At 50.4% G+C, this 127,398-nt stretch overlaps 2 protein-coding genes across 2 annotated transcripts; both read right to left on the bottom strand.

Moving 5' to 3' along the window:
- Window positions 1–57,469: 57,469 nt before the first annotated feature.
- ANKRD10 (ankyrin repeat domain 10) lies at window positions 57,470–88,429 on the bottom strand. The gene is made up of 6 exons (XM_055426720.2): window positions 88,061–88,429; window positions 84,642–84,794; window positions 80,734–80,825; window positions 69,670–69,905; window positions 62,173–62,262; window positions 57,470–59,015 (listed from the first exon to the last, which is right to left on the bottom strand). Exons 1-6 carry the CDS (start codon window positions 88,268–88,270, stop codon window positions 58,549–58,551), a joined length of 1,248 nt encoding a protein of 415 aa, XP_055282695.1. The 5' UTR covers window positions 88,271–88,429; the 3' UTR covers window positions 57,470–58,548.
- A 13,975-nt stretch (window positions 88,430–102,404) lies between these two features.
- SPACA7 (sperm acrosome associated 7) lies at window positions 102,405–119,024 on the bottom strand. Its single transcript, XM_088842839.1, has 6 exons — window positions 118,937–119,024; window positions 116,191–116,253; window positions 114,635–114,763; window positions 113,620–113,715; window positions 107,257–107,337; window positions 102,405–102,490 (listed from the first exon to the last, which is right to left on the bottom strand). The coding sequence occupies exons 1-6, from the start codon at window positions 119,022–119,024 to the stop codon at window positions 102,405–102,407; spliced, it is 543 nt and encodes a 180-aa protein (XP_088698965.1).
- Window positions 119,025–127,398: the final 8,374 nt, after the last annotated feature.

Raw genomic sequence — 127,398 nt, 5'->3', positions numbered from 1 at the left:
GAGTTGGGAAATGACTGCCCACAGACCAAAAGCCGCCCACCACCTGTTCTTGTACAGTGTGTGAGCCAAGGATGATCTTCAGATTGTTAAATGGGTTAAAAAAAAAAAAGTCAGCATAAGAATGCTATTTCATGACATACGAAAATTATATGACATGCACGTTTTAGTGTCCGGAAATAAAGTTTATGGGCACAGCCAGGCTCATTTGCTAACACGTTGTGTGTGGCCGAGTTTGTCCAGCGTCACAGTCGAGCAGTTCGGGATCCGCAGAGCTGAAGTCATTTCTTTTCTGGCCCCATCGAAGGACTGTGCTGACGTCGTATGTAGACCGACGGCTGACGGGATCATCGGCATCCTTCACTGCCCACGTACTGTGTGGGTCAGTGCGACTTTGAGCTCTGAGTGATAAAGTGGTTCCCTTTAACCCTGAATGGGCAGGGGTCGTTTCTCTCCAGGGTCTGCCGGGTCTGAAGCCGCCACAGGGGAGGTCAGGCCCCTGGAGCGTCTAAGGACGACTGTGGCAGATGTTCACTACACTTGAAACCATGAGTCTGTTTTCTGACTGTTAGCTTCATCTGGTAAACAGTTACTGAGAACTTTTTTTGTGCCAGATGTAATTCCCTAACTGTGACAGTGAATTGCCAGTACAAAACACTGTTTGGTAAAGAAATGGGTGTTGTAACTGATCATACATTGGAACGTGAACTTTTGCATGTCAGTGTCTACAAATAGGTGTTTGCTTTCCAGCAAACCTCTTAAACGTTTAAGAATTTTAAGTGTTTAAATTTGATAAGCTTTACCTAAATAACTGGGCTTTCCCAGTGGCTCAGTGGTAAAGATCCTCCTGCCAATGCAGGAGACACAGGAGACGTGGGTTTGATCCCTGGGTCAGGAAGATCTCCTTGAGGAGGAAATGGTAACCCACTCCAGTATTCTTGCCTAGGAAGTCTCATGGACAGAGGAGCCTGGCGGGCTACAGTCCGTGGGGCTGCAAAGAGTCAGACACGCCCTAGTGACTGAGCACTCACGCGTGCTCGTAGACAAATATGAAATAGGAAGGTTCAGTTCAGTTCAGTTCAGTCACTCAGTCGTGACCGACTCTTTGCGACCCCTTAGATCAAAACCAGTTAACCGAAATAATAGCAATCCAATGGCAAGAAGAGCAGTTTAAACAAAGCTTTGCTTGTATAAATTATTATTTAGGACAATTCTATTTGTTGGCTTTCTACTTTTAGTTACAGCTGATAATGAAAGTTGAGCTATAAAAGTGCATATTGAATAGCATATCTTTGCTGATACTGGATTTCTTCCTGTTCAGGTTCGGTGTAGACGGCTGTCCTGGAGAGACACCCAAGGGCCACACCTTGGAGTGTTTGAACCGCATCTTTGCCACTTAGGACTGCTTGTTGTTTTCAGTCGCTAAGATTGTGCCTGATTCTGTAGCCCCACGGACTGCAGCACACCTGGCTTCCCTGTCCTTCACGGTCTTCTGGAGTTTTTAAACTTGTGTCCATTGAATCAGTGATGCCATCCAACCACCTCATCCTCTGTCTAACCCTAACCCTCTTCTCCTGCCCTCAATCTTTCCCAGCATCAGGGTCTTTCCCAGTGAGTTGGCTCTTTGCATCAGGTGGCCAAAGTATTGGAGCTACAACTTCAGCGTCAGTCCTTCCAGTGCATATTCAGGATTGATTTCCTTTAGGGCTTAGGTCTTGAATCAATTGCCTAAAACTGGATCTACAGTTCTTCACTGTTAAAATACAGTTCACCCTCGAACAACACTGGTTTGAACCGCGTGGGCCTGCTTACACGTGGATTCTTTTCGGAGGTAAATACTCCAGCAGCGCATGACGGACGTGCAGTTGTTTAGTCTGTGGACTCTGAGCCCTGGATGTGGGGGTGGGTGGCGGCAGGGTTGGGGGCCTGACTCAGGGATACTCAGGTTTTCCACTGATGGGACCCAGCACCCCTAGCTCTGGGTGTTCAGGGGTCAGCCGTGTGTTTCACGTGGGGTGGTTCCAAGAACAATGAGGTGAGGTGAGTAGAACACTAACCTCAAGGTAATTGAGCGCTGGGGCTTCTGCTCATGCCTTAATGAAGCTTCCTGTAAGGATCAGTGGCTAGCTGTATTTTCTTAAAAAGTGGAATGTCACAGAGGCAGAGTCATTTGGATTTCGCTGTCTTTTAAATCACTTTGGTTAATTCTAGGGGACACTGGGTAAGAAGTCACAGGTAAGTACTTTCTGGCCCAACGCTCACATCCATACGTGACTACTAGACAAACCATATCTTTGACTGTACAGACCTTGGTCAGCAAACTAATGTCTGGTTTTTAATATGCTGTCTAGATTTGAACTCCGGGAGATGGTGAAGGACAGGGAAACCTAGCATACTACAGTTCATGGGGTGGCAAAGAGTTGGAGATGACTTAGCAATAGAACAAATACTTAGAACATCAAGATTTAGGCTTTAGGTCATGATAAAGGTCCCGGGAAACCTAGGGGAGCACTTGGAATGGGCCTGAATTCTTTCTGTAGAGGTTATTGAAAAGCTATCTGATGGAGAACAGTTGCTTTTATTTGCTTTTTTTAATGACCATTTTTGCTGAGGTATAATTGATATGATGTATTAAAGATGTCTCAGGTGTGCCTCATCGTGATTTGATGTTTGTGTATATTGCAAAACTATCACTGCTGCGTCTCGCTGGCGTCTGTCACCATGCAGTTACAAAATCTTTTTAATCTTGTGATAAGGACTTTCAAGATTCACCTTCTTTTTTTTTTTTTTTTGGTAATTAATTTATTTTTTATTGGAGGCAAATTATTTTACAATATTATATTGGTTGGTTTTGCCATACATTGACATGAATTCGCCCTGGGTTTACATAAGTTCCCCCTCCTGAACCCCCCTCCCACCTCCCAAGATTCACCTTCTTAACTTTCAGACATGCAGTATGTCACTGTTAACTGCAGGCACCAGGCCTTACCTTCTATCCCATGACTTTTCTCTGACTTTCAGACCCTCCTCACCCGTTTCATGTGCCACCCCCACCACCTCTGCTGACTGCCAGTTGCCTTTATTTAATAGCTAAGTTATTATAATTACAATTCAAATGCTTCCATTAGAACCTTCTTTATTATTTTTGTTTGTGTTAAACTTAACCTACTGTACAGTACATGGATGGCGCCAGTGGTAAAGAACCTGCCTGCCTGTGCAGGAGATGTTCACCTGAAACTGTCAAAACATCGTTACTCGGCTAATACAAAACACACCCGGTACAAAGCAGGACATACTATGTTTCAACCTGGGACAAGGCAACTTGGTTCATTGAATTAATCACCGAATGCTGGGCAGCCACTGCGTGGTGTTTTTGGGCTCCAGGCTCTGAGGAGGGTGCATCCGGGGTCCTGAGAAGGAACGCCGCAGTGACAGGCCCCCCGGGCCATCCTCTGGTGACGTGGGCGTGGAGGTGTCTCAGTGGCTGCAGCCATCAACGGGTGCGCTTGCTGAGGTAATAAAGCATTTACCAAAGCAAAATCCATTGTGTTTTCACTATTTTCTCTTTATTTTTTTCTTTTATTTTTTTTACTATCCACTTATTTTAGAAAGGTATTTACTTGAAATTTCATTTCACATCTCATGTCCATATCGTGTTCCAGGCCACGTGTATTAAGGTAGTGAACCTTTGAGGAAGCAAGTTGGAAACATTCAGTCTTTGCAAGTTTAAAGACAACGTGCTCCTGCCAGAGGCCTGGCTTTTCTCCATCGTCCAGTCGGAGGTGATTTATGACTGAGCAGTTGCTGGCACGCACGCAATGAGGCTTTATGGAAATGGTCTGTCTCCCTCCCTTGTAGCCTTCAACCCATTCAGCTTTCATCTTGGTCCCGGGTGGTCTTAAGGCAGTTTGGGGGCCAGACTTCTGGGTTCGTTTAATCTGGAGAAATTGCTAGTCAGTTGAGGCTTTTCTCTCATCTCTCTCCTTGCCTCAGGAAAGAGGTGTCGAGACTCAAAACAGCCTCCGGGTTTGGTGGGTTTTTTGGCCATACCTTGTGGCAGGCAGGATCTTAACCCCACCAGGTTCGAAGCTGAGCCCCTGCAGTGGAAGCACTGTCTTAACCCCTGGACCACCAGGGATCCCACTTCCAGGAGCTTTTAATGAGGAGCTTTGTTTCAGAATGTTTAACTATATGTTATTTTCTTCACAAACTGAACACAAGTTTGCTGTGTCCTCTTCTCCCCCCTAAAAAGGATGACAACGAATGCGTCGTTTTCCTGGAAGGAAGAAAAGCCTTAGATCACTTTTCTGTCCCTGCCTCAAATTCTTTGTATCATCTGACTTCATTCAAAAAACGGGGTTGATAACTTTCTCACTTTAAAAACCCTACTTGAAGTCACTCCAAATGGGGTAACAGGTTAAATCTTGATTTGCACCATTTAATACTTGGTTCAACCTGAGTGTACCTGTTAAACAAGACACTGTTTGTTTAAGCAGGTCCACTCGAGATACAGTGAGTCAGTGTTGCTGACAAATGAGCAGCCTGGCCACGCTCGGAGGTGGGTGTTAAGTGTTTGTCTGCTTAAACCTTCACAAGGACCCTGCCTGGAAGGTGTCCCTGCTGCAGGTGAGGGTACTCAGCCCCAGGTGAGGCCTGATTCTCAGAGGCCCCGTCTCTGCACGGGTTGCAGAGCCTGAGTCCTCTTCCCTCCATCCCCATCCTGGCGGGACCTGCGGTCAGGACCTGACGCTGCTGCTGCTGCTGCCGCCTCGATCTCGCCTCTGTCCTTCGAAACCAAGAGGATGGAAGAAGGCAGAAGGAACGTGCCAAGGACCCCAGCTGGAACAGGAGCCCAGGGTGCGGGCAGTCAGCCTAGGGCCCTCACTGCCGGGCCTGGACCTGAAGGAAGGCCCTGTGCTACCACATGCAGCCCCTGCACTGCCTGTTCTCCAGGTGGACAGCCTGCCGGCCACAGTCGGCACCCGTCCCACCCTATGCTGAATGCAGAGCAGGACCATAAAGAAGGCTGAGCGCCAAGGAACTGACGGTGCTGGAGAAGACTCGAGATCCCTTAGACTGCAAGGAGCTCAAACCAGTCAGTCCAAAAGGAGTCAACCCTGAATATTCATTGGAAGGATGGATACTGAAGCTCCAATACTCTGGCCACCTGACACGAATAGCCAACTCACTGGAAAAGATCCTGATGCTGGGAAAGATGGAGTGCAGGAGGAGAAGGGGGTGACAGAGGATGAGGTAGTTGGATGGCATCACTGACTCGATGGACATGAGTCTGAGCAAGCTCCAGATGATGATGGACAGGGAAGCCTGGCGTGCGGCAGTCCACAGGGTTGCAAAGAGTCAGACACGACTGTGCGGAACAAGCAATTCACCAGAGGCAGGTGCGGTCCTGGGCTGAGCTGAGATGTGAGGCCGGACCGTGTGGAATGGCGCTAGCTCGCCTCATGCAGTCTGACCTCTGGGCCGTCGCTTCTCTGCCCAGCGTCTTCACAGACAGCCCGAGGAGGCCGACCGTGTACCTCTTCCCCCAGCAGGAGGACCGGCTGGCCGGAGGTGTGCAAGCACCTCATAAACGCTCAACTCCATGCAGATCACGATCGGAGGCGTGTTTTTGGTCAGTTGTTGGTTATTCCAGTTGACCCATGTATTCTGAAAACTGAAATTGAGATCCCTTACAGCTGGAGAGAAGCAGTCAAGTGTAGCCTTAGGACAGACTGGTCACTTTCTCTCTCCTCCTGCGTGAGGAGTAGGTCTGCAGCTGCTTTTCTAGAAATCGTTGTTTCTCTTTGCGGAACACAGAAGTAAGTAAAGAAACAGAGGTTTGTTTCCAGCAGCTGTCAAAGTCCAGTAACCTTCTTGCTGACTCACCTCTTGGTTGAATTTGAGCGTAGAGAGATTAGTTCAGCCCCTTCCCTGTGTAGGAGAGGAAATGGAGGCTCAGGTGACAGCTTGACTCAGCAAGTCAGCGTCAGAGCTTAGACCAGACGGAGTGCTGTGACTGCAGGCGGCCAGTCCACGGGTGGCCAGAATCACCCCCAGGGCCATCAGGGAGTCACTCTTCACAGGAAGCCAGCAATCTTCAATAAGCACGTGTTGAGTAAATACCGAATCTAAGAATTGACATCGAAAATCAAGACATTTTCTTCTCTAACTTCTAAATAATAGTCATACCTGAAATAGAATTTCAGTGGGTTTGTGTGAAGGAAATACTTTTAGGACAAATGTATAAGCCATTAGAAATGCAGAATGCTTCTAAATGGTGGATGTCTGAGAAAGTGGATTTGGTTAGATTTTGAGTATCCAAAGGCATTCAGTATTTTCTGTTATAAAATTTCATAAAAACGAACATCATTAATTGTTCATAGGGTTTATTAGCAATTTATCCATGTGGTGTTGGAGAAGACTCTTGAGTCCCTTGAACTGCAAGGAAATCCAATCAGCCCATCTTAAAGGAAATCAGTCCTGGATATTCATTGGAAGGACTGATGCTTAAGTTGAAGCTCCAATACTTTGGCCACTTGATGCAGAGAGTTGACTCCCTTGAAAAGACCCCGATGCTGGGAAAGATTGAGGGCAGGAGGAGAAGGGGACGACAGAGGATGAGATGATTGGATGGCATCGCTGACTCAATGGACATGGGTTTGGGTGGACTCCAGGAGTTGGTGATGGACAGGGAGGGCAGTTCATGGGGTCACAAAGAGTCGGACATGACTGAGCGACTGAACTGAACTGATCCATGTACGAAGATGCTTAGAAACGGTTTGCTGTCTTCCAAATTTTATGTTGCATGACAAATTGCTTGATGAATACTTTGATTTCCTCCATGCCTGTATTTGAGCGTTTTTTGGTTGCAAGGACAGAGACTGACTATGCCTGACGCAAAGGTGGGAGAGAGACGGGAGGGCTCGGGAAGCCCTGGGGCCGGGGCAGTGCTGGGGCAGGAGTAGTGCTGGGGCAGGAGTAGTGCTGGTGCCGGGGCAGTGCTGGGGCAGGAGTAGTGCTGGGGCAGGGGCAGTGCTGGGGCAGGGGCAGTGCTGGGGCCGGGGCAGTGCTGGGGCAGGAGTAGTGCTGGGGCCGGGGCAGTGCTGGGGCCGGGGCAGTGCTGGGGCAGGGGCAGTGCTGGGACAGGAGTAGTGCTGGTGCCGGGGCAGTGCTGGGGCAGGAGTAGTGCTGGGGCAGGAGTAGTGCTGGGGCCGGGGCAGTGCTAGGGCAGGGGCAGTGCTGGGGCAGGGGCAGTGCTGGGGCCGGGGCAGTGCTGGGGCAGGAGTAGCGCTGGGGCAGGAGTAGTGCTGGGGCCGGGGCAGTGCTGGGGCAGGAGTAGTGCTGGGGCCGGGGCAGTGCTGGGGCAGGAGTAGTGCTGGGGCCGGGACAGTGCTGGCGCCGGGGCAGTGCTGGGGCTGGGGCACGGCTCTCTGTCTGCAGCTCAGACACGATGGGAAAGCCGGGTCCTCACAGCGTCCGCGACGGCCAGCAGCGCAGCTGGTGTGCTAGACTCTGAGCTACTGCAAGTCTGGCTCAGATGATCAGGTACTATGTTTAGAGTAAACCTTTCCGTTTTTAAAATTTTTCTTGCCCTGATAGATGCCATGTTTAAAATGGGTAATTATACTGCCGCCATGGCAACCAGAGAGGCTCTGGCTTCGTTCTCTCCCCGATAGTTGGGACGTGCTCAGCAAATGGAAATGATCATTTGTATCTTAAAGTGAGTGAGAATTAATTGGTGGTGAGGGTTATCATTATTCTACGGTCAATATACACGGTTTTTAAAATATTTTTGGCTCCTTGCCTCATAGATTGGCTCCATAAATATGAAAAATCCCAAGGGCATGAAGACCTGCCCTGAAATAACAGTTGAAGGCACAGCAGGGTGAACTTCACATCATTCAAGGCAAAGGCTAGTAGTGAGCATTTCACTTTGCAAACTTTGAAACTTCATTTCTGGAATGAAGAATATTAACAGAAGTAAACGCTGGATGAGTTGCACAGAGAAGGGTGTGAGGGGACTGTGTGAGGACAATCACGAGGCAGTTTCAGGGGTGACTCCATGTTACGCCTTGAGCGTCCCCAGTGGCTCAGAGGGCGAAGAATCCTCCTGCAATGCAAGAGCCACAAGAGACAAAGCAGATATGGTTTCGATCCTTGGGTTGGGAAGAGCCCCTGGAGAAGGAAATGGCAACCCACTCCAGTATTCTTGCCTGGAGAATCCCACGGACAGGAGCCTGATGGGCTAGAGTCCATGGGGTCACAAAGAATCAGACATGACTAAGCAACTGAACAGCAACAAAATTCCAGAGAGATTAGCTGTTTCATAGTAAAAAGTCAGTCAATAAAATAACAAGAAACCAAGGTACCAGAACTGAGAATAACAGACAAAAGCCTGAAAAGCTTCAGAAATTAGAAATGTCTCACAATTGTAAAATAACTGTTTAAGATGATTTGAAAATAACAGGATCTCAATAATATGATCGAACATTGAAATATGAAATCCATAGTAATTGTTCAGTATGAAATCCTGCTGTTCGCAATAACATGGGTGACCCTAGAGAAGCTGTTTCTGTTGTTGTTGATGTTTAGTCACTAGGTTGTGTCTGACTCTCTGCGACTCCACGGACTGCAGAAACGCCAGGTTTCCCTGTCTTCCACTATCTCCCGGAGCTTGCTCAGACTCACGTCCATTGAGTCGATGATGCCATCCAACCATCTCATCCTCTGTCATCTCCTCCTCCTGCCCCCAATCCTTCCCAGCATCAGGGTCTTTTTAAATGAGTCAGCTCTTCACATCAGGTGGCCAAAGTATTGGAGCTTCAACCTCAGCATCAGTCCTTCCAATGAATATTCAGGACTGATCTCCTTTAGAATGGACTGGTTGGATCTCCTTGCAGTCCAAGGGACTCTCAAGATTCTTCTCCAGCACCACAGTTCAGAAGCATCAATTCTTTGGCACTCAGCTTCTTTATGGTCCACCTGTACATGACTACTGGGGACGCCATAACTTTGACTGTATGGACTTTGTTGGTAAAGTAATCTCTGCTCTTTGGTACGCTGTCTAGGTTTGTCATAGCTTTTCTTCCGAGGAGCAAGCATCTTATAATTTCATGGCTGCCGCCAGCGTTTCAGTGACTTTGGGCCCAAGAAATCAAACTTTGTCACTGTTTGCATTGCTTCCCCATCTACTTGCCATGAAGTGATGGGACCGGGTGCCTTGATTTTCGTTTTACGAATGTTGCGTCTTAAGCCGGTGTTTTTCACTCTCCTTTATTAAGAGTCTCTTTCACTCCTCTTTGCTTTCGGCCTTCAGGGTGGTATTTGCACATCTGAGGTTTGGGAAATATTAAAACTTTCTCCCCCTGCACAATTTCTCCAGCTTTTTAGTGTTTGACTGTATTGATCAGAAGCTCTTCATGGCTCCCAGAGATATTTGACTTTTATCATCCGCATTTATATTTCTAGGGCTGACCTTCTGCTTTTCCCACACTTAAGAAACGTTTTCCCACACTTACGGGGCTTCCTTAGTGGCTCAGACGCTGAAGAACCTGCCGGCATTGCGGGAGAACCAGGTTCAATCCCTGGATTGGGACGATCCTCTCGAGAAGGGTACAGCTACCCACTCCAGTGTTCTGGCCTGGAGAATTCTATGGACAGAGGAGCCTACCGGGTTACAGTCCACGGGGTCGCAAAAAGTCAGACATGACTGAGCAACTTTAAGAAAAAAAGAATGTTGGCCTGACATCCTCAATCGTTAAAAGATTCCAAGTCACCCCACCGACCTCAAGGGGAGCACCCACTCTGTGGGGGGATAGTCCTCTCTCCCAGGCAGGCCCCAGTATTCCTTTTCCTTTTTTAATGAACACCTTTGTTTTTATTGACTGATTTTTGGCTGCCCTGGGCCGCTGTTGCTGTGCTTGGGGCTTTCTCTGTGTTCTGGCCTCTCTGCTACGGAGCACAGCTCTAGAGCGCAGGCTCCGTCCCTGTGGCTCCCCGGCTTAGTTGCCCAAGGGTCATTGGGAATCTTCCCAGACCAGGGACCAAACCTGCGTCCCCTGCATAGGCAGGCGGATTCTTAACCACTGAGCCACCAGGGAAGTCCACACTCCAGAGTTCTGAGTTCCTTGGTAAGTTCAGAAATGCCACTGACTAGCTTCTTTCCTGTGTCAGATATTATAAAATATTAATAAAATTGTCATCAGAGTCAGATGGCAAAGTAACCTCAGGAATAAAAGAGGAAATAAGTGAGTAAACCTGTCTGTGTATTTTGCTTCCACAAGACACACGCCCGGTAATTTCAATAACCCTGTCACTTCCGACTTTTGCTCTGTTATCGAACTTGCTTTTCTGGGGTCTATTCAGTTGTCGTGGTTTCCGAAAGTTAGGTTTCACTGCAGACTCAGTGGCAGGAGTTATAACTTCATCTTAGATTTGCATGATATCAGTATGTCTTGTCAGAGCTTAATAAAAATGCTAATAGTATGCCTACTTTACAGTGACCTTGCAGATCGGTTATGAATGACGGCACAGGGTGGCGTGCTTAGTCGCTCAGTCATGCACAACTCTTTGGGACCCCAGGGACTGTAGCCCACCAGGCTCCTCTGGCCACAGGATTTCACGGCAAGAATCCTGGAGTGTGTTGCCACTTCCTTCTCCAGGGATCTTCCTGACCCAGGGATCCAGCCTGTCTCTCCTGCACTGGCAGGCGGATTCCTTACCACTGGGCCACCAGAAGCCTATCCTTCATAACTTGGTGGTGGTGTTGAGTTGCTCAGTCGTGTCCGACTTTTTGCGACCCCATGGACTGTGGCCTACCAGGCTCCTCTGTCCATGGAATTCTCCAGGCGAGAATTCTGGAGTGAGTTGCCATTTCCTCCTCCAGGGGATCTTCCTGACCCAGGGACTGAATCTCTGTCTCCTGCATCTCCTGCATTGGCAGATGGTTCTTTACCCCAGAGCCACCCGGGAAGCCTCAGATGACGGTGAATTCCTCCACTGAGGCTTGCTTTTCCCTCTGCCAGCTTGCTCACAACCTGAAAACCAAGTAAAATGAAAATCACAGTTTGTAGATTTTTCCGGCCACACAACTGGTGGAAATTCACAGCACACACACACACACACACACACACACACACACACACATGAAGTCTGGTAAAGTTGGTGTGTTTTCAAACGCGCCCCCTTCACCTGGGACCAAGGTGGAGAAAGACTGCTCGCTGGGGACGTTCACTCCTCCACAGCAAGTCCCTTCCCCTTTCCTGCTTGACGAGAGTGGACTCCGCCAGTTTTCCCAGTGGGGCAGGCGCTGGGCCAGAGTGAGGCCTGAGAAAGGCCAGGGAGGTCTGCCAGGCTGTGTTCCCCAACCCCACTCTGCACAGCCCTCCAGGAAGAAGTCACGACCCCAGGCTTTGGCCTAAGGGGAGAACACTTTTGGCGAAAACGAGGATTTCTGCTTTCCTTTAGCTTTGGCCTCTGTGGATTGTTTTTTTTTTTTTTTCAATCTCACGCTATCTCCAGAGTGCATTTAAAATATATTTTATAAACATATGAATCACTTCAATCTGAGATTGTTCAGGATATCTAGCATGCCATATTGCTGGGGATAGAAGTCTCTTATCAAACCGATTCTAGCCAGTAAACACAGAGTTCCCAGAGGCCAGGAACCGTGACTGATTCATTGCTGTATCCTGGGACCTGCACACATTGCTGCAGGCACAGGAAATGTTATCTGAATGCATGCCAAAGCAAGTAGTTTCAAGTTCAAGTAGTTGGTTTGAAATTCTAAGTACCATCAGCAGGTTTTTTTCCTGAAAACTCTATTTTTTTTTTTTTTTTTGGCTGCACTGCACATCTTGCAGGATCTGAGCTCCCTGACCAGGGATCGAACCCTAGCCCCCTGCATGGAAGCATGGAGTCCTAACCACTGGACCACCAGGGAAGTCCCTGAAATTTTACACTTTAAATAAGTGCAAACTGGAAGTGCCGTGGTCTCTATTTAGAAACGTGAGTGATAAAATTTAATACAAACCAAGAGAAAATACAACCAAAATATCCAGAACACATTCCCCAGCCCTCATGAGCTCGCTTCTCCTGCTGTTCCTTATCCATCCTCTTGTTCAACGTGTAGTTTTTACATTCTGAATTGAAATGCAGGCTACATGTACTTTTCACTCATTCCTTTAATATCTTGGTAGACCACAAAACCCCCAGGAGCTGCCCAAAATTGTAAGATACTTATAATTTATTTTATGTTATCCTTTAAAAATTTCTGTTTTTAGGGAATTCCCTGGAGGTCCACTGGTGAGGATGCTGTGCTTTCACAGCCAAGGACCTGGATTCAATCCCTGGTCAGGGAGCCAAGATTCAGCAAGCTGTGTGGTGTGGCCACAAATGAAAATTTCTATTTTTATGTTTTATAATATGTATTTGCATGTTTCATGTAACTTACAGATATGCATAGTCCAGACTGCCTGCTCAGGCATCATTTGTTAGTGGAGTGAACAATTAAGGCAATTTGGAGAACGCTGGTTTATTTAATTATTTTCTCAAGCAAAATGCGGTTTTTTTTTATGCCAAAGCCTTTGACTGTGTGTATCACAATAAACTGTGGAAAATTCTGAAAGAGATGGGAATACCAGACCACCTGACCTGCCTCTTGAGAAACCTGTATGCAGGTCAGGAAGCAACAGTCAGAACTGTACATGGAACTACACACTGGTTCCAAATAGGAAAAGGAGTACGTCAAGGCTGTATATTGTCACCTTGCTTATTTAACTTATATGCAAAGTACATCATGAGAAACGCTGGGCTAGAAGAAGCACAAGCTGGAATCAAGATTGCTGGAGAAATATCAATAACCTCAGATATGCAGATGACACTACCCTTATGGCAGAAAGTGAAGAGGAACTAAAAAGCCTCTTGATGAAAGTGAAAGAGAGTGAAAAGGTTGGCTTGAAGCTCAACATTCAGAAAACAAAGATCATGGCATCTGGTCCCAACACTTCATGGGAAATAGATGGGGAAACAGTGGAAACAGTGTTAGATTTTATTTTGGGGGGCTCCAAAATCACTGCAGATGCTGATTGCAGCCATGAAATTAAAAGACGCTTACTCCTTGGAAGGAAAGTTATGACCAACCTTGATAATATATTAAAAAGCAGAGACATTACTTTGCCAACAAAGGTCCGTCTAGTCAAGGCTATGGTTTTTCCCGTGGTCATGTATGGATGTGAGAGTTGGACTGTGAAAAAAGCTGATTGCCAAAGAATTGATGCTTTTGAACTGTGGTGTTGGAGAAGACTCTTGAGAGTCCCTTGTACCGCAAGGAGATCCAACCAGTCCACTCTAAGGGAGATCAATCCTGGGTGTTCATTGGAAGGACTGATGCTAAAACTGAAACTCCAATAATTTGGCCACCTCATGCGATGAGTTGACTCACTGGAAAAGACTCTGATGCTGGGAAAGGTTGGGGGCAGGAGGAGAAGGGGACGACGGAGAATGAGATGGCTGGATGGCATCACCGACTCTGTGGACATGAGTTTGAGTGAACTCCGGGAGTTGGTGATGGACAGGGAGGCCTGGCGTGCTATGATTCATGGGGTTGTGGAGAGTCGGACACGACTGAGCGACTGAACTGAACTGAACCAGGCAACTGCCCCTGTCCCCTAATCTGCTATCAGTTCTGCTAACATGGGATTTAAAGGGCGGAAAATCTGAATCATAAACACAGTCTTATCTTGCTAGTGAAAGTGAAAGTCGCTCAGTCCTGTCTGACTCTTTGCGACCCCATGGACTATATAGTCCGTGGAGTTCTTCAGGCCAGAATATTGAAGTGGGTAGCTTTTTCCCTTCTCCAGGGGAGCTTCCCAACCCAGGAATTGAACCGGGGTCTCCTGCATTGAAGGCAGATTCTTTACCAACTGAGCTACCAGGGAAGCCCCCAAAACACCCTTCTCCAGGGGATCTTCCCAACCCAGGGATATTACTTTGCTGAAAAAGGTCCATTAGTCAAAACTATGGTTTTTCCTGTAGTCATGTATGGATGTGAGAATTGGACTATAAAGAAAACTGAGTGTTGAAGAATTAATGCTTTTGAACTGTGGTGTTGGAGAAGACTCTTGAGAGTCCCTTGGGCTGCAAGGAGATCCAACCAGTCCATCCTTCAGTCCTGAATATTCTTTGGAAGGACTGATGCTGACGCTGAAGCTCCAATACTTTGGCCACCTGATGCGAAGAAATGACTCCTTGGAAAAACCCTCATGCTGGGAAAGATTGAAGGCGGGAGGAGAAGGGGACAACAGAGGATGAGATGGTTGGATGGCGTTACTGACTCAATGGACATGAGTTTGAGCAAGCTCCGGGAGTTGGTGATGGACAGGGAGGCCTGGCATGCTGCAGTCCATGGGGGTCACAAAGAGTCGGACAAGACTGAGCGACTGAACTGAACTGATCTTGCTAATGTTGTGTTCAGTGATAAGAGTCGCTGTCTTTCTGAGGTTGTTTCCCAGGGCGAAGGTCTTCTGAGCTTCTTTGTGAGGACGGAGCGTCCTGGCAGCTGGTGGGGCGGATATCCTAAGAGAAGTTTGAACCGGCAGCAGCTTCCCACTCAGGTCACATCTCAGAGGTGCCGACTGGGGCAGGGCTGGAAGGGGTCTCTGAGTGCCTGGAGCCGAGGGTCTTTTCTGCTCCTTAGACCTCAGGACTGAAGCGTCTCTGCTTTGTTGTTGGTTCTGCTCCCCACGAACTCTTCTGAAAACCTCATAAACGCCTACAGGATCGGTTCACTGACACACAGGTTTTAAACTCCCACCTCTACTTTAGAAAGAAAAGCTTGAACAAATAGAAAGGCTAGTTTTATTCTTCTTTGCTGGTTCAGTGAGAATTGCCCTAATACAACTTACAAGTTTGATTTCAAGCATGATTTATTTATTCAGCTAGTTTTCATTTCAAAAAATTTTTTTTTCTTTTTTAAAAAAATTGGCTTTGCCTCTTTGAAGCTTGATTTCTTTGTTTTGCATACTTGGTTCATTATTCAAAATGAATTCATGGCCCCTGCTGTTATATATTCTGTGCGTGCGTGCTCGGTCGTGTCTGACTGTTTGCGACCCCATGGACTGCAGTCCTCCAGGCTCTGTCTGTGAGATTGCTCCAGGCAAAAATACTGGAGCCGGTTGCCATTTCCTCCTCCAGGGGATCTTCTCGACCCAGCGATACAAACCCACACGTCTCCTGAGTCTCCTGCATTGGCGGGCGGATTCTTTACCACTGAGCCACCTGGGAAGGTATCATACATTTGTGCTGGTAGCCTAGGTTTTCACTTTGTTTAAAGAGTAATGTGACTGTGTGTGATGAAGTATCTTTCCAGGTTCTGGACAGGGTTGATGAAACCCCCTTCATCGTTTTAAAACGCGCTTGAGCTGAGAGGTCTGCTTGAGCCCATCACCCTGCGGCTCCAGGAAAAAGACACTTTGGAATCTTGTGTTTCAATAATTTATGGTTTCAAATTTGTATCAAAATAAGAAAATTTTGCTCCTTAGTCCAAGTGCCTTTCTAACAGGAGTCATCCCTAAATAAGCCTCAGGGTCCTTCAGACATAGGTTGGCAGTTGGCAGGTTTTATGAGGAGTAAGCCGTGTGGCCCCAAAGGCCCTGGGCATAGACCCCCGGGCACACAGACCCCTCAGGCCCCCGCCCCTCCTGCTGCAGACTCTCGGGGACGTACCGCCCTGGGCGGGCCTCCTCCTCCCGCCTCGCTGGGCCCTTCTTCAGTGAGGCCAGTGCAATTTTTAGTCAAGCAGCAGGCACTCCTCAGGTGAGCCGCGGGGGCCCAGCCCTGGGTGGAAGCGGGTCCTCTGACCCCGGGGTCCGGCCTCAGAAACGCTGTCTCAGCCGCTGCATGACGGGCCGGGCTGTGTGAGTCCCCCGCCGGCCCTCAGGTGAGGGCCTGCAAGCATCGCAGCCCAGTCCTTCCCGGCCCCCCAGGCAGGGGTCTCCAGGCTCCAGGTCACCGTGGCGGCCTCCAGCCACCTCTCCCACCGTGGTTCCCGCTCTGCACCTCCCGGCACCCCTTTCTGCCCCGTGAAAACCCCGTCATTCCCAATATCCTTTCCTGTGGCCTTACTTTCAGGCTTTTTCATCCAAAGAGCTCACTTAAATGCGATGGATTCCAGATCAGTGAGGAGACCTTTTTGAAACTGGGAGACAGGACCTGACCTTTCACTGACCTCCAGATGCCGCTGCGCCGCTGCATCAGTCCTTGGATTTCCAACACTCAGGTTCCCCGGGATCCACAGTTAGTGAGATCTTAGTTAGCCGGAATCCTGTTTAGGATTTTAGTCTGCTAAATCCCGGTTGGCTAAATCCTTTGCTAGAATTCTAACAGGCTCAGAAATTTCCCAGGTGCTCCCCTGAAGGCACCCTCCTCTGAGGGGGTGGGTGGTAAGTGGGTGTCATCTGCAGACAGGAGGGCCACAGCTCTGCCACACGCCAGAGGACCCCCAGGGACTACGGCATCCAGGTGCGGGGTTAGGGACCTGTACTGGATCCTGACCCAGAAAAAGGACGTTCACAGAAACACCGGTGAGGTCCAAATGAAGCCTGGAGATTAGTCAACAGTAATGTACCAAGGGTAACTTCCTTGTTGTGACGAAATGTACCATAATTACATAAGATGGAAATGTGGGAGAAACTGGGCAACGGGTATGTGGGATTGCCTATATTTGTAACCTTTTCTGCAAATTGTACAGTATCGCAAGAGAAAAAGTGGTTTGAAAGTGTATGTCTTAACTTCAGACAAAGGTGAATTCAGAATAAAGAGAATTACACAAGGAAACCATGGTACTTTGTAATGGGAACAATATTTGCTGAAGGTAGGACATTTGTCAGTTCAGTGGGGCTGGGGGCTGGGAATTCAGTAGCGTTACCAGCAAGTTTGGCAGGGCTGGGCTGGGGAGGACATCTGCGTGGTTGAGCCGGCAGAATCAATGCCAGATGGATGGCCTGAATGGTCTGAAAGCAAAAGGTCTGTCTTACAGATAAGTAAATGCACTGCAGATAATGGGAACCATGCTCCAAATTCTTAAAAGGCTACAAATATGGAAACAGGGAGCTTCAGGGGTCTCTGCTGCAGGGATTAGAATTAGTTATGTCAGCAGGGACCCACGGCTTTTAACACGTCTAGATGGGGAAGCTGATACTGATGTGTGTGGACGCACACTTCCTAGTTCTGTCCACTGAAGGGCTTAGGAGCGAGGGCAGTCCAGTGCCAATGGGAATGTACGGCTCAGATCTTGGTTTAATACCATCCTCCACTGAAAGGAGCCAGGGCCTGCAGAAACACGCCTGGTTTCCGCCTGCACAGGGAAAATACAGCTGAGCCCGGGACATCTTGTGCCAGAAAGTAAGAGATGCTGGGAACATGTCAAAACCAACACAGGAGCCAACGCGGTGGAGGGTCTACGGGCCAAATCCAAGCATCACAATAAACAAGGATCACAAGAGACGATGACCCACTGAACAGTAAAAATCCACGGGACCTTCTGACATAAAACATCAGTGCATCAGTGAGGAAACGTCGGCCGGTAGAAGCAGAGCGAGGGGTGGAATTAGAGACACAGCCTGGGGCCCTTCCCGTGTGCTTGAAGGCAAGGGTCATCGCTGATGAGAATCGGGACAGACACACCGTTTCAGAGCATCTCCCGCCCGCAGGGGCCGTCACAGGGACAAGCCTGGCAGACACCCCTTGCCCGGGGGATGAAAGCCCACATCATTAGCAGTGAGACAAACTGACGCTGGGCACCTCCTGAGTCAGCCCGCTGGGAGGAAGGTAGCGCTGCCCGTGTGGTGCTCTGTCAAAAGCGCATAATGTGAATACAATCAAGAGGAAATATCAGACAAAGCGAGGGCCGGGCATGAGGTAACTGGGCCCTTAGCAGCGAGTGGAGGCTGAGACCCTGGGCCGGACTGAATGGGCCTGGAGATGCGCCGTGTCCAGGTGGACCTCCGTCCACAGAGGGCGTGGGCAACGTGGGAAATCGGAACGGAGTCCATGGGCCACAGGGTGCAGTTACATCGATGCTAATTTCCAGATTTGGGTGATTGAGAAATGGAAATAAGCAGGAGTCAGACTTACCTTCTAACCACGTGTGATCCAACAGAGAGAAGCTGAGTTAGAATGTGGCCGTCCCAAAGAGTAGTACCGTTAGTGAAGCCGGTCTGATCGCTAGGTATCAAACTTTGCGTCTTGAAAAAAATACACCTTCCTTTTTAGTGTTTCCCGAAGAGTCACAAAATTTGCTTGTGTTACCAATTGGCTCACAAAGAAAAGCTCAGTAACATGGGTCCAGTGGACGGTGGTTTGTTTCTGTGAGCAGACGCAGCTGTGAATAAACAGCTTTTAAAATCAGTTCTATCCTGCAGTGAGCTACAGGTGTCTTCGGGCTTTAGCACGCTATGTCTCTGAGATAACTCAGAGGTGGGCAGTTTACCCAAAAGTCGCTGAATTTCAGGCTGCCGTTTGGATGTGCGTGGGGTGGGAGAGCTCACGGAGAATGCCCCGTCCCGTTTGAGGCCCTCGAGCCGGCCCAGCAGAGTGTCCACGCTCCTTCGTGTGCTGGTGTCTCTCATGAGTGTCACGGGTAATTTAAAAGTGTAGTTGCTGTTTCTTTCCTTTTCAATTTTTAAAAATACAGCGTCTATACTATTTGTATTAAAAGTAAAAGTCTACTTTGTCCTTTTCTATTTTTAGTTGCTTGTGAAGTATTGCTCATAGTACTTTATTTTTCTAATGAGAAATAAACAGTGATGATATTTTTAAGTCCTTTTCTTAACCTTCCATAAGTTTGCTGGTCCCCAGGTGAGTCTGTAAAACCCAGGGGGATGGTGGAGGGTGGGGGTGATTTGAACCGTGTAGGTCATCCCATCAGTGATGCGGAGGAGTGTCTTCCTGACCCTTAGGGACCAGACTCCTCCACAGCCCGGGTTCTGCTGTGTCTGAAGGATGTGTTGCTTCCACTCCAAGGGAGATACTCTCAGGGGTCTGCGAGCCGGTGGCGGGGGCCTCAGATCAGGGATTGAATAGCCCTTGCCCTAGGCTTTCAAAATGGGTTAAGAATCAATTGAGAGTTACTCTTATAGGAAAAGGTCAATAGAAATTTCAATGGAAAATTTGACTTTGATGGCACTGGAATTCAATGGCTTTGAATTTTGAAACAAAAATTTTCCCCTAAGAGCGAGCTGTCTCAGGGCAGCTGGCGTCCACACAGTCACATGGTCAAGTGCTGGGCGGCCCCAGGGTGGGCCTGGGGCGCTAACTGGGGGATGACTAAGGGTCGGGGGCCCTGAAAACCAGAGGACAGTTCACGTTTGGTCACATCCAGAGGCTTTCCCAAGGTCAGCTCTGCAGGACACCCTCCCTGAGGCTGGACTCGGCATCGTGGGCCAGGCGTGCAGGGCATCCATACCCACGCCCTCCTCCAGAAGCTGCTCTTTCCTGCCCGCACCTCCCTGCCTGTGAGCCTGGGCCACAGGGCCCGGCCCGGTGTGGGCGGCACAGGCCCCTGTGGGGAGCGACGGAGCCGCAGATGCCCGCTGCTCCCCTCCTGCTCTGCGACCTGGATCCTACCAGGACCAGGATCCGTCTGTGGTCTGGGAGCTTGGGGACTCGAGGTACAGATGACGGGGAGGGCCCGGGACAGATGGAGAGGTTGAATCCATAAAAAACAAACAAATGCCAAAAGAGAAGAGCCCAGGCTGACTCAGCTGGTGAAGAATCCGCCTGAAGTGCAGGAGACCCCAGTTCAATTCCTGGGTCGGGAAGATCCACTGGAGAAGGAATAGGCTCCCCACCCCAGGATTCTTGTGCTTCCCTGGTGGCTCAGATGGTCAAGAATCTGCCTGCAATGAGGGAGACCTGGGTTCGATCGCTGGGTTAGGAAGGTTCCCTGGAGAAGGCTACCCACTCCAGTATTCTGGCCTGGAGAATTCCATGGACAGAGGAGCCTGGCTGGCTACAGTCTATAGGTAGGAAAGAGTCAGACACGACTGAGCTACTAACACTTCACTTTTCAGACTGACTCACCCCAAATTCTACCAAACCTTTGGAGAAGAGTTCATACCAGTTCTCCCCAAACTCTCCCCCAAAATAAAAGACGAGCACCTCCCCACCCGTCGTGTGCAGCCACCAGTGCCCTGGCTCCCACACCAGACAAGGAGTCCGCTTTGCATCTCGGACACCCTCCTCCTGCTCTGGTTCTGTTCTGTAGCTTGTCTGTGTTCCCTGCGACTGTTAAGACCATTTAATTCTACAGGACTATTCGACTCAAACACTGAAATATTCTACAGGGAAGTCTACTCTTTTCACTTTTTGTTCCAACCTTTCCTCATTTATTTCATGCAATTCTTTAATTTTTAGCTCTTTAATAAAAAGTGTCTCTTTTGTAATGGTGGTGGTGTGGTGGTTTAGTCGCTAAGTTGTGTCTGACTCTTTTCAACCACATGGACTGCAGCCTGCCAGGCTCCTCCATCCATGGGATTCTCCAGGCAAGAACACTGGAGTGGGTTGCCGTTTCCTCTTCGGGGATCTTCCCCACCCAGGGATCGAATCTGCACCCCCGATATTGCAGGAGGATTCTTCACCACTGAGCCGCCCGGGACGTCCCCGGGGTGTCTGTTTCTGTCCCTGTGTATATTATAACGTGCTTTTCCTTCCTCCAAACTGAGCTTACTTTCTCCTTTTATATTCAGTTAATTTGGATCTCCTTCCCTCCTCTAATAAGATAGACTGGTCTCTGTTTGAAACTGTCAATACGACTTTTCCTTCTGTGAGGAATGTTGTTTCTTTAGGCTCCTCCCCTGCAGTGAAGTTTTATTTTCCGTGTGAGTCTCCTCGGCCTCTGCCTCTGGAGGAGGAGCGTCCTTTCTGTCTGTCCTGGCTTCGCAGCTGCGAACGTCTCGCTCGGTGGGTAAGGAGATGGGTTTTAGAATTCTGCAGCTCTGCTCCCAAAGCGCATGAGGGGCTGTGTGCTGGGCGAGGTGAGGTGGAGGGTCCGAGTGGGAACCAGGGTGACGCAGCCCCGGGTCCTCCAGACCCAGGCGGCCCTGCCGCAGTGAAGAGGATGTGCTCTTAGCGTGAGGGAAACTGTCAAATTCAGAAACAGGGGGTGGAGTTATTATGGAAAATGCTCCAGAATTCCGCTTAACCTTAAGAACAGTAGACCACCAGATGACCCCGGGCTGGGGTGGGTGCAGCAGGAGAAGGTGTCTATAGTTCAGATCAGCACGTTTGTGAAAATTAAAATATCCAACACTCAGGGGAACAGGCCCTTTCCAAAAAAAAAGGCAACTTGGTTTAAACTTTTCCCTTGGAAAGTTTTCAAAAAGCCAAACAACTAGTCTCATCACCTGACTCAGCAGCCCCTTATCAGACATTTACCTTAAGCATAATAAAAGCCAATGACTGCTTCAAGTGTGCTTGTTAATCTAATCTTACGAGAGGCCACGAGGTGGACATGATTGAGACTCCTGGTTCCCGGTGCGGACGCGGAAGCCAGGGCACCACGGACTGGAGAGGAGTCACGGGTCAGGGACTACAGGTGACGGCGTCGGAAGGCAGGGCGTCTGGGCTCTGGGTTGAGCGTCCGTGGGGCGGGGTGTGCAGAGAGGCGCCTGCGCAGCAGCGCCTGGCGGGAGCGCGTGTGAGCCGCGTTTCCGGCTGGAACGGCCGGGTACTTGGCCTGCGAGGAGATGCAGACCGCTGTCAGAGGTGGTCCGGGAAGCGCTGTCTGCTCCTCCCAGCCGCTCAGTCAGAGACCACGTTTGCACACAGACCACTTTCCCCAGAGGACTCGTCCACTGAGTTCTCACTGAGTGGCGATGCTTTCTGCTTTTGTTTGCTTTTCACTAATAAACCCGCTCCTCAGCTTTTGTCTTCTGCTGCCTCTGGCTTCTAAGAAGGCTCTAATTTCGCAAAAAAAAAAAAAGACATAGTCTGCAGCAAAAGACAGTTTCAGCTTACTGACCGGCCCGGGGTGGCCAGCTCCTAGCTGAGGGACAGACACCCGATCGGATTCTGAGGGTTCCTGAGGACAGGGCCCCGCTCACTGTGGAGCGGTCGCTGTTCACAGGGTGCTTTCCTTCGTAACTCTGCTGGGATGATGAGAGCTAAAGCTTGACGAGCCGTGAAGCTCGGGCAGGATGGCGGAGAGTCTCAGAAAGAAAGCAGCAGGGTTGTTTGCGCCTCCCCGGTCAGCCTGGGGGCAGGGCCGCCTACCGCTCCCGGACCCCAGCTCAGGGCCCCGGTCAGGGCCGCGGTGACCCTGCACGGCGCTCCTCGGCCCGGAGCACTGACAGCACTGTTTATTAGGTGGTGGCGTCCAAAGAGCGTAAGGAGCTGCATCCTCACAACTAGAGGACTGTTTGAAAAAGTAACGCCAACACACCGAGACTGAAGCCAGCATCCCGGCCTTCCTCACACGAGCAGCGTTTCCGGCTGGGGGCCAGCACCCCTGGCTGTCGGCGCGGCGGCTCCGACCGCAGCCCGCCGGGCACAGCCACCCCCAGCCTCGTCCGCGCAGATGTCCTCCGGGTTCCTGCATCGCAGCTCAGCGGGGGAAGGAAGCCCCAGCTCCACGAAGGCTTCAAGCTCTGCAAGCCGCCGGGAAGTCGTGGCCTCGCCAAGCTCGTCGTCCTCCAGAAAGTTATCGTGTATCCTTGGAAACACCAAGCGTCTCGTCGCACAGCGGGGTTCCCCGACTCACAGCTTGGGCACCACCAGCACAAATTCCGATTCAAATTCGCAGTCATCGATTCGGCCAATCAGCCCCAAGAGGGCTCCCCTAGTCTGTGATTCTGATGACTGCAAAGGGTTTGTGCACCTGTGAAAAGCACTTCTCAGTGGCTGCAGAGGTCGATCAAAATTCTCCTCATTGTCTGATTGTACACAATGCGAGTTCATTTTCTAGGCCTTCCTTTCAGGTGAAGAAGGCCAGTAAGCATGAAAAGAAATATTCTGAGCTTTTTTTTTTTTTCTGGCTGTGTGGCTTGTGGAATCTCGGTTCCCCGAGCAGGGATCGAACTCAGGCCATGGCAGTGAAAGCCCAGAATCCTAGCCACGAGGCCCCCGGGGGACCCCCGATAAGGCTCACTCTGAGTTAAGCTGGCCTGAGCTCCTGTTGCTCGTAATCCTCCCGGGCTCAGCCACTTCCCAGAGGCGTCCCTTCAGCGCCCACCCCACGGTGGCCGGCACTTTGTTACACGCATCCGTCCTCCTGCAGGTGGGCCTCTGGGTAACTTCCAGGGTGGGCTCTTACAAGTAACCTGTGACTGTTTTAGCACTTGACCTTGGCGGGCACACGTCTGTCTGTTGTGTGTGATGGAAACAGGTTTGCTGGACTGGGGGAAGCGCTTGCTTAGCTCTGTGGAGTCTGAAATGCTTTCTCAAGCTCGTTTCCCCGTGGAGTTCCAGCCGCTCCGCGTACTGCTCGTTTCCCTGTGGAGTCCCAGCCGCTCCGCGTCCTGCTCACACTGGGTGTTGCCCCTCCTTTTCACATTGGCATTGGATTTACTGCATTACTAAAGAGTCGTGGGCCTGGACGTTCACAGCAAGAAATGTGAGCAGGGCTCACCCAGCCCCACCATCTCAGGAAGGTGACTCGCAAGAGCGGCCCTTGGCCTGCAGGAATGAGTCCCTGGGGAAAACAGCATTTCTAGCCACAGATTTAGCAAACCGACGTCGCTGCTTCACGGTCTGGGTTAATATGAGCTTGTCCTGAGGGCTGAGCTGCCTGCACTGAGGACCCAGTTCAGGGGAAGAATCCGTGTCTGCAGAAATCAGAATCGGGCTGCCTCTGGGGGTGGGATGGGACCCAGCAGCTCTATTTGTAACAGAACCAGGAGGCTGTGTGAGGTGAAATTTCTGGTGCTGAGAATGTCCTGGAGCTTGACCCGGTGTGTACGCACAGGAAAAAGTCATCAAGCATGCCCGTAAGGTGAGCGTACTCCACAGATTATACTGTGTGTGTGGAGACCCCTGTTTAACAAAGTAGCTCAGTACCATCGTTTTGGATCCTGTATATACCTGTGGCTGATTCCTGTTGATGTGTGGCAGAAACAAAGCAATGTTGCAAAGCAATTATCCTTCAATTAAAAATAAATAGCTTCTTTTTTAAAAAGTAGCTTAGTTCCCATCTCTTCCCTTTCCCAAGGAAAGACCTCTCACAGCCTGGCCACCGGGATTTTGACCGCAGGACGGGCGGAGGTAGCCTGCGGGCTCTGTCTGGGAGAGGGGGCAGGTCTGCATGAAGGTGCCTCCTCTGAGCTGGGGGAAACCCCAGGGTGTGCTGAGGGCAGTCAGAGGACTGCGGAGGGGGAAATAGAAGCCTTTCTGTTTTCCCACGTGTCAGCAGAAGGAACAAGTTAAGGGAAAGGTGTTAGCTTCAGATTCACAAGGCGCCGAGCCAGGGTTGCCAGTAAAAGGAAACCCAATTGCTCAGCCAGACTTTGAAAAATATTACTTGGTCCCTGAGTGAAACCAGATGTTGTTTCCTGTTACAGACACGAGCTGTGAGCCCTCCGGTTCCCACCAGCGGCAAGCCATCCTTTCTTTCTTTCGAGGTGAGCGAAAATGAGCAGAATTCCAGCTTCACCATCCCTGGTGACGAGCTGGCAGGGAGACTGTTCTTCTCCTGAACCACAACCACCTCGTTACGGGCTTCCTCGCCCTCCTGTCACAGCCGGACCAGCAGAGGCTGGGCACCCAGCTTGGAGCGGGATGCTCCTCCAGGAAAGGACTTTCTCTCCCGGCTGGCTGCGGGGGCTGGGCAGCTGGCTGATGGCTTGGCCCCCACTGATAGAGCTTTTCCAGTTTTGGAAAGTGGCTTGTGCCTCCTTGCCCAGGCAGATGGTAATTTATGCTGCAAATTCAGGCCTGCGTGTGACAGCTCAGTCCTTTCAGGCCCCTGAAAACCTGCGTGGGGGGCCAGTTCCTGGCCAAGCCTCCAGCGGGCACCACCTCTGGCCTCCCTCTCCCCCTCGGCTCCCTGTCCCTGCCCCCCCTCAAGGCCCCTACCTGCAGCCATGCCGGCTGACACTGTCCCCCGCCAGCACGTGGACACGGTGACGCCTTCTGCAGGGTTTTCAGCTGGAGCTGGATTCCTCTGAGCCCTTAACAAGCAGCTTGCTCCATAATAAACCACAGGACAAATATACTCGCTCCGTTGTGGCAGCCTGAGCTCCTATTTTACTTGATTTATGGGGAGTGAAACCCAAGGATGCTGTGAGTCTTTTCAGATGTTGCTAAGGGCATGTTGACACCCAGCGGGGTCGGGAAGAGGCTCAGGCTCTCACACTCCAGCAGGGGCACAGGGCCTGGCAGCTGCGGGGATGGAACAAGGTGGGAAAGGGAGCAGGGAGGAACTCCCAGCCCGGGCTGGCTCCAGCCTGTGCCCATCACCCGTCAGTCCCCAGCAGGGCTCAGGCCCAGGGGATCACTGGCGCTTCTCTGAAGTGTGAGCCCATGGGGCAGCCCACCCAGGAGAACGGGCCGTGTTCTCCCTCCGCTCCATGCAGCGTGGCCGCCTTTCTGCACTGAGCACTTGAAGTGCGGTTCTTGAAAATGCATGACTGCATTCTATTTATTGCTGTGGTTTAGTTGCTCAGTCGTGTCCAGCTCTTTGGGACCCCATGGACTATTGCCCTCTAGGCTCCTCTGTCCATGGGATTCCCCAGGCAAGAATACTGGAGTGTGTTGCCATTTCCTTCTCCAGGGAATCTTCCCGACCCATGGATCAAACCCACATAACAAGCATTGACAGGCAGATTATTTACCGCTGAGCCACCTTCAGTTCAGTTCAGTTCAGTCGCTCAGTCGTGTCCGACTCTGCGACCCCATGAATCACAACACGCCAGGCCTCCCTGTCCATCACCAACTCCCGGAGTTCACTCAAACTCATGTCCATCAAGTCGGTGATGCCATCCAGCCATCTCATTCTCTATCGTCCCCTTCTCCTCCCGCCCCCAATCCTTCCCAGCATCAGTCTTTTCCAGTGAGTCAACTCGTCGCATGAGGTGGCCAAAGTATTGGAGTTTCAGCTTTAGCATCAGTCCTTCCAATGAACACCCAGGACTGATCTCCTTTAGAATGGACTGGTTGGATCTTGCTGAGCCACCTTACCTTCCATTAATTTGGAGTTTTACTTAAATAGCTACTTTAGCAGACAGCACAGCTTTGGGCGGCAAGGCGAAAAAATTCCAAATTTCTGCCAATGTTTATTTTCATCTAACCGAAATATTCAGGGTGGCCCTGGGGCCCTCACTGAGTTGGCCTCTGGGAGACGAGTCGCTGTGACGTGCTGCAGGGGGCCTGGGTGTGATGTCTCACTCAGAGGGTGACAGTGGCCCCCTGGCAGCTCATTCAGAATCATAAATACCCTGCATGAGCCTCTTACTGGATTTGCAAATTATCTGATTTTAAGAAAAACATCATTGCAAGCTCCAATATTCTGTCTACCTGATGTGAAGAGCTAACTCATTGGAAAACACTCTGATGCTGGGAAAGATTGAGGGCAGGAGGAGAAGCCAGTGACGGAATGAGATGTTTGGATGGCGTCACCAAGTCAATGGACATGAGTCTGAGCAAACTCGGGAGGCAGGGAGGCTGGCGTGCTGCAGTTCACGGGGTCGCAGAGCCAGACACGACTGAGCGACTTCGTGCCGCGTGCAGAATCGCAGACTGACGGCCACGACGATAAAGCAGACAGGACAGAAGGGACACTTCTGCCCCAGCTTGGCGGGTGGGGGCCTCCGCAGCTCCCACTGGACACTTGCTCCAGGACCCACAGCGACCGGGAGGGTCTGAGTGACGGACTCACCTTCCCCCCACTCCAAGGTAACCCTCTCCCAAGTGCAGGTCGTGTCTTGCAACATTGGCTCATAATAGTTAAAATCACCATGATGAGAGATAGGGATCAAACACGTGAAAACGGAGACGCATCAAACGTAGGAAACAAATGACATTTTCCCACCATTTAAAAGATGCTAAACACAGTACATTATAAAATTCCACTAAATACTTGGTAAGGTTCCAGAAGCCTCTTTTGAGCTTTCTGATTTAGCAGCAATTTCAGTCCAAGCCCACGGAGGAAGCGCTTCCAGCTGTGGTTCAAAGAACCGAAATACAAAGAGAAACGGACGTCGTGCTGAAATGCTCGCCTTTGTCCCGGGCGCCGTGGGATCACGTGGGAAGCGTCTGAGGCTGAAAGAAGTGGGTTAGAGCTGCACGCATGGGGTGGGGGGAGGGGGGTCTGCACGCGGGCAGGCAAGCACACAGAGGCTCCTTTTTTAGCTTCGTGTTTTAAAATGATTTCACAGTCGCAGAAAAATTGTGAAACTAGCCCAGAGAGCTCCCCTTACCCTCCACCTAGCTCCCACTTAGTTACGACGAGTCGGCCGCAGCGGGACAGCCACCCCGACCTGACGCGGTTCACCAGTCGGCCGGCCCAGACCTTCTCCCGTGTTCCTGCCGACGGATCCCAGCAGGACCCGCTTTGCGAGGATGTGGGGTCGCCCACACACACCCGTCTGGGGCTGTTCCCCAGTCTTCCGTCACTGCACCCTCTGCACGAGTCCTGGGCAGGTATTTTCGGGGACGTCTCTCCCTTCGGTTTGTCTGATGCTTTCCCAGGCGTGGATCCAGGTTCTGAGTCTCTGGCAGGAGCGGCTCTGGGGGGCTGCCGTGTCCCTGTCCCCTCTCGCCCAGGGTCCACGGGGTGCTTACATCTCACTGCCGGAGATGCTGACCTCCACCTTCTCGCTAAGATCTGTCTCCCCTGAAAAGTGCTGTCTGCCTCTTGTAAGTAACAGGCACCTGTGAGGTTCTGCAAATGTCTTCTTCTTAATCAGGGTGGCTGGGTATTCAGTACTTGCAATGTTGGCTGTATTTGCTTCAAAAATTAAGTTGGAAAAGGTCTATTTCCCCCTGTGTATCTGAAAAAAGATGTGCCATAGGACGCAGATTCTTAATAGAAAATGATCTTTTTCTTAAAGTCAAAACTTTAATGGAAAAACTGGAAGCAGTCTTACTGTATGAAGTAGCAATGGAGAGGCTCTGGAGACAGTCACTAGGTGTCTGGGTAAGAGAGTCACAAGTCAGTCTCCTGCAGACAGAAATCTGCCGGGTGCTGCAGCTGTCGCCAAGACACCGACGCCGCTTTAGAAAGGAAACGTCAAAGAACGTCTGTGGTACTTGATAGAGGTGGGGAGTGACCGTGCGTATGTGCGGTCCCAGGATTATTCTGGTTAACTTGTAGCAGGATAATCAAAAGTGTTGAATTTAAAGATGAATTAAAGAGTTTTCTTTTACACAACACCAGAGCTGACCCAACGTTGTGACCTGTCCTTGGGAAAACAAACGGCTGTCAGAGGATACGTCTTAACCGGTAGCTCTAAAATAATAAGCAACACTTTTAATTTGTAGCTTAAAGATGAAGGTAATTTTTTAAAAAATGACCAAGAAAAGTACAGCTTTATGAAAGAAATTTGAGAGAAGCTTTTGAAAACAGATGGGCTAAAGTCTTTATTATTGCCCAAAATGATGTGTGTCATCTATTAAGACGCTCCTGTCTGCATACTTTATTTTCTATCTTATTTAACAATCTTTCCCAAAATGATGGGTTGTAATTCCATATGCTAAAAATGTTAATGTGTAGTGACATGATTAATTTGCAAGAACAACTAATTGACATCAGGGAAGATGGAAATTTACTAGCTGAATTTCAACCAAATGTTTGTTAACATTTAATTGGTGGATAAGATCGAAAAATGAGTAACATGATTTAGTAAGTCAATTATTCATTGCTATTCAGATTCGTGCTTCTTAGAGGAGTACTTTTTACAAGTTTGAAAGCCATTAGAATCAGAAAGTAAACACCTTACAATCAGACCTTCAGATGCTGTATCAGGAAATGTTAAACTAAGCGTAGAGTGAAGTATGAGGCAGATTCGGTATCACCTGAGCCATCAGGGAAGCCCTTAATCACAGTCAGTTCAGTTCAGTTCAGTTGCTCAGTCATGTCCGACTCTGCGATCCCATGGACTGCAGCACGCCAGGCCTCCCTGTCCATCACCAACTCCTGGAGTTTACCAAATTCACGTCCATCAGGTCGGTGATGCCGTCCAACCATCTCGTCCTCTGTCGTCCCCTTCTCTTCCTGCGCCCAATCCCTCCCAGCATCAGGGTCTTTCCCAGTGAGTCAGTTCTTCACATCAGGTGGCCAAAGTATTGGAGTTTCAGCTTCAGCATCAGTCCTTCCAGTGAACGTTCAAGGTTGATTTCCTTTAGGATGGACTGGTTGGATCTCCTTGCAGTCCAAGGGACTCTCATGAGTCTTCTCCAACACTACAGTTCAAAAGCATCAGTTCTTTGGTGCTCAGCTTTCTTTATAGTCCAACTCTCACATCCATACATGACCATTGGAAAAACCATAGCCTTGACTAGATGGACCTTTGTTGACAAAGTAATGTCTCTGCTTTTTAATATGCTATCTAGGTTGGTCATAACTTTCCTTCCAAGAAGTAAGCGCCTTTTAATTTCATGGCTGCAGTCACCATCTGCAGTGATTTTGGAGCCAAGAAAATATTCTTTTACTGTTTCCACTGTTTCCCCATCTATTTCCCATGAAGTGATGGGACCGGATGCCATGATCTTAGTTTTCTGAATGTTGAGCTTCAAGCCAACCTTTTCACTCTCCTCTTTCACTTTCATCAAGAGGTTTTTGAGTTCCTCTTCACTTTCTGCCATAAGGGTGGTGTCATCTGCATATCTGAGGTTATTGATATTTCTTCTGGCAATCTTGCTTCCAGCTTGTTCTTCCTCCAGCCCAGCGTTCCTCATGATGTACTCTACATATAAGTTAAATAAGCAGGGTGACAATATACAGCCTTGATGTACTCCTTTTCCTATTTGGAACCAGTCTGTTGTTCCATGTCCAGTTCTGACTGTTGCTTCCTGACCTGATACAGGTTTCTCAAGAAACAGGTCAGGTGGTCCGGTATTCCCATCTCTTTCTGAATTTTCCACAGTTTGTCGTGACCCACGCAGTCAAGGCTTTGGCATAGTCAATGAAGCAGAAATAGATGTTTTTCTGGAACTCTCTTGCTTTCTCCATGATCCAACGGATGTTGGCAATTTGATCTTTGGTGCCTCTGCCTTTTCTAAAACCTGCTTGAACATCTGGGAGTTCACGGTTCACATATTGCTGAAGCCTGGCTTGGAGAATTTTAAGCATGACTTTACTAGCGTGTGAGATGAGTGCAACTGTGCGGTAGTTTGAGCATTCTTCAGCATTGCCTTTCTTTAGGATTGGAATGAAGACTGACCTTTCCCAGTCCTGTGGCCACTGCTGAGTTTTCCAAATTTGCTGGCATATTGAGTGCAGCACTTTCACAGCATCATCTATTGGGATTTGAAATAGCTCAACTGGAATTCTATCACCTCCACTAGCTTTGTTCGTAGTGATGCTTCTTCCAAAGACCCACTTGACTTCACATTCCATGATGTCTAGCTCTAGGTGAGTGATCATACCGTTGTGATTATCTGGGTCATTAAAATCTTTTTTGTTTAGTTCTTCTGTGTATTCTTGACACCTCTTCTTAATCTCTCCACTAAAATTATTATCATGTAGAATGGCATTGTTTTAGGGAGGATAAAAAGGTTTTCTGTAGAATAAATAAAATAACCCACAATTATTTTAGGGCATTGTTTTGTTTAATCTTTAACTCATACTTTAAACATTTTTTATGGTTGTGCAGGTTTTAAAATATAAGTAATATGGGGACTTCCCTGGTGGTCCAGTGGCTAAGACTCGTTACTCCCAGTGCAGGAGGCCCAGGTTCAGTCCCTGGTCAGGAAACAGCCCATATGCTGCAAGTAAGACCCAGCACAGACAAATAGACAAATTTTAAAAAATAAATATATTTTAAAAGATTTAAATAATATATAAGTAGGATGTTAGCATGGCCGTTCTTTCGTGTGGCTTAAAAATACATAGTTATGTAAGGAAGGTTTGCTCGGCTATTTTCACCTCTGGGGATGTGAGGTCAAAAGTGTCCATAGTCCATTGCTCTGAATCCAAGCTGAGCTAGGACCTCAGAGTGAATCTGGGGCAAGTTCCTAACCTTCCCTGGGCATGGGTTTCTTTGTAAATTTGAGTAAAATCCCAGCCTGGCTTGGTCGTCCAGGAAACCAAAGGGGCAGAGCCCGTGCCTAAAGCACAGGACCCCTCCAGCTCCCCTGTTAGTACTGCAGGAAGAGCCCCCCTCCATCCCTGCAACCTAACCCTCACTTACATGTGAGACATTTTCATCACCCAGAATATCTTTCTTTCTGCAGCTGTCCTTGTTCAAGACCAACACAAACAAGTAAACACGTGCCTGCTATTCTGAGCATCACAGGGGCTGTGGCCTGCTCTGGGATTCTAACACCCGCCTCCATCCAGGTGCCAAGACACACCTGCCCACCGCTTTTGAGAACATTTATAATCCCTTGGCCCCGCCGAGTGGCATGTGGGATCTTAACTTCCCGAGGGATGGAACTGCTGCCGCTGCGTTGGAAGGGAGGAATCTCACCTACTGGACCGCTGGGGAAGTCCCCCACGCACTTGTTTTTTTAAAGATTTTTCGATATGGACCACTTAAAGTCTTTATTGAATTTGTTACAATATTGCCTCTTTTTTGTGTTTTGGATTTTGGCCACCAGGGATGTGGGAATCTTAGCTCCCTGACCAAAGGATCAAACCCCCTGCCCTCTGCACTGGAAGACAAAGTCTTAACCCCTGGACTGCCAGGGACGTTCCCTACCCCCCCCATGCACTTTTACAGGTGAGTCTGGCTCCTTGCAGAAAGACAAGGTGGGCATGGCTCGAGAGGACGCATGAAACTGGCACACACCCAGCCCTGGGGCGACTGCTCCGAGTGGTGCTGAGCTTTGGCTGTGCCGGGACCTGGCGTGGAACTGGGCCCCCAGGCGCAGGCAGGATGGTCAAGGCCCTGCATGGCCACCTTGATTGCCAGGGCTGACACCCTCTTCCTGCCTCCCCTCCGCTTTTCTGATAAGCAAAGAGGATGCCATCGTGATCGGGGTGTGTGGGTAGCTAGCCCCTTCATTGGCAGTTTCGCCTGTAAAAGACCTCATTAAGCGAAGCATCTGAGAGTGACCAAACGGAATTATTAGCTTCAGGGAGTTCCAGTTTGGTCCGCATTAGACCACAGCTGGAGACGTTCTCACCAACGACAGGCAAGGGCTTACGTTTCCCTCTGAAAAACTGCAGCCGTGGTGCTCTGTCCAAGGAAGCTCCATGTGATACCGTGTGAACTGCAGGAATTTTCCAAGTAAACACATGGAAGCAGGGGTGCTTGGTGGGTGGGGATTCCTTGGACAGAGACACGAAAGAGAATGTGCCCTAAAAATAAAGCCCAGAAAGAGAACCTCAGTTTCCAACTGGAGGTCCCCCTAAGTGTGGCTCAGGAGCTGTGCTGATTCTCCAAGGCCTCTCCCGGGAAGGCAGTGGAGGAGGGAGCTGAGCTTCCTCCCCGGCCTGCATCCGAGTCCCTGCTTCTCCTCCGTCCCAGGCTGTGCTGTGACCCCTGGAGGTTTACTGGTGGTTTCCAGCCCAATCTGCCCGGCCCTCCAGGGCACACTGAGCTGGTGGGACTCGCAGGCAGGACCAAGCGTGGACAACGCACTCTCGTGCCCTGGTCACGCTCATCACAAGGTAAGCCTGGGAAAACAGCCGAGAAAGACGGGCTGCCTCCCTGTGCAGCGTGAGCCCCTGAGAGACCATGAGGGGTCCTGGGCGAACAGAAGAGCCCTGCAGGGAGTGACGGAAACTCCCGACCGCGTGGCACTGTGGCGAGAACTGGGGGCGGCCACACGAAAACCCGCTCTGCCTTTCCCCAAGGCTGCAGAGAGGCAGCAGCTCACAGGACCCAGTGCCGGCCACCGGGTGATGACCGTGGCCGGGGGATGGCTGAGCAGTGTCTTGAAGGAAACGGTGTCCCCCCACCAGGCGCTGTTTGTGAAAGCCAACTAATGGCGATAATCCAATCCCTGTCCATGGGCTGCTTCAATGAACATTGGTGCAATCGAACAGTAAAATATATAAAGCATTTCAAATAATGAAGATGCTCTACATGTACTGCAATTAAACAGCTTCCAGTACTCAAGGTGAGGCAGTGGGGTTAGCATGCTCTCCTTTGTATGAAATAGATTATACATGCGTGTGCAGACACTGATCACACACGTGTGTACAGACACTGATCGCACACGCGTGTACAGACACTGCATACACTGTGCAGACACTGATCGCACACGCGTGTACAGACACTGCACACACTGTACAGACACTGATTGCACACGCGTGTACAGACACTGCACACACTGTGCAGACACTGATCGCACACGCGTGTACAGACACTGCACACACTGTGCAGACACTGATCGCACACATGTGTACAGACACTGATCACAGACGCGTGTACAGACACTGCACACACTGTGCAGACACTGATTGCACATGCGTGTACAGACACTTCACACACTGTGCAGACACTGATCGCACATGCGTGTACAGACACTGCACACACTGTGCAGACACTGATCACACACGTGTACAGACACTGCACACACTGTGCAGACACTGATCGCACACACATGTACAGACACTGCACACACTGTGCAGACACTGATTGCACACATGTGTACAGACACTGATCACACACGCGTGTACAGACACTGCACACACTGTGCAGACACTGATCACACACGTGTACAGACACTGCATACACTGTGCAGACACTGATTGCACACATGTGTACAGACACTGATCACACACGCGTGTACAGACACTGCACACACTGTGCAGACACTGATCACACACGTGTACAGACACTGCATACACTGTGCAGACACTGATTGCACATGCGTGTACAGACACTGCACACACTGTGCAGACACTGATCGCACATGCGTGTACAGACACTGCACACACTGTGCAGACACTGATCGCACACACATGTACAGACACTGCACACACTGTGCAGACACTGATCGCACATGCGTGTACAGACACTGCACACACTGTGCAGACACTGATCACACACGTGTACAGACACTGCACACACTGTGCAGACACTGATCGCACACACATGTACAGACACTGCACACACTGTGCAGACACTGATTGCACACATGTGTACAGACACTGATCACACACGCGTGTACAGACACTGCACACACTGTGCAGACACTGATCACACACGTGTACAGACACTGCATACACTGTGCAGACACTGATTGCACACATGTGTACAGACACTGATCACACACGCGTGTACAGACACTGCACACACTGTGCAGACACTGATCACACACGTGTACAGACACTGCATACACTGTGCAGACACTGATTGCACATGCGTGTACAGACACTGCACACACTGTGCAGACACTGATCGCACATGCGTGTACAGACACTGCACACACTGTGCAGACACTGATCGCACACACATGTACAGACACTGCACACACTGTGCAGACACTGATCGCACATGCGTGTACAGACACTGCACACACTGTGCAGACACTGATCGCACACACATGTACAGACACTGCACACACTGTGCAGACACTGATCGCACACACATGTACAGACACTGCACACACTGTGCAGACACTGATTGCACACATGTGTACAGACACTGATCACACACGCGTGTACAGACACTGCACACACTGTGCAGACACTGATTGCACACATGTGTACAGACACTGATCACACATGCGTGTATAGACACTGCACACATGTGCACAGACAATGATCGCACACACATGTACAGACACTGCACACACTGTGCAGACACTGATTGCACACACGTGTACAGACACTGCACACACTGTACAGACACTGATTGCACACGCATGTGCAGACACTAATTGCACACACGTGTGTAGACATTGCACACATGTGTGCAGACACTGATCACACACACATGTACAGACACTGCACACACTGTACAGACACTGATCACACACGCGTGTACAGACACTGCACACACTGTGCAGACACTGATCGCACACGCGTGTACAGACACTGCACACACTGTACAGACACTGATCGCACACGCGTGTACAGACTCTGCACACACTGTGCAGACACTGATCGCACACACATGTACAGACACTGCACACACTGTGCAGACACTGATCGCACACACATGTACAGACACTGATCACACACGCGTGTACAGACACTGCACACACTGTGCAGACACTGATTGCACACACGTGTACAGACACTGCACACGCATGTGCAGACACTAATTGCACACACATGTGTAGACATTGCACACATGTGTGCAGACGCTGATCACACACACATGTACAGACACTGCACACACTGTACAGACACTGATTGCACACACATGTGCAGACACTAATTGCACACACGTATGTAGACATTGCACACATGTGTGCAGACACTGATCACACACACATGTACAGACACTAATTGCACACACATGTGCAGACACTGTACACGTGTGTGCAGACACTGATCACACACATGTATAGACACTGCACACACTGTGCAGACACTGATCACACACACTTGTGCAGACACGTATTGCACACGTGTGTGCAGACACTGATCACACACATGTACAGACACTGCACACACTGTGCAGACACTGATTGCACACACATGTACAGACACTAATTGCACACACATGCAGACACTACACACGCATGTGCAGACACTGATCACACACACGTGTACAGACACTAATTGCACACACGTGTGTAGACATTGCACACGTGTGTGCAGACACTGATCACACACACATGTACAGACACTGCACACACTGTGCAGACACGGATTGCACACACGTATGTGCAGACACTGGGTCTGTAGGTGGATGTAACTTTGCACAGACTACATGACACTCGTGGTGTCACAAAGCTGGCAACAGCACTCGCTTGTCTCTGGATGGAAGGACAGAGCCGGAGGAAGCCTGATGCTCCTTTACACACGCAGAGAAGGTCACAAATGTGAGAGAGCAGTAGAATGCTTTCAGGTCGCTCCATCTTCCTCTCGGCCGTGTTTACTAACCAGCCCCATGGCTCGCCCTGCACGAGGCGCCGGCGTGACCCTGGGAGTGAGACACACGAGGGTCACGGCGGAGAGTCAGGCCCGGAGGAGAGGTGGGGAGGCGGGGGGAGGGCTTCCCCGTGCAGCCTGGAGCCGCCATGGTCCAGCCCGGGCTCCCGGGATGCTGCTCCCCGAGGGGCTGTGGGCTCCAGGGGCTGTTGGGAAGCCCTGGGCTGGCTGGGGGGCTGCGTCCACAGGGTCCTGGTGCCTGTGGTGTCCACGCCGCCGTCCACAGGTGCAAGCATCAGCACCACTTTGCCTTCAGGGAGCTCAGCCTCTGGCCTCAGTGAGATGGAGTGTTTCACAGAGTGGGGTGGGGGGGTGCTCTGTCCGCTCATGTCTGCCTGGGAGGGTCAGGGTGGACTCTCAGGACAGGCGGCGCAGGGTAGATGGGATGGATGGTCAGGATGGATAGTCAGGGTGGACTCTCAGGACAGGCGGCGCAGGGTGGACGGGATGGATGGTCAGGATGGACTGTCAGGGTGGACTCTCAGGACAGGCGGCGCAGGGTGGACAGGATAGATGGTCAGGGTGGACGGTCAGGGTGGACTCTCAGGACAGGCAGTGCAGGGTGGACGGGATGGATGGTCAGGGTGGACTCTCAGGACAGGCGGTGCAGGGTGGACGGGATGGATGGTCAGGGTGGACTCTCAGGACAGGCGGTGCAGGGTGGACGGGATGGATGGTCAGGGTGGACGGTCAGGGTGGACTCTCAGGACAGGCGGTGCAGGGTGGACGGGATGGATGGTCAGGGTGGACTCTCAGGACAGGCGGTGCAGGGTGGACGGGATGGATGGTCAGAGTGGACGGTCAGGGTGGACTCTCAGGACAGGCGGTGCAGGGTGGACACTGCAGGCGGCTGGGGCGTGGGTCCTCCGGGCTAACAGAACTTTCTGGTTAACAGCAGGGCTTTCATTGTGTGCACTGACAGTCCGTCTGCAAAGCACCTTAGCTGAAATGATTCTGATTCGCTCTGCTGCCTCAGAGGTGCCTCAGTGCTGAGGGTCACACTAGAAGCCCATCGTGGCTTCAGGGGAGGACAGATTAAGTGCTGAAACATTTGCCAGGAAGTGGGGTCTCTGGCCTCCGAATTCAACCTGTGCCTGGGGTTGTCCCTGAGCTTGGACGGCAGATCCCTTGTGAAAGGCAGCAGGCAGGAAGGCCAGGGGTCTCCAAGCGGAGCAGACAGGCTGCAAGCGTCAGACACTTTTTCTCTCTCTCTTAAATGGCAGGAGGAAACAAACTACAAGTGTCAGATTTTTCCCCTTCTCTATACAAATTTAAAAAGAGGTTTCTCTTAAAATTCTGTATTGCCATGACATCCAGTTCCACCTGAATTTAACTTTTCTCAAACCTTGAGCTAACCAATGTGTTTTTCTTACAGAAATGTTTGTCTTAAGCTTTGTTAAAGAACTATGTGTTTACCCTAGACTCTGTCTTTCTTCCCGACTGTTCTGCTTGAGACTCAGAACCGATAAGAGCTCAGCAAACCTGAATGTTTCACTCATACGTTGTTCTCCTAATCTATGTTAATGAAACTATGCGTTTACTTGGAAACCCGCCTTTCTTCAGGATTCACGTCAATTGTTTGATGGCCCAGGATGACTCACCTGGTGCCAACGTTATCTCAAAATGCGTGTTGTGGGTGAGGGGCCTGGTGCCACTCTGAGTTCTGCGACATCTCCTTTCTCTGGTTAATAGCTTGCTGACAGAAAGATACTCTGCTGCTAAAGGCTAGCAGAGGGCACTCTTTCTGCCCCCTTCTGATGTCTGTGTCAGAAGCGCTATCTCTTTCATACTTTAATAAAACTTTATCACACAAAAGCTCTGAGCGACCAAGCCTCTTCACTGGATTGAATTCTCCTCCTCTGGAGGCCAAGAATCCCGGGGTCTTTCGTGGTTGAGTGACATCCTTTCAGTTGCCTAAAGTCTGAGCCCTGAGTACCCGAGGGATGAACAGCGTGGGACAGCACCAGCGCCTCGATTTCAGCAGCAGGGAGTCTCGGGTTCCTGAACTTGGCCTTCATGGCAGGGTGTGGTGTGCGAGGCCAGCCCTGAAAGGACAGGGTGCTGACCGCCGGGCTCGTGGGTGACTCCTGCGCCCCGCTGGCCACCTCGGGGGACTGTCTGCTCCCCAGGAAGCTCGCCACTCCTCTCACCCCGTGCTTTGAATCTACAGGAAGGAGCATTCCCCTCGGGCCTCCCCGACATCAGTTGATTAGTGAGCTAGGATTAGGGAAGTACAGCAGCCCAGCCTCCTTGCCGGGCCTATCTCTCCACGCAGCCGGCCCCTCGCACCTGTGAGTCGGTGAGTGATGGTGCATTCGGGCCTCAGGGAACTTTCACTCACTCCCTCAACAGCCCTTTGGAGCGGGCGTTTCCTCCTCCGTGTTGCCCGGGTGAGAATTCTGGGACGTGGGCCGCCTCCCCGCCTCCCCACGTAGGCGTCCAAGGGTGCCCGGCCCCTGCACGCGGAGATGCTCAGAGAAACTTCGGGGCCAGAGATGCGTCGCCACCCAGCGTGCAGCGTCGCGGCCCTCCCCGTGGCCGCCGGGGTGGTGCCGGCTCCCCGGCCGGGCCCTGGGGCGGAGCAGAGGCCGGGCTGCCGGCATCCTCGCCACAGAGGGTCAGCACAGGGTCCCCCTGCCCTGGGGACGCAGGGCCGCCAGCCTCTGGTTGAAGCCCTTCCTGGACGGACTGTCCGGATCAGGGACGGGGCGTCATTTTCCTGTGTTCGGGGTCGGGCTCGGCACTGTCCGTGAACGGCGCTTCCTGTTTATGAAACAGGCACCGCGGCTCTAACACAGGCTGTGCAGGCGTGATGGCCGTGGTCCTTGCGCCCCGTGCTGTCCGGCTGTCTGTCTGCATGTCCTCCTGTGCACCCACGCCGTGCTAACTGCTCAGCCCCCCGCGCTGCCCTCCTCTCTGGAGGGCACCTGCCCCAAGCTTGCTTTTCTTCCGTGTGGCCTCAGCTACACTGGGTCCTTCATTTTTTCCATAATAAATTGGAGAATTTTCCACAAGGAAAGAAAGCCCTCTGATTTAAATAAAATTCTACTGAATCTACCAGACTGTGCTTTTATCTTTTTATTGCTATTTTCTAGAGTAACATTTTTACTCAGAATAAGATTCAAGGTTCATGTAGAAAACTGGAAAACCCAGTAAAACAAAAATAGAATAAAAAAATTATTAGGGGATTCCCTGGCAGTCTAGGGGTTAGGAGTCTACGCTCCCAGAGCTGAGGGTTGGGGTTCAATCCCTGGTCAGGGAACTAAAATTCCATAAGCCCCCAGGCACAGCCAAAAAAACAAAGAAAAAAGCAACTAAAAAGAAAAAGAAAACATAGAAAAATCAATAAATCAAATCCGACCATTAGAGATAAGCGCTGCTAACATCTTGAAAGTTATTTAATCATATTTTTATATGCAATCTATTATATACAAAATGCTTACTGAATAAATGTACACATATATGGAGCATATGTGAATATAATCCATGCATATAATTATAGGGTCTTCCTGGATGGCTCAGTGGTAAAGAATCCACCTGCCAATGTGGGAGACGTGGGTTCGATCCCTGGGTTGGGAAGGTCCCCTGGAGAATGAAATGGCAACCCACTCCAGTGCTCTTGCCTGGGAAATCCGCCAAGGACAGAGGAGCCTGGCCGGTACCGTCCATGGGGTCACAGAGTTGGACACAACTGAGTGACTAATACTTAACTCACTTTAAAGTCAGACAAAAATAGCTCTTTTGACAAGTATAAAATGAAAATTCTAAATGTTGAGAGGAGCATGGTTTTCCGTTTAATTGTGAACACTTTCCCTCTCAACTGGATATGGAATGATGGGATGTGCCATGTAGACTGTCTGCGGATGGTTGCCACCATCCCCCGGCTCCCTTTAGTGTGGTCAGCCCTAGGGGCCGCTCCTAAGTGGGAGGCGTGGGGGTGTTGCTCCACCTGCTGAAAACCCTGTATTCCCCGTACTTGGAAATCAGCTGCAGTTTTGTCTCGACTGACATGAGTTATCAGTGGCTCCTGCAGCTTACCATGCCCAGATTGAGATGTGACATTTTCTAAGTACCATATGTATTGTGTATTTTTATTTATTTATGCCGAGTCTTCGTTGAGGCATGGGGCATCTTTTCCTAGTTGCCACGTGCAAACTCTTAGCTGCTGCAGAGTGGGTCTAGCTCCCTGACAGGTCTCAGACCCTGGCCCTCTGCGTGGGGAGCCCCTCGCCTCTGGTTGGGGTGGGGGTTCAGTGGGCATCCCCGGGTGGCCGGGCAGATGATGCGGATGGCACTGCTGCCCCCTGCTGGTGGCGGGGAGCATTGTAGGCCAGCAGAGCAAAGGTCACCCGAGTTTGACCTCCCAGGGGAGCTTTCCCACAGGCCACATAGCTAATTTGATGTGGCATCTGGGATTTTCCTGTAACGTCCAAGTGAATACCACCTGAAAACACAGCTCTGAACCAGTGAGGCGTTGCTACTAGAGTCAAGCTAGTTTCAAGCAGAATTTGTGCGTTGTTTCCTACTGCTCACCATGAGCTAGATGCTCATGGGGAAACTGTTTTTCCCAGACACCTGACACTGTGATTATTTCAAATGTAGTTTTGTCCTCCGTTGTGTATTTACCTTTATTAGAGCAGTTTTCTTAACTTGCACTATGGACGCCTTTTAAAGGAATCATTTAAGTTTATTTTAGTCTGCTGTGTGTTTTGTGCCAATTTTTAGCAGTACATTCGTTTTGTCAATATGATTTTTTATTTTAATTTTTAAAATTATGAAAATATAGTAACACATTTATAGGAGACTTGGAAAATACAGAATAAGGTTACGTGTAGTCTACTATATTTTATAATTTTTAAAAGTAGATAAATTCAGATTTTTAGTTGGGAGTTTCAATATTAAACTCTCAAAAATTAATAGAATGAATATCCAGAGAAGTAGTATGAATTTTATATACATTTGTACTAATTTGTTTTATGTGCCACTTGCTTTTTATTTACAGGTATTTCCTGACATACAGTTCCCATGATGGCTTTTAATGGTACATGAAGTATTTGTAAATTTACTAGTAAATTTGTTGTGTTCACTTGTGCCCTATATAACAGTACTTAAAATACAATATATCTCTTTTTGGCTATATGGCTTTCCATTTTTCTTTCTCAGGTTTAAATTACTGTGATTTAAAATATATCCCAACTGGATTCTAATGTATAGAATAACTTTATCTATGTATGTTCACTTCTATAATAACACTTCAAACTAGCTTTCAATACATAAGTGATTAAAAAAAATCTGAAGAATTTATGCTTCAAAAAAATATCCTTGTTGGGTCAGGAGCCCATATTCTGGATGTGGGTGGGCCTGGGTCATCGGCTGCTGTCCCCGTGGTGGTCACGACGGGGAGGTGACGACTCGCCGAGGATGGGGACAAAAATGACCTTTGTGGGTCAAGGGCTCTGGGGGGCAGCCTCTCTAGGCAGCAGGTGACACCACTGTTAGGTTTCCTCTGAGACAGCCACTTCCTGCCACTTTCCCCAGGAAAATCTTAGGAAATAAGGAATTGTCGTCTCCAAGGCCGTACCTGTAAGCACACTCGGAGGGAACGCAGCCCTGCAGAGTGCCTTCACCCCCAAGGACACGACCCGGCGTCTCTGGAGGGCGAGGCTGCGGGCCCGGGGAGAGGCTTCCCCGCTCAGAGCTCCGGCCCGCAGCGCCGCCCTGAAGCACATGCACTCTCGAGGACTCCCGCCCCCTGCAGCAGGTGGCACGGGGGACCCCGCTGGCACTGAACCGGGCTGCCTCTTCCACCAGCTCATCTCCGCATGCGGCTGAGTGGGTTCATGGAAATCAGAGACCCGAGAAAGTCAGTTGGGGGTGGGGGGAGACACTGGCCCGGAGTCCAGCTGCGAGGGACGGAGCTCGATTGAGCTCGACTCCTTCCCTTCCGCGTCCACTCTTGGAGGGAGACCCGCTTTCCCAGAGGTCAGTCTCCTAAGTGAACTTCTGTGCCGGCGGGGGAATGGCGTCCAGCTTCTCAGCCCATGCCTGTCAGAGACCGGGAGGCGGAGGGTGTTTCTGGAGATGCTGGCAGCTGGGCCCCACACCCATCTGCAGAATGAGGGCTTCAGGGTCCAGAGCGATCCGCTGTCTGCAGAGTCACTCATGGCCTCCTCACAGCACGGTGGGAAAGAAGGTTCAAGTCGCCGATGCTGTGGCTGACACCGTGGTGACTGGTTCAGTTCAGTTCAGTTCAGTTCAGTTCAGTTCAATCGCTCAGTCGTGTCCGACTCTCCGCGACCCCATGAATCACAGCACGCCAGGCCCCCCTGTCCATCACCAACTCCCGGAGTTCACTCAAACTCATGTCCACAGAGTCGGTGATGCCATCCAGCCATCTCATTCTCCGTCGTCCCCTTCTCCTCCCACCCCCAACCTTTCCCAGCATCAGAGTCTTTTCCAGTGAGTCAACTCGTCGCATGAGGTGGCCAAAGTACTGCAGTTTCAGCTTTAGCATCAGTCCCTCCAATAAACATCCAGGATTGATCTCCTTTAGAATGGACTGGTTGGATCTCCTTGCAGTATAAGGGACTCTCAAGAGTCTTCTCCAACACCACAGTTGAAAAGCATCGATTCTTCGGCGATCAGCTTTCTTCACAGTCCAACTCTCACATCCATACATGACCACGGGAAAAACCATTGCCTTGACTAGACGGACCTTGGTTGGCAAAGTAATGTCTCTGCTTTTTAATATACTGTCAAGGTTGGTCATAACTTTCCTTCCAAGGAGCAAGCGTCTTTTAATTTCATGGCTGCAATCAGCATCTGCAGTGATTTTGGAGCCCAAAAAAATAAAGTCTGACACTGTTTCCACTGTTTCCCCATCTATTTACCATGAAGTGATGGGACCAGATGCCATGATCTTTGTTTTCTGAATGTTGAGCTTCAAGCCAACCTTTTCACTCTCCTCTTTCACTTTCATCAAGAGGCTTTTGAGTTCCTCTTCACTTTCTGCCATAAGGGTGGTGTCATCTGCATATCTGAGGTTATTGATATTTCTCCCAGCAATCTTGATTCCAGCTTGTGCTTCTTCCAGCCCAGCGTTCCTCATGATGTACTCTGCATAGAAGTTAAATAAGCAGGGTGACAATATACAACCTTGACGTACTCCTTTTCCTATTTGGAACCAATCTGTTGTTCCATGTCCAGTTCTAACTGTTGCTTCCTGACCTGCATACAGGTTTATCAAGAGGCAAGTCAGGTGGTCTGGGATTCCCATCTCTTTCAGAGTTAAGACATTTAAAGGGGGTGGCCTCCAAGTCCTGTGGTGAGCTTAGCAGGTGTGGGGTGGCGGGCCGCAGCAAGTCCAGCAGGCGTGTTTCCTCCGTTGAATCTGAGCTGCCCTTTCTTCCAAGGAAGGTCCGATCAAAGTACATAAATCACTGGACATGCCCAGAAAAGCCCAGACCTCACAGTGCGTTCACGCGAACACGGTTCCTCCGCCATGCAGAGGACGCCGTGTGCAGGAATAGGGCTGGGAGCACAAGAGAGCGAACGCAAGCGCTTCTGGGTGCTTCCCAGCCCTGGTGGGAGGTGGGTCAGGAGGGGCTGAGGACACATCAGGTCCATGGCCCCTCCCGCCGGCCCCCAGCCCCCTGTTCAGGTGCGGCTGGCTTCCAGGAGACCCCACCCCCGACCCTGCCAGGCTCTTCCGCGTCCAGGGTCACAGGCCTGCGGTCACTGCCAGCAGTGGGCTTGATTGAACACTGCCACTCCCCTTAGCAAACCCAGATGCCCCCTGGGGCAGCCCGGCAAGGCTGAAGGCTTACTGGCTCCTCAGCTGCTCTCCGCCTGGCAGACAGGCCTGACAGTGGGCCGCCCACCACACAGAGGCCCCTCAGCCGGGCAGTAAGGGGCTCCGGTCCAGGGTCCTCTGCAGACCCCTGCCCCTCTCCCGGGACCATCCACTGCCCCGTCCCGGAGCCTCCAGGAAGGAGACTCGGCCCAGAGCCCCACCTCCTGCCCCGACACCTCCCTGAGCCCCACTCTGCATGAGGGCTCCTCCAACCCGCCCACTCCGCAAAGGGGAGCCTGCCTCGGGGAGAGGAACAGCAGCTCCTTCCCACCGAGGCCCCGGGGCCTGGGGAGATGCCACGGAGAGGGCGTCTTTGCAGGGTCCTGCCCACCAGTCGGGCCCTACCCCGCCTCCTGTATTCTGCCACCCCCACCCTGGCCATACTCGGGGTGGTTGGCGCTGGATAAATATTTGAAGATGGAGCCAAGTCTGGGGAAAGATGGAGTCACGTGCAAGCCCCAGGCTCCCTTCTCATTGCAAAGCTCACCTCTCTCAGCACCCTGAAAGCTTCCCAGCTGATGCCTTTCCCCACCCCCCCAGGACTTCAGTGCCCCCAACCTTTGGGTTTCCTGCTGGTAATTTCCTGAAGGGCAGTTTTCAGGTTGAGAGAGGGATCAGGTTTGATAGCTTACAACTTACTTTGTAAATATATTTACGTTTCAAGCCAATTCACTGATCAGACATGTATATGTATGTAAGTGTTACTCGCTTACTTGTGTCTGACTCTTTGCGACCCCAAGGACCGTAGTTCACCAGGCTCCTCTGTCCATGGGATTCTCCAGGTAAGAACACTGGAGTGGGTTGCCATGCCCTCCTCCAGGGGATCTTCCTGACCCAGGGCTAGAACCTGGGTCTCCTGCATTGCAAGCAGATTCTTTACTGACTGAGCAATAGGGAAATCAAATATGAATCTCACTCTACACCTCACTGAAAATGGAAGCCAGAAGCAAACACGCTCTGTGTGAAGATGAAAGCTGCAGACGCGATCTCCCCGCAGCTCCGCGCAGTCCCTTCTTCCCGCTGTCTTTGCCCGCAAAGCCTCAGCTGCTGGGGCACCGGAGAGACCAGCTCAGGGGCCCGGGGGGCTCCTCCCAGCCGTGTACAGCCTCTGAGCCCCAAGGCTGGTCTGCCGCCCCAACACAAAGGAAGCTGGTCCTCTGGGGCGGAGGCGTGAACAGGCTGGTACCATGGCCAGAGGCCAGGGTTTGTCTTTATGGCTGAATTGCAGGTTGCCTTGGTGCCGGGCCCATTGAAGGCTCTGGAGTCTGAAGCGGAGGTTAGGGTGATGCTCCTGCCAGCCACGGGCCCGAGATGGCTGGGAGCCCCCAGGAGCTGCAGGAGGCAGGGAGGACGCTGCCCATCATGCCTCCAGACTGTGGGGGTCCCTGCTGCTCAGGCCTCGCGGTGCGGCCCCCTTCGTCACATCAGCGCTGGGGGCTCCTGACCCACAGACGAGAGGGGGTGGGCGTCGGGGGCACCTCTGGGTCCTGACGAGCAGACCGGCTGCAGGAAGCAGGCTTCATCCCTGCGTGGCCCAGCGGGGCTGCTTTCGGCCTGGCCCTACTGCTCTGTCATCCGTCCTCTCGGGGCAGGGTCGTCACCAGGGACCCTCTGGGGTGACCGCCAGGACCTTTGGGCTCTGCTGCCCTGAAAGTGAAAGTGTCAGTCGCTCAGTCGTGTCCGACGTTACGCGACCCCGTGGACTGTAGCCTGCTGGGCTCCCCTGTCCACAGGATCTCCAGGTTAGAACCCAGGAGTAGGCTGCCTTTCCCCTCTGCAGGGGGCCTTCCCGACCCAGGGACTAAACCGGGGCTCCTGCATTGCAGGCAGAGTCTTCACCACCTGAGCCACAGGGAAGCCCCCTGCTCCCTGAAGCCTCATCTGATTCCTGTCCGTGGCCCTCTGGCCAGAGGCGGGGTCCCGCTCCTGTGTGACCACGTGGCGGCCCTGTTATTTGTCAAACCGTGTGATGCCAGACAGTATCACTTCTCTCAAAGAAAGGTGAGGTGATGGAGCGTTCACGGTCCGCAGGCTCAGATGGCAGCAAAGCGCTTCAATCCCGGGAGCCGTCAGTGCCTCTGGCCAGGACTGAAGGGCCAGGAGGCCAGGACAGCGCCCCTCCAGGCCCCGTGCCCAGGACGGTCACCTCGCCCTCCCATGAGCCTTAGGCCTTGCCTGGGCAGGGCTTCTCCTCATCCTGCCTTCCCACGACCGCGGGGGTGGCCCAGGAGCGTGCCCTGGGCTGGGGCTAGGCCCCCAGAGCCCCCCATGCTGCCTCCCCACACTGCCCCCTCCAGCTGTGGGGTCAGGAAAAGTGAGGAGTCCCGAAGCGCTGATTCCGCCGGGACACAGACACTCCCAGCTGTCTCCTCCTGTCCCCGAAATGCGGGTCTTCCGTTTCGCTTTGGTATAAAGCTCAAGCCAGAAATCGAATACTTTTCTCTGACTGGGGTGCCTAGTGGCACGCGGGGACCCTTCTGGGGGCTTCTCTGTGGAAGGGCAGGGCTGGGGGACAGGCCACATTGTCCTGCTGCCCTGCCGTCCCCTCCCGTCCCCCAGCTGGACACTCCACATGACTTGGACAGACAGCAAGGCCCTGAGCAGGGAGACATGCTGAGGAGGGGTGTGAGCCGGGGTCCCCTTCCAGACCCCGCGCTTCCTCCTCTGCCCTGGGCCCTGGACCCTCGGAGAGAAGAGTCTGACCAGGGGTCCCGGGGCCCATCCTGGAGGGCCTCCCAGGGGTGGCGGGGGGAGGGACGGGGGCCTCCTGGGGGTGGGTACCCTTGAGCACACGGGCCTGGCTGCCAAGGACGGGGTGGTCGGCAGGCCCGATGGAAGGAAATGAAATTCAGCTGGACCACACCCGGCCAGACGGGCCTCAGAGCTGCCCACTGGGCCAGAGCCAACGGACAGGTGAGGGTGGGTGAGTGACCCCCCAGCACATCACACCTGGGGGGCGGAGCACTGGGACCCCGAAGTCTCCTCTCATCACACCCGGGGCCCTCGGGAGCACGGAGACCCCGAAGTCTCCTCTGATCACACCTGGGACCCTCAGGAGCACGGAGACCCCGAAGTCTCCTCTCATCACACCCGGGACCCTCGGGACCTCGGAGACCCCAAAGTCTCCTCTGATCACACCTGGGACCCTCGGGAGCACGGAGACCCCGAAGTCTCCTCTGATCACACCCGGGGCCCTCCGGAGGCGGTCTGTCTGGCCCAGCCCTCCGCACACAAACTCTGTAATTAGTGACCTCCACTGCCTCGAGTTTGACCGAGGGTCTAAGCGCCTGAAGTGTAAACCGTCGGGAACCTTCCTCGTCTGGGCGTGCGGGGGCGAGTCTCCCCTGCTCCGCAGCTTCACGTCTCCGCCTGTTTTTCTGCCTCGGAGCAGGGCTCCTTCACTGGTGCGTGCTGAATCTGAGCTTCCCTTTAGGTTGGACTTTCCTCATGTGGCTTCCCTGGTGGCTCAGCAGGTAAAGCGTCCGCTGGCAATGAGGGAGACCCGGGTTGGAGCCCTGGGTGGGGAAGATCCCCTGGAGAAGGAAACGGCTCCCCACCCAGCGTCCTACCCTGGAGAGTCCCGTGGACAGAGGAGCCTGGCGGGCTGCGGTCCGTGGGGTCGCAGAGTCGGGCACTGAGTGACCCGCACCGCCAGCACTCCCCAATGGAAAGGCCCGATCCTCAGCCGGCCCCTCAGTCCCGTGGCGGGGTCCAGTCCAGTCCCACCGGCCCTCCCTCAGGCAGAGCGGCCGTGCTCTCCCTCCTGAAGGCCGCCAGGCCCCAGCCCCGCCGGCCCCCTGCAGCCGCCTGCGCGCTCCTCTCCGCTCAGGCTCCCGCTCCGTGCGCAGGCAGTAAAGCGGAGCTGCCCCGCGCTCCCCAGCCTCGCTGTCCGTCGTGGGGCCCGACCTCGCGTGGGGTCCTGCCCTCCCCGCCCCGGCTCGAGGCTGGCGCCCCCGCTTCTGCCGCAGCTCAGGCCTGCCAGCACCCGTTCTTCCCGAAGGCCCGCTCCCCGTGTCCAGTCGCTCCTCCGACACATCTGCCCGCGTCTTATCTGCTCGGTCCCGGCCTCCGGCATCCTTCACAAGGACATCTCCCCTCTCTCTCTCACCTCGCTGGGTGAGGTCACCCTTCCCGCCACCACCAGCTGAGCATGTCTCAAGCTCTGCCTTCCTAGGTCTCAGACCCAAAGCCCCGCCATGGCTCACAGGACCTGCTTTGGAGGGAAGCAGAAGCTTGAGTCTGGCGCCTCAGACCACTCGGCCATCCTGACACGTTGGGACCTGCTTTGGAAATCATCTTCAGAGAGAGCCGAGCTAGCCTGAGCTCCCCAGGTGGGCCGCGGTCCCAGATCTCTGTGTTCTTATAAAAAGGGGAGGGTTGGACACGGAGACAGGTGCACACGCCCAGGGAGAATGCCACGTGAGGGCGAGGGTGGAGAGGATAGGGCCTCCCCTCTGTCCCCACAGGGCCCCAGCCCTCGGGCACCTTCCTGTCGGACATCTGGGCTCCAGAGCCGGAGATGAGCCTTCTGTTGTCTAAGCCTCCAGGTTTGTGTCACTTTGTTACATTATATATAACATACCTAACATCTTGCCAGGAGCCAAGTGCCCTTGAAGTCTGTTCCAGGCCTTAACCAATTAAATCCTCACCAGCTGGTGAAGCAGAGGCCGTTTTCCCATTTCCCAGCTGGGAAGACTGAGGCTGTGGAGGACGACCCCGGCTGTGTGGGTCTCCGGAGCCTGTGCTACAGTCTTTCTGCTCTCCCTCTGACCCACCAGACCACCCTGTCCAGGGGATGAGAGAACAGTCTGTGTAAACAGGTCGATAGCCAGTGCACCAAACCACACACATCAGGCTAAGACACCACAAATCCAGGGAGAATTTGCAAATCCTGGTTCCAGCGGGAAGCCATAACACCCCCTCTCAGAATCTGACCAGTTAAGAAGGAAATAAACAGACATTCAGAATGCAAATAGGAATCAGTGGGGGTGTGTGTGAGAGAGACTCTCTTCTTGTGAAGATAGAATTTTCCTAATTTCTTTGATATCAAAGGGCTTTTTCATAAATTGTGAAAACTAGAGTTCTTACAGATCACACTAATCTGGAAATTAATAAAAAGAAGCCGAAACAATTATCTACTTGGAAATTTGAAAAAAAAAAAACATTTTGAATATAGCTCCCTGTGTATGTAGGACCTTGTTTATCCATCTTATATAATAGCTTATATCTGCTAACCCCAAACTCCAAACAGTTCCCTCCCTTACCTCTCCGCTGCCTTGACAACCACAAGTCTGTTCTCTACATGTGAGTCAGAAAAACACTTTAAAAAGTGATTCCCAGATCAAAAGGCAAATAACTTATAAATGACTACCTGGGTCTCCCACATCGTAGGCAGACGCTTTACCATCTGAGCCACCAGGGAAGTCCTGTAAGTGACTGGTTATACAGAAATCTATGGGGTGAGTACACGTGTGTGTGATTAGTCGGTTCAGTTGTGTCTCATTGCAACCCAGTGGACTGTAGCCCACCAGGCTCCTCTGTCCATGGATTCTCCAGACAAGAATACAGGAGTAGGTTGCCATGCCCTCCTCCAGGCGATCTTCCCAACCCAGGGATCGAACCCAGGTCTCCCACATTGCAGGTGGATTGTTTACCAGCTGAGCTACCAGTGAAGCCTCAAGGTGAGTATATTTCATCTTAAAACCTTTAAGATGAAGCTTATGTTATAAACAGAGAAGATTTTGTAGCTTTACCCATAATTTCACTGTTGAGCAGAGAAGTTCGAAATGAACAAGTTAAGCACTATTATAAGAAACCAGAAAAAGAATGAACAAAAGTAAGAAGGATAAAATTAAGAGTGATAAAATTAATAGAGTGTCAAAAATCCACCTAAATCTGGTTATTTAAATATATATATTTTAGGAAAGAGAAGTTCCTGGCAAGCCTGACTTTTAGGAAAACTGAGAGGGAATACACACAACCCAATCGAGAAATGTGCGCAGAGAGGCAAGAGATGAAGACAGCTGTAATCTCTGTCTGGATACCTTTCTGTCGACGTGGATGAAGTTAACCACTCCGGAGGCTCATCCTCGGGCAGGAGTGAGCCCGAGTGGGTCGCGTGCTAACCCTGTGATCCCGTGAAGCGCACAGCAAAGACTCCATCAGATGAGGGTGAAGAGCTGCCAAAGCCAGACAGCTTCTCAAGTGACTTTCCCAGACATCCAGGGAACACTCACACAACCCTCCTTACACAAACTGTTCCGGAACAGAGAAGAACAGGGCACCAATCATGTCATAAAACCTTCACAAACAGCCTAACAAAGGTCCCCGCCACCCCCACCCCATAGGAACATCCCTTCCCCGAGACGAGCAAACATGCCCAGGGAGCCGTGAGCAGGCTGGACCCAGCCGGGACAGGTCCAGGGCACACGCTGTGGTCCACAGCACCCAGGGAGCTTTCTCACTGAGCGGCCTGTCCACGCCACTCAGCACGCCCACTTTCTAGAACAGTCCTGGGAGAGGCCCGTCAACGCCACTCAGCACGCCCACTTTCTGGAACAGTTCTGGGAGCGGCCCATCCACGCCACTCAGCACAGCCCACTTTCTGGAACAGTCCTGGGTCTGACCACCGCATGCCCAAAACGCATCTGGTAAGCTCACATTTCCTAATCACAAGGCAGGGGTCAAGAGAAATAAAACAGAACTCACAGACGGTAAGAAGAGCATCTTCCGGAAAGCAGCGACAAATATGATCTTAAACACTGACGGCTAGAGAAGCCCATCTGTGTAACATCACCTCAGACATTTCAATCCAAGCAGCAAAGCAAGAGAACTGAGGATAAGAATATCGTCAAACAAAAGTGTTAGACTAAGAGAATTCAGCAAGATGACTGGACACGAGGAAATTTATGCAAACAAAACCTTTCACATTGACATTATTGTTAGAAAATGAATAGGAAGAAATCCCATGTGTAACGGCAGCAAAAACCAAGAAACATCCAAGGATAAGTACAGCGAGTCTCGATGTGATGTAGTTTGTGTGTGTGTGGGCGAGTCGCTCCGTCGTGTCTGACTCTGTGGTTTATATACTTAGGAATGATCAGCATTACCGCAGACCCAGACCGAAGCGATGTTCCGAGCAGGACGACAGCAACGTGAAAATGCCAGTTCTTTTTGGGTTAAGAGATGCAACGCGGCTGATCACTCAGTTCTAACGCATGGCAGGAAAAATAAGAGCTTAAGAGGATTGAGAACGGGGGCGGTGAAGGATGGAGAGGAGACAGTGAAGAGTAGCACTGACGCCGTCCAATGGCCAGAGAGCAGGGCGGAGCCCAGGTGCCTTTCCAAGCACCGGAACCTACTATCCGACAAAGGTCACGTCTCAAACCTGCGTGAAAGGAAGCCGCTCCGTTAATGTTTGTGGGATGGCACCTGGATACGTAGGAGAAAACAGAAGTTGATGCTGGTCTCATCCCACATGCAAAAATAAATTTCAACTGGATTAAGAACAACTGCAAGGAGATCCAACCAGTCCATCCTAAAGGAGACCAGTCCTGGGTGTCACTGGAGGGACTGGTGTTGAAGCTGCAACTCCAATACTTTGGCCACCTCATGCGAAGAGCTGAGTCATTTGAAAAGACCCTGATGCTGGGAAAGATTGAGGGCAGGAGGAGAAGGGGACGACAGAGGAAGAGGTGGTTGGATGGCGTCACCGACTCGATGGACATGAACTTTGGGTAAACTCTGGGAGGCCTGGCGTGCTGCGGTTCATGGGGTTGCAAAGAGTCGGACATGACTGAGTGACTGAACCGGAGAACAACATAGAAAAACAAGATCATAAAAGCATTAAAGGAACACGCAGCACAGTATTATTGAAATTCTGTGGTTGGGAAAGCAATTTTATCCAAGAATTTAAATTCAGAAACCTTCAAACAGGAGGACAAATTTGGCAAAAACCTTCTATAGTTTAAAGACACCAGAACAAAGTTAAAAAATAAGTGACAGAAGGGTCAGAAAGATGTGCCACACACAGAAGATTGATACGAAAGCTGATATAAACCAATAAAAAAGGCAAAGGCAATCCAGTAGCAGCCTGTACAGAGCACACAAGTCACAGGAAAAATAACTTAGATGACCGACACGCTTATAAAAAGATTGTAACTGAGCTCTCAGTATTGAAACTGGCTTTGAACTATGGTCAAATCCTTGTTTAAAATCAGTTGAAAATGTTTTGTCCCAGAAAAGCTTACTGAAGCTTTAAGACACGGGTTCTGGGGGCCCTGAGACGGAGGCAGCTTTTGCACTGGGGCTGCTCCAGCTGCCCCCTGACCGGGGTCCGTTATTCCTCGTCTTCTCATTTGATCAAGTCTGACAGGCACTAGAGAAGAGTTCCTGTTTTGTCCTTAAATTTGCATTTCTCTATTCATTATGCAGACTGATCGGCTGGGCTGTCTCGTCACTTTGCAGGCGCACTCCTGAATTTGGCAGATACGTTCGGTCACACTCCATAAAGACGTTTCTGAGACGAGTTTGCGTGCTTCACGTGCAGAAATTAAAGGCAGGGAAGGAGGGCCCGGGTTACGACTTGCACGTGTAACTCAGGCAAATCTACTCTCAACCGAAGCTGCGTTTTCAATTCTTTTTTACTGTATTTCGAACTTCTTTGCCATGGGCAGCCTCTCTCAAGGCGAAGCAACTACTCCCTTTCCAGTTTCAGAACCAGCCTCAGATACTTTAAATATCCCCATTCCGGCTTTGAAAACCCCCACCCAGTCAAGGAGCCAACTTACGCAATCTCAAGTAATTTGAATCAGATGGTGACATTAAAGGCAGACGGGACCGCGGTGGGCATCTGGGGTAAATCAGAGATGGCCGTTCCCGAAGGCTTTCTGGGGGTGCTGCTGGTTAATCAGGAGCGAGGCGCCCCGCGCCCCACAGGGAGGGTCTTGTCCTTGACTCTGTGATGCTAGAAGCAAAGCTGAACTTGCTCCGTCGGGTCCCAGACGTCCTGGGAAACGCTGATTTCTCTGTCATCTCATTCCCCTCTCTCTGTGCCAGCGTTCAGCTTCTTTTGCAGAGAGATCTCTGCTGCGACGTGGGTGTGAGCCCTCATTATGTTCAGGGAGGAAGGAGGGGCTCTCGTCCTCTTTCTAAGACGTAAATCTTTGCGACAGGCGCATTATGGGCGTCACTTAATTTTCAGCAGCAAACACTAACCAGCTACCTGCGGACACTCTGGGCACAGACTGGCCTTGCTTATCTTCACGGCCTCCTACAGGTTCCGCCAAATGACCCCCGACACCTCCGTTCCCACCCCCTCCCCTCCCCCATGAGCATCACAGAATTTAACCCCATCTTCCTTTTCCAGGTTAAGTGGGTCGTGTATACTCAGAGCCTGGAGATACCACATCCGCGCTCCCTCCTGGGGCCTGTGTGAGCTGCCTGGCCTTCCCTGCTCACACCTGCACCCCCTTGACGGGGACACGTGTGTGTGTGTGTGCGTGGTCTTCCCTGCTTCCACTTGCATCCCCTTGACAGGGGTTTGTGTGTGTGTGTGTGTATGCGTGTGTGTGTGCATGCACAGTCACACCCGATCTGCTTTGGCATCTACTGCATTCACAGGGGCGCCTCGGGCTGGCTCGGGGCCACGGGGTCCGGTCTAGTCTCTCTTCCTGTCTGAAGGGCGTGGGCTTGGTTCACGTGTCCCAGGAGGGCGCCCCGAGGAGGGCTTTGTTAAGTGTCAAGTACTCCATACAGTGGGCTTCCCAAGTGGTTCAGTGGTAAAGCATCCGCCTGCCAATGTAGGAAGCGCGGGTTTGATCCCTGGGTCAGGAAGATCCCCTGGAGGAGGGCATGGCAGCCCACTCCAGGATTCTTGCCTGGAGAATCCCATGGAGAGAGGAGCCTGGCGGGCTACAGGCCATGGGGTCAGAGTCAGACACGATTGAAGTGACTAGGCACATGGGCACTCCACATGGTAACAGAGGTTAAAGTACGTCATCAAAGTGAGCGCTCCATTCAGTTCACTTCGGTAGAAACCACTGGATAGATGAAGCTTGGAGCGACTCCTGTGGCAGCGCCTTTCCTGCCTGACCCCCTGGGGGTGGGGGGTCGACTGCCGGGCTCCTGACTGTGGCCCTCTAGCGCTCCAGCAGCCCCCTGTGAGCACACCTCCCGCCAGCGTGGTTTCCTGCGGCTCAGGGGGCCTCCCTCCCGCGGTGCCTCCCTCTTCCTGCTGCTGCCCTCGGCTGGAGCCCCGGGGCCGGCCGCTGCCCCCACCCCACCCCAGGGAGCCCCCGAGACACGCTGGAGCGGTCAGCAAGGCCGCCCTCCATCGGGGCCTCCCGGGTCCTGGTCAAACAGGAGACCGGCTCACAGCACCCACCGTGTGAGGCATGCACGTGAGGTCAGGGCAGAGACCCCCTGGGTGGGGGCGGCTTGTTCCCAGAGACCCCCTGGGTGGGGGCGGCTTGTTCCCAGAGACCCCTGGGTGGGGGCGGCTTGTTCCCAGAGACCCCCTGGGTGGGGGCGGCTTGTTCCCAGAGACCCCCCTGGGTGGGGGCGGCTTGTTCCCAGAGACCCCCCTGGGTGGGGGCGGCTTGTTCCCAGAGACCCCCTGGGTGGGGGCGGCTTGTTCTGCGGGGCAGGCTGGTGGCTCGGAGGGCCTTTCCTGTTTCTGGAAGGTTGGTGAGGAACACAGGTGAGCGGGGCCTCCTGGGCTTGTCAGTCAGGGCCCGTAAGGGCGCAAAAAGCCAGCTGCTTTAAGAGAAGAGAGGCAGGCAGAGAAGGTTCGAGACGAGAGAGCTGTCAGCTGGACGTGCCCGCAGCACGGTCTGGCCAGGTTCCCCCGGTTCCCTCAGCCAGGAGTGTTGTCTTCCTGTGTCGGGTCTCTGGGAGAAGCTGCTGCCTCCAACAAGGCTGAGGTTTCTCTGCATGTGTCCCTGCAGCCAGCCTCCAAGCCCGAGCTGGCTCGTCCTCTGAGGGGACCCCTCCCTCCACGTCAACCCCGAGAGTCCTGGGCTCTGCCGTCCTGAGACACGGCTGCCCCAGAAGGCCGCGGGGCGCCGGGCCATCGCTGGCACGTGGATCAACGCTTCGTCCTCTCCTGGGACCTCAGCCTCATCTCCCATGCGGCAGAGGCCACGGCGGCGATTCCAGCTCTGGGCGACGCCGGCTCTGGGCAGAGGGTCGGTCTGTGGGGGTGAGAGCTGCCCTGTGCTGTGGGGGCCTTTCACGTCTCCTCCTTTTGCAGAGTTCAAAGCGCCGGGAATACAGAATCGTGTCATTGTTGTGAGTTGGAGAGTTAGTCCTGTTTGTTGTCTGGGCCCGTGCTGTTTTGCTGGTAAAATGAGCTCAGGCTAGTCTGAGTTACAGGAACTGTCAGGAAAGCCGTAAAGCAAGTGAGGGGCATCGGACGGTGCCTTTTAGCACTGAGGGGGCGGGAACGGCTCGCTGACGCGTCTGCTGAAATTTTTGTAGCTGTTTCTGAAAACACTGGAGATGAATTCACTGGTGACAGCGCTGTGGCGCTGGTAAACGGCAAAACAGAAAAACCTAAATTTTTCCCAGCTGCACTGGAGCCTTGACGTTCAGGGAGGTGCCGGGGAGGGGGTGGTAGGTAGAAAGCTTGGGCAGTGGGTTTCCGGTAACCCAGCCAAGTTGCTCTAATCTGATGTCTTATTTTACCCTTAGAACATTTTAATTTAAATGTCTTTGTTTCAGATCTTCCTAAACAAACAGAAGAACAGCAATGAAATGAAAAGGCGGCTGTCTCATTTGTCCGCTCCATCGCCCCGCCAGCCCTCCGTCCCTCCGGTGTTCTCTCGGGGAGGGGGTGGACGTCACTCCCGTCCCTGGGGTCCACTCCTCTCCTGCACGTGTGCGCGTATCCACCTACAGCTCGCAGGGTGGATCTGCACCTTGTAAACGTGCAGACACGCACCTGTGCTGGACGCGCCACCGTGCACTGGTCCCTGCCGTCCAGGTCACGCCTGACGCCCCCCCGACCCTCGTGAAGCCCTGGCTCGCGTCCACGGATGGCCGTGCAGGGTCACGATTCCCGGTCACAGCGGTCGCCTCTGGTTGTGCGCTGTTATGACGAACATCTTTGGACAGTGTCGGAGACGGCAGCAGGGTGAGGAGCCTGGGGGCCGCCCTCTCGCGCTCTCCCCTGCCGCCTGGGGCCCGCCGTGAGCTGTCATCGCGTCCCCCTCCCCGTGGCCCCGTGATGCCTGCCTAGCCACATACCCCACCTTTAAAGGCACATTCCTAGGCGGCTTATGGTTTCGAGGTTACTGTAAATAGACTTCTTTATTTCGTTTTCCAGCTGCTTGCCACTGGTATTTAATACCAGGGCCGATAAGGCTCTTCAGACCAAACACTGAGAACCAGTGACAGTTCAGCATGAACTTAATTTTGGTGAGTTAAGCAGAGCAAAAATTTGAGCTTATTCTTGGTCAATGTGAAAATGACGTCCACTTAAAAAAAAAAAAGCATTAATGAGAACATTTGTTTTCTTCTTAAAAGTCCCAATTTAAAAAATTCTTCCCCTTCTATATTATTCTGAAGCCAACTCCAGGCAAAACAGAATTCCAGTGGAACAATTCTGGTGCATTGACTTTGAGCCACAGGGTATCTGTGGCCCAGGAGAGGGGCGGCTGCTCCAGCAGGGCTTCCGTGGAGCATTCTCACCCCCAAGAAACAGTCGGATTCTGTCCGATTCCAGGACGAACCAGACATCCTAACCTTTAGCAGGTTCAGCTAATGCTTTCCAGTGACTGTCATTAACAGTTCAGTCCACACAGGGAATGAGGGGATGGCATCAGCTTTCCCCTCTCTTGAAACTCAGCCACTCTGGTGACTTCAGCAGCAGTCCCTTAAAACGGCCTCCGAGGTCACCTGGGTTCGGGCGTGATGACAGGTGCCCGTGCGGGAGAGCCCGGCCCACGGTAACTTCTGTGACACTGCCAAACAGTGGCCTAGGGGATCTTTTCACTACAGACAGTACTGAACATTTTAAAAAATGACACACTAGGTATGCCAAAATGGCTATTCTGTTGCTAGTATGTATTTAAAAGGCTTCCATGTATTAATATGTGCTGGCTCAAAGAAGCTGAGGAAGTTATGGCTGTGGTTCTTTATGAAAATAAGCCTGCAGAGACAGTACTGTCAGCTGACGGCAATCTGTGACATCCCCTACCCTCCTCCCAAGGGAGACCCAGCATCTCCCAAGAGAGACCCAATGTGCCCATAAATGGAAAGCGGGTGAACAAACCAGAGGTGCTAACAAGCATTCCACGGGAGTGCTCCACGGGCAATGAGAAGAGGGAATCACAGCTCACAAGCAGAAGGCAAGGCAGCAGTTCCTGCCACAGGCCCCACCGCCCCCACACGTGGGCAAGCACACCCAGAAACAGTGCGTGTGACAGCTTTTATTCAATCTGTAAAGGACAGTTTAAAAACAAAATGTTGGTAACACTCGCAGAACACTGGCTTTGTTCGTCTGACACATCTTCTATCTTCACCAATTTTTTTTACAAAAATCAGAAAAGTAAAAATTCATGACAACAGTCGCACAGTGTAACCACTAGTTGCCTAAACAAAAGCTAATTTCTATAAAATCATAAAGTTAATGCAGCTTTATTAAGAGAGATTCAAAATTCTGTTAACTGGATACACATAGTGGTATATATTTTAAAGCAGAAAACCCCAAGAAACAAAAGCAAGGAAAAAAGAAAGTATAGGTCGACAGTCAGTTAAATATGTCGACCTGACAGTCCCTACAAAGAGTAACTTCCACTGCATATGGAGGAAACCGTTATCTGTGGTACAAATCCTCAAGCCCGAGTAGGAAACGTGGGTAAAAACACATCAGATCAGCAGCCAGGCCCAGGTCACACGTGCTGTCGGTGAAGCCAGGGCAGCGAGCGCCACCATTCAAGGAGGCACCGCGGGTGTCTCAGACCACCGTGTGTGTCCACAAGGAAGATCTCTACCACGCGGCAGGCAGCAAAGTTTCACTGGAAAGGCTTTGAAAAAGACAAACACTCTTCTCTTCATACAAATCACTGCAAGAAATTCGTGTAAGGCTGTACCTTGCATAGGGAGATAGTTGTCTTCTGTCAAAAATTCTACAGGGAAGAGGAAAAGCAAGCTCTTCAGAATGATGCCCACGTGCCAAGGGGTGGGTTTACCAGGCACCTCATTTACTTGTCTCCGATTCTTCATCAGATAAAACTTAATTCGACAGAAGGGAAAATGGCAATTTACGGTGACCTTATTCAAAAGAGAATATCGAGATTGGCAGCAGAAAACCTAAGTTCCAAAAGCGCGTCCTGAAAGAGGCCCCCTGTCCCGCGGAGACAGCTGTGCGCTGAGTAGCCCTGCCCGCACTCGCGCTAGGACTTGAGGAGGCCTGGCACGCGGGGCGCGCTTTTCCAGAAAGCTAAGTATGAGCCACCGCCCGGGCCGCGGCGCTGCTTCGGGGCGTGCGGCCCTACGAGCCGTGGGACAGGTGCATGGCGCCCAGCACGGCGCTGTGGTAGCCCTGCTCCGCCTTCACGGAGCTGGCATGCTCCAGCGCGCTGCTGAGCTCGGGGAGGCTCTCGGCCGTGTCCCCAAAGCCGTGGTAGTGTCCGTACTGCAGACTCTCCTCTGCCCAGGAGGGCCTGCTGGCCACGCAGCTGCTCGGGCTCCCGTTGAGGTGCAGAGAGCCGCACGTCTCCGGGCTGACGTGCGGGCTCCTTTCCGGCTCCTCGCTGCTGCTAACGCCGGGGCAGCCCCGGCTGCTCGGGAAAGGCGGCCCCGGAACTAGGCCAGTGCCGACTCCGTTAAGTCCTGCCGAGCACTGGCCGCTCCCGCTCGCCATCCCGCCGGGCTGGCCCGTAGAGGGGAAGTCCAAGAGTCTACTGGTGGCACATCCGTTTGTCAGTGCATTCGATACGGAGCTACCATTTCTCACATCTGCATTAAGAAATACACCCGTCACCAAAATTCAGAACCAGAGAGAGGAGACTACAAAACGCTTCCTTGCTGCTACCGTGTTACAGGACTTATTTAGCTTCTTTGCTTTACACAAACCAGTTTCTTTTGCAAGGCAAAAAACTGTGCGTAAGTGATTTAAAAATAAAACATAACCAGTTGCATTTGCCCGGTAAGATAGGAAACACTTAAGAAATTTCACTAGTGTAGGGGAACCAAATGAAAAAAACATCAGCTGACAAATATGCCACATGAAAAATACCAATAGGATTGAACTGTTCTCAGCTTAAGACTAGGTTTGGAGAGCAGTTTTAAAAAGCATGACCCTCGAAAAAGTCTTTGAGAAATGAATGTTTACGTGTTCCCAACAAAGGGTTAAAAAACAGAAAACTTCAAGCTTTTTTTTTTTTTTTTTGAAAAAGAAAAGCAAAGCAATTGATGAAGCGTGTGAATTAAGGAAGCTCCCAGGATGACGTTGACAGCGTCACCGGAGGCTCCTCACCGTGCCTCCTCCAAGGCGGGGGAGCCCACACAGGAGTGGGAGCAGGGCTGTGGTTCCTTAGCAACACCCGGATCACACAGCATTTCTGCAAGATGCCACAGAGCAGCACGGGCAGACCGCAGAAGACCACGAACCCCAAGATCCCATGCGTGCAGTCCCGAGCCACGAGCACGTCCTGAAGTGTCCTCTGGGTTCAGCAATTACAGTGACTATGGTGTCCAAGGATCCACTGTCAAAACCCATAATCTGCATATACAGACATCCGTTAAGAGGGGATGTCTTACGGGAGAAAAAACGTCAGTCACAAAACATTTGGCCACATGGGAACAGGCAATGACAAGGTATTTTTCTGTATAACAAAATTGAGGATTAATTCACGTTCACAGGAATTCACACAACAGTACAGAAACAATCTAAGGTTATGACTTGTTTGATGATGTTAAATTTTACCCCAATGTCCTGCACTATTAAAGCAAGGCGTGACATTAAAGCATGGCTCTGTCACCTTCAGAGTGAGGACAGATTGCTGTGTGTCCCCTGACCCTATCACAGTCCCCACACCATGACCACCCTCCCCCCGGATTTGCACTCGGATTTAGGTTTCTGTGTGTTCTGCAAGTTTTCCTGATGACGGAAAATCATGGCTCATTCAATGAACAAAAACATCTAAACATGCCACTAATTTTCAATTTTCTGGCAGTTTAAGTGATAATTTAAGAATTTCTATAAATTCTTCAGAGGACTGTGGATTATTTCTTTTCAAATTAAATGACAGCTTTTCTATTTTGTTAAACTCAAGGCTGGAGAACAAGTGTTTCAAAAACTAAACATGAGGTAAAATGAAAAATAACACAAGCTATTCCCAGAGAAATATTTTTTTCAAAAACCAGAAGCTTTCCCTGGATACTAAAACTCCTGCGTAGGATGGTGACCCTGACAGTTACGAAGACAACCCTGACACTACTAACAAAGATGGAAACCATATCTTCAGGGGCCTGGGCCTCGGAAATCTGGGTGGATTAGACTGGTATTTTGTCGTTTAATGTTCACTGCGTGTGCGCTGTTCTTCTCCGGCGCCCGGTTAGAGTAAACTAGTTCCATTACGCAACCTCAAAACCAAGGTTAGCGGAACCTCACAGCATTATGGATCTAGTAAAACTGAGTGTGAAAACGGCAAGCATCCCAGAGACGGGCGGAGGCTAACGCCGCCTGGCCAGACCTGCCTGCTGACGACCTCCGGTGCCGCTGGCCTGGGACCCCACAAACTCTGCTCCGTCTGCCTTCCAGGACTCGCCCCCCGCACCTTGCCACTTGCTGCAGGTTATCTCCAGCCATTTAAAACATTTAGTTTACTGAAAGACTGTTATAAATGAAATGATGAAAAATATGGGGAATGCTTACTTGATACCTGTTACACAGGATGAGCTGGGTTTAAATAATGGGCTGTTCAATGTCAGGTTCAAGTGTGGCATTAAATTTAACTTGAAAACCCAGGGAAATAAAATGTTTGAAGATCAAAGAGTGATGACTTCTGTCTTTTTAAAAGCATGAAGCAATGCCATTTTTTTTTTTAAAAGCTGGCTTTGAGTTTTGTTACTTATCTTTAGCCAAGATTTTTAAATGTATTTTCTAATCAGAACTTCCCTTAGAAAATCTACCCACTTCATTTAATTACCCGGCAAAATGGTGACTCTACCCATAGCAATTCTGTAGCTTCTAGAAAGATGCACACATTTTCTTTATATGAACAAAGATGACTTTTCCATGTACCCCTGGTAAACAAGAATTCAGCATACAGACATAATAATAAAGCTTAAAAAGAAACAGCGTCTATTTCCAAGTACATTAAACCCTTAAGAGAAAGGCTAAAATGTTTTCATGCTCACCTAAATAAAAGAATGATAGAAAAAAGCATTAACTAAATGGCTAAATGTTTACTCTAAATACTAACAGAAACACAGCCCTTACCTTTTAAAAACCAAAAGTGACTATCAACTGTTTTAATATACTAAAAATTTTAGTGAAAAATGTGCTTTGTGCTGACACAGTCCTCAGCATTTTAGTAGATTCAGAGTGAATGTCACACAAACCAAAGCAACCAGGAGGGTTGAGTGAGGATTCCACACTGGCCTGACTGGTTACAAGTCAAAACCATGATATCTACTAGTTCTCAGTGTTTACAGCCAGCCATTCCTTTCGCTGCTTATCCCTTTGAAACTACTAGCAATAGCTATTTGTTTGATAAATTCACCCCAAGGTCTTGTATCAGAAAATGAAAAATGTTAAACCTCATTAAAATCAAACAAGGCACATTAAGCAAACGCCTCAAATCAAAATAGATTGCACTTATATTTTTCATATCCATAAAATGCACCAAACACTTAACTCTTGTATCTACAAACTTGTCCAAATCATAGCATGACATTCTTTAAAACGCTGGACAAAGTGCGAAAACTGTCTGAGCCAACTCATGTTAGAAATAACACGCATACTGGTTCTTGCAACGACAGGGGGTCTGCATTGCCGAAACAGTATAGATTTCTATTTCTTTTGGTCCCACGGAACCACCCTCCAGCAGTTTGGTATCTTCGACCGCTGGACCGAGGCTGCGGCTAACGGGAAACTGTCCGCCCCCACCTGTGACAAGCTCTCTGTCCACGTGCATCTTGTCAGGCTCGTCTTCTGCCTCGCCACTTGCAAGCAGCATGGACTCATCCGGACTGTGGGCTGCACAGAAAACAGACAAGTTTAGGGTCCTGGCACCCAAGACACATGCGTCTCACTCCTTGTTGTCAGAACACTGGACCCTCCCAGACTGTCAAACGGCTTAATAATCTATGGATGACCAATGACTTTGGCACATTACCAAGAAACTTACTTTCCCACAATAGAGAATAATTTCTGAAACGTGCGGCTTTGATGAAGTCATGGCAATTCAGACACCTACTTGAGATTTACTTGTTGGCGTAAATTCTCATTTAAGGCTGGTATTTGGGCAACAGAAAGCAGTTATGTAACTCGAAGACATTTATTTCTAAATACTTTTATAAAGATTCAGGACGCTCTGTTACACCCCCAAATGTTCCTTCAGATGTTTTTCATGAAGAAACAATAATTCTTGAGTAACATAAAAACCATTACAATGATCCTCAAATTAAAAACTCAGTAATTTCATTAATAGAAAATAAAGTAAATCCCAAGATCAAGACAAGCTCGTTGGATATGGGCTGAGAGAAGCTCTGGTCCTGTGCCCCAAGATGTGACGCAACTGGAAACACCCAGTAAGCTTCTGGGCTCCAGCACGTCAGGGGCTGAAGCTACGCACGTGTCTTGGGGCGTGCACGCGCTCGCATCGTGAACAGCGAGTGCGCACACTTGGTACCCCTACCTGCGGGGTCACACACTCTGCGCAGAAACACCTCCTGCTGACCCTGGGGCCCCTACTTCTCAGGAGCAGCCACTGCCATGCTGCGCATAGCTATCCAGTCTTAAGAAGCAGGCATTTTTACAACATCGGATCTGAAAGATCACTTGCATGTCTTGCCCATATTCATTTACCACGAAATGAACACATCCCAACAACTAAATTAAAAAGGATCCTTAAAGCTGAGTAACAACTCCCTGAATGGCTGGACCATCAATAGCTCACCCACCACCCAGCTCCCCACTGCCGCCTGAGTGGGGCTCCTTTTCCATCATCAACACAGTAATTAACTACCATCCCTATAAAGGCACTTTTGCATACACTTCTGCTTTTTCACCAAGATAAACTAGGACGGTTTCTGGGTCACAGGATATATACAAGTATGTAACAGTTTTCAGTGCTATTTCTTTCAAATAAACATTTAAAAACAGAAAGACTTGAACTTTGCAGTTTCAACTACTTCTAGAGGCACATGAATTGTTTCCAACATCGGAATGAACATATCGGTTTCAGAGTATCCCCAAACTGTTAAAAGTTTTAGATGAAAAAGTCTTAATAAGAGAAACACAAATTCTCGATGATTAGTATGCAGAAGAAACAAACAGAATGATGTGACATGTGCTGTTAAACAGAAATCTGCACAGACACGAGGCCACAAACACCCCAGAAACAGAAGTGCTTTAAAACCAGAGGCAACAGACTGAGGGTTTTCAAAGCTTTTCTTCATCCTCCACAGGCCCCACTGAGGTCAGTGACAGCCTAGGTTCCAGCCTCACTATGAAACAAGGTACTTTCAAGAAATCAGTGGGAAACAGGCCATCGTTTCTTTAAAAACAAGAGTGGGGGTTGCTGGGGGAGGGAAGTTCAGGTGCCAGCAGACTCTGCCTCTGCCTCCGCACCGACGCAGGGCCCACGCCTGATAAGCCAGATCAGGCAGTTGACTGAGAAGCAGTGTGGGCTATTGGGCAAAGCCACAAATGGCCTCGAAAAAAAGGTCAGACTTCACTGGGGATACAGCACAGACAGCTTGATGCGGCCATCCTCCCGATGCCTGGCTTTGTTCTGGAATTCAGGGCCAGTGCTCCTCGGGGAAAGGGACATCTAGGTTACAACTGCAACTTCAGAGCTCTGAAAGCAGGTTTAAAAGAGAAAAGCTGACAGGTACGACATGAGGACCCCCTCTTCCCCAAAAAGCACAACAGAACAGCTTCACGAAAGCAGGTAAACTGTCTCTTCACTCCCCAAGCCCAGCGCCTGGAGCGCTGCATCAGTGAATGAGGCCCACACTCTAGCTGGAAAGGGCACACACATGGAAAGCAAGCAAAACCATTAAGAATCGAAACGGCGGCCCACGTCAGTGTTCTCGCCTGGAGGATCCCAGGGATGGCAGAGCCTGGTGGGCTGCCTTCTATGGGGTCGCACAGTCAGTCAGACACAACTGAAGCGACGCAGCAGCAGCAGCACTCAAGCTGGCAACAAAACGAAGCAGGACAAAAGGGCAGACCTGCCGCTAGGGGGCAGAAGAGCTGGTGGCCGGGGAGCCAGAGGCCATTCAAGGAAGATGCTTGTGGACAGGAGCAAGGCCCAGCGCCACTTTAGAACAGAAGCTGATCCCTTAACTAGAGACCCGCGTGGAGCTCCAGGGCGCCCCTCCCAGGGTTCTTCTCAAGTGCACCTTTTGTTAATGCGGATTCTCACCAGCAGAGCAGGATAAACATGTAATGAGACAGACTAAAGGCGTTCAGAGTTTAAGTAAGGAAACTCTTTACTAAACGCGGAGGCACATGCTAACGTGGACAGCCTAGAATTACCTTCTCCGTAGACATTCTTTGTGAGGCGTTTTCCCCATGAAGGATCTATGTGCCAGGATTTGCAAACACTTGCCTGCTAACCTAGCTGCCTAGAACTCCTGGTAATGTACCTTATACCGATGTTTCTGTGTCTTTCTTCCCTGGAATTAGGAAGGGCCCAGACAGCTCCACGGGAGCAGAGGGTGTCACCACTTACCTTTTAACGCTGCATTAAAAGCCATGACATTAACATCAGCCTTGCAGACCTGTAAGAACACAGATCTGGACTTGACTCCCTTCTCCCACACACCGCTAACACCATCAACGGAGCTACTGCAACGCCCCATGCTGTGTCTGAGAAGGGTGGCTCGTAGACATTTCAGAAAAAAGACTCTTCCAAAATGTTTGACTCTGTTTGTTTTAGAAAAGAAGTATTTCTCTTCCTACTCCAGTTAAAAGGAAAAATGACCAAACACTTGTCCTTATCTTTTGACTTCCAAAGCAGTTATCTGCTGACATTAACTCCAATACATGCCAGACAAAGCATACTCATGACAGAACATCACCTAGGACTGCCTCAGAATAAACCCAATTTTCTTCTCCCAGAGGTAGAGTCAGGACCCGGTGTGACCACTGCCCAAGAAGCCTCCTGTTCTTGACGTTGGGGCTAGAAAAGATGCTCCATTCGGGAAGGTGCCTCAGAGCGGCATGAAAACCTGCCTCTGAATTTTCATATAAACCAGAGAGCTGAATAAAACTAAAGCCAGGTACCAGTGTGAATCTAAAGCTACAAAACTATTCCTGATGAAGGACACAGGAAAACATCAGGAGAACGTTCCTTGGCGATTAAAGACGGGGGTCTGCAGCACTACACAAACTGTTGCCACCAAGAAAGCTTCCCTTCGTGCAGGCTGGGTCAGCTTGGGGAGGTGTGCCCGAACTGCACGGTGCAGGCCCCTGATCCTGATGCAGAACGTCTACACGAGACTTTGATCACCAGGTACAAAGGTACCTAGGGCTTATGAAAAACACCACATCAGGCTTCTTTTAACTTTAAAGGCAGAGAACTCTCTCAATAGGCAAAACCCAATCTACACAGTCCTGAAGATGTTAAGTGCTTCAGTGAGCTCACGGGGCGTCCTTCTGCACACCACCAGCCGTGCAAGCACCGCTGGGCACTTCCACACGTGCAGCCCAGTGAAGCCTGGGGTCAGAGAAGCGACCTACTGCCCTCTGTGCCTCTTCAAGGGGAGACCTAAAAGCTGACCCATAACCAGGGTCACTCCCACCCCTCTGGCCTTCCCGCTGGTGAAACCCCACTCCCCAAGAAAGGAGTGGCTTCCCTCCACTACTGACTAGAACTGTTCTCTTCTCCTACACAGCACATTTTACCCAGATCACCCTCTAAAGGAAAAGTCCTGTTAAAACCTGAACAGTACAAAAGGCCGGTGGGAACGCGGTTCTTTCTACCAGTGACCTCTCCCGGGACGCCCACCACAGCCCCAGCTGCAGCAGACGGGGGCGGGGGGAGTTGACGAGGATGTGAATCGAGGTGCCACCTACAGAGAAGACAGCTGTGGAAACGCTAACGAGGGATCTGGGGTTTTGTCAATAGAGGATGGAGGGAAGGTGCATGTGAGAGGACCCAACAGTGTGGCAGGAGGGGCCTGCTCCCAGCCGACGCATGCGCAGCCGCCGCATGCGCAGCCGACGCATGCGCAGAGGGCAAACGGGCCTGTGAGCTCTCCCGAGCTCGACTCCCCCGCAATGACTTGGCCCTTAGATGTAGTTCAGTCAGATGGTGTATATGTTTATGAAATGCTGTGTCTTTGGAGATCAAAACCATCTTTTGTTAACTGGAACACAATTATAGACGTTTGGTCAGATTTTTAAAAGCAAACACAGCCATCTACTCCAAGTTGGAGAGCACGAAGCACACATCAAAGTCCTTTGTGTGTGTCAGACATATGGACCTGAACTAGAAGGAACGACAGTACAAATCTGATTTCTGGAGAAGGAAACGGCAACCCACTCCAGGACTCTTGCCTGGGAAATCTCATCGACAGAGGAGCCTGGTGGGCTCGTCCATGGGGCCGCAGAGTTGGACAGAACTTGGTGACTGAGCACGATCACTCAACAATCTCAAGTCACATCCATCCTCCTTTCTCCTTGTCTTTTTAAGCCTGGTCATCCATGAACAATTAAGAACAGAAGGTGGAAATTCTTTGTTATTTCATCCTGAGGAATGTGGGCTGAGCAACTTCCTATGACTGATTTTGAGCAAAGTCAAACTGTATTTTTCCTAAAAGGTTTTTTAAATACCTAACATGTTACACAGGAGATGCTAAGCTCAGTAATATACTCATTTGATTAAAACAAAACCCGAGAAGTCAACTTAACATCTGAGATTGATCTGGTACCATCACAGCCTCCTGGGGATGGCAACTGTTCACCCAAATAAAACTAGGTTCCTGGGCCAGCCTGTCACTCACCCCGCCTCTCCCCAGTCAAGGCTCTGGAGATGCACCTGAAGCTACTATAGAAACAACGTGGTGCTCCTCTCGCGGTGGGAGCGGCATGTTTCTCTATCTTGGATCATTGATAATTTGGACAAGTTTCCGAGGAATACACCTGTGAAGTCCTGAGGCCCACCTGTCACTCTATCCCGAGCAAATGGTTGGTCAATGTGGAAGGGAAAAAAAAAAACCCAACCCACTTCTTATGAACTGGTATTTCCTTGCATTGTCCTAAATGAACCAAATCTCCCGCACCAGGGAAGATACTACCCTGAAATACTTTTCATCAGTATCAACCTTGGATTTTAACTCACCCTCCTGACCAGGGTGCAAGCTGACCCTGGTGTGAACGACCGCATCGAAGACATTTTAAAGTACCCACGTCTGCTGGACAACTTGCTTTCAAAGGATAGTTTGTATCTGAACCATACACATAAATGATCAGTGCCTTAAATTCTTTTACATCATATGGTTTTCAAAGGAAAAACCACTCCAATTACCTTAAAATATTTAAAAGCAATTTATTAAGAGAGAGATCCTACTCTCCATGGATTAGAGTAGGTAACTTTCACAATCGTGACACCAAACTTAAGAGCCAATTTTACAGGACACACCCGTCTTTGAAGAGCTGGCTTAGCCAGAAAAATCTCTGGAATTAATAGCCTTTGGGTACATTCCACACTAAAAACATCAGTACGTGTAATTCATTAAATTCTAGGAATACAGAACAGACTAAATTTATTGATAAGGCCCAAGCTATGTATTTATGTAGCCAAGATACTTCAGGCATGTTTTTAAAAAGGTTAAAAAAGATTTAACGCTAATCACCTGTGAACTCAAATGCCAGGTTCCAGCCTCATTTTCTTAACTGGCTTCCTTGAGCTGACTGCTAGGAATGGGGCTGTTAGGGAAAGTTGTACGTTGAGCTGAATGTGCAGAACATGAATCTCTAACTCAGCTGACCAAGATGAATCCTTGTCTGGAAGAGGAAAATAAAATCCCCAAACAACTGCAGGGCCAAAGGTGCAAATTCTTAAGTTTCCAGGAACCCTTGGAAAGGATCTTCCAGACACTTCAATAAAAAGGAGATACTGGCCAATTCAACTGAACTTGAAACCTGAAGAGAATAGTTTAAAACTCTTTAGGTACATTTGAATCTTCATTGGATGTTAAGTGACATCTCTTTAAAAAAGCTAAACAGAATTTACCATTCCCAAATACTGACCAGGTATTAAACAAACCAGGGAATAGTTTCTGAAGTTTAGACATATCTTCATATTCTGGGTATGACTTTTACAACATCTTTCTAAAAATCAGGCCCTTAATTTATACAAGTTATGAATTTTAGAAACTATTAAGTTCATTCATTTCTACAGAAAAGTTGCATAATCACAACTTTCACAGCGACCAACATCTTAAGTGTTGTGAAGGAGATAATTCATTTTTTATTGACTGTGGGAGAAATGCTTTTGTCTGGATATGTGCCAGTTACATGAAAGAGGCACAGCACTGGGTGGATCAGGCTGACATATCAAATTTAAAGACAAGAGCCACTCAGGTTTTCTGACTATACCTGAACAGTTACTTTCTTTTTTTAAAGCCAAAGGGCATGGTTTCGTATCTATCCTTGGCAAATCTTATCTGAGCACATAATTTCAATGATTACTTTCACTGTCACTTCTAAACTTCCCTTTCCATCTAAGTTTGCTAAGCATTCCTGCCAAGCTACTAACGTCTTCTGATTATATGTATTAACTTTTCCCCCCTATATGAAAGGGAAACCTCAAAGAGTGACCAGCTGACTGTGTATTCACACGTCCTGAAACCGTCTAGAGATAAAAAGCTGGAAGGACACTGAGAACCAGAGCAACTTGCCTTGGAGACTCAACCCTCAGTGTGGAAGTGGCACGCTGGGCCCTGCTGCGACACACACCCCACACTGGGCTGTGGAGACCAGCTGAGGCCATGCAGCAGTGAAGTGCAAACACCTACCTTCCCCGACGTGAAACTGTATTTTACATCAGAGCAACAACTGTTGTAAGACCAGGAAAATTCACAGGAAAAAAAAATGAGGCATGGGGGCGGATTGTTTTAATAGTTATATTTCAAGCAGGTACAACAAATGGGAAGACTCTAATTCATGGCAGGTAAACCTGGGTGTGCAGAAAGTTACATATACACACATTTACACTTGGGCCGTAACTGCCCTCTCACATCCTCCCCTCTCGTTAAATGGCCAATCTTCCAAGAAGTAACACAGGAAAACCTCCTCCATCACTGCACCGAGGCCTCCCGGCACAGTACCCTTAGGAGGGAATCATCTTAAAGGTGTGCTCAGCCGCAAAAGGAAAACATGTCAGAGGTGGAGACAGGTCTGCTCGCCCCACCCACAAAGCGGTCTCACCTGTGCTTCTAGCCTTCTTCACTCCAAAGGGTTCCGGATCTTCCAAGCATCTCTTGCGGTTTGTTCCCACACTAACGTGATTAGGAAATATACTCGGATGGCCTCCGTTTAAGGTGCCATTGTGATAGAAACGACTCAGATGACAATTCTGGAGGTTCAAGAGAAACTGGGTACACTCGTGGAAACCCTGGGTTTGAGCAATGTCTGCTGCCGTCAGGCCACTGGCATTTCTCAGGCTGTGCAACACAAAAACACTGCATTACGTCCCGTGAGCGGCTCATCTGGGCTCCGCTCCCGCCGCACTGACTGACTACCTGACGGTGCTACGGAAGAGCAGACGGACTTACAGCAAGTCTCCATTAAAGGAGCTGCTCTTCCTGCCTCTGTGACTGACTGCTCTCTCACGCACATCTGATTACTAAACAAGATTTGGGAGACAGTAATTTAAAAATCAACATACTAAACTTAAAAAAATAAAAGGCATCTTCCTATTTAATGTCTCAAAATCATTTTTTATGTTAGTCTGAAGAATGAAAATTTATGCTACCTTCAGACAACCTGAAACTGAATTCTATATAATGTGCACTTAATAATCCATTCCTTTAGCTCCAGTAAAATCATAACAAACAAACATTTACTGAATTGTCCATGGCATTCATAACAATTGACTTCCTTAAAGCAAAGACAAGTGGCTTAATGACAAGCCAGAATTTGTGCTGACATGTGACACCATAAGTGGAAGTTTAGACGGATACCCTGAAACTGATCGTCAGGCTGGAGATCTGAAAAGCTGAGTTTTTTGAGATTTTGATATTTTGGCCACAGGAAAACTTGCAGGAGTTTAGATTTTGGCATTTGAAAGCATGTGAGTGGATGTCTTCTTCTAATACTGTCCTAGGAGCTCATCCCTGAGGCCGAATCCTACCATCAAGAAGAATCAACATCACTCTGTGGTTAACCCCACTGACAAGTACAGGAGCGACGTCTCTGCACCAGCTAAGGTTCAGACTAGTCAGGAGGGCAGCAGAGTATAAATGAAGTCTCTGAGCAAGATGGGTAGGAAAGAACCCGCTGAACAAAAGCAACTCCATGATGAAGTTCCCCTGGAAGACAAGAAAATACACTGCTCTGTGAAATGAATCCGTAACACAGCAAACCAGGCTGTCAGCTGCAGGCTGATACAGTGAAACTGGAGAAGCGCCGAGGAGCCGAGGCTGCACCCATACCTCACTGCAGACAGCTCAGCTCTGACCACACACAAGCCTCGCCTTGTCCCAAAAGAACAATGCACAGCCCTGGACACGTGTTTCCTAGACTAACACGTTAATGAGGGAAAAACCATTTCAGAGAGAAAACTACAGAATCAGGGACAAATAAGGATCTTCCATTTTAAAGATAACCATAAGCCCTGTATTACTAGTTCCAGCCATAATATTCAAGACAGTCCAAATTCAAAAACGAAGCATCCATACACTTTTGGACAATCACTAGATATGTTTCCATGTTTAAAAGCATGAGAAAAAGAAATGACTTCTACAGTATGAAGAAAGGAAAAGGCCCAAACTCAATTTGGTCAGATATACATGAGACAAGACTTGAGAATCCAACGATTCTCAATCCAAACCAACGATACTTTCTTAAAAATAAAAGGCACTGCATGTAGGACTGCTGGGAACTAAAACTGACATTTACCTCGTGGCTATGATTTCTGGTAAAATTTATTCTAAAATTTCAGTGTTTTAATTTGACACATAAAGAAAGGAAATACCAAAGTTTTGGCAGAGTTAGTTACATTAGTTATGTGCATATAAAATAATCATATCTTGATGTTTAGTATCATCACGCTATAGAAATTTAACATTCAAGTAACTTTAAGACTGGGTAATTTTTTTAAAAGGTGTATTTCTTTCTCAGAAGATACCATGAGTGAATGGTCCAAAAAGGTCTACTCTATCAAGAATGTGAACACAGTAAGTTGCCACAATTAAAAAAAATTTTAACTCAACAAAAATTTGAAGAGATGGAGACCAAGAATAAGCAGTTTATAATATGATTTCTATAGACGTAAATATGAACTTGCTCTCTGAAACCAGATACAGAAACAAGAAACGGTTGCTTAAAATGAGGACACAAAGCTGTCAGTAAAAATTACTCCTCCAAAGGATGATAAAATAAAGAACAGCAGACTTTTAAAATGGCATTTACACCACAAACGCCAGCTCACCGAAGAACGCAGAGATGCTCAGGGAGCATGCCAACTTCCTACAGTCACTGAAAACAAAGCTATCCAAATTACATTCCGTTCCCTCACTCGTAAGCAGCCCGAGTCTGAGGTAGAATAGCAAGTTTACTGTTCTTCCAAGGAAATACAAGGAAACATAACCAGCAAGGATCTCGGGGACTGTCTGTGTCTGAGGGGGCGCGCCCGAGAGAACACAGGCAGGTCTCCTGCCACCATGGGGGCCCAACACTAACACATCACTCAGCATGGCTGGAGCCCACCAAATTCCAGGTTGGGTGACGAAGTACCTTCACAACCCAAGTACAGTCGCCAGGGTCAGCTCATGCTGTGTGCCCCCATGTGTGGACCAAGAAGGAAAGAGCAATCACAAGCCAAGCTGACCTTCAACTGGCTCCTCAAATAACTCTGAGGAGCCGAAGAGTGATCCACACGGGAGTTCCAAACGTTCCAGAAGACACGCGGACACACACCAGAACCTGGGATACATGGCAGCTGCGGAAGAACTGCTGGAGACCACAATGCCAGCACCACCTTTGTAATGATTAGAAACGGGGACATATAGTGCCCTTTCTCCATTTCTGGTGAAACTACGGAAGACTTCAACTATGTGATTTCTCAGTTACTAAGGACCGAATGCAACATCCAGTTTAACAGTGCTCCTGTTCCTCTAAAGCAAAAAGAGCTGTGAACACCTGACCCTGGTACAGGACAGCAAGCCTCCCTTTCCCTCTCCAAACTCGCAGTGCCTTCCTCCTGCGGGCCAACACTCACGCCTGCTTCCTCCACCGAGCATAACATGCTCCTCTGCTCACATTTAAAGCCTGCTCCACTGGCCATGCAATCGTACGGGGCACAACAAGTGGGTGGGAAGGAGTGGATGGGACCACCAATTCAGGGGGCAGGCACTTTTTCTGTAAAGGGCTAGACAGCAAGGCCTTTAAGCTTTCCAGGCTGGACTCCATTCTCTTGTTATCGCCTGAAGCAGCCTCACATGATATGCGAGGATTATAGTGCTGGCTATGTTCTAATAAACCTTTAGCTACAGGCACTGGAATCTGAGTTTCATATGTTTTTACATATCGTGAAATGAAACATTATTATTTTGATTTTCACTCAACCATTTAAAAAATGTAAAAATCATTCTTAGTTTATGGGCCATACGAAAGCAAACAACGGGCTGGACTAGCCGAGTAACGTTTAACCAGCAGATGACAGCAGTAACTAGTCGTCTCCTTTCTGCGATTCTGCCGCGGCGCAGCTGGTCTGCAGTGTAACTTTCCGCTGCGCCGCGGGGCGGCTCAGTTATGCATGCGTCCTCGGTCACGTCCGCCCCCATTACGGTTTGCCGCGCCGTCAGCTCTGACACTGCGGCTCCTCGTGCTATGGTGGGGCTTTGTTGTTTGTCCATCCTGTGCGTAAGAGTTGACACCTGCCAACCCCAAACTCCCAGTGCTTGCCTTCCCCACCCCTCTCACCCTAGGCAACAGGTCTGTTCCCTCCGCGAACCTGTGTCTGTTCTGTAGATAAGTTCACCTGTATCCTGTTTTAGAGTCCACATATAAGTGATATCATATGGTATTTGTCTTTCTCTGACTAGACCTCTAACCCTTAATAAGCGATGCCTATTGGTTCCCGAAAAATGTCTCTCTGGTAATTTTATGCACTATTCAATTCAAACAAAATCAAACTTTTTTTTAAAGGCTGCCAAATCTGTTAAACCACAAAACGTCAAATACCAAGAAAAATATCTCAAGGTAAACTTGAGAAGAATATAAAAATAAAAGACTCTGAGAGGGCACACAGAATACAACCGTTCCTGTTTCATTTGAGTGCTTTCAGCTGAAAGTCCAAAGTGTCTCACAGCTGAATCAGGCAACGTGCTTCATGTGAAGAAAGCGAGCCTGCCTTTAAAGGTCTGAGTCCTCTAACTGCCCCTTAATACTCCCTAAGTAGAGGATTTCCAAGTGTGCTCCACAGAGGCTGAAAATTACGCTGGCTTTTTGCTAAAGACTAGAATAATTAAAAATTAAGTAGTATAGTTCCCAAGACACTTTAACAAAACAGGCTCAGGTCTTCAAATTCATTTTTTAATATACACTTTCTTGAGCATGTTTCAATTTTGACATTTTAAGTTGAAACAGTTACCCTGGTTACTATGTATCATCAATTTATTAAGCCTTCAAATTCTAGTGTTCCAAGTGTAAGCAGATTTTAAACCCAGTGATTTTGCTAAAAATCCAATGGGAGCTGGGCACATGAATGACTTAGGATTTACAGGCTCTACGATAATTCTACATTCAAATGCGGTTTCTCGTTGTGTTAACAGTACTTTTTAGACAGTCAGGCCTCAACTCTTCAATCCTGAGGTATTCATTACACTTCCTGCTGACCATACAACCCCACGAGGGACTGCTGAAGACAGTCAGTCTGGACTGCAGTCAGCAAACACCAGTCCACAGGGAAATTCACAATATCTGGCAGATACTGTGCAAAATTACTCTAAGGAACTGTGCTCTGCATGAAAACTGGGGTAGTAATGAAAGTGTATACATTATTTTTATATTAAATCATTAAACGTACACACCAATTTAATGTCTGGTTGATTGTACATGGGCAAACAGACTAAACCTGATCTAAACTTTACCTCTGCCCATTTCTGAAAGCAAAAAGCCACACATGGGATGTGCTGTGAGGCTGTTCAAATTCTACTTCATCTCTCTGGCCCCCTCTGGTATCCATCTGAAAGTCTTCGAAAATGGGCAGAGATTTTAAAGAATCAGACATCAGTTAACTTGGGTATTCAAATTGGGTCTACTCTGTTGAAGTTTTAAAACTGACTTTCTTTAAAAGCTGACACGATCAGATCTGGAGACTAGTAAAATCAATTTGGTACGATTCATTATGAAAGCTGTGACAACTGTCTTGTGTCGACAGACTTTGGTTCCTGTAACTTTCATTGAGGCTACCCAAAGTCATTCTACCCATTTCCCCCAACAGTTCCTAGTGTTCTTTCAAAATTGGAATACGAAAACATGGGAAGACAAAGAATAATATCGGCTGTGGATTATTCTGCTGAATAACTGGCAAAGTAAACTTTTTATACTCTACTAAAGTTAAAACATAAATGCCCATATACTATATTTTCTGTAATAAAATTCTGAATGGTTTATTACAACTTACTATACCAAACAATATATCCCCAGAGGGCTTTGAAACAAAGCCCCACTCTGCTGCCAGCTAATCCCCCATCTAGTTTCCACTTATAGCGTCACAGCATCAGAATATGAGAAGCCGTTCTAATAAAGTTTTCTCTTTTTTTTTTAAATTTGAAGAACCACGGATCCAGAAGTATCTGAAATATATTTAGAATCTGAGTTGTCACATCACCTTCAGGATGTTTTCTTTTTAGTTAATGCCATGTGACAATAAAAGATAACCACAATTTTTATATAAATAATATTTCTGTTAAAATTCTGATCTCAACTTAACTATTGTTAGTTTACAAATAAAAAGGTCGATATCATAAATTAGGGTAAGCAAAGCATGCAAATCTAAAGAATCTATATCTGAATTCCTAGATTAGCATTAAAACCAATCACCGCAACAAATACCTCAACAGTAAGCCTCGTGTGAAGCAAGGAAGCCATACTGAACACTCAATGCCACAGCGGTAAGGTTTCGGAGAAGCACCTGTGGCAGTTTCAGCGGTTTCTATATGGAATGCTCCCCCTTTCTAGGATTACTTGAAAAAATCAAGTCAATTCGAATTACGTAGCTGTAAAACATTGACATGTGTAGTTTTTACAGATTCAGAATCTTCTATGTGATTTAAAACGGGCAATGGTTCATAAAACAGGAAACTTAAATAATAAGGGATCACATATTTGCAAGGCAACATTTTGATTAAAAATACATAGACATACACGAGGTGCAGAAGCACGTTGACTCAGCGTAAGCCATTGTCGTGTGACCACCCTGACCAGGAGCTATCGCTCCAAACACTGCCTTTTCAATCACTCCTAGTAATCTTTAGCATGAAGCCAATTCAATTATGTCAGTATTTCAACAAAAGTTTAACAGTATGGACTGAAAACCATTAACTCACGATTCTGGTTACTTTAAAATTTGGTATGCTGTATCTCAAATACATTAGTAACTATTCCTAGATGGAAATAAGCAAATACATGGAATCATTAAAAAAAAAAAAAGATAAAACATTACTAAATGCCCATTTGTACAGACAGAACATTACAAACATCTAAAATGTCTTCAATAAAAGAAAAACGTGTATTTTTAACCCTTTGGTATCCAAACTCTTAAATAGGCAATTATGAAAACGTTCTTAAATATATTTTTCAGGTAACAATAGGAAAAAAGTATTTATCAAAGTTTCTACTTGAATAAATTTGGTGCCAAGTTTTCATTTCAGCTTCAACACGACTGGGGGTAGTTTTAATTTGCAACTGAACCCCAACTACGTTTGCATCCATTAAAATACAACAGCATCATTCAAAGAGTCTGACAGAATAGCTAACAGGCTCCCACTGTAATCTGGCAAAGGAAAAGACATCTGAATTTAGAAATCATTGGTTTTATTTGAAAGCACTATTTATAAAAGCAGTGATTAAAGAAATATTAAAACGTGGGTACCATTCAGGCTGCAGGACAACAAGTCTAGAGCGCCCCAGGCCCCCATCTACCTGCTCCTTCCCAGCAAGCAGGTCCCAGCAGCTGCCTTGGAGTCGCTTAATAAAAAACCAGAGCCAGGAAACCCAGTCTGCTGCAGGGACAAGGTCAGAATGGAATGTACAGGATCCCAAGATCAGAAACGACTAACTCAGATGACACTTCTACATTTCATATTTGCACTATTACTCTGAAGGGCAAACAGGTGAACAAATGAAAAGAAACCTCAAACTTCAAATGTGAATAAACGTCTAATAAAGTAAATATGGGTTACATTTTGCCAAGGGCAAAGGCGGCAAACCAACTTTTGACACTAACATTAAATATGCTCGCCACATGATTTGCCCCAGTGTAACTTCTGCTTCCAGACAGAGCTCTCTGGGTCAGCAAATAAAGGTGGGTCATAAACCTGGACCAAACTAAACCAACTCCATTTCAATTATGAATTCTTTAAAATTCAGCAAAACGCTTTCTCTGAAACACTGAAAAATCTATTAAGACTTCTGTAAGTAAAATCACCTGTGTCCATTTTCTAACTCAGGCAAGGAAGACTTTTTCAGAGGGAATCACTGTAAGGCCGTGACGCGCCTCTCCCCGTCTGAGGGTCACAACTAACTTTCTCTTGGGGTCAAAGTAACTAAGTTAAAATATATGCAGTTCATTGGAAGACCTATCCAGTCACCACAGAACCAATGGCAAGCTGTGGGACTCTGTCACAACATCAGTAAACAATGACATCTGAATTTAGAAATCTCTGGTTTTATTTGAATAAAGTGTATAAAGTGATATGAAAATAGACTAGCAAACTGGCTTTCAACGCAAGCAATTCTGAATCTCTAAACCTCACTAAGTCCACTTTTCCACTCTGAGGCATTAAAAAGTCTACTTTTATAGATTGATATGGAAACATTCTCCATTCTCTCTCAAGACAATAAAAACATTAAAAATCCATCAGTGTCAAAGTACTAAAGTAAAGCTAATTCAAGGATAGAAATCCGTAGATTACAAAACTGGTAGTAAAAGGTCATATTAATTATCAGCAGACAGCAAATTTTCAAGAGTCTTTCTTGGAAATCACATTAAGACTTAATTTTATATTGTTACTTATTTAATCATCCAAAAGAAGAATCAACTTTTCCATGTTATGATTTGCCCTTCTTCCAATCAAACACCCTCTATGTGTAGCAAGCAGCATTCAAATCATGACTGCAAAGAACTGAACTGTCACATAAGCAAAGTTAAAGATGGTGACAGTTTAACTCCATGGAAACTCCATACTTGAGAAAAAAGTGAGTGAGAAGCATCTGTAGAGGTGTGGATCATTTAAAGCATACACACATTTAATCTGGCCACAGAACCGCCACAATCCTGTTGGTTCTGAGTTTTGGATATAAACTGTGGCAAGTACCAAGGACAATCATATAAGCAGAAACAAAACCTCACATGAAACAGAAAACTTGGCACCAAAACCCAAGATGTAAAATAAGAGAAGAAAAAGAAACTCCGTCAACATACTCACGTGTGGTGCTAGAAAGTGCGCCGTGGCGCACGGCAGCGGCAAGCGTTACCTTACGGACGCGGCCTACATTGACAAGTAGGTTATGTAACAAACCGTTCTAGCCACGGTCGCCTGGCCCGCGGGCCCTCACCATTATCTACCCCATGACCAAAAAAGCAGCAACTTCAGATTTTGGCCACTTTATGTAGCAGATATATAAAAAGCAAAGTAGGAGTTAATAACAAAATTATTAATTACCACCAAGTGTGATAAAACACTGACACAAGACAGCTCTTAATCTAGTCACAGATAAGGAAAAATTTCCACTGCTCCATCTACAGCATGTAATATTGAAATTAACACTCCAGTCCAAACTGGGGGAAAAATTAGTAACTTTAAGTAAGTTAATTTTGTGCCCCTTCATGCCCTTAAAACAAAAAGGCACTGGCTAGGACTGCACCTTACCATATGGGCAGCCTAACAGAAAACAAAAGACCTAAGTATCATAATTTGGGGGGGAAACAAACTATTATTTGTTGGTAGACTAAAAGTGTTAAACTAAATGTGCAGAACAGATATTAAAAAGAAATTTACAATTTGGCTTACTGGCAAAATTGACATTTTATCTATATGTTAAAACTGAATAACCACATATACAACAGCAATTAATCATGATCACTTGTGATCTATCTCCAGGCCAAAGACTTGTAATTTTAAAAATTGCTTTTGGCTAGGTGGCTCAGGCTATTTGTTCTAAAAAATATGTGAAAGTTCAGACAAGGGAAATCACCATGTGCAGGGTCTCGAGGGAGTGGCTTATACTGAGAAGGAAAAGCAAGCTGGCACTCAGGCCATGCTCAGTCACACTTGGTGGGAAAGAGACACTCGAGGGTCCTGTAACAAGGACAGAATTGTAAATAAAATGATCTCATTTAGAAAAGACACCTATTAAAAAAAGGACATAGCAAAATAAAGATACTTATTGCTTCAAAGGATTAAGCTATCCATCAAAGTGAATAAAACTAACATCTTAGTAATAAAATGCTCAGGCCCAATTATTGTTTAGAAAAATAAGTCATCGAGAAGATCAACTTCTGATTATTCATTATTTTAATAAATGACAATTAAGGAATTTAATCAATTATTTTATGACTCTGTATTTCATAATCAAAGCTTCTGTTATTAAAATTAAAGATCAGAGTTTTAAACCTAAAAACAGCAAAGAAAATGGCATCTATAACTTTGCTTTAAAGCAATGCATTGAGAATCATCTCAGTGCTTTTTAAAACTACGTTATATTCAATAGGGAGTCTTCAGTTGTTTTTACGTCACCTTAAGTTATAACCACATACGAGATCACAAGGCTTCCTGCAGTGTAACAGTTAATACACATCATAGTTACAACCCTAAACGGCTATATGAGTAAATGACCCAAGCCCACACCAATGTCCAGTCTTAACAATATAGTGCTTAACGAAACAGAAGCTAAGATACTAAGAGTCTAATGACAGCCCTTGGTATTAGACAGGCCTTACATTATTGTATATGGTTCTGCTGTCCAGGATCTATTTTCAATATTTATTATAATACAGAGTCAAAACAATGAAGTGGAAACCAAAGGGTTAAACTAAGTTAGTTTTGTGGGTTTTATTTTTCCCAAAGTCTAAATTTTCACATTTCCAATTAGAATAAAGTGATTTGTAATTAATTTTTATGAAATATTCAATACACTCAAGGTAAAACAAAAAAGCTAATATTATCACATTTATTCTGGTTATTACAGCTCTATAGCTTACACTCAACATTTAAGGGTGAAAACCGCATCCATTTTGTTAATGCTGTGAACTGCAGAAGAAAAATTTTTATAATAAATCTTTAAGAGAAAGTTAATACAAATGAATTTAATACTAAAATAAATGTATAATGCCATGTCTAACTAATGATTTGCATACACAATCACATTTTAAACTTAATACACTTAAATGCTAATATTGTTCTATGAAGCTATGAATAAGCCAGTTGATGTAAACTGGGCTAAGACAAGCATATTCTAAAATTATGACATCAGTATCAAAAACTCAGAATGAGTTTGAAGTCTTTATTGTATATAGTTCCATTTTACATGGAATTAAAAATCATTAAAAATCATAGTAGGTTTTAAAACATAAGAAGTTCTCACATCTAATAAAGGATAAGGAAATAAAAATTTAGAAAAGCTAATTATCTGCAAGATATTTTGAGCCAGAGAGCCCTGAAAAGATAGCGTAATCCAATTCAAGGCACTCATTTTGAAATTAAAACTTGGCAAAGTTTGAAGACTCACCCATAGTGACACAGCTAGGTGGTGGTAAAGTCAACAATGCCAGGCTCCAAACTTAACTGTTAACTGTCACCTCCACCCTAATACGCTCACTCGCTCTCATGCCAAGAATTCCAAGGCTGCTGTGATCAAGGCCCCTTCTGCTAGTGGTCTAACCCACACAACAACCTGCTTCCTACTGCCAACTGATCTAAACAGCAAAATGGTACTGCTGATGTTAAAAACAAAGCTCAGAACTTGTGCTTGCTCTAAACCTGTCTCTAAACACAGCACCCCTGACTACGTCTTTGGTTGGCACAAATAAATGAAGACGCTTACTCGACTTGAGCCCCGTTAGCCACCAGGGCACTAATGCAGTCCAGGCTCCCAGAGCGAGCCGCCTTGTGAATAGGAGTCTCGCCCTCACAGTCCTGAAACGACAAAAATGATACACAACAGTGAAAACATTCGGATCCACATTCTGGAGTCATTAATGAAGGCATGGACCATCTCAACCCTCCTAGAAACAGAATAAGGTGAGCCGAATTTGAAGCAGAACACAAAGTCGTGCAGATGAAAGAGAGCAGAAGCGCAGACCAAGGAAGGAGCACACTCTCCTGGATTCTCAGGGCGAGAACAAGACCATCGAGGGGCCCTGCAGCAGCGAAAGCATGCATACTGCAGGCGCAAGTTAGAAACAATTCTCACGGTGAAAGAAAGCGAAGTCGCTCAGGTGTGTCCGACTCTCTGCGACCCCATGGACTGTGGCCTACCAGGCTCCTCCGTCCATGGGATTTTCCAGGCAAGAGTAACTGCAGTGGGTTGCCATCGCCTTCTCCAGGGGATCTTCCCGACCCAGGGATCGAACCTGGGTCTCCCTCATTGTAGGCAGACGTTTTTACCGTCTGAGCCATCAGGGAGGTCATCACTGTGCAAATGCATATACAACCCAAAATCACGGTCGTCAGACAAAGCTAGTGATCCAGGTCTAACGTCCAACGTCTGACCTAGTCTACCCACGGCGCCATCTAAGTCCCCACAGGACAGCCTGAGGCCACACATCATCTCAGGCACATCCAGTGCCCCCACCGCCCCTATGTTTCATCCTGAGCGTGAATCAGGCCTACACTTTAGACAAGACTGCTGAGATAAAGGTCAGAAAAAATAGGGAGAGAACACGGACTCAGACACAGGCAGCTCCACATACAGTTTAGGTTGCTTGTGATGGGCAACTTCGTTCAAGGACCTTCAGAAAGGCTGCATTAGACCCCGACTGACCCGTCAGAAAACAACGCTGAAGGAGGCAGAGGAAGTGAGCGGCTCAGGGAAATGACTCTGAAGAATAACACGATCATTAAAGGAAAGAATCACTCTACACTGTATGAAAGGACCAAAAAAATCTGAAACACAATTTCATTCATAGACTCTGGGATAAAATAAAAGATCAAGAAAGACAGCAATCAAGAGAAGCTGCTTCTATTCATTAGAACAACCGACTTAGGACTTTCTGCCTCAGAAATGCCGACAGTCCTTGCATCAATCACACCCCATCACCAATGAATGTGAACTTGGTACAGGCAAGGGGACAGACACAAAGCAGGGCGGGGCAGCTGCGCACAGCACTCGGGGGTACGAACCCATGGGGGAAACTGAGGCGCAGGCGGAAGTAGAAAGAGCGGTACAGCATTTTATAAAAAAACACAATGTGAAAGACTCACCTGCTTACTGGAGGGAAAAGCATGTCTACTTAAGCTCAAAAGTGACATAGAATTCCCAACAGATTAGTCCCATTTTTGAAGAAAGAAACAGAAAATCATGAGGCTATACAGTAAACTACCTGGTAAAGTCAGATTTAAAACAACTACGAAAACCTACCCCTATTCTCTGAGAAGGGAAGGGAGGGGAGAGGAGGCACAGACTAAGGACACGCAGAAGGAGGTTAAAAATCACCTCCGTGTATTGCCAGGAAAAGCAGAACTAAGATTTAGCTGAAATTGTGCCAAATAACACAGCAACTAAAGAAAACAGAAAAGGACTTTAAAAACTATCTTTAGTATAAGAAAAAGGTTTTCTGTCTTATTCCAAGAAGATGGTGGGATAACAACAGAAGGCAGAGAAGAAAGCACAACTGCCCTGCTCCTGCCCCACGGGGAGGCCGGCTCAGCCGGGAGGCGCAGAGCGAGCGCTATTTAAAGAAAACTGCAACCAACGGGATGCGAGTCCAGAGCCATTTCACGGTTACTCACATCTCAAGTTCAGACCAGTCACATTTCAAAAATACCAAACAGCTTGTAATATGATTCTAGAACTATTGCTGGCAAACTCTGAGTCATAAAAGACAGAGGGAGACGTGCCAGAAATCCAAAGCAGACAAGTCACCTTTTATTCTAATTAAAAAAAAAAATCTTACTTCTAATCTAGTTATAAGAAACTAAAGGCAGTATCAAACACCAGCACCACCCTAGAAGGGGGACTAAAGAGATGACTTATGGACTACAAAAATAAACCGCTTAAAAACAAGCCCCACTTCCTCTTTGGGTAATCTCAGGGCACTGAGCCTTGAGGCAGCGCATCCAAGCTTCAGTAACCACTCACGCCAACCTTAGCAATGGCAGCGAGTCTCCATTAAACTCGAGGAAGATGAACTCAGAAAGGTTCGTAATTCACATGCCAAAAGATTAAGACTAGAACGTGAGTTAAAATTTATCACAACTTGGTTCCAAAAATGATATGCACACAAAGAATAAGAGAAACCTGGATGTCGTTTTGTACGTTTATGTGGGAAATGGGGAGAGACTGTCCACCTTGAGATAAGCCAACAGGAAGCCTACTGGGGCCCCGGGGTGCCGGTCACAGCAGTCCAGCCTGGCAGCCGGGACGCAGACGGGCCGAAGCTCCCCATGTGAGACCGCAGCCAGCCAAGGCCCCCCCAAGAGGGACGTCAGGACCCAAGCAATACCCCAGTCTGTGAGAGGTCTGGGGACATGGAGCCAGGGGGCTGCTTCAACACTAGAGGAGGGCTGCAAGGAGACTGGGGTCTGGGGACGTCTGCCCTGTGGGCAGGACCGAGGAGGGCTTCCACACGGCGCCGTCCAGAGCAGCTCAGGGAATGGGTGTCTGCGGAAAACACCCAGCTGCCATAAATCAGTACATGAAAAGGGGCTTCTGGGCTTAAGATATTTGAAACACAGCATTAGACGACTTCTTCGGAGCTCTCCAAATTAAATGTTATGCAACAACCTAATTAAAATCATCATGAAGAAGGTTCTACACTTAAAACTCCACACATATACTAAACAGTAATTACTGCTACTCACTCTCCGACCTCACTGATAAGAAAACTGAGTCAAAAGCAAGGAAACTGCTTGCCCCAGGCCAGAGCCAGGAGGCAGGGCGCACCCTTTCCACCAGGAGGAAGGCGGAGGAGAGTCCAGTAGCAGGAAGGGGGCCAGTGGGGACAGGCAACGCCTAGCACCACAACCACACACGGCTGCCCACGGGGGCTCCTGACTTCTCGGACAAAAGCAACAAAGCACAGGAGCAAGCGTGGGAGGGGGTGGCGTGGAGGGCAACAGGTGAGCGGACGGCAGGAAATGGGCCCAATGCCAGGCTCTCCTCGCAGCCCTTCCTCCCACCCGGGCTCACGAGGAGAACGAGCTGCCCTCACCCACACTCCCCGTCCTCACTAACCCCTGACTCAGACGACGGCAACGCCACTCGTCAATCTGGTGTCCAGGAGTCACTTTCTACTGGACACCCGACTACCTCCCTCCGTCTGGTCATCATCGCCACCCAGTACCTGGAGCAACACAACTCAGATGGTAAACCTGCCAAAGCCAACGCACCTGCCAAAGCTAACGCAACCAGATGATTGTAGATGACTTCACAGCCATTCTCCTGCTGAAACAGGTGTGTTCTCACAACCATCGGTGGGAATGAAGCTAAGGCAGCTGTGAGCAGGGGAGCCAGGAAACCTAGGCTCAAGACCAGACTCCTTCTGTCGCCAGCTCTGCCCTTGGGCAGCTCGCTGTGGATCACAGTAAGTCACAAAACAGGTGGAAGCACTCTGAACGTTGCTATGTGAAGGCCAATTATCCACAAATAGTTTAATAAACTTAAGTTCCAGTTAGCCCACAGGTGAAGATCTTACACTCTAATTAAGGCCTCAATTTAAAACTCAACACCACGTAATTACAGCTGGAAGAAGAAAACAAAAACCACCACGTCAGTCGCAGGCACTCCCTTACCTGTCTGTTAATGCTGGCTCCTGCTTGGATCAGCCAGAGGAGGCACTGCGGGTGTCCCCCAAAAGCGGCGACGTGGGCTGGGGTCTGCGCGTAACGGGTGGTGGAGACGTCCAGGGTGGCCCCCGCTCTCACCAACTGTATCAGGCACTCCAGCTTGGAGACGAGTAGGAGGGGATGAAAGAGGCACAAAGGTCAGTACACAGTAACACTGCTCGATTTAAATTCTACAGTGGAGCGGAGTGGGGCTTCGCTAAACTCTGTTCTGTTTAACAAAGTAAGTCATGCCTTCCCAATGTCACAAGATTTAAAAGCCTTATTTAAAAACACATTTTTCCTCTTCCTTGTGAAAAAGCTGGTACACAGGAACAGAAGTCAAAATGTTGGACACAATATAAATTTAAGTATTTTTCCTACAACTAACAAAACCAATGTAATGTTGTAAATCAACTATACTTCAATTTTTAAAAAAGCCCAAATCAGAAGAGACTAGATTGTTTATTCAAGGATTTTGATCAGAGCTAAGCTTTGCCACTTTCACGAACTACTCTGAACAATTCTGAACAGTTAAGAGTGATTGGTTGGATTTTCTGCATCCCGCACAGACCACACTCAGGCCCAGCTCCAGGTCTCAGGGAGGAGACGGTGCAGAGCAGGCGAGAGGCCGGCACTTCATCTTGTCATGGTCTGTATAGAACCCCTCCCCCCATCAAGGATAAAACTGGCCGAGAGCAGCACAGGTGAGCTCTGCCCAGGCAGGTGACTGACGGGCGGGAGTCACAACGAGACTCTGCAGCCAGGTGCCGGTATCACACGAGCCTCTGAGAGAGAACTATCACACTCAAGTATTCAGCAAGTGCCTACGCTGTGCCCAGCACTGTGAGGGAAGGCCCGCTGTCCTCAGAGACTCCCACTGTTCCACCCAGCGCGTCCTCAGATCAAGGACGATCGCCTGTTTATCCTCCCCTAACACCAAGCAGTCAGTGGGGAAAAAAAACTGCTCACTGCCAGCAATGCTCCTCCAGAGGACGGACCTCAGGCGGGAGCAAATGGCTACCCCTGGTCTCACCCCGAGCCTCTCATCCTCTTTCAGCAATTTCATCGTTTCCTTGCAAAGGACAGCGCACTGCCATCAACCATTTTGTGATGAACTCGCAGTTGCTGGTACAGATTTAAAATATGATTTGTCTTCAAGAAACCTGAATCAGTGAGTAAAGGCTGAAAAAGAGGTTCTATTTTGGTATATTTTTATATATTGCTTTTATTAATGTGCTGAATGAAAAATAAATGCCAATAATAGTGACAAGATGAAGTCTCAAATTCAACAAAAACGAAACAAGCATAACAATCGCTTGATATGCCACAGTGCTTAAACTTAGCATGAACTGAGAGGTCCCCGGACTTAAATTTGTTAACCGGGCGGTTTGATGAAGGAAACGAGGTTTGGAATTTTGGAAAGATAGTGTTCAATAAGACACCCTGTAAAAACAAGGTGTAATTAGTTTTTAAATGATGTCTGGTTTAGTCCTCTGGGACTGAACAAGCCTCATAAAACAGTTAGGTAATTTGTGCGTAGCTGGCACATTTCTAGGAACACAGACTGAGAGCTGAGAGTAGTTCACAACATGCTGAACGCTCAGCTGGCTCTTGCACAGGCCGAGAACAATGAAGGCTTGCGTGCATGCTCAGTTGCATCTGACTCTTTTGCAACGACATGGACTATAGCCCGCCAGGCTCCTCTGCCCATGGGATTTCCCAGGCAAGAATACTGGAATGGGCTGCCACTTTCTTCTCCAGGGAGTATTCGTGAGCCAGGGATGAAACTCACGTCTCCTGCATTGGCGGGAGCAGGGTGGGGTGGGTGGCTCTTTACCACTGAGCCACCTGTGACGACCTGAGAGTAGTTCACATCATGCTGAACGGTCGGCTGGCTCTTGCACAGGCAGAGAACAGTGAAGGCTTGTCTGTACACCTAAGGAGGGAAGCTGCGGGGTAGGGTGCGGGGAGACAGGGCTGAGAACCCTGGGTCAGGAGTCCCGGCCTAGCTTCTGCCCTAACAGCCTTTTCTCACGGCCCCTTCTGTATCTAAGACCCTATAGTGAGAGTCAAGACAACTGAAGGCACTAAAATAAAAGGCTCCAGTTACAAGTTTGGTCTCTGAGGGTCATCCACTACTTGGTGTCCAATGTTTCCTACTCATGTTCTGTAGAAGTAGAGACTTGGTGAATTCAGCTGGTTTCATTTTTATTAGAAAACACACATGCACTAAATTCACCACTTCCATCATCCTAGCCATCTTCCAGGTATGGCTATTTTTAATTCCTAGAGACAGGGGAAGTACCTGTGCCTTGGTAAATATTCTAAATAGACCTTTGTAAGGAGTCCTTAAGCATTTGACAGCATGTTTGGGATTGCCATGCTGTGTCCTTCTCAACCAGGGTAGGGAGGATCGGAATCAATTTTCTCAATAAAATCTGCCTTGCCTATTACAAGGGTGGTGGTGATACTGTTTAGTCCCTAAGTAGCGTCCAACACCTTGGGACCCGATGGACCATAGCCCGCCAGGCTCCCCCGTCCCTGGGATTCTCCAGCTAAGTTTAATGTAAAAATGAAGCAAGATGCGCTCAGCAGGGAGATGGCTCCCGGGCTGAGAGGCTGGGGAAATCCACATTCCAGGCTGGAGGGAGACGCGCCGGAAGGCGCTTTTCTTCTTGTTTATAACACTGGTCTCCCCGGGGCACGCGGGCTGTCGGGGGATCTCACGGCCCCGGACGACCAGCCTCCTCGTCCCGCCGTCGTGACGCCCTGTCCGTTCTCTGAAAGAAACCCGACTTCGTTTTCCTGGGGGCCGGGAAGCTGCTCCCCAAGAGTTCTCGCCGGGCTGGGAGCGCAGCCGGTACGCCTAAGTCGCTGCGGCCGCTTCCGAGAAGCCCGGCGGACGTCCGCGGGCCGCGCGCCGGCGCCCGATCCGCAGCGGCGCCCGACGCACAGGGCCGCGGACAGAGGGGCCCGCCACGCCCGAGCGGCCGCAGCGCCCGCCCCGCGGCCCCGGAGCCCTGCGCTCGGCCCCGCCCGGCCCCGGAGCTCCGCGCGCGGCCGCCGGCCACCGGGCCCGCCACGCCCGAGCGGAGGGCGGCTCCCGCGGCGGCGGCTGCCCGGCAGAGGCTGCGCGCGCCGGCGGGCGCGGCGCGGCCGGGGAAGGCCCCTCAGGCGGCCCGCGCCCCGGGCCTCGCCCCGCCGGCTGCGGGCGCACCTCGCGGCCGGGGCGGCAGCCCGCGCCCGAAACTCGCGCCGCGCCCGGGGCCCGCTTCCGCCCGCGCCCCGCGCTCGCCCGGCGGCCGCCCGCGCCCCGCGCCCCGGTTTCCGACCCCCGCCCGCCCGGCCCGCCGCGGAACATGGCGCCTTAAAGGGCCCGCGCCCACCTTGCCGAAGTGCGCGGCCCAGTGCACCGGCGTCCAGCCGTAGAAGGAGTCCTCGGCGGCCAGCTGGGCGCGCGGCGCCCGCGGCAGCAGCGAGCACAGCGCCGCCAGGTCCCCGTCGCGGCAGGCGCGGTGCAGCGGGAAGCGCAGCGACAGCAGCTCCTCGCTGGAGAAGCCCGCCTCCACACCCGCGCCCGCTCCCACCGCCGACATGGCCCGTCGCGGAAGAGCGCGCACCGGCGAGCAGAGACGACGCCTCAGGCAGGACCCGAGAGGCCGGCGCCGCCGTCCGCGCACAAAGGAGCCAGAGCAGCGCGGCCGCCGCGTCCCGCCTGCCGCCGAGCCGAGCGCTCACAGCGACGGGGCGGTGCGGGGGCGGGGCCTGCGGCGCGGGGCCTGGATCCCTACGGCAGGGCGGGGCCTGCGGCGCGGGGCGGGGCCAGGGTCCCTGCGGCCGGGCGGGGCCTGCGGCGCGGGGCGGGGCCAGGGTCCCTGCGGCCGGGCGGGGCCTGCGGCGCGGGGCGGGGTCTGGATCCCTGCGGCCGGGCGGGGCCTGCGGCGCGGGGCGGGGCCAGGACCCCTGGGGCCGGGCTGGGGGCGGGGTCGGGCGGGCCGGGGGCGGGGCTAGGCCCCTCCTGGACCCTGCGGGTGGGTGCATCTCTGGCTTGCGTCTCTTGTCCAGAGGCTGACGGTGTGTTGACCCCCTTAATGAAAACGTCCCGGAGCCGCAGGTTTGGGGTGCGGGCGCGGCCCCCTGAAGCTACGGCCGCGCGGCTCTAATTCCCGCAGGGAAGCAGGCGGGGCGTCCGTGGGGCCCCGAGAGTGGTCCTGCTTCTCAGGTGGGCTGCACGCTTCCCTGAACCCACGGCGAAAACGCTGAGAAACCCTGCAGCCCGCAGGGAAATACCAAATGCTCTCTCTGTGGTGGAGAGCACAGGTTTTTGAAGGTTTTGTTCTGATTATGAGTAATATGTGAAAATCATCAATCATTTCATTTTCAAGGAGTAACGTCTATTATGGAGGAGGGCGTGGCAACCCACCCCAGTATTCTTCCCTGGGAAATTCCAGGGACAGAGGAGCCTGGCGGGCTACAGTCCACGGAATCGCGAAGAGTCGGACACGGCTGAGCGACTGAGCGCAGCCTCTCTTAAGGTGCGTTCCTGCTCAGTCGTGTCTGCCTCTGCGACCCCACGGACTGTCGCCCACCAGGCTCCTCTGTCCATGGAACCTCCCAAGCAAGAATACTGCAGTGGATAGCCATGTCCTTCTCCAGGGGGTCTTCCCAAGCCAGGGATCGAACACAGGTCTCCTTCACTGCAGGCAGATTCTTTATCACTGAACCAGGGGATTGCAAGTAGTCCGACTGGATTGAGCCACTAAGCACACATACACATTTAAGGAGCTGTCCCGAAATAGGCCAAAAGGATGGCGGCTGCCTCAGACTTGCTGGACGGTGGCTGCGGGTGTGAGAAAGGTAGGGGCGGTCTTGGGGATCCTGCTAAGGCCACTTGTCCAGGTGTTTGGTCCCGGGTTTTGCCCAACTCTTACGATCAGTACTAATTACAGATTTCCTGTAGGGCTGCTGTTTCTAAAATGTCCTAGGAGGAGAAAAGTACATTCACATTCATAACTCAGACCCTTTGTTTTTATTTGACGCAGCAACTGTATATAAATGACAAGGGTCCTCTCCTTGACTGAGCTCTACTCAGGCTCCCCTAAATTTCAGCAAGGCCTCAGCTTTCGGACTTGTGTGTTCACTTCTGCGTTGTCCGACTTTAGTGAGAATCCTGCTAAGTTGGTTTGGCTAGACTTCCCCATCTCTGGTAACCATCTATATCTAACCAGATTCTTTATCCTCCCCCGAGTCCTGGTGACATCTGCTTTCCCTGGCCCGCCTTCAGCAAGAATCCTGTTAGGTCAGTTTAACCAGAATCCTGGACATATAGTTGACCTCTTAGTTATCCTCCTCTTAGCAATAATACCCGATCCACTGACACCCTCCCTGCTCCTTGGCCTGAGTCCCCACTTACCCTTGACATGTTCAGAGTTCAGTCCAATCCTTCTGGACAGCAGGAAAAAAACGAGGTCTCCCCAGTCCCATTGTGGTGATCCCTGCACCCATTTGAAGGCTCCCATTGAATTAAGTCTGCCTTTCTACGTTTTAACAAGTGTCTTTGAATGATGTCTTCTTTAACAGTTTGAAATAATGTTTTTCTTTCAGTTCAGTTCAGTCGCTCAGTCGTGTCCGACTCTTTGCGACCCCAGGAACCACAGCACACCAGGCCTTCCTGTCCATCACCAACTCCCACAGTTCACCCAAACCCATGTCCATCGAGTCAGTGATGCCATCCAACCATCTCATCCTCTGTCGTCCCCTTCTCCTCATACCCTCAATCTTTCCCAGCATCGGGGTCTTTTCAAATGAGTCAGATCATCTCATCAGGTGGCCAAAGTATTGGAGCTTCAGCTTCAACATCAGTCCTTCCAATGAACACCCAGGACTGATCTCCTTTAGGATGGACTGGTTGGATCTCCTTGAAGTCCAAGGGACTTTCAAGAGTCTTCTCCAACACCACAGTTCAAAAGCATCAATTCTTCTGTGCTCAGCTTTCTTTCCGAGAAGGCGATGGCACCCCACTCCAGTACTCTTGCCTGGAAAATCCCATGGATGGAGGAGCCTGATGGGCTGCAGTCCATGGGGTCGCTAAGAGTCAGACACGACTGAGCGACTTCACTTTCACTTTCATGCATTGGAGAAGGAAATGGCAACCCACTCTAGTGTTCTTGCCTGGAGAATCCCAGGGCCAGGGGAGCCTGGTGGGCTGCCATCTATGGGGTCGCTCAGAGTCGGACATGACTGAAGCGACTTAGCAGCAGCAGCAGCTTTCTTTATAGTCCAACTCTCACATTCATACATGAACACTGGAAAAATTGGGTTTTTGAAGATGTGGTGGAAAAGAGGAAGATTCAAGGCTCAGTATATGTATTAGAAACAAAGCCAAACCCAGCGCTGCCTTCTTTAGGACTGGCATTGTGTTTTCCTAAAAAGGATTGTGTGTGTGAGAAACTGCTCGCGTAGGCCGGGCTCGGAGGAAGAGAGTTCCTGTGAGAGGTGCACAGGGGTCCACGGCCTTGGTGGACAGCGGCGAGCCTCTTCTGGGCACTGTGGTCACCCTGGGAACTGGACCCAGTGGACGGGCATCATGGGAGACAAGGCTGGAGGGGAGGTGGGCAGCACTGCCCGCCACACGCAGGGCCTCTGTGGTTCCTGAGAGTGTCAGTCCTCGAGGGCTCTGCTGTGGTGAGTAAGGGAGGGCTGGGGCCTAGATGGGGGGCCCAGAGGGGGTGTGGCTGGCTCGGGAGGGGGCAGGAGGCGGCGGGAGGGCCCACTGAGGTGGCACCCTCGCCGAGGCCTGAGAGCGGGACCAGAGCCCATACTGTTCTGTTCTCCCTGCGGCCGCTTCTCCCTGCCCCTCTGCCTCCCGCCACGCTGCCAGGCCCGTCTCTGCCTGTGAAGACGGCAAGTCTGCGTGAACTTGGCCTTGACAGTCTCGAGCCCCCCGGGCTGCTGTCAGAACTGCTGCATCTATCTGCCTGGCTCAGACGGCAGAGCTGTGTTTCCTGCAGCTCTGGGCGTCCGGGTTCGGGTGCCAGCACTGTGGGATCCGGGGAGGCAGGCCTCTTCCCCGGTTCAGAGGTCTTGTCCTTACACTGTGGATGGGTGCCCTGTTCCTATAAGCCCTCAGTACAGACTCGCTGAGTTTGGCAAGTGCCACTCACAGTGACAGCCTGCTCTGTGCTGTGCTTTGGGGCGCTAAGAGCAAGGGGCCGCCCTGCACTGGGGATGAAGGGGTCAGGGAAGGGCAGTGTCCAGGAGGGGCTGTCTCCCAAGGGCTGGTGGTCCTGAGAGCCGGCCGAGCTCCAGGAAGTGCAGGCTGAGACTCAGATCTGATGGATGGCCCCTCCTTTTCAGAAACGGAGCCTTGCCCCGGGCCAGGGATCTCTGCTATAAACAGCGCGAAGGCTCTGAAATCTTACCAATTGTCCTGTTTCCCTTAAATCTTTTTAGAAAAGTGATTAACACAGGTCCCCCTGCAGTGAAATAGAAACAGAAGGTCTGTGCTCCCCTAGAAGCAGAACGTGAAAGTAGAACCACGGGGAATGGAACGGGAAGGTTTACCGAAGAAAAGGGGAACAGCAGGCTGGCGGGCCGGCGCCCAGAGATGGGCGGCTGGGTCAGTCTGCTGGGGGCAGGGCCCCGCTCGCTGCTGAAAGGGACCACAGGCCCCTCCCAACTCCTTGACCTTTAACTTGCCAATGGCACAGTCTGTTCAAACGTTTCAGCCAATTCCTTCATTTCCCAGAGCTCTCACGGGAGAGAAGCGCCCCAGTGAGCCACAGCTATTATTAAATGTGTTGGCCGTCCCCGGGGTGGGGTGGGGGGTAGCTGGCTGAGTGGCCCGGAAGTCCCCGGGAGGCCACCCTGTGGGCAGAGCCCTTGGACAGAGGCTGCTGACAGCTGCGGGCTAGACCAGCCACGGGCACCTGGTGTCTGTCGTATCATCCTCGCCCATCCTGACACGCCCACCCCTGAATGTGTTCTCTAAGAATGTTCCAGAAACAAGAGCATGCAGCCAGCCTGGGAGTCTCTGTTACCAAGGAGAGTGGGATCCTAGCCCCCTGATGAAATAACTGGAGGGAGGCTGTCACAGTAAAAGCACCCTTGCCCTGGAGGTGAGGTGGGAGAGAAAAGCTCCTGTCTCTTGATCCCCAGGTGTCTCTACCTGGGAGGCTAACGCGTGGATTCCACTGTTGTCCCATTCTGCTGGAGCCCTGCACCCCTTCCTGCCCACGTTGGGGAGGCAGCCGGAGACAGGCAGGGTGGGCCGAGAAGCGGCGGCCCAGGGCGCGGTGGCCAGCCCTCCAGCCCTGCCCCGACTCCCCCAACTCAGGTTGAAGAAATCTCCCTGGGCTTCCCTGGTGGCTCAAATAGTAAAGAATCTGCAATGCAGGAGACCTGGGTTTGATCCCTGGGTTGGGGAGATTCCCCTGGAGAAGGAAATGCCGACCCACTCCAGTATTCTTGCCCGGAGAATTCCATAGACATTAGAGCCTGGTGGGCGACCGTCCACGGAAGTGACTGAGCAGCTAACACTTCACACTTGGTTGCAGGAGTGTTTCTCAGCCTGTTGGCATAATCTCATTCATTAAAGAAGATCGACGTTATTACGCTGGTTCAGCAGAAGGGTCCCGCTCAGGGTCGGAGAGGTTGTGGGTGTGGAGAGGTTTAGATGGAAGCTCTAGGTTACTTACTGTCCTCCAAAGCCTCTTTATTATCCACCCCCACCCCCAACACCCTGGCCACCAACGGTTCATAAAAGCTTCAGTCACGAATGTCCCTGGCACGAGCTGCTGCTGTTAGGTGTGTCGTTTCTCTTGAAGACTGAGTCACGGTGACAAGGCACCCAGGGCCCTGTTGTCAGACGTGGGCGCCGCTGAGAATGTGTCCCCTTGCAGCCTGCCTGGCTCCCGGACCACCAGCCCTTGGGAGACGGCCCCTCCTGGACGCTGCCCCTCCCTGACCGCTTCACACCTGGTACAGGGTGGCCCCTTCCTCTTCGTGCCCCGAAGCACAGCACACGGCAGGCTGTCACTGCGAGTGGCACTTGCCAAAGGTTCTCAGACACTGCTGAGGGCTCGCTCCTCTCCCAAGAAGGGTCGGGGACCAGGAGCTTTCGTCACCGTCGCTCATTTGACCCTGCCTGCCTCCATGGGCCAGGGGCGAGAGGAGGGTAGGTCAGAGAGTTATGCCACACGCAGAATCTAGTCCGTGTGGACTAGAAATATGGAAGCAAAAGTGAAAATGGTTCACAAGGAGACAGCAGACCATCTTTATGGCGTTAGAGAAGTGAAAAATTTCTTAACAAGACTCACAAGTTCAGTTCAGTTCAGTCGCTCAGTCGTGTCCGACTCTTTGCGACCCCATGAATCACAGCACGCCAGGCCTCCCTGTCCATCACCAACTCCGGGAGTTCACTCAAACTCATGTCCATCAAGTCGGTGATGCCATCCAGCCAACTCATTCTCTGTCGTCCCCTTCTCCTCCATCCCCAATCCCTCCCAACATCAGAGTCTTTTCCAGTGAGTCAACTCGTCACACGAGGTGGCCAAAGTATTGGAGTTTCAGCTTTAGCATCAGTCCTTCCAATGAACACCCAGGATTGATCTCCTCTAGAATGGACTGGTTGGTTCTCCTTGCAGTCCAAGGGACTCTCAAGAGTCTTCTCCAGCACCACAGTTCAAAAGCATCAATTCTTCGGCACTCAGCTTTCTTCACAGTCCAACACTCACATCCATACATGACCACGGGAAAAACCATAGCCTTGACTAGACGGACCTTGGTTGGCAAAGTAATGTCTCTGCTTTTTAATATGCTATCTAGGTTGGTCATAACTTTCCTTCCAAGGAGTAAGCGTCTTTTAATTTCATGGCTGCAATCACCATCTGCAGTGATTTTGGAGCCCAAAAAAATAAAGTCTGACACTGTTTCCACTGTTTCCCCATCTATTTCCCATGAAGTGATGGGACCAGATGCCATGATCTTCGTTTTCTGAATGTTGAGCTTCAAGCCAACCTTTTCACTCTCCTCTTTCACTTTCATCTCAAGAGGCTTTTGAGTTCCTCTTCACTTTCTGCCATAAGGGTGGTGTCATCTGCATATCTGAGGTTATTGATATTTCTCAGCAATCTTGATTCCAGCTGGTGCTTCTTCCAGCCCAGCATTCCTCATGATGTACTCTGCATATAAGTTAAATAAGCAAGGTGACAATATACAACCTTGACATACTCCTTTTCCTATTTGGAACCAGTCTGTTGTTCCATGTACAGTTCTGACTGTTGCTTCCTGACCTGCATACAGGTTTCTCAAGCGGCAGGTCAGGTGGTCTGGTATTCCCATCTCTTTCAGAATGTTCCACAGTTTATTGTGATCCACACAGTCAAAGGCTTTGGCATAGTCAATGAAGCAGAAGTAGATGTTTTTCTGGAACTCTCTTGCTTTCTCCATGATCCAGCGGATGTTGGCAATTTGATCTCTGGTGCCTCTGCCTTTTCTAAAACCTGCTTGAACATCTGGGAGTTCACAGTTCACATATTGCTGAAGCCTGGCGTGGAGAATTTTGAGCATGACTTTACTAGCGTGTGAGATGAGACTCACAAAGCAACTCACAAAAACAGGACACACATGACTATATTATAATGGTAACTTCATTTTGACAAAAGTCACCAGAAGCAAAGTGAAAGGTAAGCAGCAGGCAGAAGGGAAGCGTTTCCGACAAAGCCCTGGGGTCCGACACACAGAGTCCACAGAGAAAGACAGCAACAAAAGGAAGAGGCGGAGGGCGTGAACGTGCAGCTTGCTGACGGAAGTGTGGACCCCTGATAAGCAAGGGGCCAGCGTTTCTCCAGCCCTGCTCCCTGCACCAACACGGTCCACAGGGGAGCAGGCTCAGTGTCGCCGGCCGGGATGCTCTGCCCCGGAACAGCAGCACTGCACCACGTGTGCCTTCTCAGCGGCTGCGAACCTGGTCTGACGTCAGAAAAGCCTCGTGGTCCCTCCTCCGCGCGTGCCAGCTGGGTGTTAGCCCCCGGCATGCCTCCCCGCCTCTCACGCCTGTAGCAGCTCAAGCTCAGTACAGACCTTCTTGTTGCCAAGCCTGTGACCAACCCTCTGTCCTGATCTTCCTCCACAGACGCTCGGCGGGTTGACCCTGGTATCCTGGCTTCAGGGGCTCCCCAGCTCTCCTGTCGCACCTCCAGACGTTCAAGGGTCCCAGGTCTGGGTCCCGGGTCATCGGCTCCTCTCCCCGCTCTCTTCCCGGGCGCTGTCACCGCACGCTGTGCCCAGGCGCACTAGTCGCTCAGTCACATCCAACTCTTTGCCACCCTGTGGACTGCAGCCCGCCAGGCTCCTCCGTGCAGGGGATTCTCTAGGCAAGCATACAGAAGTGAGGTGCCATTCCCTCCTCCAGGGGATCTTCCTGGCCCAGGGATTGAACCGGGGTCTCCTGCATCGCAGGCAGTTTCTTTACCACTGAGCCACCAGGGAAGAGGTTTTGATGGTTCCTAAATTCACCTCTCCAACCCTGACCTCTGCTGGGGTTTAATCCAGTCTCCAGCTGCATTCAGCAGTCTGCCAGGCATCTCTACTTCGCCCCAGCTGAGATGCCTGGGTGGCCCCACACATGCTACCCCTACTCACCGCGCCCCCCACCCCCCACCCCCGCTTGGGTTCTCTGTCTCTTTTCTCAGAGGACCCCCATGCCTGTGCCTTGGCTCACACCCGGCACTGGGGTCAGCACTTTCCCTTCCTGCTCGCTTCCCCACACAGGTCCTGGTGGCCTTGCCCCCAGCGGCGCCTCCAGAGGCCCACTTCCTTCCTCTGCCTGCCCCCCCACCCCTGCTGCCTCTTTATCTATAATCTCTCACTTAAACCAGCCTGATGGCTTCTTCACTTTTCCTGTCCTGCAGCCACAGGATCTTCTCATTGTGCAAATCTAACAGAACTGCTGGCCAGTACCTGTTCAATGAACCTAAGATCCAATATCACTGTGGATGCTGATTGTAGCCATGAAATTAAAAGATGCTTACTCCTTGGAAGGAAAGTTATGACCAACCTAGACAACATATTAAAAAGCAGAGACATTACTTTGTCAACAAAGGTCCATCTAGTCAAGGCTATGATTTTTCCAGTGGTCATGTATGGATGTGAGAGTTGGACTATAAAGAAAGCTGAGTGCCAAAGAATTTATGCTTTTGAACTGTGGTGTTGGAGAAGACTCTTGAGAGTCCAAGGGACTGCAAGGAGATCCAACCAGTCCATCCTAAAGGAGATCAGTCCTGGGTGTTCATTGGAAGGACTGATGTTGAAGCTGAAGCTCCAATACTTTGGCCACCTGATGAGATGATCTGACTCATTTGAAAAGACCCTGATGCTGGGAAAGATTGAGGGCAGGAGGAGAAGGGGAGGACAGAGGATGAGATGGTTGGATGGCATCACTGACTCAATGGACATGGGTTTGGGTGAACTCTGGGAGTTGGTGATGGACAGGGAGGCCTGGCATGCTGCAGTTCATGGGTTTGCAAAGAGTCGGACATGACTGAGCGACTGAACTGAACTGAACACCTTAAACTTGATTCCGTGATTGGAAAAAATGTTAAATATTTTTAAACAACCTAAAACAACTTGGACATGAGTGGCTTCTCTTTTGACAGTAAGTATTCTGAAATGATCCCCTGGAGAAGGAAATGGCAACCCACTCTAGTATTCTTGCCTGCAGAATCCCATGGATGGAGGAGCCTGGTAGGCTACAATCCATGGGGTCGCAAAGAGTGGGACATGACTGAGCGACTTACATTCTTCTCTTTTCTTTCTTATTTTGATGTCTAAATACACACCGGTTATTCCCAAGGGAAACTGAATGTTCCAACTGAGACGTGCTGTAGGGTAAAGTGCATGCTGTAGAGACTTAGTAAGAGCAGGAGAGTATGAAATACCTTCCCAGTAATTTTCAGCATTGAGTATATGTCAAATTTATAATATTTTGGATGTGCTGTGCTGGGCTGTGCTGAGTTGCTCAGTTGTGTCCGACTCCTTGTGACCCCATGAATTGTAGCCTGACAGTCTTCTCTGTCTGCGGGGATTCTCCAGGCAAGAGTACTGGAGTGAGTTATCATGCTCTTCTCCAGGGGATCTTCCCAACCCAGGGATCAAACCCAGGTGTCCTGCGTTGTTGGTGGAAATAGTTTGGTTACATTGGGTTAAATAGAAAACATTATTCAAGTTGGTTTCACACTTTATTTTTATTCATTTTTAGTGTGGCTAGTGGAAAATTTTAAATTACATATGTGTACCCTGTATTTTGTGTCTGTTGGTCAGCTCTGCCAAGCTTTCATCTAACAGTAAGTCAGCATGACTAGTTGAGGTTTTTTCCTACTGAGGGAAGTCTAGCGAACTTCTGATTGAGTACTAGGCTTGACGGAAGGCCTGTTTTCTTTGGAAAACTGTGTGTTCAGAGCTTTTGTCCGTTTTTGTCAGGTGACTCGTCTTTCTATTACTGAGTTGTAATAAGTCTTTTATTTACTTTTGATCTTTGTTTTGTATGGAGCATGGCTGATTAGCGATGCCGTGTCCATTTCAGGTGTGCAGCCACTGATTCCGTTACACGTACACATGTACCTGTTCTGTTCACAATTATTTTCCCACGGGGGTTATTACAGAATTTTGAGCAGAATTCTTGTGCCGTAAGTCAGTTTTTGTTGGTCATCTGTTTTAAGTATGGTACTGTACATATGTCAATCCCAATCTCCCAATTTATCCCTCCCCACAAACATATATAAAAAGCAGCATGCCAAAAAGCAGAGACATCACTTTGCTAACAAAGGTCCATCTAGTCAAGGCTATGGTTTTTCCCGTGGTCATGTATGGATGTGAGAGTTGGACTGTGAAGAAAGCTGATCGCCGAAGAATTGATGCTTTCGAACTGTGGTGTTGGAGAAGACTCTTGAGAGTCCCTTGGACTGCAAGGAGATCCAACCAGTCCATTCTAAAGGAGATCAATCCTGGGTGTTCATTGGAAGGACTGATGCTGAAGCTGAAACTCCAGTACTTTGGCCACCTCATGTGAAGAGTTGACTCACTGGAAAAGACTCTGATGCTGGGAGGGATTGGGGGCGGGAGGAAAAGGGATGAGATGGATGGATGGCAGCACTGACTCGATGGACATGAGTTTGAATATGCTGTGGGAGTTGGTGATGGACAGGGAGGCCTGGCGGGCTGTGGTCACGGGGTCGCGGAGAGCCGGACACGACTGAGCGACTGAGCAAGCAACAAGTAGGCCTTTTTATGTTTTAGACACGAGCTTCTTCTCAGACACACGGTCACAGCAACTTCTCTTGTTCTGCGGACCCTCTTTTCAGTTTCTTCACAGTGGCTGTACACGTTAAGGTATTCTTTTTTTTTTTTTTATTGTGTTAGAAAAACCACAGCATTGAATTTACCATCTTAACGCTTTTTAAGTGTACGACTCTGTAGTGTTGAGTGTATTTACGCTGTTGGACAGCAGATCTCCAGGGAACGGGAGATCAACTCTGTGGTGGGGACCCAGTGTGTTATCTCAGCTCTTGTAGATGTTGTTACTTAGACTGGGGACAGTTTTGTGTGGTCAAAATATTAAATCATGGCACTTGCAGGATCCTAAAACTGCTGTACTGAGAGATGGTATAAGGTTCGGGATTGATGCTGAAGCTGAAGCTCCAACACTTTGGCCACTGGATGCAAAAAGCAGACTCATTGGAAAAGACCCTGATGCTGGGAAAGACTGAGTGCAAGAGAAACGGGTGGCCGAGGATGAGATGGTTGGATGGCATCACCGACTCGATGGACATGGGTTTGAGCAAACTTTGGGAGACAGTGAAGGACAGGGAAGCCTGGTGTGCTGCCGTCCATGGGTCACAGAAAGCCGAACATGACTTAGCGACTGAACAGCAAAGACAGCATAAGGTTCCGAGGCGGATCAGGGGAACGTCGGGGTCAAACTTCGGTTTGATCTGCAGAAGGTCATGAAAGGGGCTTTGCAGTATCTTGCCTACCTGGGGGCAGCAGTGCTAAGCATACTGACTACATCAATAACGTCCTGATGGGCAAACAGTGATGGGCGTGATTTCATATCATTTAGTGAGAAGACCCTGGCCTCTAACAGGTTTCCCCTCAAGAAGAGGTCTGGACACGTACGGAGGAAAGACCGTGGGAGGACACAGGGCGAGGACGGCTGTCTGCAGGTCAGAAAGCGGCCTCAGAAGGAAGCAGCGCTGCCCCTGCTCTTGGACTTCCAGACGCCAGGCTGGAACACAGTACACTGCTGCTGTTTAAGCCACCCCGTCATCTGATGCTGTGACGGCAGTCCAAGCAACCTAATACAGGAGTCAAGCAGGAAACAAAAGCAGAGGTAATGACTGTGAAATGTCCATTTATTTTCAGGGGGCTGCAGAATGGGCCGTGGAAACGAGAGAGGCCGGAAATCAGAGCTCTTTGCTTCCTGCGCGGCCACCGACTTACTTGGTGACCAGCGAGTCAGCTTCCTCGTCTGGGAACTCAGGGTTGGATTAAGACCCTGTTCTCTGACTTTAGTCCCCCAGTGCTCCATTTTACAATCATCTTGATGATATCTGGAAAAGAGAGGATAGGGGTCTTGTCTGTCTGAGAAGAGCGCACGGCCAGCAAATCTGACTTCAGTCCCCCAGTGCTCCCTTTTACAATCATCTTGATGATATCTGGAAAAGAGAGGGTAGGGTCTTGTCTGTCTGAGAAGAGCGCACGGCCAGCAAATCACACATAAGATGGTTTCGTTTGATTCTGTCTCTATTGTTGCTCAGTTGCTAAGTCGTGTCCGGCTCTGCGACCCCACGGACGGCAGCACGCCAGGCCTCCCTGTCCTTTGCCATCTCCCGGAGTCTGCTCAAACTCACGTCCATGGAGTCGGTGATGCCATCCAAGCACCCCACCCTCTGTCATCCCCTTCTCCTCCTGCCCTCAATCTTTCCCAGCATCAGGGTCTTTTCCAGTGAGTGACCAAAGTATGGAGCCTCAGCTTTAGCATCAGTTCTTCCAAAGAATATTCAGGGCTGATTTCCCTTAGGACTGACTGGTTTGATCTCGTCACTGTTCATGGGATTCTCAAGATTCTTCTTCAGCACCACAGTTAGAAAACATCAATGATCCTGTCTCCAGCTGCCTTTGAAAGTGGTGTTTTAGAACCAACATCAATCTGCTGCCAAGTCTGCACCTTGGAGCAGAAGTTCTCTCTCCATGACTGTTTTTAAGACAAGATTCATGAACTTTTTCCAAACCTGCCTTTCTGGAGAAATGGGGCAATCTCACTTTCTAGCCTGCTCACCTCAGTGTGCTGATCTTGCCCACAACCAAAATCAATTTGGACAAGAAACCACTGAAGACATATTGACAGTTGCTGAGAAAAAAATTTCACCATCTCCCAGAAAATACTGGTGGGCCAAGACCTCTGCAGCTAAAGCACTGACGGTGACCAGACTTACTGTCTCGAGGGCGGGCCGGCTCCTGGAGCGTGTTCGGCCTCTGTGCCACAGTCACCTTCATTCTGATAAAGCAGAGTTCCAGTGCAGGGAAAATTATGTGGAGTTGGGTCATTCCTGGAGACCTGAACGCTTTCCTCTCTGTAGGGATCTTGGTTTCACTCAGGGATCAGATTCAAAACAGTTAGGCACCCTTCGGGTTGGACGTGGCTATGAACCGGCTGGCCATGGGGAGGTGTGATGTCAGCACCGCCCTCCATGACGGTCAAGCCACACGGCTCCCTGGAATGTGGTTTCATCTTCACAGAAACCCAGAGTGCGTTTTCTGATCCTTCACAAGGCCATGAAGTGTACTCTGCCTGTGTGCACACATTGCACACCTGGCTGTGCCCCTTGCATGATGCTGGGCAGGAGCCGGGTGTGGAAGGACTGGTTGTCAGGGCTTCATAGGTTCTGGCCTTCATGGACAGATGTGAATGTTAATTTCATGTGCCAGCTTGACTGGGCCATGGGGTGCCCAGATACTTGGTCAAACATTATTCTGGTGTTTCTAGGAGGTTGTTTCTGGATGAAGTTCACATTTAGATCAGTGGATTGAGTCAAGCAGATTGCCCCCTCCCTGATGTGGGAGGGCCTGGTCTGGGCAGCTGAAGGCCCAAATAGAACAGAAATCTAACCATTCCCAGAGAAAGAAGGAACTCCTCCCGCCAGATGGCCTTCCAACCGATACACCAGCCTTTTCCTGCCTTTGGACTTGAACTCAAACTTGGGCTCTTCCTGGGTCTCCAGGCTGTCAGGCTTCAGACTCAGACTGAAACCACACCGCTGTCTCTCCTGGGTGCAGCTCTCAGGACTTGTCAGACTCCACGATCACGTGATCTAAAGCCTCATGATTATTTCATGATCTTTCTACTTTTACTCCCATCTTCTAGGTTCTGCTCCTCTGAGGGAAACTGATGGTGGCACAGTCTCTGAGGTTACGTTTTTTTCAAAGCTCCACCTGGTAGGCAACAGAAGCTTTGGACATTCCTATTTTTCAGGCTTAATTAGATTTTCATTTCTTTTTTTGTTTAAGGAAAAAAAAATCACATTGCCTCTAACTTAATATTTAAATAGGTTCATTTTATTTGGCAGTCCTTAAGTAAAACGGTTCTTCTTTGTACAGAATGGTTAGTAACTCTACTCTGTCTTTCTTCCTAGTGGTGGGCTGAGTGGGCAGTCCCTCGGGTGGCCTGGTTTCTCAGTCCAGGCTTTCTCTCCGCTTGTGGTATTTGCCTCCCCTGAACAAATGTTTATACTTCTTTCTTCTTCTCATGAGCGAACTCCCTGTTTGGAAAGAGGAGATTTTCTTGAGAAATTCTAGGTGTTCCTGTGAGCCTGCATTTCAGACCCGCCCCCTATGGCTCACTCACCCGGGAGAGCCCGGGTTCATTGATGGGGCAGAGGGCTGCGGGGCCACGGCAGTGCTGGGTCCCCTCACCTGTGCTCCCTGACCCAGGACAAACGCCCTCCTGGGGTGCCAGCACTGTGGCCCTCCCACCGGTCCAGTCGCATGGGTACGTGTCAGACCCTGGGCTAAATGCTCAGCCAGTATCACCCCACTCGGCCCCCTGACCCCCAAGGAGACAGCTGCCCTGAAGACCCCACTCAGAGGACGAAGATGCTGAGCCTTCACGTGTGCTGTCCCTTGCCCAAGGTCACCCCAAGGTCACCCAGATCACTGGGAGCCCAAACGGGATTTGACCCAGGCCAGTTCAGTTCAGTTCAGTCATTCAGTCATGTTCGACTCTCTTGCGACCCCATGAACTGCAGCACGCCAGGCCTCCCTGTCCATCACCAACTCCCGGAGTTCACTCAAACTCATGTCCATCGAGTCAGTGATGCCATCCAGCCATCTCATTCTCCGTCGTCCCCTTCTCCTCCCGCCCCCAATCCTTCCCAGCATCAGAGTCTTTTCCAGTGAGTCAGCTCTTTGCATGAGGTGGCCAAAGTCTTGGAGTTTCAGCTTCAACATCAGTCCTTCCAATGAACACCCAGGACTGATCTCCTTTAGGATGAACTGGCTGAATCTCCTTGTAGTCCAAGGGACTCTCAAGAGTCTTCTCCAACACCACAGTTCAAAAGCATCAATTCTTTGGCGCTCAGCTTTCTTTATAGTCCAACTCTCACATCCATACATGACCACTGGAAAAACCATAGCCTTGACTAGACAGACCTTGTTGGCAAAGTAATGTTTCTGCTTTTGAATATGCCGTCTAAATTGGTCATAACTTTCCTTCCAAGGAGTAAGCGTCTTTTAATTTCATGGCTGCAATCACCATCTTCAGTGATTCTGGAGCCCAGAAAAATAAAGTCAGCCACTGTTTCCACTGTTTCCCCATCTATTTGCCATGAAGTAATGGGACCAGATGCCATGATCTTAGTTTCCTGAATGTTGAGCTTTAAGTCAACCTTTTCACTCTCCTCTTTCACTTTCATCAAGAGGCTTTTTAATTATTCTTCACTTTCTGCCATAAGGGTGGTGTCATCTGCATATCTGAGATTATTGATATTTCTCTTGGCAATCTTGATTCCAGCTTGTGCCTCCTCCAGCCCAGCATTCCTCATGATGTATTCTGCATATAAGTTAAATAAGCAGGGTGACAATATATAGCCTTGATGTACTCCTTTTCCTATTTGGAACCAATCTGTTGTTCCATGTCCAGTTCTAACTGTCGCTTCCTGACCTGCATACAGGTTTCTCAAGAGGCAGATCAGGTGGTCTGATATTCCCATCTCTTTCAGAATTTTCCACAGTTTATTGTGATCCACACAGTCAAAGACTTTGGCATAGTCAATAAAGCAGAAATAGATATTTTTCTGGAACTCTTTTGCTTTTTTGATGATACAGCAGATGTTGGCAAATTGATCTCTGGTTCCTCTGCCTTTTCTAAAACCAGCTTAAACATCTGGAAGTTCATGGTTCATGTATTGCTGAAGCCTGGCTTGGAGAATTTTAAGCATGACTTTACTAGCGTGTGAGATGAGTGCAATTGTGTGGTAGTTTGAGCTTTCTTTTGGATTGGAATGAAAACTGACCTTTTCCAGTCCTGTGGCCACTGCTGAGTTTTCCAAATTTGCTGGCATATTGAGTGTAGCACTTTCACAGCATCATCTTTCAGGATTTGAAATAGCTCAACTGGAATTCCATCACCTCCACTAGCTTTGTTCGTAGTGATGCTTCCTAAGGCCCACTTGACTTCACATTCCAGGATGTCTGACTCTAGGTGAGTGATCAGACCATCGTGATTATCTGGGTCATGAAGATCTTTTTGTACAGTTCTTTTGTGTATTCCTGCCACCTCTTCCTAATATCTTCTGCTTGTCTTAGGTCCCTACCATTTCTGTCCTTTATCGACCTCATCTTTGCATGAACTGTTCCCTTGGAATCTCTAATTTTCTTGAAGAGATCTCGAGTCTTTCCCATTCTATTGTTTCCCTCTATTTCTTTGCATTGATCACCAAGGAAGGCTTTCTTATCTCTCCTTGCTATTCTTTGGAACTCTACATTCAGATGTTTATATCTTTCCTTTCCTCCTTTACTTTTTGCTTCTCTTCTTTTCACAGCTATTTGTAAGGCCTCCTCAGACAGCCATTTTGCTTTTTTGCATTTCTTTTCCATGGGGATGGTCTTGGTCCCTGTCTCCTGTACAATGTCACGAACCTCCGTCCAGAGTTCATCAGGCATTCTATATATCAGATCTAGTCCCTTAAATCTGTTTCTCACTTCCACTGTATAATCATAAGGGATTTGATTTAGGTCATATCTGAATGGTCTAGTGGTTTTCCCTACTTTCTTCAATTTAAGTCTGAATCTGTCAATAAGGAGTTCATGATCTGAGCCACAGTCAGCTCCTGGTCTTGTTTTTGCTAACTGTATAGAGCTTCTCCATCTTTGGCTGCAAAGAATATAATCAATCTGATTTCGGTGTTGACCATCTGGTGATGTCCATGTGTAGAGCCTTCTCTTGTGTTGTTGGAAGAGGGTGTTTGGTATGACCAGTGCGTTCTCTTGGCAAAACTCTATTAGCCTTTGCCCTGCTTCATTCCGTGCTCCAAGGCCAAATTTGCCTGTTACTCCAGGTGTTTCTTGACCTCCTACTTTTGCATTCCAGTCCCCTATAATGAAAAGGACATCTTTTTTGGTTGTTAGTTCTAGAAGGTCTTGTAGGTCTTCATTGAACCGTTCAACTTCAGCTTCTTCAGTGTTACTGGTCAGGGTATAGACTTGGATTCCGTGATAGTGAATGGTTTGCCTTGGAAATGAACAGAGATCATTCTGTCGTTTTTGAGATTGCATCCAAGTACTGTATTTCAGACTCTCTTGTTGGCCGTGATGGCTACTCCATTTCTTCTAAGGGATTCCTGCCCACAGTAGTAGATATAATGGTCATCTGAGTTAAATTCACCCATTCCTGTACATCTTAGTTCGCTGATTCCTAGAATGTCGACGTTCACTTTTGTCATCTCCTGTTTGACCACTTCCAATTTGCCCTGATTCATGGACCCAATATTCCAGGTTCCTATGCAATATTACTCAGGTCAGGGAGCTTCAAATCCTGCATTCTTAGCTGCAGCTGAGCCCCAAGGGCTGGCAGCTGGACCGGGCCCTCAGGGCAGTGTCCAGCTCGGTTTCCCCAGAGAGATGGGGCGGGGGCAGAGGGGGACAGAGGCAGTCTGGCCTCCGAGTTTCCGGTGCGGGGCTGGGCGTTAGCCCTGTCGCCTCAGAGGGTGTCACAGATGCGGGACAGAGCCCCAGACCATGGGGCATGCTTGCTCGCACGGAAAGCAGGGAACGTGGATTTAGGGGAGGTTGTCAGCGAGCGAGGAGGGCATGAAGAACCAGTAACTTTGGGGGAACAAGAGGCCTCGGCCGAGGTCTGGGAGGAGCCTCCGGACCGGCTCTGGCACCCAAGGTCCAAGGCGGGAAGGCCCTGCCTCACCCTGAACCCCTGGGAGGTCCCAGTGCTGAACCTAGACCCCATCTCATGGGCGCTGAGCCAAGGACAGGACAGCAGTCTCGTTGCCGGTGGACAACTGGGCCTGGAAGAGCAGCGATGGGACGTGCAATTCCTGGTGGGGCTGTGTGTGCGCGTGCGCGCGGGCTCGGTGCCTTCAGGGGTGTCTGACACTTTGTGGCCCTATGGACTGTATAGCCCACCGGCTCCTCTGTTTATGACATTTTCCAGGCAAGAATTCTGGAGTGGGTGGCCATGCCCTCCTCCAGGGGATCTTTCCGACTCTGGGATCGAAACCACGTCTCCTGCATCTCCTGCTTTGCAGGATGATTATTACCACTGAGCCACTGGGGAATCCCTTCTGTGTGTGTGTTGGGGTCGGGGGGTAGGGGCCAGATAAATCCTGGGCACTGAGCCCAGCGCCTGGCGCAGGGCACGTGCTCGATCCACGTGAGATGAGGTTGAATGTGGGCGGGTGCATGGCGTGTGCATGGCGTGTGTGATGCTGCAGGAGTTGCCTGGAACCTTCAGCGTGGCGGCTAGGTCTGACTCAGAGAGGCCAGGAGGCTGCAAGGCCGGCCTGGCAGAGGCTCGGGGGTGTTCTGGAGAGTTCCAGGGACAAGGGTAGGACTAGAGGCAGAAGCGGAGGGGGACGGCGTGGGCGACTTAAGCAGCGAAGAGGCTGCGGCCCAGGAGGGGCAGGAGGCCGGCCCCCAGGGGGAGGCGCCTGCGGAGAGGGGCGTGTCTGCCCGGGGTGTGGGACCTCCCTGGCCTGGTCACAGGGACACAGGGGTGTGTGAAGCCCTCCTCCCCATCTCTCCTGGAAAAGAGGCTCGGCCTTGCTCAGTTCAGCCAAGAAGTGCGGGGAGCCTGCTGGTGGCCCCGTGACTCCTGGACTGTGGACTCGTGAGTGGGGCTCACAGCGTCCCCCCAGGATAGAGTCACATGCTTTTCCAGAGCTGCTCACGGCTCACGTGGGTCCCTGGAGTGGGTGAGATGCCTCCCTTCTCACCAGGGGGACAGCCCCAGCCCAAGGACAGACCCTCGATCCTCCACAGTCATCTATCGCCAAGGTGGCCCCCTGGTTCCCTTTACCTAGAGCTTTCCGGAGACTTTCAATGATTCTTTCCAGAGCCGCTAGGCTTTTAATCTGATAAAGTATTTCTTTGTCGGCATCTGTAGGAAACAGTAAGCACAGGGATCAGGATTTGATGCACAACTGTGGTTTAATTCCACAGTCTTTCTCCACAGTTGCTATCTATGCTGAAGGACTTCTTCTGACAACATGAAGATACGTGTGCATCGGTTATCCACCTCAGCATTGTTTGCAAAATGTTGGAAAGAAGCTGAATGCTCATGCAGAGAAGGGTGGTTGAATCAACTACATTATGGCCACACAGTGGATAACTATGCAGCTGTAGAAAAGAGAAACAATGAGGAAGCTTCCTACAAACGGACCTAGAGCGGTTTACAGTGTATGCTGCTAGCTTAAAAGGGGGGAAAGTGTGAAATATCTCCCGTGTGCTAGCTTTTGCGTAAGAAAGAAGAGGCGATGAGAAAACTTACACCATCATCCCTCAATAAAGTGGCTTAATACACACCGGATAAGAAGACAGGCACTATAATGGTATTATGCTAAGTGAAAGAAGTCAGACGGAGAAAGATAAATATTGTATGATCTCGTTTACATGTCGAACCTAAAAACAACAAAGCAGACATAACAAAATGAAGAGACTCGTCGATACAGAGGGCGAGGGAGGGAGTGCCAGAGGGAGGGGGCTGGCAAGACAGTTGAGGGGACTGAGAAGTGCAAACCTCCGGTTATACCGTAATTAAGCCTCGGGGCTGCAATAAACAGCAAAGGGATATGCATAGTAATACCGTAATAACTGTTTAGGGACAGATGGTTAATAGACTTATCCTGACGATCATTTCATAACATACGCAAATGTCAAGCCGCTATGCAGCACACTTGAAGCTAACATGATCTTGTGTGTCAACTGTATTATATTGGAAAAAAAAAAAGGATGTAAAACAATAAACAGAATAATCTTGTACCCAGAAAATGAGCATTTGCGTGTACTTGTTCCTTTGTGTCGAAGAAAACGCGGAAAGGACAAGCCAGAAAGTGGTGAGGCTGGTTGCGGCAGGAGGAAAGAGGGAGCAGGTGGAAAGAAGCAGGTAGGAATGTGTTTGAGGATCGAGGGTTAGACTCCTGGTGTTTGATGTTTTCTGTTAGAGCCAAGGTCATGTTTCACACAAGAGCTTCCCAGGTGGCTCAGTGGTAAAGAACCTGCCTGACAATGCAGGAGATGCGGGTTCCATCCCTGGGTCAGGAAGATCTCCTGGAGAAGGAGTGGCAACCCGCTTCAGGATTCTTGCCTGGGAAATCCCATGGACAGAGCCTGGTGGGCTACAGTCCACGGGGTCACGAAAGAATCAGACACAACTTAGTGACTAAACAACAACATGTTTCACACACTCCAAAATACATCAGTAAAATCAACTGTGATGGAGAGGTACCCAAAGTGGACTCTAAGCCCCAAATGGAATTATAGGTAAGAGAGCCCCGTGGAAGAGCAGGCTTCCCGGGTGGTAAAGAACACGCCTGTTAATGCAGGAGCTATAAGAGACGGGGGTTCGATTCCTGGGTCCGGAAGATCCCCTGGAGAAGGGTGTGGCAACCCACTCCAGTGTTCTTGCCTGGAGAATCCCATGGACAGAGGAGCCCAGCGGGCTACAGTCCGTGGGGTGGCAGAGTCAGACGCGACTGAGTGACTTCGCACAGAGCAGGCATTTATGGAAGGGTGTGGGAAGAAAAGAACTAATAAGGCGCTTTGGACAGCAGGACGCCACTATACATGGCAAGGCTGAGAACGAAAGGCTGGACATGACTCTGGTCTGACGGCAGCTCTGTTTTCCGCAGGGGTGGGTATCCACCCGGAAGTCTGCACCTGTTTCTTGGGATTCCAGAACTGGGCCAGGGGGTCCACCCGAGTGGCGTCTGGGAGTCGGGTTTCTCTCAGTGAAGAGGAGAGGAGGACTGGAGGGAAGGGATAGTTAGGGATTTTGGGAAGGTCATGTACACACTGCTCTATTTAGAATGGATAACCAGCAAACACCTACTGCATAGCACAGGGAACTCTGCTCAGTGTTATATGGCAGCCTGGATGGGAGTTTGGGGGGAATAGATACACGTCTATGTGTGGCTGAGTCCCTTTGCTGTCCCCCTCAAACGACCACAACCTTGTTCATCGCTTTGCTCCAGTATAAAATGTTTGTTTGCTCCAGTATAAAATGTTTGTTTGCTCCAGTATAAAATGTTTGCTCCAGTATAAAATGTCTTTGGTGTTAAAAAATAAAAAGAAATTATAAAGGCAAAAAAAAAGAGGCGGAGGCTCAGGTGAGCCCGAAGGTCAGGTGGGGTCAGTCTGAACTCATGGAGTCTGACATCTGAACAGGAAAGTGTAGAACAGATGGATCTGTACGCCCAGATCTTCCCGGCCCTGTCTGCGGGGAGGGCCTGGAAACAACGACAGGTCAGGAGCGGGGAACACGTGCAGCCCCAGATCTTGACATCCAACCACCGTCCTCCAGGAAGAGGAATCAGGGCTCCTTGGAGACGTGGGAGGTCCTGGGGCGGGGCCAGGGAAAGGGAGGGAGCGGCCTGGGGCTTCTTGTGTTGCCAGAAAGCTAGAAGGTGCTCCAAAGAGAGGACAGCACGCGGAGCTCCTAGGAACCAAGTCTGAGAGCCTGAGAAACTAAATATTCATGGTTTATTGCCCGCTATCTGTATCAGCTGTTAGTAAGTTCATAGAGATGTAAACACATAATGGAATAAACAATGAATAAAGGGAGGAGAAAAAAGCGTTCTTCCTTACAGTAGAATTCTAACCAATCCGTGTGGAAGGAATGATAGAAACAGGAACTGACCTTTTGGCAAATAGATGGGAGACAATGGAAACAGTGGCACTTTGATTTCTTCTGCTCCAAAGTCACTGCAGACGGTGCTGCAGCCATGGAATTAAAAGACACTTGCTCCTTGGGAGGAAAGCTATGACACACCTAGCCAGTGTGTTAAAAAGCAGAGACATCACTTTGCCAACATAGGTCCAAACTGTCAAAGCTATGGTTTTTCCAGTGGTCATGCATGGATGTGAGAGTTGGACCATAAAGAAGGCTGAGCACTGAAGAATTGACGCTTTTTGAACTGTGGTGTTGGAGAAGGCTCTTGAGAGTCCCTTGGACTGCAAGGAGATCCAACCAGTCCATCTTAAAGGAGATCAGTCCTAAATATTCATTGGAAGGACTGATGCTGAAGCTGAAACTCCAGTACTTTGGCCACCTGACCCGAAGTGCCAGCTCATTGGAAAAGACCCTGATGCTGGGAAAGATTGAGGGCGGGAGGAGAAGGGGAGGGCAGAGGACGGGTGTCTCTGGGAGATGGTGAAGGACAGGGAAGCCTGGTGTGCTGCGGTCCACGGGGTCTCCAACAGTTGAGAGTAGACAACGGAAACAGCGGTTACTTTTGAGGCAAGAAGCAAAGGACGCTCAATCAATAGGTGAGAATAAGATGAGAAAGAAAGAGAGGCATTTTCAGAATCGGAAAGCATCTCCCCACAAGATACTATTTCCACACGCAAAAACTTCTAACCAGACTGTGGAGAGATCAGGCATTCCCCACCTTAAACCAGCAATGAAGTAAACTTCCCTGACGAGGAGATATATTTGCATCGTGCCTTTCGCACTTTTGCCCCAAATGCACAACCTGAATTTAGCCATGGGAAAATGTGAGGCAAACTCAGATGGAAAGAGATTCTATGAGAGAACTAGCCCGCGCTGTCTTCAAGGCCGTGAAGGACAGGTCAGGAAACTTCCCAGTTTGGAAGAGACTAAAAGGGACATGAGGGCTGAATACCATGTGGAGTCCTGGGTGGGTCCTGGAGCCGGGGGAAAGAAAAACGGTGAGGTAATCGGCCAACTTGGAACCAGGTCTGTAGGTCACCTGACAGTGACGCGTTAGCAGGGCCGCCCTGGTTTTTGTGGTTGTGTTTGGGTTACGTGAGACGTCCACAGTGGGCAGTGCCATGGAAAGGGGGGACGGGAAGCTGTCTGTATTTCTGTTGCAAGTTTGTTTTGCATAAGTCCACAAAGATCTCACAGAGGAGATGGATTAAAGGCTTGCATCGTGCCCGTTTTGCCCGAGGTGGTGTTTCCCAGACACACCGCCATGTGTACACACACTCAGGGTTAGAGGCACGCACACGGCGGCAGCCCACTTCTGTTCATAAACAGCTGGAGACGGCCTGCCTGTGGCCAAGAGCCCGCGGCGAGGACGCGTCTGTTCAGAGGCACCGTCGCGGTCGCTGCTGAGGGCGACAGTCCTCTGCCCTCTTCACAACTTCTGTTCCTGCTCCGGCCAGGAGGCTCCTCCTGAGCCCGGGAGACCCCATCTGCACCCAAGTGCCACCGCCCAAGGCCGCCCTGCCCCTCTCGGAGCTGTCCCTTCGCGCTCCCAGGTGACCATGCTAAGGCTTTGGTTTCCTCTCGCAAACCGTCTGTGCCCTCTCTGCACCATCTAACGTCCTGCCCCGACGCCGGTTCCCCACAGACTTCTCCCAGAACAGCCGCGGTCCAAGCACCCAGCCCTCTGACGTGAGCGGGCGGACGAGGCCAGCATCTCAGAAGCACCCTCGCTGTGTCTGGAGGCTCCGCTGGGCGTCGCCCCCTGGAATTCGCGTGATGAGAGCGAGGGAGCTGGGGTCTGGGCCCCTCCCATGTGCGGGACTCGCCTGCCTCCTGTACGGGTCACTGCCCTTGCTCCAGGCCACCCTCAGCCTTGACTCTCACGGGACAGTGGCCATTGGTCAAGAAGCTGGGGGCCCAGACACACCCGCGGGCCACTGCTGGCTGCTGCTCCCGGGACATACCACAAGGGCAGCTGCCCCAGAGGTGGGGTCTCTGCACCCTGAGCCTGGGGCTCCTGGCCACCCCCAGCGGCATCCCGGGCTCTGGTTTCACGGGGCGGGGTGGTCATCTCAGGACAGGGGAGCGGCTTCTTCACCCGGGGACCTTGTGGCAGCACGCTCCCCGTCCCTCCCGGCCACCAGACTTCAGGTGAGCCTCCGATTGTCCCTGGGTCCCCTCCCAGGCCGGCCCTCACCCACCCGCCCTGCCCCAGACTCACAACTCACCTCTGCTTTCTCTTACCCACACGCGGCGGTCAGGAGCACACGCTTCCATGAACGGATCCACGGACTCTGAAGCCCCGGGACCCACAGGAACCTACCGTGGTGCCAGCCGCTCAGGGAGCCGCCCACGGGACGCCCCACCGGGCCCTCAGGTCAGTCTCAGGACAGAGGGGCGGCTCGAGACACGCACAGCGGGGGTGTGGTCCCCTCTGCGTCCGTTCACCACGCGGCCGGCTGGGGAATCTCGCGGTCCCTCTGAGGACCCCGGTGAGCCGGTGCCTCCTTGGACAGCGGACTCTCCCCGCCCGGTCCTTTCCGCCTCACCCCTGGCCCCCGACAGCCCCTCCAGGGACTCCCGTCTCGGGACAGTCAGCCCATCCTCCCCTCTTCAGTGACCGCGACGGGCGGAACGCAGGGAGCCTGTGCCCCCAGGCCAGTCCAGATCGTGCTCAGACCTTTCAGCACAGACTCGCCGCATAACCTCTCCTACCACGGGCCCGCAAGAAGACGTCCAGCTTTATTTATCTCATAACCACTGGGTGGTTTGCACAGTCAAGGAGTGGGCTGCGCCCAGAGGTCTTAGAAGGGACTAGACTCCTGTTACTGCTCCAGCTTCCAAACCCAGAGGCTGGGTCCCGGGAGAGACCGGAGATCAGGGACAGAATGAAACCTGAGTTCCTGGCTCTGCTGCAGAGAAGCTCAGTGGGGCCCTGGAGTGAGTATTTGAGTCAGCTCCCATCCCCCAGGACCTGGTCTCGCTTCTAGGGCTCAGATCGGGGCACACAGGGAGCCACGAGAGCTGTGCAATGCCTCCTTTCTTGTGCTTGGCCTCTAGGCTAAAGGGCTGCTCTGTGACCCAGAATGATGCTGGCTCTGCAGCCTCGGAGAGCTCACTGCTCTTCATCCCACTTCCTGGGGATTCCCCTCTCGGACACTGGGCTCTCCCGGCCCCACTTGCCCCGGGGAAGGAGCGGTGACTGCAGTGGAATTGCGCGGGCAGGGGGTGGGGCAGCGCCAGGACGCCCTCCCCTGCTGGGGTGGCCACCTGCCTGCAGGACAGCAGGACTGTGTGCTCCTTAGACCCATGGGCAGGAGGTGGGCCTGGGGCCCACCAGTCCCCACAGGCGGGGACCCACCTGACCTGACCCGGGGCAGTGGCCTCACTCTCCGACCAGGCTGTTTGTCCGGGGAAGGAGGCATCTCTGTCTGCAGTCTCTAGTCCTCCCACCATGGCTGAGCTCGGGCGGGGCCCGCCGGGTGCGTTTACCGTTAAAGAAGAGTTTGTCATCCTTGGCAGAGAGCTGACTTTCATGTTGCAACTTCTTATTAGTGCTGGCCTGATAATTCATTTTAATACGGGCTTCTTTGATGAAGAGCATGGAAAAAATGAGGGAAAGTGTGAATGCAGGGATGCGCTGACCCACACTGAGCTTTGGAACTTGAGGCAGGGACGCTAACACACTTTCCAGCTTCTCCTGACAACGTGCTCTGGTGAGTCAACACGCACAGGCGGGCATTCTCTGACCTCTGCGAACCCAGCCGTTTGGCGAATGTTCCAAGAGCTAATCCCAGGAACTGGCATTGATGTCTGGATGCAGAATTTCAAGAAAGCGCTGACCTTCCCTGCTGCTGAACCTTTCCATGCTCTGTTGCAGATTTCAGACACACGGCTCTTACCATCGTTGAGGTACTGTTTGGACCTCAGCGTGCTATTTCCCTTTTCTGTGTGTGTTTGGACTATGCTAGCTGCAAACTCTGGGAGATGGTGAAGCCTGGCGTGCTGCAGTCCATGGGGTCACAAGAGTCGGACACGACTGAGCGACTGAACAACAGCACAGCTGCACTTGGGGAAAGCACGCTGTTTCGTTCGCTACCAGCTCTGTGGCCGGGGCCAGTCCTTTCAGACCCCAGTTTTGTCCCCTGTCAGCTGGGGTCAAGTCCCCGCCCCTGCTCTCAGGAGGCTTAGGGGAGCGTCACATTCACAGGGTAGTCGGAAGCTCCGACCTGCATGCATCCTGGGGTCCTGCAGCGGCTAAACCCCACAGGCACCAGGCCTCTCCTGCACGTGCCCCCGGAGACCACCCAGATACAGGTGCTTGCCTCTGCCTGTCTGGGTTTGACCTTCCCACCTCGGGAAGATTACGGAAAATATGGGACTATCTCCATCTGCTTGTGCCCCAGGAGTAGCTGATCTCAAAGATGCTGCCAAGATGGGACTGTGCGTACACACCGCAGACCTCCAGGAATACGGGCAGTTAAGGCTTGAAAAGGTGTATACTTGCTTTTTTTCTTTGTCGGAGTCGCTGTTAATGTTGTTGAGGTTGCTATTGTTGTCAATGTTGGTAGTGGTTTCTGTGCTTCAAAAAATGATGACCTATTTGACTCCATCATCTCCTGGACTAGAATTTCATCTTGGGAAAAGCACAGGACACGTGTTAAACCCTTCTGCTCTACGCGGCCCTAAGGCAGTCGGTGAAAGCAGGACTGGACTCAAGCATATGGGGAGACGGACTTGGTTTCTAAAAATCTTGCCCAGGGGCAGGGAGACCACTGCCTCCCTAAGTAACTTCTGGAAACCTGAGCTCATCCGGGTACCTGGACACGCCCCCTGGAGGTAAGATGCTGGAAACCTGACCCTGCGTGGTTATGATTCTCCTTCTGCCCCAGGGGCCGCTCTGTCCCCTCTGAGACACCCTACCTGTGTGATCTGCACCCCGGCAGGCAGGCAGGGAGGCAGACAAAGCGTCTTTCCTGATTTCTACCCAAGGCGGCCTGCTTCCTGCCTGCGCCTCCCCGCGCCCGCCCAGGGAGCATCTGACGTGGGCCCTGGACTTGGTGTCCGGCAGCCCTGGACCACACCTGGCTCTGTGCTCACCGGACGTCCTCTGACACAAGTGTCTCTCGGGCCTCGGGCTTCCTTGTCTATATGATGGGGTCTGTGCTTATCTCATCAGGATTTGTTTGAGGTTCAAACAAAGCTGTGCATGTAGGACACGGTTAACACAGTCAGGGACTGGTGTGGGGGCCACATGAACACACGTCAGTGCTGAGCCCCAGCTTCAAACCCCGCGGCCAAGCTGACCAGCCTGTCCACGCGCTGGGTTTGTGCTGACTCCCGCCCAGCGGGGTGACCAACCCACCCCGGTTTGCCCTGCTTTTCCTGTTTTATCAAGAAAGTCCCACATCCCAGGAGCCCCTCGGTCCCAGCAAGGAGGCCGGCTGGTCCCCCAGTTCTAACTCACATGGAGACACATGGAAACGTCCACACCTGTGGGCGTCATACACGTAATTGTCTCTGGAAAAAATTCCAGGTAGCGATGAGCCCAGCAGCTGTGCAAGGTGAGAAATGCCTGTGCTTTAAAACCTCGTGTATTTTCTAATTTAAACTTTCCTTTTTGAGAAATGGGATGTTGAACATGCAAACGGACGATGACCAGACCTGCATCACACGAAGAGAACTCTGACCTCCGTGTGAGCGCCCGCGGGGCAGCCGGCGGCCTCTGGACGTCACGCCTGCAGGACGCTGACCGCTGCCCCCGCAACAATCCCGGAGACCAGACACCCGCCACGGGCACCGTCAGACCCTTCAGGACAGCGTGAGTCACAGCTGCTCCTTGACCCGGTGGGGCAGGGTCCTCCCCAAGTGGGCACCTGACCCCGGCCCCGGGTCTAACCAGCAGCCCTGCTCAGTGGCGTCCCCGATCACCCCTCCCGTCTGGCGGGGCCTCAGACCCGGCCACCTCCCCCGCCTGTGCGGCTTGCACCAGGGTATCTGGGCGACGACCCCCAGCCCCCCACCCCGCCCAGACGTGGCCTTTGAGAGGAGGAGGTTCCTTACCAAATATTGTAGCCATATCGTCATCCAGATTACTTAAATTTGCTGGCATTTCAGTGCTTGAAGCTACAGGGGAAATAAAAACCCTAGTAGGTTAACAATGTTTCTCGAACTGGCACCGACTTCTCTCCAAATAGGTTTGTTTTGTGGGCCCACCAGCCTGCTCGAGGGGAGGGAGCCCTGCACAGGATCTGGGGACTCAGGGCTCGTCTGGAAGGAGGTTGGAGGGTGATGACGGGTGGCCCTGCTCTGGGAACCAACCCTCTTCCTGGGCAAGCTCACTGGCGCCGCCCTCAGGGAGGGTAAGAAGGGGCACACACGTTCTCCTGTGTAAAACACACTCTCCTCCCCGATGACTGGTTCCAGCCGCGAGCCTGTCTGGGCCTGAGGGAGTGGCGTGGAGGAAGGGAGACGGTCATGGTCGCCTGCCCTCTGCCCCTCTGGTTGGGGACCTGAGAGCCCGGCCCCTGCATCTCCTCATCTGTAAACAGCGACCCCGGGGGGCTCAGTCCCCGGGGGCTGGCCTCTGGAAGCCAGTCCTCCGTGGGGCCCTGGACCCCTGGCTCCACCTTCCTGGCCTCGCTGACCTGAATCAGCCAGGCGGGGCCGGGCGGGGTGCAGAGACCCTGAGCACCAGTCCCCACTGCACCCCAGGGTGCCTCCCACTCTTCTCAGAGCTGGTGTCGGGGTCCACGTCCTCCACTCAAGGTCAAGATCAGCCCCATCCTTCAGCCCCAGGGGGACCAGAGAGCGGACGTTTGCCCCCCAGGCCAGGGACCCCACCCCCAGGAGACCAGAGAGAAGACGGCCGCCCCCAGGAGCCCGGGCAAGGCCACCTGCCCATTGCTGCACACAGAGCGTTCAGGTGGTGTCTGCAGGCGTTCAAGTTTCAGCACTAAACCAGTGACAACGCGGATTTTGAAATGGTTTTAATGACGGACAATCTGCATAGCAATCGCTCATCTGGCGCACGCGGGCTCAGAACAATGCAGGGAAACTGCACAGAAAGGTCTGTGCTGTGATGACAATCGCTTCCCAGTGTGCTGACCTCCGTCGGCGCCGCAAACAAAAGTACAGTCCTCTTCGGAGGCGACGTTAGCGAGTCATTACGGACGGGCACAGCTGCTCCTGCAAGCGCTTTGTTAAAAATATTCTCCTCATTTCGCGTCTGTCCCTAATTATAATGGAGCCATTGTGCAAGCCCGCCCGCGCGTGTGTGCAGAGAAATATTGATGTTTGTGACATCCGCCCGGCCCGTGCAGCACGCTGTCAAGTGTGGCTGCCTGTCCGCCTGCATCTCCTCCCACCGTCCAGGGTCCACCGGGCCTGTGCCCGCGCGGGACGCCGCCGCTTGCTCCGTGTTTGCACAGTGCGCGTCCTGGCCCCGGCACGGGCTCGCCGCGGAGTGCTGCGGGTGTGCTCTGCTCCATCGGGGAAGTCAGGACGGTGACCTCGGCCCTCCTGGGGTCCAGGGCCACTCCCTTCCCTGCCTCGGGGTCAGGCCGGCCTGGTGGCCGCCGAGGCTGGAGGCCGAGAGCAGAGACCACGGCCCGGGACCGGCCTGAGCTGCCCTCGGGGTCGCCGCGGACGCTCTGTTGGGACGAGGAGCCGGTCGGGCTCAGGGCTGCGTCGGGAGACTCGGGTCAGTCCCGGCGGGAGCCATTCCCGCGGGCGCCGGGGCGGAGAGTCAGAAAGGAGCGGCAGCGGGGAGCCAGCGCGGGGTGAGCCCCGTCCCGCCCGTCACAGACCCCGCGCCCCGGCACCCAGAGGATGCCTTCTTGCAGGCGCCTCAAAACTCGGTGTCCTGAGGAAAGACCACTGGGAACGCCAGCTTCCTCACGGTGAGGTCAGGCCGGGGACCCCCTGCCCTCCCGCCCAGACCCGGAGCGGGCTGGGCCTCCCCGGTCACTCGGGGCCGGGCCGAGGCCGCGTCCTTCTCGGGGGAGCCGCCCGAGCCCCGTGGGGGCCTCCAGGGCCGCTCGTCCACTGGGTGCCGGACAGGGGGCCTGGCAGGGCCTCGTTCCTTGGGCTTGTCTCTTGAGGAGGCTGGGAGGGGGCCTGGGCTCAGGTCTCCCGGCAGAAAAGCAGGGTCACGGGGGACCACGCCCCCCGCACTCCTCGGGCAGCGAGTCACATCCCAGGAGGGGGCCGTCCACTGTCGCCTTCCTCCACCCAGGGGTTGGCATGCAGCGGCCGGAGCCCAGCGGGCCCTCCTGGGTGGGATTCGAACCTGCCGCCCATGAAGGACGTTGAGACCCAGGGGGAGGTTTGGGCGTGGGCCAGGATTGGCCCTGCTCAGGCGTTTTCTTCATTTTACTAGTGCTTCAGTGACGCTGAAGGCACGTAAAAGAAGAATGCCCTTCTCTTAGCAAGACGCGTTTGCAGGAGGTCGTAAGATAGTTCGGGCGATGCTGAAATGCTCCAATAACCACAGAAGAGTGTGTTTGTGCAAAAGAAGATGGCAACCTGTGTGCGACTGAAGCCAGGGAACGGAGCTTCTCTCCACGGCGCCTCTACTTCTGGGTAAGCCAGAAATTTCCACCATAAAAGCTAAAGTGTATAATGCATGCTACTCTCCCATCCGAAAAACTCTTCGAATATAGGATAGCTGTGCAGCTTGCTCCATCCTCCAGGAATAAGTGGTAAATCTGGGGAGGCACGCAGGGGAAGGGCCTGGGAGAACCCTGTGCCCCCGGACTCACCCAAGGCCCCCGTTTCCTCCCGGCCTCAACCGCCCCCGAAGCTGTACCTGAGGTCACGTTGATCGGCCGGAGCTCGGCTCCCTGCCCGCAGTAGAGCAGCAGGATCAGGAGGGTGACTCCCGTGGTGGCCGCCATGCTCCTCCAGCAGGAGGACCCGCTCCTGAAGGCCCCTCAGCTTCTCTTGCCTCTGTCTCCAGGACACAGCGGAATGCCCAGGGTGTGTGACATCACGACAGGAGGGGAGCCGGGTCCTGCCCGTGTGTGGGGGGCAGAGAGAATCGTACACGGGGTCTGTAGCAGGCAAGGGGGTGGGGGGCGGCTGGGGTCTCCACGCAGAACTGTGTCCTGTTCTGGCTCCTTCTTCAGTCCTGGAGACCCGCTGGCTGTTTCCTCAGCTCACCTGGCAGCTGCTGGAAATGCAGAGCTCAGGAGCAGCTCAGATCTCCTCCTGAGTCAGAACCTACATTTTCGCAGATGCCCGGGAGACACACATGTGCAGTGAGTTCGGACTACAGGGTACGGTTTTCAGTGGTGGCTCAGTGGAAAATAATCTGCCTGCCAACGGAAGAGACGCAAGAGACCCGGATTTGATCCCTGAGTTGGGAAGATCCCCTGCAGTAAGAAATGGCAACCCACTCCAGTATTCTTACCTGGAGAATCCCATGGACAGTGGAGCCTGGTGGGCTAGAGTCCATGGGGTCGCAGAGTCGGATACAACTCTCAGTCAGACACGACTGAGAGGCTGAGCGCACACTGGCTCTTCTAGGGGAGGAGAAAGTTTTCTTCTACCCGTTTAGGGTTCCTGAGTGGGTCTGAAAGTTACACTGACAAAGACAGACACCAGGAGAAAAGCATACACGTTGATTTAATAAGTTTTACGTGAAATGGAAACCTTCATAAGGGAATGAAGGTCTGAGGAAACGGTTGGATGCACTTGAGGGCTTTCATACTGGCTCTGATGAGAATGGACAGTCCTGGAGGAATGTGGTTGATCAAGCAGCAGGAGGTAAGTGTTGAGAACAGGGCCTGTTGGTTGGGATTTTTTTAACCTTTTTATTGTATCAGAGTATAGCCAATTAGCAGTGATGTGACAGTTTCAGGTGAACAGCAAAGAGACTCAGCTGCACATAGGCATGAATCCGTTTTCCCCCAAACTCCCCTCCCATCCAGGCTGCCACATAACACCAAGCAGAGTTCCCTGAGCTGCACAGTAGGTCCTTGTTGGTTATCTATTTTAATTTAAAAAAATTTTTATTTTGTATTATAGCCAGTTAACCAAAATCACTGCAGATGCTGATTGTAGCCATGAAACTAAAAGATGCTTACTCCTTGGAAGGAAAGTTATGACCAACCTTGATAGTATATTAAAAAGCAGAGACATTACTTTGCCAACAAAGGTCCATCTAGTCAAGGCTATGGTTTTTCCCGTGGTCATGTATGGGTGTGAGAGCTGGACTGTGAAGAAAGCTGATCGCCGAAGAATTGATGCTTTTGAACTGTGGTGTTGGAGAAGACTCTTGAGAGTCCCTCGTACCGCAAGGAGATCCAACCAGTCCATTCTAAGAGAGATCGATTCTGGGTGCTCATTGGAAGGACTGATGCTAAAGCTGAAACTGCAATACTTTGGCCACCTCATGCGACAAGTTGACTCACTGGAAAAGACTCTGATGCTGGGAAGGATTGGGGGCGGGAGGAGAAGGGGACGACGGAGAATGAGATGGCTGGATGGCATCACCGACTCTGTGGACATGAGTCTAAGTGAACTCCGGGAGTTGGTGATGGACAGGGAGGCCTGGCGTGCTGTGATTCATGGGGTCGCGGAGAGTCGGACATGACTGAGCGACTGAACTGAACTGAACAATGTTAATCATACTGGCGCTTAATAATGTTAATTGTGGCTGGTGAACAGCGTTTTGACAGTCTCAGGCAGACAGCAGAGGGGCTCAGCTGCACACACAGACTCTTGAGTGCGCTGTCCCCCACACCGTCTTCCCATGACACACAAGGGAGCAAAGCCCCTTGAGCTGCTGGCAGGTCCGTGTCAACCTGGGATTCTTCTTGGCACACATTTGTCTGCAGAGACGAGGCTGCTCCTTTCTTCCAGGTGTGGGGTGGGTTCCAGGGAAGGAGGGTGGAGGCAAGGTCAGAAGACCTTCCCGTTTCTGCCTCCTCAAGTCGTTCAGTGTAAGGAGTGGTCCTGGGTTTCAGAACAGGTTTTCCTGCAACCCATTATTCTCCTGTCTGAAACTTTCCCAGGGAGACTCACAGTCCAGAATAAACTGACCTCTACAGGGTGGCCCAGGCTCTTAGCCCTGCACCTGTCTATGGAAACAAGCTGAACCGAAAAGGATTTCTCGCTGGTCCTGTAGGGTGCCTGGCCATACGTGGCCCACCAGGAGCACATGGTGAGGTCGTGGGTGGAAAGATAGTGTGGGTGAACCTGGGGCTCTGCCCTCATCGGGTCCAAGGGTGGAGTGTCTGGGGTTTCATGAGCACGCTCTTCATAGGTGGCTTGAAACACAGGAGTGGGAATTTGACCACGGATGGGAGGAGTGGGCCACTCAAATGGCCAGCTATCCAGTTCACCCAGGACTTCCTGATGGGGAGTTTGGTGGGGGGGGGCAGCCTGGCCCTTCCCCAGGGCTAGTAACTAAGTCACATAGCTGGGAATACGTTTGTTTGAGATGGATGTCTTCGAAGCTGATGCTGTGGCAATCAAAACCTCCATGTCAAGCACTTAGGTTGCAATCAAAAACTTAATGTCAGTACAACAATCTACATTCTCCAATACCACATCCAGTCAAAGCTTTGTTGTATAACCAAAGTTTCCCACCGTGTCCTGCTTTAAGGAGAACAGATTCTTATTGGACTCATGGGAATAACCGGATTTCCACAAAGATAAGAATACTCAGGAAGAGTTTTCCAGTCCTGGAGAAGTCAGGGAGAAAGATAAGTGATTCAGTTTTGTGTGCAAAGGTATAACTCAGCAACTTGCTCTGACTTATAGGTATCTTATGGCTTCCCAGGTGGCTCAGGGGTAAAGAATCCATCTGCTGATGTAGGAGATGTGGGTTCAATTCCTGGGTTGGAAAGATCCCCTGGAAAAGGAATGGCAACCCACTCCTGTATTCTGGCCTGGAGAATCCCATGGACAGAGGCTTCTGGCAGGCTAGAGTCCATGGGGTCACAAAAGTGTCGGATGCAGCTGAGCAACTGAACAATAACAAGTAGTTTAAGAGAAAAGAGGAAAGTGGTTCCTTAAAAATGGAAAAACAAACGTTAAAGATTCTGAAGTTTTAACACGAAAGCCATAAAAATCTTAACTAACCATTCTTCCTCAGTTTATTTAGTCCCATGTAATGAATTCTTGCTCTGCTTGATCTTGAGTTAGCAGTTAAACAAATCCATTAGCTTCTCCACTCATTCTGAAGAATTTTACACAGCACAATGGTGTTACCTTAAAGTTATTTAAGCAAAGGGACCAGGAGTCTTTGCTCCCAGAGGACCATCCTTTCCCAAGTCCCAAGGATGGTGTTTTTTTGTTTAAGATAAAGAACTTTGGCCTATATTTGATTACAAGAGCACCTGGGAAAATACCAGAGTGAAAAAAATAGCTGTCTATAAATGATAAAAGGCTTAAAATGACCGCAGTTAAAGATTTGATGAGAGTTTGCAATTGGCAAGGCAGTTTGGTTGTTCCTGTGAAGGTAACTGGGATGATCAACAGCACTGTGTTAGGACATGCCATGGAAAGCAAGGAGATTGACAAGTTTCTAGGAACTTCTTATAATTTCTGACACAACCTTTCACCCATATAAATATAACCTAAGGAAGATTAAGTATCACTTTTTATTCTAGAATGTTTCCAATATAGTTTAACATATCAAATAGACCTAAGGAGTTCAGCATCTCTTTTTACAAAGTGAGAGACCAAATCCTTGGAGATCTTCTGAGATCCTCTGGGGAATTTCTGAGTCTCAAGGTCAGGAAGATTTCATTTGGAATTTGATTTTGCAAAGTTATCCAAAATGTCAAAAAGTTTTGAACACTTAACTAAAGAGCTTCACAGATCACTATGAAAAATATTTATTTAACCAAAGTGACAATAAAAAACTTCAAAAATAAGTATAGGGAATAACATGATTAAAAAAAATATTAGCACTTCCAATATTGGGAAGACTCAGCTTTCTTTCATAATCAACATGAGAAAGACAACCTGAAGTTTGCGGAATCTTTGCTTCCTAGGCGGCGTATTCAAAATATAAAGCAAGTTTTTCACAGTCTTATTAAGAATCTCTCTCTTTAGTCTCTAAGTCATGTCTGACTCTTGTGACCCCATGGACTGTAGCCTGCAAGGCTCCTCTGTCCACGGGATTCTCCAGGCAAGAATACTGGAGCGGGTTGCCATGTCCTACTCTAGGGGATCTTCCTGACCCAGGAATTGAACTGGGGTATCCTGCATTGCAGGCAGATTCTTTACCAACTGAGCTATGAGGGAAGCCCTTATTATTATTCTTATTAACAATAGTCCAAGGAAAAAAGAGAACAGTCCAATAGTCCAAGACGATTTATCCCACATCACATGAACTTGAAAAACACTTGAGTCAGTTCCTATATTTCTAAGAATTTTAGGAATATTTACTTTACATAAATGATTATTTTTCTCAAAGCCAATTAAAATAGAGCTCTTCAAGAAGTTTTTAAAGTTAATTTTGACAGTATCATTCTTAGATGGAAAAATGGAACATGCACATAAATCCATAAACACACAGACAGACGATCTGAAACAATGACCAGTATCAACTGGGGATTTTAAGAGTCGAAATTCAGAAGTCACGGATTCAGGTAAAACCCACAGAGCATTCTGAGGAAGAGAGAGTCAGGGACTTAGAAGGGCAGAAGGTCACAAAGTTGTTTGCGTTTGTCTGGCAAGATTATAATTAACTCTGACAGAAGAAAGAAATACTTGTCCATGAGGGATAGGCCAACTCAGGTTATTTAGGGCAAGGGTCTGATACATATCTGAAGTTTCTGCAAAGTGTGCAGATGTTCTGGAGGCCAGCATCAAGGCCATAAATGGTCAGGGTGCAGATCCCATCGGACTGAGACGTGCATAACCCCACTTCATCCACAGCCTCCGGTCCATTCAGAGGATCTCTTGACAAGACTGGTGTGATTTTGATTTTCCCTCATAATGCAAATAGAGTTCTACTGTCATCAGAAAACTAAGGCATTTACTGCTTGCACTTTTTTCTTTTTCCCAAGTGCAGGATAGTTCCATCTCAATGTTTGACCTCTTTTTTTTGTTTAATTTACTTATTTTAATTGGAGGCTAATTACTTTACAATATTGTATTGGTTTTGCCATACGTTGACATGAATCCGCCCCGGGTGTACATGTGTTCCCCATCCTGAACCCCCTCCCACCTCCCTCCCCATATCATCCCTCATGTACATTATCATATGTGAAACGAATCACCAGTCCATGTTCGATGCATGATACAGGATGCTCAGGGCTGGTGCACTGGGATGACCCAGAGGGAATGTTTGACCTCTTGCAGCACTTGCAAGCATTGTGACTGGGGTTGATGAGCAGGATGGTTGGGTGTGGGTTTTACTTCTAGCGTTACATTTCTGTTTTGCAAAGACTCGATGAATAGGACAAGGACTGTTATTTTTAATTCTTCCAAGAAGTGGTGCAGCCTCAGTGATGACATTAACAAGTTTTCCTGCCCATCCAACTACACTATTGTTTGGTATTGGGAAGATTTTTCGACTGGGCGGGAATTAAAGATGCTGTGAAGCCTCAGGTTTAATTCCGTGTTTCTGTAAGTTATTCCACAATGGCTTCAGGGTGCTTTCCCTTCCCTCTCAAGTGCAAGATCGAAACAGCTTCTACCAGGCCTGATCTCAGCCTTCCAGTGGGCCACCCTCTGCCAGAATAGCAGGTTCCAGGGGCGGTTCTGGCTTTTTGCTATCTTGAGTGGGGGCTGGGGTGGGGATTTCTCCAGGAAGTCGATGGGCCTGTAGCACAACTCCAGGGTGATCGGGTGCGGAGGACAGCCCTTAGCAGCCAGCCCTGCTGAGTGGGTTGTGGGTATTCTTGGATATTTTCAGCTCTAGATCTGGTAGAATTTCCCGAGAGGGAGGTGGGAAAGGCAAGCAAAGGGCTCCATGGTTTAAGAGATCTGTTTCTGTCCAGAGGCCACGAGTTCTTCCTGGTGGGGGACCAGGGAGCACTTGCGTGGGGGCTGCGTGGGGGGCCTGGGGCTGAGGGCATCTGAAGACAGAGCACCAGGGTCCCAGGCCTGGTGCTGAAGGCAGTTCCTGGGTATCAGCATCCACAGACGTCTGCCTCGTGCCTGGAGGTCAGGCCAGTATTCTCTGAAAGGAAGAGAAGTTAAAAGCAGACAGCTGTGTACTTGTGGCTGATCTATGTGTTGTATGGGCTTTCCAGTGCAGGAGAGGTAGGCGATGCAGGTTGGATCCCTGGTTTCGGAAGATCCCCTGGAGAAGGAAATGGTAACCCACTCCAGTATTCTTGCCTGGAGAATCCCGTGGACAGAGGAGCCTGGTGGGCTACAGGCCATGGAGTTACAAAGAGTCGGACGTGACTGAGTGACTTGGCACGCACAGGATGAAGTGCAACAGCAGGCAAGACTAGAGCCCTGTAAGAATTTACAGATGTCCTGAATGTTAGTGCAGAGAGCATGTGCAATGTTCGGGAAGAAGCTTCTAGATGTTTTTGGAAGGAGAAGATATTCCACATAAGGAAGCCACATTTTCTATTGTTTGTTAGTGAAACCGTCAGAGAAGCCATACCCTTATGCTTCTTTGTGGCTTAAAGGTTTCTGGCCTCATAAACTGATGGAGGTGAGCACGTTTGTGTGTTGCAGGTGAGAAAGGATGGTCTCAGTGTTAAGTGGATCAGAGTGGGAGAGTCTGGGATGGACTTGCCAGAGCTATGAGACTGAGCTTCACACAGCAAGAGGGGAAAGTTACACGCCCGCACCCGTGGTTAAAATTAGGAAACTTTCAGACAGCAGTCAGGGGTTCATGAACCCCTCGGGGCGCTCTGCAGTCTTTAACATTAGGGCGATCTCAGCAGTCAGGGGTTCATGAACCCCTCGGGGCGCTCTGCAGTCTTTAACATTAGGGAGATCTCAGACAGCAGTCAGGGGTTCATGAACCCCTCGGGGCGCTCTGCAGTCTTTAACATTAGGGCGATCTCAGCAGTCAGGGGTTCATGAACCCCTCGGGGCGCTCTGCAGTCTTTAACATTAGGGCGATCTCAGCAGTCAGGGGTTCATGAACCCCTCGGGGCGCTCTGCAGTCTTTAACATTTGGGAGATCTCAGACAGCAGTCAGGGGTTCATGAACCCCTCGGGGCGCTCTGCAGTCTTTAACATTTGGGAGATCTCAGACAGCAGTCAGGGGTTCACGAACCCCTCGGGGCACTCTGCAGTCTTTAACATTAGGGCGATCTCAGCAGTCAGGGGTTCATGAACCCCTCGGGGCGCTCTGCAGTCTTTAACATTAGGGCGATCTCAGACAGCAGTCAGGGGTTCATGAACCCCTTGGGGCGCTCTGCAGTCTTTAACATTAGGGAGATCTCAGACAGCAGTCAGAGGTTCATGAACCCCTCGGGGCGCTCTGCAGTCTTTAACATTAGGGAGATCTCAGACAGCAGTCAGAGGTTCATGAACCCCTCGGGGCGCTCTGCAGTCTTTAACATTAGGGCGATCTCAGACAGCAGTCAGAAGTTCATGAACCCCTCGGGGCGCTCTGCAGTCTTTAACATTAGGGAGATCTCAGACAGCAGTCAGGGGTTCATGAACCCCTCGGGGCGCTCTGCAGTCTTTAACATTAGGGCGATCTCAGACAGCAGTCAGGGGTTCATGAACCCCTCGGGGCGCTCTGCAGTCTTTAACATTAGGGCGATCTCAGCAGTCAGGGGTTCATGAACCCCTCGGGGCGCTCTGCAGTCTTTAACATTAGGGCGATCTCAGACAGCAGTCAGGGGTTCATGAACCCCTCGGGGCGCTCTGCAGTCTTTAACATTAGGGCGATCTCAGACAGCAGTCAGGGGTTCACGAACCCCTCGGGGCGCTCTGCAGTCTGTGTCTTGGGTCGGAAGGCCGGTGCGCTCCCCTGGGGGACGCGGCGCTGCCCCGGGACTGTCTCTGGGCATGCACTCACACTCTTGTCACCTTGCTCCTCTTACATGTTTGCCAGGAATTACTGGCTTTAAAAGTGACCACGTTCCTGTCTTACACGTCGGCGCCTTCACGCCCAGCCCTGAGAGCCATCCTCTGCCAGCCTGCCTGGGCAGCTCCCCTCGCCTCCCCTGATCCAGAGCGGCCAAGCTTTTCTCCATGTGGCCGGAGACGGGCCTCTTGGTGGTCGCCTGCCTGCTGACCGGTTGAGGTTGGGGTCCTCTGTGGTCTGAATGAATGGATCTGGTCTGAAAGAATAATCACCTTCTTCATGTCTGTTCTTAGCAGGGAGGC

Source organism: Moschus berezovskii, chromosome 13 (genome assembly GCF_049115385.1).
Source record: "Moschus berezovskii isolate FMDL1 chromosome 13, NW_MosBer_1.0, whole genome shotgun sequence".
Taxonomy (NCBI): Eukaryota; Metazoa; Chordata; class Mammalia; order Artiodactyla; family Moschidae; genus Moschus; species Moschus berezovskii.
The sequence above is the reverse complement of the archived record's forward strand: the minus strand, read 5'-3'. Positions and strand labels throughout refer to the sequence as shown.

What these genes read in the sequence shown, in the direction of transcription:
- ANKRD10 (XM_055426720.2), bottom strand. Translation starts at nt 88,270, where the DNA reads ATGTCGGCGGTGGGAGCGGGCGCGGGTGTGGAGGCGGGCTTCTCCAGC. An exon ending in GAAGAAGGCTAGAAGCACAG is followed by an intron (nt 62,263 to 69,669) that starts GTGAGACCGCTT and finishes TTTTCTGTGCAG; the next exon opens with CCCACAGTCCGGATGAGTCC. An exon ending in GGACAGAGAGCTTGTCACAG is followed by an intron (nt 59,016 to 62,172) that starts GTGGGGGCGGAC and finishes TTCTTAATGCAG; the next exon opens with ATGTGAGAAATGGTAGCTCC.
- SPACA7 (XM_088842839.1), bottom strand. Translation starts at nt 119,024, where the DNA reads ATGGCGGCCACCACGGGAGTCACCCTCCTGATCCTGCTGCTCTACTGC. An exon ending in TGACAAACTCTTCTTTAACG is followed by an intron (nt 107,338 to 113,619) that starts GTAAACGCACCC and finishes TGTTTCCTACAG; the next exon opens with ATGCCGACAAAGAAATACTT. An exon ending in AAGTCTCCGGAAAGCTCTAG is followed by an intron (nt 102,491 to 107,256) that starts GTAAAGGGAACC and finishes CTTTCCAAACAG; the next exon opens with GGAGTTCGCTCATGAGAAGA.